This window comes from Parambassis ranga, chromosome 24 (assembly GCF_900634625.1).
Source record: "Parambassis ranga chromosome 24, fParRan2.1, whole genome shotgun sequence".
Lineage (NCBI taxonomy): Eukaryota > Metazoa > Chordata > Actinopteri > Ambassidae > Parambassis > Parambassis ranga.
The window spans coordinates 5,989,113-6,093,345 of NC_041043.1; the positions used below are offsets into that span (position 1 = coordinate 5,989,113).

Consider the following 104,233-nt stretch of genomic DNA (forward strand, 5'->3'; position numbering starts at 1 on the left):
TATCAGCCTAATGACAGTTAAAACATACCAGATGACCTATGAATTCCCCTGTACTTGCATGTGCATGCTGCACTGTGACATTGCGTCTTCGACCGAGTTATGTCCTTCTCATAGCAGACAGTATTAACTTGAATACCAGCATTGTACAGACAATCATAGTCCTACAGCAAGGACAAACTGCATAAAACACATTTTTACAGTAATGTCTTAAACTTAGTATGAAATATTGCTGCTGTGTCACATCAAGCACTAGGTCACCTCTAAAGCGCTGCAAACCAAGTTGGATCAGAGTGAGTGAGTAAGCATTTTGCACCTACCTTGCAGCCTCTGCATCACGTTGGCAATAGTACCAGCAGAGTGTCCGTAGTGCCTGGGTGATGCCATGCTGCTGTCCTCAGGTCATCAAAGTCACGTCCCAGCTCCTGCGCGGCGGCCAGGCAGGATTTTCATGCTCTGACTGTTCTGCAGTAGTTTAGTGTCCTCACACTGACCGCAACATATCGACACTAAATCATCTCCATATTGCACTGTCTCTGTTCTTAAGTCATCCCTGTTACAGTAGCAGTCTGCAATCCTCACACTCAGCAAAGCTCCTCCCTCATTAGTGATGATGTAAGTGCATACTGTATGTGTATGCCAGCATGCATGTGTGTGAACATCTTAGAGGCTCCCCTCCCTCGTCTGAGCCTTTTCAGACAGGATAGCTTCATGGCTGGAATGCACTGCCACCTGCTGTCCAACCGATAGCAATGCTGAACCAGGTACTGCATCCTCTTAGCGTGCTGGTTCCACTGTAAGAAGCAAGAACATATGAAAGAAATTGCATGTCAGCAGAAAGGAAAATGCAGAAACAAGTGTGAACCGAATACACTGCAGAAAAACTATGGAAACCTGTGAGAGTAACACAATGTTTGGATGCACAGTTGTCAAATTGTCAAAGGACACAGGTAATTACTGCCTGATGACAGCCCATTCAATTCCATTTATTTTATGCAGTATGAGGACAATTGAATATTTGGTTTTAATATCATGGCAGAAACTACATATATATGAAATTGTATAAACTTGTTTTACCTGTTTTTATTTTATTGTATTAATCCTGTTTTATGTTATAAATCCTGTTTTTATCTTTATTTTATTGAATATTATTGGATTTTATCTATCTACTCATTGATTGTCTCTTTCGGTTTGCAAATTTCTAATTATATTTATGTGAGTTTTGAAAAGTGCTATAAAAATAAAGTTATTATTATCATAATGTTGAAATCAAAATAATTCACAAAATATATGTGGGTCTGTATGTGTGCACAAGTTCATCTATTTCTAGCTAAGCATGAAGCAAGTGTTTGAAACCTTTAAACCTGACCTTCCAGTTGTGATTTACTACGTACTACAACTCACAGCAGATTTCTCTGTAAAATATTGGCACCTGGAATGTAAAGCTGAGAAAACAATCAATAATCAAAACACACCTCTGCCACAAAAGCACCTCTCTCTAAAAAACCCAGCATGAAAGATATTCCAGTCCAAAAAAGATCAATGTGTCTCTTTGAAATGCAGGAGGGAGGTGTGATGAACCACTAGGCTCTGAGCACTTATCGCGATGTGTAATCCCATTAGACAAGTCCTTTTATCATCATCTCTGGAGAGCTCTTAGAAAAGCTGAAAGAAGAGCTGTAGTGCTCTGGTGCTACGGCACCATTCAATAAAGGAAAAGGCACGGAAAAAAGTAATAAATGCTTATTGATTGCAGATTCTTCAGTTAGCTAAATGACTGGCAGCAGGGATATTATGCTGATTTTGAGTGGATGTTGCAAGGACAGGACAGCCCCCTATAAATTATTTGTGTGTCCTGATCTCTAGATTTATGTTTTTTCTGGCAGCTTTTTGAGGCTTTTCCTTCTGTTGACAGAAGGAAAATACTCTTAGCCAAAAATGGTTAGAAGGAGGGATGGGTAATGACTGGAACTGGGTAACAATGAAACCCTCTTGAAATTAAACAACAGGGTTTGTGGGATACTACTGAAAAAGCTCACCGGCAAGTTAATTCAAGTTAAATCAGCACTTCATCCCAAAAAAGGTATACGGTACATCAGAATCAGCCATTGGACTTGGCAGTGCATTAAACTGTTGTGGGATTTGGTTGGATTGGCCGGCTGCTCGACAGCAGGGATGGACTGCTGATTCTTACATTTTTACGCAGCTTGGTTCGAGGTGACCTCTACCGTTCACAGTCCCTCAGGAACAAACAGATTCAGCAAAAGAGAGAGCAGGCAATACTGCAGCAGAAGGGAGCAGCGAGGGGAGACAAAGCACACAGGTCAATAAGCAACCTTCCAATAGTTGCAAAACCTTACCCTCTTAAGATCTGTTTTCTTATCTAATCATTGCACAGGCAGGAGAGCTGGGACCAGGACCACCAATGTGGTAATCTCCTGCATGCATAGTCAGCAATTTTTGTAGAATCTCATTAGAAATTTGTTTGTCCACCCACATGTCAAAATCAACACAGTGGCAAAGAGGGGAATATGTTCTGCAAATCTATTTTATGCCCTGGAAAAGTCTGCCTAAGCAATTTAATCTGTGGGATTTGTATGCTCTATAATCAGTTGATGAACCCAACAACTCTGCCTCTACATTACTTGTGTGGAAATAATCCAGTCAGTCCACGGGACTAGCAGGACAGGGTGAGAATAGTTGTTGTGTGACTTTCAGTTTTCAAACAGAGGTGAATTATCCTAGATTATTCCTCCATCTACTGGTCAGGAAGGAAACAGAAGGAGCACAGAGACTGTCTGGTTAACATTATTTCTTCCTAACCTATAAATATTGTACTAATCAAAGTGGTAATAATTCATCAAGAGAAAATAAAAAATCTGCATAAATGCTGTGCCCAGACAATTGTGCAGTTGTAAGGTTGTTTTGTATAATCTTAAAAACACCACAATATACAAAGCTGCATAGCTTTCTAAAAATATTTCATACTACGGCATTAACAACTATACACTGTAATTTCCAACCACTCGGACCAATTACATTTCATTTTGGGCCCAGAGCTATAAAGTTCAAAGAACGTCTTCTCCACTGAACTGAATGGCCTATTACTCTCCGATCTCTGTACACCAGAACACAACAGCAACACATACTGTTGCACAGAATGTTAAGGCTGGTTATTTTGAACAGGTTATACAGCAGAGACAACAATTCAAGGAAGTTCAAGCTGTGGTCGGGCTATTCTCCGTCTCTCTCTTTTTCCAGTGGAATGAATGAGTCAGTGACCTGACCAATATTATGATGTTTTTTTTTAATTAATACACTTAATATGGTGACTTATTAATATGAATTAATGCTGAGACTGAAGGTAAAATGAAAGAGAAATGCTGGAAAGTAAAATGGAAAGATGGTGGCACAAATGGGCTAGGTCTACATTAGCTGCATACCAATTTCATTACTCTTACGGACTTTACTGATGACCTTTTTGATTTGCCTCAGACTGTGTTAAAACAATGCCAAGTGTGTCATTTTGTTTTAATGTTTCATAGGCAGAAAAAAAATACCAAAAGAAAAAAACGTGGTGCATTTAATGAGTAGCATTTCTTCTGCTATTGAAGCTTATTAAACTACTATGTTTTTACTGGATCTCTCCAGCTGAGAAAAGACCAGACGTTCAATGCAGCCACCACTGACCTGGCAGACACTGTGGAAAGACTGAGTTTACTATAAAGTCGCTGGAAATCAGGCAAATATCCACACACACGCAGGCTGTTTGAATTGCACTTTTTGCATCACTAGAACTGTATTACAAGCACCTACAAAACTGCCACCATCACTTCCAGCTGTGGATTTTGCTTTCAGCACTCATGTCAGGACCAGAACTGCAAGTGCTTTTGTAGCTATTAGCAAAACTGCCCCTTGTGGTCTCTGTGGTGGAAGGAAAACAATACGAGAGACAGATTGAAATATTCATCATTTCTGAAAAGAAGAAAAATACTGGTGAGTGTGGTGAGAGCTGAAGAACTCTTAACACTGCTGCGGTGATACGTTTTCACATTAATCAACCTGAAGGAAATGATGGGAGAGGAAGTGATTACAGAAACACCCCGTCTCCCCACCTCCAGGATCTCTGTCCCGGATAGATAAGCCACTCCTGTTGCTAATTTCAAGCAGAAAAGCAGGAAATGTGACAGTGTAGTTTTCCGCTTCCATAAACAAGATGACTGCCAGAGTTAGCCGCCAGTCCTCCCTTAGAGAGAGTTAGACATATTGACAGGGAAAGTGAGCAAGAGGAGTTGGGAGAGGGAGAAAGTAAGAGAACAGGAAAGAGACGAGCCAGAAAGACAGGAAAACCCATCAAAAGTAGGAAAGGACAAGCAGGAATTGACAGGAGAACGGAGAAGAAGAGAGGGAAGGACAGACTGAAAAAAGTCTCCCTTCTTCTCCTCCAACAAACCAAGAAGTCATGGCTGAGAACAATACAAATCTCTTTCAGGAAATACTTCAGTCTTTTGATGCCGGTAAGTTTCTTTCTAACTTGCTTACTGTTTTTGTTGTTCTTTTTCATGTGGTTGCTCTGATTGCCACTGCATTATCTCTCAGGAATTCAAGCATTATTCACCTCTGGCAAAGATAAAATATGTGGGTCTAAATTCTTTCTGAATAATGCTTAAAAATTAATTTGAAAAAAAAATAAATAAAACAAAAAGATACTGTTTTCACTGTCAAAACACTCACTCCAACCCTGAGTTACTGACATGTTTTCGTAGCCGTTTTCCCTTAAATGTCATTTCCAGATGACATATGACCAGTGTCTGCTTTCTGCTTTCCAAAAACTTGAGAAAAAATGCAGTGGAAGTATTGTTAGTAACAAAGCAGGTTCAGCCTTTTTAAAACTTAACGGCATTGAAAGGAAACTGATTTGTTTTCCTTGGAATAAATCCAATGGAATTTGTCTTATCCACCGCATTCTCTGTTCTCTCAGCATGCTTATGTTAGCATTATTGCTTCCCAGGCAAAGAGGCAAGAATTCACTGCCTTTTTCATACAAAAAATATATAATCAGTTCATTTTGCTCAAAGACTTGCTCTGGTAATCATGAAAGAGGAAAACCTTTTGTTATTTTCTCGAGGGGGCACCATCAGTGCAAAACACTGTTGGCAAATCTCCATTTGTTAAGCTTTTTTTTTTCCTGATCTTGCTGAATGTGCATTTACATTAAGTGTATTGAATTTGAATCATACTGCAGCATGATAAAACATCCTTTCTATCTCCACAGTTCCTCTGGTTATAGCTTTCTGTGTGTCCATGGCGGTTGGCCTACTCTTGGGAGCCCTGGTTTATGTGATCCTCACATGGATGTCCAGACGCAAAGCTGGTTCTGCCAGCATCACCCGGCGCACCCCTCGCCATTCACACACCTCCTCCCGTAACCGTCCGGGCTTCAACCGAAACAGTAGCTATGACCGCAGGAGCAACAACAGTTTAGTCAGTGCTGCTTTTACTTTTCACCGACAGACTTCCTCCCCGGATCACCTCGACCCCCTGGGCCACAAATCCAGTTTCAGGGCCTCCACTTTCCATCCCCTCCTGCAGTGCAGCCAAATTGCAAGAGAGGCAGAAGAGGGGAGTCAGACCACACTGCCTCGTACACCAACTCTGACCATGTCAACTGGATCAGCTCAAACTGCAGCCCAGCCAGCTGCCACCCCACCAAGACCAGAGTCATTCTGGGGAAACAATGGTATAAGGGGTTTCCAGGCTACACAAACCCCACCTCCAGCTTATGAGAGCATTATAAGGGCTTATCAGGAAACATGCACCTGATAGGACTAAGAACACAAGCCTGAAACTGAGAGAGCCCAAAGTCATACATGGATTTCAAAATGATATTGGACTAAATCTATTTTGTTATATAGTATATGGGTGGGTGGAGCAGACAAGTGGCCCTGCTCAACACAATAACACAAACAATGCAGTTTTTGTATTGGTAGATATATATGAGCATATTTGCTTTCAAAGTTTCACGATTTGTATAAAATCTTTAGGCCAAAAAAAAAAATACCAATAGGTAGATACTAATTGCATATGTATGAGCAAAAAAAGGTGTCTGATTTTTAAACAGTGGTTTAAAAATCTATTCTAAAAGCTTTGAAAACCTTTGTTGACAATTTACAAAGTCGCTGTATATGCAGGAATGTTCCATTTAATATCATTTTGTGAGTGTGTAATTTGTCTGCATGAACTGCACTGTGTAAGAGGGACACACACGAAACTGTGGGCATTACATGTCAGATATTTTGGTATGTTTTGAATGTGATTTACAGAACTCTGCTCTTAAGTTAATGCAATAAAAGCAAGATACTGAATTTTTCAGTACATTTCTGGTTTACTCTGTAGCCTACCAGGCTTGAAGGGCATTTGAAAGCACAAACAAAAAAGAAGATATGGTAATAACAGGAAACTAACACCAATAAAATAATGAGTGACACTATTAAAAAAAACTACCTTAGGGAAGTTTTTAAAGTTTCGTTCTTGTTGTCTGTTTTAAGCATTATGTTGCAACATCACCACAGCTCAGTCAGTCAGTGCCACCGGTAATATCTGTGAATAAAGGTGCTTTATAGGCTGTAGTATAGACTTGTTATTATTCTGCCTACCACCTTTAAGCTGAAAGGTTATTATTGTGTCCATCCTGACTGCTGTTTCCTGATGGGGTAAAAAAGGAAGGTGAAGGACACTTCAGCCTGCAGAGCTCCAGAGCTTTAAGAGGAAGACCCGCCCTCTTATCATCAAAAAACGCCATCATCCTGTTGTGATGTGAACAGTTTGATCAATACAGTAAGTTATAAATCTCCTAACGCGCAGCACGCTCATAGTATGCTTTAGTCCTTTTTTACAGCGTTTTCTTCTTGATTAGTGGGGTGGATGACGTATTATTTGTGAGACACGTTTACGTTGTGTTTATGGACACCGGCTGCAGTCGCGGAGGACATTATCGTAGTTCTTTTAAAACTTGTCACTAGATAAAGAAGGTAATTTCACTGTTCAGTCATAAAAATAATAAACCTACGACCCACATGTGAACAATGCCAGTCAGCAGCTAGGTGTTTTACGGTAAATAAGATTTAGAGTTAAACGCTAACTACATCTAAAGCACCGTCCTGTTAGCTAGCGGTTTATTTAGCATACAGTCTAACAGGCGGATTTCTGTTAACTTTAACGTTGAATGTAAGAGACACGTATTAGTACTGAATGTTATTTAGTGTAAGATAAATGTCAAAGGGTCGGGGGGTAGAGGTGGCAGTCTAACGTACCATATGCATCTCTAGTTACAGGCAGCTAACGTTAGCTACAGGACTTCGAGTGCTTTTCATTACTTAGCTGAGAACTGGCTCCAACTGTTACAGGTCTATTAAAACGTGTCACTGTGACTTGTTTACGTCATTATTATACTCTTGTGTATAGTCTAATGCACAAACTAACGTCATTACCAGGGCAATTCTGCATCGTATAGTTTTGACTGTTAATTGAAAAGTTAGCATTAAGTTAAAAAAAATGGCATTATCTATATGTTATAGGCTACTGACATAACTAAATATGTAGTGTGTCACAGGCCTGGGTTTGAAATCAGTTTGTGTTCGGAGCTCTGATTAACTTACACACTGGGAGGTCATACAGGCGGAGGATGTCTGTGGCGGCTCTACGGTTCATCCGCTGTCGAAGGCTGAGCACAGCTGGGCCTCCTGGTGTGAAGAAAGTGCTGCAGTGGAAAGTTCTGAGTGAGTTATGAGACATAATTGGCCCACGTGTACAAAACGTACTGTCAACAATCTCATTAAGTTAATTAAACAAATAAATGCTTTGTTGTTGTGTTTTTAAGAGACCAGCTTAAAATCATTAACATACATTCCTCTTCCAGGGAAAGTTGCTAAAGTAACTGGTGCAGTTGTCCTGGGGTAGGTTTCAGTATTAAATTACTATTAAGATTTGAACACGTGACTACTAAATGACTAAATTTTATTCCATAATTTGTTGGAAAATAAATATTACTGGTTATCCTTTCCACAGGGGCTGTCTTTTTATAACTTATGAGGTGGTGTCCTTGGATAAGGCTGTGACCATTGACACAAGTGCAATTCTTCAGGAGAAATATAAATCTTACATCTATTTGAGAGCCACTCCCTCTGATGAAAAAGAGGCTCTTACTGCAGGTAATTACTGCCAGTCTTTGTGACTTCATGACTAAAGTAGAAAGTTATTCGTGGGTTATTTTAAAATGTAAAGAATTTTGAAAATGTGTCTTATATATAAGATATATATAGTATATAACTTATAATCTACTTCTTGGCCCAGCTAGATGAAATCTGGCAAACATACTGAATAGTCTTATTTCTTAAATGAATTTGTGTCACAGAATTTGACACTTCCAGCTGGCCAGTGACTCCTGCTGTTGTCTCATCCCATATTTCCCTTGTCTCTGCACTATGTCCTTCCTGCCTGAATCTTTCAGTCACTCTGTTGGCTTCACCCACTTTCACTTGTCAAAAGATTAAGCTTTAAGACCCAGCAGAAATGAATAATAACAGTTTCCATGGTCTTGGTATCTTGGTTATAGAAATGTAATTCAATGTTCCTTTGGTGTTGCTAGGTAGTTATTTTTCCTACTATGCTTTTATTCCAGGGCTTACACAAAAAACAAGGAGGGAACTTCATAAAGCAGCAAGACGGTTTCTGGAAATATCCTCTAAGCTTTTATTGCTGTCTCTAGACGGTGAGAAAAGTCATCTAATATTTGAAAAGATGATATTTTTGCCAATAGAAAGATAAATAATCTTAAAAAAAGAGAGTTCTGGCATTATTATCTGGTATGTGTACACAGAGCCCAAAGGAAACACCTGCCTTTCACATGCACATCCTGTTTTTGAATGTCACATAGTTGGTGCATTAACGTGTATGTAGTGCAGTTGACTGTAACATGCCTGATTTGGATTGTTTTGATTTTGCATTAACTCTATATTAATTTTAATTAAATTATTTCTTTTATAAAAACTTATCACAGTATTCCAGTAAGACTGATTAAAATTAACCTTTGACCTTTTACAAATGAATAGCTGCCAAGTTGATGACGCAAAGTTTTCTACCACAAGGTCTGTAATGTGATTGGCTAGCTGTTATAATAATCCTACTGTAGATATTGGTAGTTTGTGAGGTAGACACAGTGTGAATAAGGTTTTACCTTGTGGTATTAGTGCGACACTTCTTTGTGTTATTTGGTAATGGCCAGTCTGTCACTCTGTTCTGTAATTGTGTGTCTTAGAGCACTTTAGCCATGTAGATGCAGATCCACATGAGGTAGCATTGTGGGTCCTGCTGAAGAGGACACAGTCAGCCAATAAAGCCATCCGACTCCAGGCTGTTCAGGAACTTGTGGACAACCACCACTGGCATGGTAAAACAGACTTAAAAGTTCTATATCATGTTTTATTTCATGAATGAACTTGTATTAAACTGTGTTGTTAATGTAGATTATCAGTACCAGACAGCGGCTCAGGTTATAGACCAGCGGACAGCAGTGGGCCTGGCCCGGTCTCCTCAGGTTGACCTGCGATTCTTCCGGCAACCTCCTACCCTGCCTGACTTGGAGGATGTATGTACCACTGTGGAACAGTCTACTCTTTAAGAAATTTGGATAGTTATCTCATGCACTCACACTGTGTATTGGGCTAACTGTGTTAACATCTCCTCAGGGTTTGTCAACAGAAGATGAACTAAGGAAGCTGTTGGCATCTCTGCCTCAGTCTGAGGTGGACCAGTGTGTTCAGTATTTCACCTCAGTGGCCCTCAGAGAGAGTACTCAGTCCTTGGCAGCACAAAGGGTAATAATGACTGATGTACAGTCATGTTCAAAATTTTGTACCCTCTCGTTGTATCCTACATTTCTTTTGAGTAAACAATATCATAAAAATCATCTGATCTTGGTGGGTCATAGTATGTGCACGTATGTTGTTCCAGGGTGGTCTGTGGTGTTTTGGTGGCAATGGGCTGCCATATGCCCAGAGCCTCACATCTGTTCCTTCAGAGAAGGTGGAGTCCTTCTGTCTCCAAGCACTGGTACAGCACTCAAAGGTAATGATTGGCATAGAGCACCTGAAGGTGATTTGGTCTGGAGAAAATATGCTAATTACCTTTTTTCAGTTATGATTATTATTTATTATTTATGTTAGTAATAGTTGAGCATTTAACCCCATCTTGTTTATTTTTGGCAGGTACAGAGCCACTGTGACCCCATAGTTGCTAATGGGGGTTTGCAGCTTCTCCAGAGAGTTTTTCAGCTCAGAGGAGACTCCCTTAAGATTCAGAGGAACATTGTTCGTATCATAGGAAATTTGGCACTGAGTGAAGGTGTCCACCAGGCCATAGCACAGTCTGGTAAGTCTAATCACAGACCATCACTATGTGTAACTTCACTGGGTGTACTGAGGATATTATATTAGATATTCACAGCATTTTGCCACATTTGTCACTGTACATAACAATATAATGGGTCCATGTCTTTCCTTTTCCTTTCTGCTTTACCTGTGTAACTCTTCAGGCTGGGTGTCTGTCCTGGCTGAGATGATGCAGTCTCCGCATGTCATGCAGGCATCTCATGCAGCTCGTGCTTTGGCCAACTTAGACAGGGAGACAGTGAAGGAGAAATATCAAGATGGTGTATATATCCTCCACCCACAAACACGTGGCAAGTAGGAAAACAATTTAACATTTATTTTGCTACACCTCTTTTTTATATTAGTTTGAATTAGTCTTAATTTAATTAATTGTAAATGTAACCTGACGTTGCTTTATTTTCCAGTCAGCCAGTCAAAGCAGACGTGCTGTTCATCCATGGGATTCTGGGGGCAGCTTTTAAGACATGGAGGCAGAAGGACCTCAGTACATTAGAGGAAGAGACAGAGGCTGAAAGCAAAGATAGCTATACAGAGTGCTGGCCAAAGGTAACAACTGCACTACATTCCTCTGTTTACTGTGGAATAAGATTCACTAATTTGTGCTTTGCTCTTTGAAATGTGAGATGTTACTCAGATTTAGCTGAAGAAAATGAATCATCTCAGTGTTCTCCTATCCCTGCTTACTAACAGTCATGGCTGGCTGCTGACTGTCCAAATCTAAGAGTGCTGTCAGTGGAATATGACAGTCATCTCAGTGACTGGATGGCCAAGTGTCCTGCTGAGAATCAGAGGTGAAACAGATGATTTTTCTATATATATATATATATATTCTGTTTTACTACTATATATAATAGTTATCTTAATATTTCATATCCATGTCCATTTTGTGTCTTTATCTCTTCAGGAAGTCTTTGGCCTACAGAAGTCGAGAGCTGCTAAAGAAGTTAAAGTTGGCAGGAGTTGGAGAAAGGCCTGTGGTCTGGGTAGCCCACAGTATGGGAGGTATTCTGTCAGAACTTTCCTTCCACAAGCATGTTATTTTTTTTTTTAATGCTAAAAGTTGAAAGCAACTTGAGCTTATACCAACTAGTCACTACACTCACTGTGTGTCTGTATCTTGTTTTCATGTTTCTCTGTTAGGACTGCTTGTAAAGAAAATGCTGCTGGATGCCGCAGAGGACCCAGACATGCAAGGGTTGTTAAAAAACACCAAGGGCATTGTGTTCTATAGCGTTCCTCACCATGGCACCTTTATGGCTGAGTACTCAGTCAATGTCAGATATCTTCTCTTTCCCTCCATAGAAGTCAGAGAACTATGTAAAGGTAAGTGAGCTAGTTCTAAGGTCCATAGCTGTTTGTATTTAATTGAAGTGGCTCAATATTTACTGTGAATCAATGTCTGTGTGTTGTAAGACTCACCAGCTCTGCGAAACCTGAATGAGAACTTCCTGAAGATGGCCAAAGACAAGGATTTCAAGGTGCTGAGCTTTGCAGAGACAGTGCCTACAAACATTGGTCCCATGATTAACATACTGGTGGTTCCTGCACAGTCAGCAAGTATGTAATACAAATACACAACAGTCCTTTTTACATATTGTGCAAGGTATGTCTGCTTCCCTTTACCTTGACCTGCTTTCCTTTCAGATCTCGGTATTGGGGAGCTCATTGAGGTGGACGTAGATCACCTCAACATCTGCAAACCAGACAAGAAGGACTCGTTTCTGTACAAGCGAAGCCTCCAGTTCATTCAGGAAGCACTCCAAAGCTACATCAGCCACTAACTGAAATATATGTCACAGAAACACTGACCTGCCCTACTGTATACTTGAAATGTGGGAGAACACCCTCAACCTCAATCCTCCCTAAAACCTAAAGGAAACATAACAGCCTTTCCTTGTTGCACATTTGCATAACCAACCACTAATGTGAACTTGGTAGAATTAGGACAATTAATTTTACACATATATATGAAGAGTTTTGTTGAAGCAAAAATCATCTTTTAGATTGTTTTTAATATGGAAATTCATTTTTTAAACAATTGTTAATAATGATTTTATTTCTGTCACATTCATTTCATTTTAGACTTGTCAGCTTAATGTTGGAAACAAATGATGAGCACTGACATGTCACTGTCATTTGTGCTCGTCAGTACTTTTGACAAGGGCAGTATTTTCAATTTTTATTTTTGTATTCATGTATTTAATTGTAACTATAGAGTGGTCGCCATATTGCGTGCCAAAGTGTTTTACTTTTAAAACTTGTCTGAATTAATTTCAGATCACTTTATTTTGGACTAATCAAGCAAATTAACTTTTATGTCTGTGTGTTTGCTGGCCCAACAGCCACTAACCATGCTGAATGCAGGCACGGAATTGAATAAATGTATGAAATTTGAACTTGTCTATGCGCTTCATATCTGATCTCCTAAGATAAATACTAAAAAAATATCAGTATAAATACAGATATGTACTTTTACAGCATATTTAGTGGACTAAATATACAATAAATATAAGACGGATGGATTTTATAAATAATTATCAACTCCAACAAAATGTCACAATCAATAATGAATACAGTGTAAGAATGGTGTATGCTAATAATGTATATTAAAATCCAGTCAAGGAATGAAAGAGTTGAGAATAGTGATATGTGCTGAGTTATTTTGAATTGCGGAAGATTGTCCCTCGGCGCACACCGTAGCTTTGAGAAAAAGTTAGCATAGGAAACAGCTTCTGCTCGGTGAATGACGGTCTTTTATCCTATTTAACGTCTAAGCTTACCTATAATCGGGTATGTACGTTGTAATGGCATCTTATTACGTTAAACGCTTGCAAATGAATACATTTAATTTGGCAAAATACCGCGAGTAGTAACATGTCGACCCAGCGTTAGCAGTTAATGCTAACCGGGGGTTCCACTAAGAGCCAGCAGCTAGTGTTTACAGAGGCGTTTTACTTGTCCTAACTATACTAACTTTTTGTTTCAGCTTGTTGTCGCCTGTTGTGTTGTTTATTTTGCCTCGATTAATGTCAAGATGGTCAACGTACACAAAGGTGTCCTTGTTGAATGGTAAGATTTTGCAAAGTCTCTGTCGCATTGTTTCGTGGAAATAAAATGTAAATCATTACAACGATTTTACAAATGTATTCTCTTTCCGCTTGTATAAATATCTTGCATGTTATCTCTGCTTCCCTTCTGCTCTTGGGACCAGTGATCCTGCCATGAAGCAGTTCCTCCTCCACCTGGATGAAACAATGGCGTTGGGAAAGAAGTTCATCCTTAAGGATCTTGATGACACCCACGTTTTCATCCTAGCAGAGGTGGTTCAAACCCTCCAGGAAAGAGTTGGAGAGTTAATGGATCAGAATTCGTTCCCCATAACACAGAAATAATCCAGTTTTTCTCCTCACATCTATTTCTTCTTGGATATTGAACTGTTCATTTCTACATTTGTCTGTGTGTTCATGGAGGGTTGATAAAAAGCCTTCAAGATGGAAATAAAAACACAAAACCTAAATAGATGTAGGTGTAATCTTCCAGCGAGTTTGAACCCTGTTAATGGCTATCACTTACACGAGAAGTATATTGTAACAAAACATTAAGGATGAACATATAAACACTGTAATACTGTAATGTAATGTCCGTATAATAAGTGTAATACCTCCTTGGGGCTGTAGCAAAAAACTGACTGCAGAACATCAGATTATGTTAGCTTGATGCATAAATCTGTTTTTTTTTTGCTCAATGGCCTACAAATTGATCATTTAAAAGCTTCTATGCATTTTCCTGTTATTTCTGGGCATATCATAAACATGAATGTTTATTATGCTATAGTAAATTAAATCTAAAATTGAACAAAACAAAGCTAATCAAAAATTTAGCTCACAACTATGAAATAATACAAGACAAAATGGTATCTGTGTAACAGATGATCATCATAATAATCCTTAATATCACAAATCTGTAACGTCTTTTCCCCTTAATGAGCTAAAGTCAAACTGATCTAACTCTCCCTGGTGTTACGGAGCCTCAAAGTGGGCGTTAGGGGTGATTTTAAACATCTCTTAAGCACAGTGGGGTAATTTTTTCAGAGGTTTCTATGCATTTTCGCTATATTAAAAATAAATCCCAAAGCGATTAAAGAACGATAAGTAAAGGATATAACGGATGAGTATGACAAGGGATGCACATTAACCAAATTAAAATCTTTCAAACTAAGATCAAACTAGCTGTGATTGTTATTACAGTACAAGTAACACAAAACATTTCAACAGTGAACCAACAACTTCCACGAGGATCATTTAACTTTCCACAGCATTAGGGGGGTGCACCGTTCCTGGAAGTACTGCAATACCAGGTCGATGCGTGGAGTGGACGGAGCAAGCCCCTATTCCATCTCCCTGTTCCAAAAATCAATTTAATATATGGTCCCCGGGTAGGGGACGTATCAGATATTAAACTGATAAGAACAGATACTACACTTGATCTTAGCCAAAAGGCCGAGAAGCGATAAAAGCGATGACTTGAAGCGTACAGAGTCATTCTCCTACACACTACTCTCACTTATGGTTGTAGATTTTAGTTTTAGAGTTTTAAAACTACAAATGTCCCACAACCTAGCATAACATTATTAGTCCTTTATTATTTGTCAACACACAAAAAACTCACACAATAGCGCATACTTTGGCCGTAGATTGTTATTATTGTGGCTCTGGGTGAACGCCATTGCTGGTCACGTGACATACTACAGTCCAATAAGAGATCACGACGAAACCATAGACGAAAGTCGTATTTATTGCTTTAATTCGCTGTACGAGTCCCCTTTGGCATTTCCCAATATGACTGAGGCTATCTAAAACTAATTTAATATTAGAGTGAGATCTTTTGCGCATAATAATGAAAATTCAATCTTTGGACAGAATGCTATAGTAAATTACATTTAATCTAAAATTGAAAAAAAACAAAGCTCATCAAAAATATAGCTCACAACTATGAAATAAGACAAGACAAAATGGTATCTGTGTAACAGATGGTCATCATCATAATCCTGAATATCACAGAAGAACTATAAGTAATATTTACTTTAAACACATGCACACTAATCAAATTAAAATCTTTCACACTACTCATCTAGGTAAGAGTGTTATCAGAACACAAGTAACACAAAACAGCGAGACAACGTTCACGAGGATCATTTTACTTTCCACATCATCAGGGGGGTGCACCGTTCCTGGAAGTACTGCAATACCAGGTCGATGCGTGGAGTGGACGGAGCAAGCCCCTATTCCATCTCCCTGTTCCAAAAATCAATTTAATATATGGTCCCCGGGTAGGGGACGTATCAGATATTAAACTGATAAGAACAGATACTACACTTGATCTTAGCCAAAAGGCCGAGAAGCGATAACTCGAACGCGTTGAAGCGTACAGGTTCATTCTCCTACACGCTACTCTCACTTATGGTTGTAGATTTTAGTTTTAGAGTTTCAAAACTACAAATGTCCCACAACCTAGCATAACGTTATTAGTCCTTTATTATTCGTCAACACACAAAAAACTCACACAATAGCGCATACTTTGGCCGTAGATTGTTATAATTGTGGCTCTGGGTGAACGCCATTGCTGGTCACGTGACATACTACAGTCCAATAAGAGATCACGACGAAACCATAGACGAAAGTCGTATTTATTGCTTTAATTGTTCGCTGTACGTGTTCCCTTTGGCATTTCCCAATATGACTGGCTATCTAAAATTAATTTAATATTAGAGTGGGATCCTTTTCGCATAATAATGAAAATTCAATCTTTGGAAAGAACCTGATCAAACTAACGGCAGAACGGACATTTAGTTTTTCAAAATAAAAGCTAAACTGTACATGTTAGAGCTGCAAACTAAATTTATCGATACATTTTCTCGGTTGTTGGTCAAGCTGTACTGTATATAATAATATATTTAATGGTGAAAAGGACATGCAACAAATATATCATGTTAACTTACTTCAATGTAAATGTGAACTTCGAGAATTAACTTGAACAAATAAAAAGTAGGTGATGTGCTGAGTTTATCGAAGATTGTGGTAGCTAAATGTGTCTAATAACATAATTTCTAAAGATGTATATTTCTATAGATATATGGCGTATACGGCACAATAGCACAAAGTACTGACATTATACGTCCAACACCATCTCTTAACAGCGTACCTGCACACACAGCCAGTATTAGCCTAGCTTCACGGACATGTTAGCAACAGCATTGACTCTTAACTTGTTTAAACGTGTTACGACTTATAGATACCGTACACCTGCTAGACAATTTAAATAGTTAACAGTTAAACAAATAACAGTAAGGAAGTCTGTAGGTCTGTAGGTTACTTACCTGACACAGAGCCAAAATGTAGTAATCATCAGCTGCGTGGGTTAAGTTTCTACTGTCAGCTGTGTATGGAGCTTGTATGGGGTCCTATTTAGTTAGCCGTTAGCAACCTCCAAGACAACTAAAACATTTGTAGCGTATTTGCTAGGTATTTAGTTTAGTTAGGTATAGTAGCTTGCAATGCAGCCCCAAACTGTAAAGTTCATGGGGATCACATTGACTATCAATCATAATCTTAACTGACCAATCAGCGAGCCTTAGCAAACTGCTAGCATGCTATTGGCAAAATCACCATTGTTATAAGAGGAAAAGAGGAAATACATTTGTTTTTTTTTTTAAAGTACTGTTTTAATAGATAATAAGGTAAAATAGGATGTAAGCTGTTTTGTCTGTGGAACAACACAACATGTGTAAATACTGATTAAGAGTAGTTTAACTTTGTTAACTACAAAAAATTAGGCCACACAGTATTGGTACAAAAGAGGAGCCACACTAGCTTATCTATGTTTAAGGAATTACAAATGTAATTTCTCTTATTTGTTCCTAATAAATAACTTTGTATTAGCCTCTGTAATTGTAATTGTTAATGTGTTAAAACAATTATAAAAAAAAAATTCAAATAAAAATGATAAAATAAATCTCAAATTTATTATGTATCTTCCCTTACGTGATCACTGATGTTTTATTTTATTTATTTTGTTTATAATATGCTGTGCTTTAGGGAATCACATACTGTGGGAATGATTGTGGAGAACAGAGTTTAAAAGACACATTATTCTGAAAATCCTCTACCGGAAGTGCTCTTCCTGGGTGACCATTGTTTACTTGAAACCAGCTAAGTTAGCTAACATGGACGACTACAATTTAGAAGAGGAGGTGGGTTACTTATTATACAAATAATAACGTTGTGTGTTTTCTGTCAACTTGAATTAGATACATACACTAATACACTACGCTGTCCTGGAAGATTCTGCTTTTTGACACTAATCCAGAACGTATCGTTTAATGAAAGCGACGTGTCGCCTTGCTAACTTAAACTGCACTGTTTTGTTTCTCACAAACAGACCGCGTTTGTCGTTGAAGATGTGAGCAAAATTGTTAAAGAGGTAAGAAAAACTATCAACAGTCGAAATGCTTTTAGTTTTATACACGTAGTTTAAGCTGTAAATTGCAATACAGTGGCTACTTTCTTAGCGAACCATGGTTGCTAAGGACGCTGTAGCGGTTGCTAGTGACCGTTTGTAAGTGAACCATTTTGACTAACACAATTTTACACAAATATATGTACACACATGTCTCTCCTCGAATTTTACCCACCGTTTGCTAATACATTTTAGCTGTATTTCAGCCTGTTACCTTTGTTTTTGTAAAACTGTGAAGTCTATAGAAGGAGTCATAGGAGGAAATGCCTACCAGCAGAGGAGAGTGAACCAGTGGACCACCAATGTAGTGGAGCAGTGCCTCAGCCAACTCAACAAGCTGGAAAAGCCTTTTAAATATATCGGTATGTGTAGTGATGCCTCAGAAATGATGCACTGCTGCCTTAAAGTGACGTTAAAATCATGTTTATGTTTTCCTCAGTAAACTGTGTAATCATGCAGAAAAATGGAGCAGGACTGCATGTGACCAGTTCATGCTTCTGGGACAACACTACTGACAGTAAAACAAAACTCTTCTGTATCATTCATTATTTTGACAGCGTAATTGGATGCAATCTGATGTTGTGTTCTGTGTCCAACAGGAAGCTGTGCAGTGAACTGGGAGAACCAGTCCATGCACTGTATTGTTTGTGTTTTTGGGCTGGCCATCTGAAAGTACCCCACTACACCCAGTGTTTTAAACGTGTATAAAAGTGCAAACAGTGCATTGCTGTGTATACTTTGTTTTATTTACATGACACGATACCTTTACATGTACAGCCTTTATGTCAAGAAGCAACTAATATTGCAACTACGTAAACAATTTGGACCAAATGAAAAGAAACAACTACATTCACAACAGAAAGAATCAACATGTACATTGTTTTTAAGAGATTTACAAGTCTGTGATTGCAGTTCACTTAGAAAAAAGAGTGATATGAAGGCACCATATTGATTAAAGTACACATATTTAGAGAACAGAAATACATATGTTTTGGCCGTGTGTTTGTCCATCAGCTCCAGGTTTATAAAACAGAAAGAGCAACAAATCCCACACTGTAGGCAAGCAAAGTCATGGAATAAAAAGGGCATTTAGTAAAATAATATATTCAACAAAGGCAAAAGTGTATTACGCCTGTGGTATGTGTTGAGATGTTTAACGTAATCAATCAGTAGTCTATTAACATAAAGTTTCAAGAGAATTCATGCAGCTCATCAGCACTGTCAGATAATACGTATCAAAAATCATTACTTTTTGGCAAAATAAATAAAATTAATTAAAAGTGCAAATATAATTCTACTTTACCTACCCCCAAAGCAGGAATTAATATGAGCAGTACCTTTCCTAGTTACAGTTCTCTCTGTATTAAGTCAGAGGTTAGATTCCTTGTTCATGAATCATGTCAATACTAAACAGCCATATATCACTACTGAAGCTTGGCCAGAAAAATCCAGCACTGGAGAATGCAAAGAAATGCATAAACAACACAGTGCCCAGAGGGACTAAAGTGGTTCCAAGCAAATGAATGAAAAGAAAGTATCTCACACAACCCCCCCCCCTCATAGCACATCATTTAAAGTACCACATTATGAAAAAAGGCTGGTTATAAGGAGAATTGAAGTAAACCTGTAAAAACTACAGTTTTTAAGTTTGGTTCCTTTGTCTTCAATAAGGGGAAAAAAGTGGTTACAAACCTCACCCTTCAAAAGTACAGTACATTCAGTAGGCATGGAATTTATACATATCATTTTTTAAAAATATAACTATGTACACTTACAGTATATCATTTCATATTAACAATGCAAAAGCATTGTGTTTGCACACAATAGTTTGTTGGCAACGGATTCCCATATTTTCCAGGGGACACAGAGGAGAGACGGCAGGTTCTCCGTTCAGTGGTGCATCAGTCACTATCAGTCTCATCCTGGTACTTGGCAGTTGCTTTGATAGCGCGTCCATTTTGTAATGGCATGTCTTCATAATCACTCCTTTACAGACAAAAAAAACACATTAGAGATTTTTGTGTCTAATGTGTAAAGAGTAAGAATTCACAGAAGCAAGTGGTTAAAACACATACCCATAAATCACCTCGTCATCTGAGTCATTAAGCATGGAGAAAGCTGGATTATCCTTTAGCTGGGAGTCTGGGAATTGATTGAATCATTAATTCAATACAGTCATGAAATGGCTTGACTTACTAAACAGGAAGCTGCACTGCGTTACCTACCATAAAGGGCGTTTTTGGAGGGAGAATATACAAATGCTAATGTGTACAAGTAAAAGTTGAGCAGGCCGTAGAAGGACAAAAATTCAGCTGGTATGTCTGGAATTAAGGAATGATCTCTTCATATAGTATACATATCATCATGCCAACAGCTAACCCCACAAAGGTAATACTCAAAGGATATAATTCTGATAATGAGTGGACAATTCAGCCACAAAATTGTCTTGAAGAGCCTTGGCACCAAACCTCAGGTACAGAATGGCCATGCTGGAAGAAAAAGAATAACAGAATCAAAACTAAGTCTAAACAGAAAACAGAGATTTGTGTTGCTCTGAACGCACCTTATAACAAGGACCACAAAGGTCAGTGCTGTCAAAAACTTGAGCCGAAGATCTAGTGAGGAAAAAAAAATCCCATCATTAATATTGTTGTAGAAAAAAGCTTAAATCAAATGAAAATAGAGTGGTATACAGCATTACCTGAGTAGGGCATGTTCTTGAGTTCAGAACAAGCTCTGACAATCAGGAATATCAGGTAGAGGATGTAGAGGGAAACTACAATGAGGAAGAAGACCTTCATACCCTGGAGGAATGGACAAAGTAATTAACAAGCTATTCCTTTGGCTGCAAGTTAATAAAAAAACGTAAAAGTTTCAGGCTCACCTGAAAGTTTGCTATATCCACTTTATACAGATAAGTAGGGTCCTGGAGTTCATTAACCCTGAAGATTCAGACAAGCAGAGTAGATCTTAGTCTTGGTCATAGTTCACAGTTGCAATCAGGCTGGCTATGGTCAGAGGTTGCACTTACGTTTGCCAGATGCCAAGTGTAACAGCTGACAGCCACAGCAGACCTACAATGATCATCTTAGGCAGGTAAAATGTCAGGAATTTTCTCTCACCCTGCAGAAGCAAAATAACATTTGTTTAAAGATTCACCAAGAGCTACAAATGAGAGAAAACCACAAAAGTGGCAGACTGATACTGCACACACCTGAACCCTGATGCCGTGGTAGACGCAGAGCCAGAACAGCAACAGAGCACACAGGAAGAGAGCCTGAAAGAAAGCATCCAAAGCCCCAGGAAACCAGCTGTTCACCAGGAATGACAGTGGGAAGAATGGGTCTGGAAACAAAAACAATCTGTGATATTCATATAGATTCACACACACTGGCAAAAGGCACATTGTGTTTCTGTTAAATGACAGATTGTGATGTTGATGAAGATTCTCAGTCAGGTCTCAACAAATACGATTGGAGCAAGGTGTCTGGGACTTTCTTGAAGAAAACTCTACATGTCCCAGACGCCTTGCTTCAATCGTCTCATCATCAGATTGTGATCACTATAGGAGTTTGAAGAACACAGCAATATTGATTAGCAGCATTTTACACTACAAAAACATCAAAAACTATCAGAAAGTACATACACATACTAGCCACTAATCACTTTCTAAAAAGGAAACAAGTAGTTTACACTGTGAAACCCATCTTATAGATAAACATCTTTTAAAAGGTAAAAAAACAACAACTCACCATTGTAGAGTAGCAGCAAAGGGAGCAGAATAGACATCCACTTCTGTTCTATGCCCCAGTCCCTCATAGAGAATTTCCTCAGTGAATGAGCAAACATACACTGTAACATTCAAAAAATATTAGTCGTCATACTATACTTATTTTTAAATGTCCACCTTTATTCAAAGACTGTTCCCTTACCGTTACTATAAAGGTCAAAACCACAAAGACAAACCGGAACCAGATTTCCACTTGTGAAAAGGTGGGATTATATGTTTTCCACTGAGGAGGAACAAACAAGTAACAAGGCTGTGAAACACTAAGATCAAGCAATTACAACAAACAACAGAAAAACATATGCAATGGTGTCTTTACTTACCACAAACTTAACCTTGATTTCATATGTGACGTTTTCTAGCCCTTTAAAGCTGACCACAACCTGGTACTGGGTGTAGTTTAGGTAGGCCAGATGCAGAACAATGATGTCATCACATTTCTGTAAAGGTGAGACAACACATCATAATCAAATCAAATCTCTAACTTCCTTAATGAAATGACATGTCTGGGATGTCAATCTTACAGCTCCACAGTGCAACATCCGTGATTTCTGGAGCACTTTGTTGATGTGCATCACGCTGGCATCCTGCATCACTCCCTTTAGCTCAATGTTAATCTCAAACGGCTGCTGGAAGTCTCCCACTGAAACACAACGCAGTAATGGTTGTCATTCAGTGAGAAAGTGTATCGTACAAACACCCATAACTTTAAAATCATGGTGGGAAACAGCTCATTCTGTGATCTTACGTTTGCTGTTTTCAACCTGCATCACACAAGTAAGCCATAGCTTTTGGTTGTAGGTGGTGAGGAGAGGAGAGTTGAGATTAAAGGGTCCAGTCTGAAAACATACAAATGGATTGAACATGTACAACAAACTAGAAAAGTTTGATTGCTGCAGCTGAAGCATTGCTTTGTATGCTGATGTGAAGGATTGCTCTGAATTGCTGGAGAATCACAACAATTCAGAGCTTTGTATGCCTCATCAGCCTGTCACCATGGTAACAGCAGAGGAGACCTCAAAAACCACTCCAACTTTAAGAGCCTGGCGTGCGGAAACGATTCCGAATTAGAAAATTCTGAATTCAAGTTTGATAGAGCAGGATCTAATGAGCGTTTTAAGACTAAAATGGCTGTAGCTTAAAATTTGTAGGAGATACATTTGGCAGATGAACTTAAAGTTGACCCGGAATGTCCTCTGTGAGATGAACATTTTCATAGTTGAATGGCTGAAATCAGTCAATGTATGCTGAAGATAAGCTGCACCAAAAAACATGCAGATGAATAAAAAAGAAGAAGAAGAAGAAAGAGAAACTAATAACAAAGCAGATAGCAGCAGTAGTGGATACCACATATACATGTACTCCAATGCAAAACTGTCAATACTGACATACCTTAATGGAAACATTTTTCATGAGTAGCTGCTCTCCATTGTGCTCTTGTTCAGCAATTATTCCAGGGCCTACAAACAAACAAAAAGACTTTGTTCAGTGTACTGATAACAAAAAAATGTTGATGTGATCATGCCTTTGTGTCCCAGTACTGCACACTGTTGGTGATATAAATAATAAATAAATAAAGAAGAAAAAGCTTCACACCAGCAACCAGGGCTTCTGAGATGTTTATGTACCATACCTGCAATCCCAATGAAGACTGTAAGGCCGAAGCAGATCAGGAACACCACAAACACCAAGACAAAATGTCTTTTAGAGAGGGTGTATAGCCGCATGGGGGCCAGTCTGTTAAAAGGAGACAGTCATTAGAGTTTACACACGCTCACTATCGCTAAAAAGAAGGAGCGATAAACTCGGTTGACCATTGGTTTAGTGGATAAAGTTTTAAGCACACAGACTGTGGTTCAGGTGCGGATATGTCAACACTGCTAACCGCCGTGCTAGCATGCTAACAGTGACAGATGGCAGAAGAAGAGTGCCTTTTAACTCATGTCCTCACAGATTTAAGCATCAGTGGCACATCTTGGAAACAAATCTCACACTTACAACTCCATTGCTTTTGGTTCGCAGTCTTAAAGACGAGAGAAAGCTTTAAAATTTCGCAGTGAATCCACATCCGTGTATCAACATCAGTCTGCGACAACTGGAAAGCAACGTCATCAAATGGGAGGGGCCGGGATCACGTGACACCAGTAGAGCGGAAAGGGGACGTGAAAGTGAGCTTGGTAGAGAGAATATGAGGAAAGGAAAGGAGGCATCCATCCTATGCCGTGTCTCCTTTGCCAGCTTCTGTTTACTCTAAGTAGACTTCCGTTTTTGACATTAGATGTTTACATTTTACTTATAGTCAGCACCTAATGTTGTTTGTTTTAGCCAAAAGGCATATGGAGATAGTAGATATTTTTCAGCAGCACGTAGCCTGAGTGAAAAGTAGATGTGCGCATGCGTACACCTACTGTTAAATTTCTAACAAGCCATTTAAACGATATTAATTTCTCATCATTTAAGGGACGTGGTAAATATCTTTAAAGTAGGAATGCGGCTTTTATCCACATTCAAAAGACACCTTTAAGAAATCAATGCTTGTACATGACAACACTTGTTGCATTTAATACAAGAGGCCTGATGTTAGTAAGAGGAAAATGTCAGTTATCATTGGCTAATGTTTCCCTGTGTGTGGCTTAATGTAAAGTATAAAGCAAAGACGATCGAGAAACACTTGCTTTGCATGCGCATCGTAACACAAGGGGCCGCAGGTTGTTAATTATAATTCACAGATACCGCATAGGAAAGCAGATTCACCACTGATGTATACGAAGGTGTCTACCTATAAAAGCGATCATCTCGGTACGGAGTCAGGTCCTCCTTCAGCTCGTTGTAGGCCTCCTGTATCTTCCTGCAGAAGTACTTCAGCTCGCTGTACAGAGGGTTTTCCAAGCCGGAGGAGTATTCGGTGTCCATTATCACACCGAGCCGACAGGCGGCTGAAAATGGCGATGAGGAAAACAATCCGCGGCCTTCACCGATCAGCACACACCGGCCTGTTTGTATTGTTGGCGTCGTTTAATTAAAAGTGCAGCCGAAGCTGTTTTGTTTGTGTCGACTCAAAGAAAGAGAGAAAAGCTGTTAAAGCAAACGGGGGCGGAAACACACAGCCGACACGCGGGGGGGGGGGGGGGGGGGGGGGGGGCGGTCACGTGATCAGGGTTCAGCACCACGGACAGAGACAGACGGCAGCACGGACATCAGTCTGCACACACAGACAGGACCAATCAGACTGACAGGACCCACTGAAGAGCGTTCTAATCATGTAGTATAGAAAAAAGATCATACAATATTTTCACAGTAATATTTAATCACCCGTTGAAATTAATATACATTTATATCTTATAACAACACAACTGTCTGATATTTCTGATAATGACACCTTGTCAGGTATTATTCCTCACAATATAGGCTATAAAAGATTGAAAATTACAATTATGGGAATCTCATTATCAATACCAGATGCATTAATTGTGTCACTAAACACAAATAACTGTAATAGTGAGGCAGGTTTCAGGTCATTTTAAAGTACTAGGCTCTGGTACATAATGCATTTGTAACACTATCACAGCAGAAATGTAACTGTAAATGCACAGCTTGACTCCCTGCTTTCAACATGACTGCTGTTTGCCCAGAAGCTGGCAAGTTCTAAATGATCTCCACCTACAATAATAAAAACACATTCAAGAGACAGGAGCCGCTAGTTTTTTTTTTTTCTGAAACAATGACATTTTATTCAAAAGATGCGTGACATATACAATTATAAAATAATTTACATGGCATGCCTTACTATCCATTCACTATAAACGTTCAGTCACCAAATCAGACTCAGATTTTTTTTCAAGTGTTTTTTGTCAATAATGTCTACATCTACAAATACAAAGCACATATCTTTTTTTTTTTTTAAAGAAAAGCCAAAACCTACAATATCTACAACAGGTCATCATCGGTTTAAAGTGAATCCTTAACCAAGTCCATAGGCGATGCTGAACATGAACTCAGTGGCTTACACTAGTGAACTTATGTGAACATTGTGTGTGTGTGTGTGAGTGTAGAAGCGATGGCCACGCACACACATTTGGAGATAAACGATTTTAACACTGATGGGCTTGGTAGACTGCACAGCTGAATACAGACACACCTCGACTTGACAGTTACACTCCACATAACTAATTTACCAACTACATTAAACTGGGCACTTACTCATTCACATCTTTTCCATCCAATGCAAACTTCACAAAACACTGAAAATCTGCCTGTTCCCATCCCCCCCTGACCCAACCCCCCCAACATTCCCATCACACAACTTATATCAATACAAAGAAATGTTCATAAAACTGTACAATATACAGTATGTATAGATGCTTTATCTCCCTAAGGAAATATTCTCATAAATAAAATGTACAGAACAGCAACAGAGATGCTGAACTAAAAGAACGGTATCGAACTGTGGTCAAAAGCAATGACAAAGGATAATAATCATAACAAAATATTGCACTACAAACACAAAAAAGATGGGTATTTTTATGACATGCTCATGTTCTTTTTATTTTTAGGATCTGAAAATATTATATTTTTTCGGTCCTCCCACCAATACAACCCCTTACTAACAGACATGCATCTTGTAACATGGAAAGATCACACAAAAGAACGCAACAATCTCATCAATTCAGAGACCAAAACTGAGCTGGTCCAAAGTGACAGCTTTCTTTCCAGTAAAGATGAAGTTACACTTCCCTCTAGGCCTGTTTGTTCCAACTGTTTTTTTTTAAGTAAATGCATTTTGGCACAAATATTTGAGGTGTACCTTAAAACACCTTCACGATTTTATTTAGCCTCATTTTGCTCTTTTCCAACATATGCAGATAAAAGTTCTAGATATTTGCCTCATATTTTATGGCATGCTGGCCTTGCTCTGCATCCTTAGCTCAATACAAACTTCACTGTCTGAAAACATTAACCTGCTTTTCAGATTCCAGAGTCAGCTTACTGAAATGGACAGACGTCAATAGCTTCATTCTTCATTGGAGTTCTGACTTCAAATCATTCAGTAACAATGACTTCAGCTTAACTGTTATTTTGTGGTTGTAGCTGTTAAGCTAAACAGTACTACAGCTTTGCTCCACACCTGAAATGACACTTAAAGCACAGTGCAGACAGGTGTAAACAGAAGTCTGTCAAAGTCTCTTTACAACATTTACATATGACTGATATGCATTTTACATGACTTCTGAAAAGTGTATGAAATGGCATAGATGAAATATACAAAAATATTTCCTGTACCTTGCTTACATGTTTAATGTGGTCTTTAAGAGCAGGGACAGCCCCCCAACTAAATACTCACTTCACAGAAGTGACAGCGGGTGACAAATCACTTCATGCCAGAGGTTTAATTTGTCAGTCTAGGCCTTGCCGGCTTCTTTGGCGCCCATGTCACCATATGTAGAATCACGTAAGAACAGGATATGTCAGCCAAAGCCATTCTGTACGCCACTCCCATCTGAATTCTCAAAACTACACAGCAATATTCAAATTCAGTCTCCCAAATAAAGCAGGAAAGAAAACTGATGACAATGTATGAGGATTGTAAATCACAAACAATGACAATCATCGATCTATATCTGAATAGATAAACAATATGTACATATAAATTAATTCATGTAACAGAGAGACATTTCTTTTTCCTTCAAAAAGCCTCATCTGGAAAAGACTACAGTTCACCTCAGCTGTATTTACCTTCCCAAATGTTTGACAGTGTCACACCTTTCACAACAGTGAAAAGTCTGAACTCTAGTAGTGCTCCTAAATAATGATGCATATATCTAAACCTCAATTCCAGCCCAGAAAGACTGAGATAGTAACAAAAAGAATGGCAGAGAGCAAAAACAAAAGGACGCTCCTACCCTCCAATATGTTTAGTCATTTAATAAAATCCTAAAAGCAAAAGCAGTATAATAAAGTGGTAACTGTTTCACTAAAGGTTTGTACAGCAATGGATTTCAGTGCCCAGTAGTACCTGTGCGCTCTGGGAAAACCAACTTTGATCTCCAGAGTGTGGTTTTCAAGTATTACTGCTGCTTCTTTTGAAAACTGCACCTTGACAATCTCTCTTTCTCTCTCAGTTCAACAACTGGTTATCATGTCTAAAAGCTTCTTCTAGCTAAAGCAGCATTTATTTGCATGATGATTACCAAAGCTCAGCTCTTTGGCCCTACATGCATTGCAGGGTGCCACTGGCTGCCAAATGGAGCAGATCTGACAGCATTCTTAACAAATGCTTATTGCACCGACTCTAGTGGCAGCATTGTGTAGTGCAGCGTGATTGTGTTTCTCTTGACAGCCAAGGCTCATTTTAGTCCTCTCTCTCTAAAAGTTGATTCATCTCAAATGAAACAGCTGTATCCCTTCAACAACTTGCATTTATTCCCAGATATAACTCAGGGTAAGGATGGAGGGAACATCTCATTTGAGGCGTTGAGTGACATTGGCCAAAGCCACTGCAAAGGCCTGGACAGCAGAGAAGGGATACTGGAAGTCAAGGATATAGGCATTGCCATCGATCCTTCCAAACTGCATCACCTAAGCAGAAAAAAAAAAATTAATCAACACGTAGCCAAAGTGTACTATCACTAACACTTCACTAGAGTTGTATTATTTAAACTGGAGCTGCCTTACCTGTCTGCCCTCCAGTTCAATTTGAAAGTTCTTAGCGGACTCCTGAGTGACACGCCCACCAAAGTCCAGCTGGTAGACCTGAGTGGCTTCATTCCACAGTGGCTGCTTGTTGGCCATCACATACACAAACCCCTGACTGCCCAGCCCTCTATCCTCCTTCTCATTGGCTTTTCGACACTTGATCTCATCAAGGTCACTGGCAGCCCTCAGATTCCTCTTACTCTTCCAGCCCTTCTTACTGCTCTGGCACTGATTAAGAAGCTCATCCCCACTGATGAATAACTCTGGCTCACTTTCTGAACTGTCTTGAAACTCACTATTAGCATTGGCCTTACTCAGCTTCTTAGCCTTCAACTGCTGCTCTTTCTGACCCTTTAGTTTCTTTTTGTCCCTTCCTCCCAGCCGTGGACTAGAGATGAGTGAGTTGAAATCACCGAGAGCTCTGCCCTCTTTTTTTGACTTGCTCCCTTCAGCCAGAGGTGGTACATTGGCCTCTTCAGCCCGACCATCCACTCGCTTGCGGTTCTTCTTGCTGAATTTCTCAGATCGCTGTGGCACAGGACTTTCAGTCAGGGAAAGCACCTCCTGAAAACTTTCCCCTGATTCTGCCATGGCCTCTTGTAATCCACCATGGCTCTGCAGTTCCGCTGGGGGTGGTGGAGGGGGTGGGGGTGGAGGAGGAGGTGGCGAGAGAACATTTTTATCTACTGTCATGTGGGAGGCTTTTGGTGGTAGTGGCACTGCAGGACTGGGCACAGGTGGGCAGGAGTTGTAGGTACCCCAAGGTGTATGGAGGGCAATGGGAGGAATGGGAAGCCCAGCACAAGCACTTCCTCCTGGATACATAGGTGGGAGGGGGCAGCAGGCTAAATTGGCTAGATTGGCAGGGTAACCTGGTGGTAACACAATGGTTGCATCCTGCTGTGAGAAGGGCACTGGTGCCACTACCTCCTTTGGGGAGGTGCAGGGGCGTGGTGACCCTGGGATGGGTTGGAGCTGGGCTCCAGAGTAGGCAGTTACAGGGGGGTATTGGAGAGAGATTTGGTAGCCTGTAGCTGCTGCGGCAGCTTGGAATGATGCAGCGCTGGGGCTGGTGGGGGACTTTGGAGAAAGGACAAAAGGCAGCCTGGTTACATCCAAGTGCTGAGCTGGGCTGAGAATAAGAGGGGGTGGTTTGTGTGGTCCAGGAGGGCCAGCGGAATTCAAAGTTGCTGTCCTTTCTTGAGGAACCCACACCTCCTCTGTGGCAGCTGGATCCCACTGATAGGGAGGTGGGCGTTTGACAACAAGTCCTGATGCATCATTTCCTCCTAATGCCAGATGCCTCAGTGACTGGTTCAGCGTTTCATCCTCTGTGAATGCTGAATTAACATAATCAGCCCTGTCTCTGTTACTTCCTCCTGCTGCAGTCCCAGCTCCTTCAAGTGAGCTCATCAGACTATAAGAGGACTGGGAGGCCAGAGGAGTAGTACTGTTAGAGTGAACGATAACGGTGCTATGTGGTGCTCCATTCCCTGGAGGGAAATCTTGTCTGATAATAGTTCCTCCTGCAATTCCATTAGCACTCCCTGGAGCTGTTCCTCCAACACTAGATCCACTGCTACACTGACTACAGGTGTATAAGGCTGTTGGTACCCTCTGCTGGAATGAGGCTGCAAGTGCAGTACTGTTTTTAGCCTTAGGAGGCAGTGGTCTAGGTGGCTCCAGCATTTGGGAAACTTTGAGAGCAGCCTCTCGGCTGTTCCTCCTGAGTGTGGCGTGGATCAGACTGCTGTCAAGCCTCTGTCCAGGGTTCCTGGTCACAGCACTGCTCTGGTTGGCTGGGTCGGGGTATGGAGGCGGGTCTCCACTGGGTATGGAATAGCGGGGTGCAGTTAGCCTGTTGAGTGTAGCAGAGGTATATGGCAGCTGGATCTTCTTATCAGCCGTTGAAGAGGATGAAGAGGATGTGACCCTGAGAGTAGCAGAGCTGCCAGGCCCCTGGAGTGTGTAGACATTTTGATTGCAGACAAGGCGTGTACGGGGACGACATACTTCTTCTACGTTCCCACTGCTGTCAAATGTTGTTATCCTTTCATAGCCCAGTGGTGTGGGGTACTGTGCTTGTTGCTGACCTGAAGGATAAAGCTGGAACTCTCCCTTTTTCAGACATAGGTCACCAGGGGGAGGAGTTCCACCAGAGCCACCTCCTGTTCCAGATGCAGCACTGGAGACTGTAGTAGAGGCTGATGCCGAGGCAGCGGCAGCTGCTGCTGCAGCCACAGCAGCAGCAACTGTACCAGGATATGGGGGTGGGGGGTTCATCTTGCTGAGCTCTAAAGGAGCATTGAACACCACTGTGTCCCCCTCAGCCAGCTGTGGAGTTGACCGAGTAGTTTTTATTTTCAGTAAGTGTTCATGTTCACTACCCACTGTTCTCTCAACCACTAAATCAGCAGGTGAATGAGGGATTTGGATCTGCAGAGCCCCTGGCTGTAGCTGGTGCAGAGCTGCACCCGATGGCTGTCCTGATGACATAGAGGAAACAGGGATTTGAATATGAAGCTGTTGCTGAAGCTGATGGTGATGCTGCTGTTGTTGAATCTGATGCTGCTGTTGCTGCTGCTGTGACTGCAGCTGATGATGCAGTTGTTGTTGCTGCTGCAGCTGCTGCTGCATTTGTTGGTGCTGTTGTTGCAGTTGTTGCTGTTGTTGTATGTGTATGTGCTGCTGGAGTTGCTGTTGCTGCTGCTGCTGCTGTATGTGTTGGAGCTGCTGCTGAAGGTGCTGTTGCTGTTGTAAATGTTGGTGCTGAAGCATCTGCTGATGTTGGAGTTGCTGCTGCTGCTGCTGAAGCTGTTGTTGGTGATGCTGAATTTGTTGGTGGTGTTGTAGTAACTGCTGCTGCTGCTGCTGCTGTTGTTGCTGTTGACCTGGCTGTTGTTGCTGTTGTGAGGGATGATGAGTAGGTGGAGGTCCAACCATTAAGCGACCAACTTCCAATCCACCAAAAATGACCTGACCCGGACTGGAGTACCTGGCTGGCACTGTGTACTGAGCTGTCAGGATGGTGTCCTGACTTTGGTCTGACCCACTTGCAGCTGCTCCAGCAGGGGTTGCTGTGGGATTGGTTAGAACGTCTAGTTGAACGTTCTGATTGGCTAGGAGTGACTGGACAAGGCCGATGTTTTGGGCAGGAGACATGGCCTGGGCAGGACTGTGGATGGGGGCAATGGGTATGTTCACAGTACAGGGTGGGTTGTCATCAGCACCCCCAGCAGGGCCTGTGGCAGGCAGGTCATCTTCATCCTCGCTGAAAACATTGGGGCTGAAAACAGGCAGATTGATATAGTCCATAGCAATCTTGCGCACCTCAGGCAGGTAGATGGTCATCTGCCTGGGCTGCAGATGGAGGAGGCTTGTCTTGTAGATAACTAAGGAGTAAGAAACAAAGAAAAGAAAACACAAGATATAGATAAGTTGGATTGATTTACTTTTTTGTTACTTCTGGTAGTTTAATTTGCCAAGACAAAACTGTTGAATGGTTACCTGCACCAAGATTTGTTGGCAAGAATGTGGCTAGTCCCACTATCTTGAACTTTGTACCCCAAATATTGGATGTGACCTGAGCAAGGTAATTTTGCTGCAACACAAAAACAAAGAATGTTGATATTATCTATGAATATTTGGATATAATTATGTGATGTAAACACAAGCAGCATGCCTAATCTGTGGACCGTCCATGCTGCCTTGCTGGGTTCACAAGGTGAATATAATTTGATGATTACCTGAGTGATGTCATCTAGAGGAAATTCCCTCCGGGTTAAACTGGGTGACCCAATCGAGGGTTTCCGTATTGGTAAACGTGGGGACCTGGAGATCTCCTGTGTGGCGCGTGACAGTTTGGGCGATTTTCTTGGATCAATGTTGATCCTGTTGGTAAAGGGACAAACTAAGTCTCTACAGAGAAGGTAGTAAATAAAAAAAAGGTTTAGGCATGCAGTGAAGCAAAAAGCAAAAACAGAACATTCCACAAAAAATCAATGTAATGGGTTAATATAAGAAGGTTAATTTCAAACACAGGGAAATGGTTATTACTGTTTAGAGGCCACCATTCCATCCCTCCAATATAATGCACAATAGACTGATCATCAGGAACACTGATTAGTTAGACACAGCATGCTAAGGTGAGCACAAGTTTAGGTGTTTAGTTACCTGGGTAGTTTGGGGGATTTGCTACCCCTGGATATCTTTGGGGATTTCTTGCCAACCCAGTCATCACTCAGCTCAATGTCGCTGGAGTCTGAGCAGTTACAGCTGTCAATCATGGCTGATATCAGACTGTTACCGTATATTTCATCTGAAGAGACAAAATACCACAATGACACAAAATGAGACACTTTTGAGTTAACTTACCATCACTTGATTTAATACAACTATGAGATCTCATTTGTACTCTCGGCTTCAGCCATTAACCAACTACCACAGCTGTAACGTTCACTGCTAAAATAGGTATTTCGAGGGCTCAGACAAATGCTGAAAATGTAAATATGAAATGCTCAAATATGATATTGCAGAAAACATTTTGAAACCTTCAAGCATATTCTACAAGTCCAGTTGCCTTGCTTCAACCGTCTTGACTGAAAATGACCTAACGTCTTAGAATCTTCATAAAAATATATAATATGGTGTTACAACAAGTTTCAATGTTTTACCATTTCTACAAATAAACATTAAACCCATTCATTGTCTCAGTAGATTTACTTCTCCTCTTCCACAGTCATGTAGTTTGTAAACCACTGCTGCTCCAGTTTAGGTCAAGCTAATTTATTTGATGGACATTAAAGTATGAATGGGCTGGAACCATTTCATGGCTGGCTTCATTTATCACTGCGTGGGGAGGGAACTGGTTGATTTATGAGGAACCCAGGGGCCATCAGAGCCCCCATTAGGCAGCTTTTAATTAACATGGGCCCTGTCTGCTCTATGTGACTAAAAGATACTCTGAGTGCCAAGTCAAAAAAACCCAGAAAACTACTGGAGGATGTCAGAAACGTGTCTCGAAGGAATAAACAGAGTGCTTTTAATGAGAATTTTCATTTGTACGCAGACAATCTTATATAAAAGAAATATTTTAGGGTCAAATCAGAGCACAAAGACTACCTATCAAAAAAAAAACAATAAAATACATTTTCCCAACCAACCAACCATTATGTTGGGAAGGGGATAGTAACAGCTCATTTAAAACAAACAGGGATGTCTAATGAGTTTTTTAAGTTATTGTTTTATTTCTGACCTGCATCTTATTAGCACAAATATTAATATTTTTGTATAGTTTAACAGCTTTTTCTAGGTTACAATTATGATGCAAAACTCAATCCTACCCGTTTTTCCATCCGTCTTGGGGTCCATAATGACAAACTCAGGGCGCAGTTTACTTATTCGTCTGCCCTTGAGGATAGGCACCAGACCTCCTAAGTACTCCAAGTACAGAGTGTAGCAGGGCCCCCCGACCTCAGGGTTATCCTCTGTTCGCTTCATGGTGCAGTGCAGACGCTCATTCCCAGCTGTTGGGTAGCTCACAAAATCACGCATGTTGTTGGGATCTGGGATGGGAGGCTGAAAATGGGAAGTTGTAGTTTAAACACTTTTCATGCAACACAATTACATAAAAGCTGACGCTAACTTTAATTGTTGGTTTGTCTAGGCTTTTTGGTATGCACAATATTTTAATGGAGCTAAACCCTGCCTTTCCCATGTTACCTTGATGGTGGGGACAAAAGCGGTAGTGACGTAAGAACAGAGGCGGGAAGGCATGGTGAGCTTGGCAACATCTTTTTCCTCCTTTACTGCGGTGGCAATCCCCTGCTGGCAAAGTAGCTGAAGAGTGGCGACACGGTGCTCCACTCGTACAACATAGAGCGCTGGGCCAGATGCCAAGAACAGACGAGAGTCCCGGTGTCCCCAGCAGAGTGTAGTGATGGGGCGCTGCAGTATGAAAGAGACGATACAATTAGAGAAAGCACCCCATTCAACACAAGGTAAAAGTCCAGTATGAAAGACAGGTAAGTGTCAATTTAAAATGCAAATTTGATTAAACTTGTTGACACATATGTAAGTAATCTGACTACTTTTTTCCTGTTGCAGCTGCAGCAGATCACCTGTGCTGGTGTATCCAGTGTATAGATGTGTTCGCCCCGAACATTATAGAACTTGACAATGGCATTCCTGGTGGGTGGAGGACAGGAGTTCTCAGGGGAGAGGAGCGTCCGCTCCATCCCTGCAACTGCAAGTAGATCTCCCTGTGAGCACCACTGGACCACAACATCTATGACAGAAGAAAAACACATGAGCAGCAGTCCAATAGAAGAACATACTGAGCGAGAGAATGAAGCAATAAAACAAAGAAAGAGCAAATGTGGCTATTAATTGGATAAGCGATAAAGACACCCACACACCTTTTAGACCGGTGCGGATGAGGGTGGGGGAAAGGTCGTCGTAGTTGTTCATCAGGCTGATGTCTCCGGAGGTGAAGTTGACTGTCAGCAGTGGTTTCTGGCTGTGCACTGAGAGGTGAAACAAAAAACAGGCAGCATGGAAGTGAGGGTCGTCAAAAGGGTGTACTACTGACTTTCTTGCATCAGGGTTGGACTTCTGTTGTCCAGCTTACTTTGATTGTTTTCATTGCTCATAAGATCAAAAACCTTTTAAAATATTGTAATATTTTAAAGAGAATACATTTAGTACCCCTTAATATTTTAGTGACATTACACAGGAATGCATTTTTGTCTTTGTTATATACTATATGAAACCATCCATCCATACATTTCTATTAAAATATCCTGTCCTTGTCCGTCCTTTTACTGCAGTGACCCAAATACCAACACAAATAGAATACATACCTCTGCTTTTGACTTTCAGCTCAATAACAGCTACTACATCCCTATAGCAAGCAGTTTACAATAGGCATTGCATTAAATCAGATATATGATGGTGCTATAAATGTGGTATGTTGTGCTGTGCAGTGACAATGGGTCATCATCATACATCATGATGAAGACAGCTGGCAGGCAAAAAAGGGGTGGCCTAGTGTCTTGGTCAGGTTGTCGACAGAAGAGGTAATTTCAATTGTGGGGACCAATCAATTCCTTTTGACTGGTTTGATCCATGAGTTAGAGCATAATGAGTGTTTTAGCTAAGGCAAGCAGTTTTTAGCTTTACCACTTGGCTTGTGGCAAAGGGAGGGGAAAGGACAGCATAGCGGGAGGAGGACAGTGCCTCACCAATAAAGCCTTAGCAACTGGGAGTAATTACACTGAGGAGAAAAGGAGGCAACAAAAACAAAACAGGAACCAATAATATGAGCTTGTTATTGTGCCTGGTGCAAACAGTGAAAGCAGCTATACGCTTGTGAGACTAGTCACACCTCAGTGTACCAGATACTTTCTATATATCCTCAGATAGAGAAGAAGATAATAGTTTTCTCTCCACCTCTGAAGCGTCATTAAAATGCCTAATCCGCCTAACATTAAAGCGCATCACAGACTGTCAACACGAGGCACCAATGGTGATTGCAACACAAACACCGGTGAGAACATGTCCTCACATGATGTTCCTTGACTTAGAAAATGATGCGACACAAGTAAATAACAGCACTTTCGCATAATTATATAAACCCAGAACACATTGTCCATATCTGCATTTCCTTTAATAGATGTATATCCACTTACCAACTACACCAAACAGGTCTAGCACTTCAACACAGACCAATTGCATCTTTAAATTCAGTCAATGCATCACTTTGTCAATAGTATATGTGATACATATGATTAGGAAGTAAAACACCCCATATGAACCAGAAACATTGCTTTTGTGTGTCCCAATCTTTAGGCCACCAGAAAGCCTGAAGAGAGACTGAAAAAAGAGGGTCTTAAACAGGTCAAGGTTCAAATCGAACCCTAAACAAGATACCTTGTGGTGGGGAGTAGTCATCAGAGTCTGTGTCGCTCTCACTGCTGTCCTCCACCAGGAAGCTGGGGTAGTTCCAGGACATGCTGACAATACCATCCGATTCATGCAGCAGTATGTGAGCCAACATGCGCCCATGGCAGTCCATCACTATGACTTGTCCATCTGCAGTACCAAACAACACCTGGGAAAGAAACCATAAAGGGGTATTAGAAAAAGAGAAAAATGACACCCAAGAACAAAGACCAAAAGGGACACGGAGATGACGGGAAGCAAAGAAATTTAAGTAAAATGCATATCACTTGGGGAAAAACTTGTAGAAACAGACATAAATGGGTTGAAGGCAATGAACAGGGACAGGTTCCCAGATAAACACTGAAAACCTGATGACAGCCAAACTGATCTGACAATTTAACAGAACGGAAGAAAAAACATAGCCTAACAAAACCAACAACACATTCACTTCACCTAACACTTCCTGTCACTCAGATAATCTCTTTGAACAACAAGTTTACATACTGTGTGCCACATAAAAAAACTGAAATGTGTGATAAGCAATTATTGTATCCTTCGATAGAGTGTATACTTGTATGTTACCTGTTGGTCATCAGGAGTCCAGATGCCACAGGTAATTTGGCTTTCCAGGTTGATCTCAGAGGACCAGTGTCTCTGTCCACTGACAGAGCCCACCAGGACAAAGCCATCACGATAGGAGATAAGAGCCTGGGTGCCATCATGGGACCAAGTGAAGTCGCTTACCTATATGGGACATAGCATGTCAGGTAGGAATGAACTGCTGTTAGTATAATATAGTCAAACTAAATTTACATTTTACATTAAGTAATCAATTCATTATTCTACAGTCTCCCTTCCTAGACAAAATAAGCATGAACATAAAGTGGATTATGAAGGAGGAATACTCCTAATACCAATATTAGATACTGTCCAAATACTGTATGTCTGTATGAATTAAAACACAAAACTTCAACCTCCTGGGCAAAAGAGTATAGATGCCATCTTAAAAAGCACAGGCCATACAAAAGCAAGGCTACTGTTGAGTCTGTCGTCTAGTAGCTAAACTGATAAGATGCTGTCAGGATGTGTCAGAGTCATCTCAGCAGATGACAGTGATTGATTAATTGGGCCCACTCAACCCGTGTTTGCTTAAATCAAGAGCAAGGTCAGAAAAAAAACAGTTTATTTCCCAGCTGGAAAATGAAGAGGAAAATAGTTCAGACACTGAAAAATTATATGAAGGTACAAGATGTTATCTAAAGAGTTAATTTGGACATATTTTGTAAGATATTCTTCCTTACTATTTGTTGCCTGGACTGATTCTTTCCAACCTATTCCTGTTCTATATTCTCATACTAGTTACCATATTTAGATATAGCCCATTATTTTTTCATGACAACTATTTTTATTTCTGTACATGTGCAAAGTACATTACAGGAAGTCTAAGTAAAAACTCACTTAATTATTGATTTCCTTCTTGGCAATTTCTGTCTCTTACCTGAGCTCCACGGTCATTGACCAGCTCCACAGACCAGCGGCCCTCATACTGGATCCAAACAAAAATCCCTCCATCGGTGTCACACGTAGCCAGTTTCTGGAAGGGTTCATTCCACCGCACCAATACCACCTTAAAAGCACAAATAGAAAAGAAAGAGAAAAATGAACTTATTCCAAACAGTGTGTCAATCAAATTTTAGCATTGGCCTTTCTGATACACACCCATCTCTTATTACCTACACATATTGTGAGATGATCAACAACAAAGTGCGCTTTCAAAGTGCCCTTGATCAAATAACTACACTCTTGTCTGCACACTTTCTAAAACTAAAAGGAGCATCATTTGAATGCCTAAAATTCAGAAAGCAAAATCCAAGTTCGTACATTTCAATCAGCTAAAAATAGCGTCAAGCATGACGGAAATAAATCACAAAGTGGGTTAACCTCATTTTGAAACAGTCACAAAGGAACTGCTAATATCCTAAATATTACAGACAATGAGAGGCATTTATACCAGGCCACAAATTCAGAACATTCCACCTTGATTCCACCTTAACATATTTTTATACATATATATACATCCCTTTTTATGACTTGTAATATAAAAGACAGTTGCAAATAGGTGAAGGGACATTGACTGTAGTAATGCATTGACATCCCTGAAAAAAAAACACTATACAGTAGTCTCGCAGTGTATATGTTCTAGCAGCAGTACCCTGAGGTCCGTAGATATATATATAGAAAATCATTTCAATAAGCTGTAGGTACAATTAACACTGCTAGAACTCGTTTTGCTTTTTTGTCCCTGTCACTCATCTTTGAAGGGCCCCTTATTACAGCCTCTATCCAGTCCCCCTCTCTGTGTCTCTATCTGGTCTGGTCTTCTGTAGCGTGACTCAGCCTATTCCCAGAGGAATAATCCTAAGAAGGGAGCAGCTCTGCTCTTGCTGAGTGAAGCACGTGGGCTGTACACGCTCAAACACACAACACAGGGCAGGTTTTAGTGGGGCTTACGCTCTCCGAGTGCACCTCCAGTAGATCAGTGGCAGAGAGTTGGATAAGCCAGCCTGTCTTGCTCTTTTTTTCCCTCCAAACAACATGATCTCCTCCTTAACTTGTGCAGCACACTCACAGTCCAATATATCACTCAAATAAGTCCCACTGTGTCTATAGGAGAACCTTATATTCCTCTGAGAAAAGGCAATTTAAGAAACATAAATGTAGGAGCACCATATTGCATTGTAAATGTTTTCATAAACAGCTATGGCAAAATATCTTCTGTTTAAATAAAAAATCATATAGTCTTTATCTGTGTTTTAGATATATTTAAATATACTATGTAAAGCCCTATGAAAGTGAACATTCATTACTCTCCTGGCTGTGCTCCCTAAGCATTAAGGTGTCCTGTGAGCAAGAGTTACAGTTTTCAGTCCCAAACTCCTAGAAGTATATATCCTAATGTGGCTCTTTATGCACATATCAGCAGAAAACCTAAGGGGAGAGGACATACCGAGAACTGGCCTGTTGCAGGTCAGCAAGCTAAGGTCTCTATGTCTTTCCGAGTTGACCATGTTCATGGTCCATTAAAAACAGCCTGCCATCCATCATTCAGGCACAGCAATCACTCATGCAAGTTGTGCTCGTTGGGTGCAAAGCTAACAGGCCTCTGCAGCCCTGTTGTCAAAGATAACAAATTTCCATGCACAAGAATCTCATTGGAGGAACACAAATCTGTGTTGTTACTCCATCCGTGCACTGTCTGCAACCTCTGGTGATCAAAATGGATTTCCCGGATGGTATTATACAACATAATACAGTTCCTGCCAGCAGAAACTTGAGGCTTTAGATTAGGTATGAGCTCTGGCTTGCATAATTATAACATTATTCATACAATGTATGTACACTAACAAAGAAGTCTAAAAAGGATACATTAGCCTGGGATTTACACATGCTGTGTCTCACGTGTGTGTACACACTTAACTGCACCCCCATAGAGGTGAGAATAAACTGTTTGTAAATTTAGCTCAGAGTGGAGATTAGTGCGAGCTGGTCAGGCATCCCGCAAGGGGGACAGCTGAGCACCTTTTCATGACGCAGCAATCTGTGAGATCAGACGTCACATGGAGACCGACAGGATAAGGTGAAAAGCCACTGGACGATATGGAGCCAGAGGGATCACAGGCAGGAAAGGCAGATAAACATATCTAGACATGTGAAAACGTATTCATTATCAAACACTGATTTGTCGAACAGACTGTGACTTGAATATTTTACGTCAAAGATCTTGACAAAAATTAAATACATTTAAAACACAAATATAAAGAGAAAGGGGATTTAAGGAAAACTTGACAAGTACTATTCTATCCTAAACATGTTATAAGAGAAGATGTTTTAAATTCTCCAAATTTTGCAAATGGTCATTAGTAACTATGGCTTGAAGAGCTGGCATGGCCTTCAATCCCTGGTGCTTTGCCTTGTCATTGTAGCTCTGGCCTCCTGCTGGGACTTGGTAAGTGCCGACAAGGGAGCAGCATGAGTCAATGTCATCACACCTGCAGTAACTCTAGTGCTCTGTGTTTGTACAGGTTCAATATTGGTCATTAGGTCATGTTAAGGAATCAATTTACTGTAGATACAGGCATAAAATGTGTGCAAATAGTGACAAATACACTTGTGTTTCACTAAATCTGCCAAGTTACACTGCTTGTGTAGACAGTTGGATAGATTGCACCTGAATGCCTCCACTGTTGACACAGATGGCAAATCTAAGCTGCTGCTCCACGGTACACCTTCTACATGAATGCAGTTTAAAGGACTGGGAGATGAGCTAACCATAGCAATTCAACTGAGGAGACAAAATCAAATCAAGGGACAGCTTTGGGTTGCACTGGAGTCAGCAGAACCAAAAGGACACAGTGACAGTGCAGTGTCACCATGGTGCAATCATGAGCACAGGAGTTCATGTCAACACCAGCACCAACAGCACTGAGAATTTTGTTTTCAAGGCATATGTTTACATGTAAAATAAGCTGAATGCACAAAGGTTAATTAATTATCTTTTGTCCTGCAACGCTAAGATTACAGGTGACTATGACAAACACATCAGTTAAAAAATATCTGTGGAAAAAATTGTTCATTCATTTCCTGTTCCTCTTCCCTTTCTCTCTATAACTGCCTCTGCATGCTCTGATTCTGGGTCTGACATCATATTAAATCAGTCACAAAACGCAATTAAAGAAAAGCGCTGCACTCTGCTGACACAAAAGCAAGGAAGTCAGAGTGAGCAAAGTGGGACAGGGGTGATTTGCAACGTGACAGAAAAGCAATGGGATGGGACCTTTGGTAGAGGCCGAATCTGAGATGTTTATGAGTAGGTCAAGTACGTGATAAAAGCTTAAATCAATAGTATTTTGTCATAAGGGCATTTGCACTGGTTATTACTGTGGCATAAAGCTTGGCAAGTACATCGGTGCACAAATGATGCATTGTGAAGCGGTTGCAGCTAAAGGCTTATAAAACAGTGAGGGAATAAGAACAAAGAAAGCCATGCAATTTGTGATTTTTTTATGCAGGCTGACTTAAGTACAAGAAGAATAATTGCAATATTATATTATTATTAATTTATTAAGATTCTGCAATACACTAAAACACTCATGACATTCATTAGCACCTGTCAACACAGTGAATACATTAAAACCACCTCTGAAATATAAAAAATAATATAAAATATCATTCAAGTCTTTATATTTCCTGTCATTTGCTCTGCATGACTGAACAAGGAGCATATGTCTGTATGTAGATGTGTCTGTCTGATTTTTGATTTCACACCACCCACAGCGAAAATTATCTGAAATGATATCCCTCTTGGAAAATTCCTAGTGACAGGACATGTACACCTGAATCTGAAGAAGCAGCCAACCTCAAGTGTTATGCAACATGTCCTCTTCAGGGATGGATTAGCACACCAAAGCCATTTCAACTAAGCACATTTGGTGAGGCAATTTTAATGCAGAGAAGGGGTCAAGTACTTTTTAAACCTAATCAAGGCTTCCAATGTCAAGAAGTCAGATAAGGAGAGAGCAGAAAACAAGTTGTCAAGAAGGAGACAAGTTGGATAGTGACCTGCAAGGAGATTATGTCAGGAGGAAGATAGAATGCGGTGGTGCTTTGCAGTCTTTACTAGACCTCAATAAGTCTGAGAAGAGCTGTAGCGCATCACACAAGTCACGCAGGATCCTATGCCTCCTTCCTACCTACTGAAAGTCCTAAGCAGGTCCTTGATCAATGTTAATTCTTGCACAGTCCCCCGCTCTACAAGAGGATTTATTTATAAGGCCAGGAAGCAGATTTTAATGCATGAAAATGTCCCTCAACACAATCGAAAAGTGAGCAACAGAGAGGGAATCTTATCAGATTTATTTCTACTGATATATCAGTAAATTGGTACTCTGGGTTTATTTGTCACATAAACTGGCAAAAGTATTTTCACTGCACTAGTGTAAGGACTGATCAGACAACTGATCAGACACAATTCAGTGAGTGTAGGCCATAGAAGTCCAAAGTGGCTGCACTGAGAATTCAACCTAAACGGTGAAGTGGTAAACACATGCTTTGTGCCCTGGTGTCACCTGTCTCTGTTGGATTAGGACCTTTGGTACTCGTTGCTTTCTTCCTTAGAGAAAATCCCTGATCCTGTTTCAAGGGAATAATCACAAGTGGGACTTCTGCCTTTGGAAGAGAATCCACCCACAATCGTCTTGGGAATGGCAGGGAAATTAAGATACGTTTTTAACTGCAGTGTCTAAACAACAGTTTCAGCAGTTAAACTAAAACTCAATAATGTCTAAAACGGGTTTCAGTCACTCAGAGGCAATGACAATGTATAGAAGATACCCATTTTTACTGTTTTGTTTTTTTTCCAGTAAGTGCACATGTTTTTATATTGTAATATAGAGATACTCCATATGGAATACAGATGTAACCATCTGACAGCACTAAATCTACAATTTCCCTGCCCCTATATATCTTTACCATGAGACAAATATCACAGCTAGCAGATGACAGAATACTGGCAAACTACTTAACTAAATCTCCTGTTGTGACCAACATTTCCTTGTCAATATGCTGACAGTCATTGTCAGGCCTGTCCTGAATGTTCAGCTCTCATGGAGAAAGAATGGACTCCTAGTGACTAGCTGCTTGTTCTGTTCAGCATCTGAAAGCATCGTGATGGAAAAAAACACAGGGTTGTCAAAAGAAGTCTTGATCTATTCCGACACGTGTCTCAGAGGGATTATTTTTGCAGCATCAGAAAAATCATATAAAAAGATATTAAACTTGGTCCTTTCATCTATGTTATAATTTTATTTCAGTGTAGCCTAAGTGACAGTCCCGCTGCTGAAGGTTAGCAGTTCTGTTTAAAATCGTACAAAAATAGTACCAGGACGTGTAGGGCCAAACTGTCTTGAACAAATGTTCTTTTTTTATTTGCATGGTTGGTTTATTTTGGGTCTACAAAGAATCATTAAACTATTGTAAGCATTTTTTAACCCCTACAATCTGGCATGCTTGTTAAGAAAAAGGTACCATAAAAGTCTCTAATATGTCATTCTGCTTTGTTTAGTCTCATGTTCGGAATATATATAATAAAAATATCTATTAGGACATGTGAAACATACTTATGATTTACTTTTAGTCTTTCTTGCTTGCTTGAATTAACTATTGAAACTAGGCTCCAAGGACACTAGATCACAGCAGCAGCATGTTGTGATGGCTGGTGACACAAAGACAAAATATGACCACAGACCACATTGTTTGAAAATCCTTTGTAGTCCTTTTGGTCCTCAAACGCCTCACAAACCAAAATGTTTTCGAACAAATTCATTTTGTTACACAATAACAACAGTTTGCTGAGCAAAGTGCTAGGTTGTAACATCCACTGTGAAAACAGTGAGACAAGTTTTGTGAGACAGAACAAAAGGATCTTAGCAACACACATATACACCTTGCTCCTTTTTGAAGCTGGTACCTTGTAATTATCTCTCACCCTGGTTGGATGGGCATTAGACATAGAAAGGAGAACAGGGGTTCATTACAATGCATTACTGGACCTAGAAAACCTTCTCATTATCTGAAGATCATGAAAGACTTCAGAGGATGTGCTACAGCAAGACAACAATGAGCTTCACCACAACATAAAAGTGCTTGTGCTGGATGCTTTTATCTCAATGCCAACCTCCATCAAGCGTGAACTTAAGTATAAATCAAACCTATCCAAAACGTTGGCAGCATCACACACTACAGGAACAGTCCTCCATCCGTCTGCCCTGTCATTACCAGATGTCTGACAGCTTAAGATCTGGCATTAACTTTACTACATTGCCCAAGTTGGGCCCAGTCCAAAGGAAACATCCATTCAGACACTTGCTTACATTTGAATGATCACAGGACACTCAGATCTATACATCAACAGGAATAATGGCCAAACTTAAGGACGCTGGCACGAGTATTGATCTTGGCAGGATCAGACTCCCACAGGATTAGTTCATATTGCACCTCCCTTGTGTGCATTTATAACATGACTTGAGCTGACTTGCATGAAAGGACACTCTTCACCAGCAACAAGATCTTGGTGACAATGCTGATGTATAAAGGATGATTCTGTCAGAGCACGTGACAGGATGTGACAGCAACATTTTGAAATGTTAAATATTGTTGTTAAAGGTTTTTGCTTGATTTAAATTAAGGGTAAATTTAAATTAAGGGTCGTTTCCATTGTGTTCTGAAACATATTCTGCGTTCTGTCCGCTCCTCATCAGAGTTGGAGTGAGAAATGATGTAAGAGAGTGTACAGATCAGTCATAACTTGACAGGATTCATTAGGCAGTGTGATTTTCACCACTGTCAGAAAACTCAAATTATGCATAGGGTGGGTGAGTGATTGATCCCACATTTCCCAAAGCATTTATTTATTGCTTTAGATTGAATGAGGCGTGGAAGTGGAGAGGACATTTACCGCTGTGACTGCTAGAGCAAAGGCAGAGGAGAAGGAATTGTATGATTTTTTTTCCCTTCAAGTTTAAATGTCCACATACAGTGTGAAAACGATCCTGTTCAAACAAACATTCAGAGCAATCAAATGACAATAGTTAATAAAGCGTGGTACACTGGCGATACACTCAACTCAACTACAAAGTAAAGATATAAAATATTACACACTGACAGTTGAACGTAAAAACTGATACTGCCCACTGTAACACACAAAATTAGATGTATCCTAAGGAATTTAAATTTCCTTAAAAGATTGATAAAGCTACATTAATTACATTTATGTCAATTTAACCTCATCCACAGTGAATACACCAGAACAACAAAAGCAACATTTCAGTACTTGCACCATGCTGATGTAGACAAAGGCAATGGACATTTCTGCTTCGCCTCAGTCACTCTGTGCGGGATTCGTCCTGGCTTATGGAATGCTGACACAGCACCTTACTCTATCTGACCCACAGCTTCACCCACTAAAAGAGAAAATGCAACCTGCAATCTACACTTTACCAGCATTATTATATACTGACAGAAATACACACACGTCAGTTATTAGACTAGGACATTTGTCCAATCTTTCAGATCACAATCTAAACAATCTCACTGAACAAGTGGTGGGGAACACTGGATGGCATTCCCATCACTATAGATAAGAGCAGTACCAGAGAGTGGAGCACCACAGTGTTTGACCAGGACCAGCAGGGAGATGGTCACACCATGTATACCTTACAAAACTGATAACTCCAGATGTTCTGGTTAAATAAAAAATACACTTGTGCAAGCATCATCATGCAAGACCAACAAGTGCAACATTGACAAGGGGACCTCTGGGATCAATAATCTAAGGATTAAAGTTGTAATTCCAACATCATTATCTGACATGCTTCCAAAACTGGAGAGTACACTAGTCTCAAAGCTTAACAGAAGAGTCAATTTCAGTACTAACAATCTTTAAAGATAGGCACTTTTCCTACCTTTTTCTATTTTTAAGTTGCACTTTTGTATTATATGCAATAATGATATACCAGTTAAGCATGTATTAAACCTTTTGATTTATCTGTAAGACAGCAAAAGGGAGCACTACATTATTATCGCTTAGTTAAATAACAAAAGGAAAACTATTCTCACTAATTAATCTCAAACAGCCCAGCAGACTAGTCCACTCACCTCGCTGTTGTGCCCTCGGAGGTTGAAGTTCACTCTCTGTGGGGTGGGCCGGTCCCGTCTGCAATGGCTGGACGTAAACGTGACCCCAACAACTCCTCGGCCGTTACCGGTAGCGAGCCAGCCCTCCTCGTAGTAGCGCTTCCTGCACACCGGCTTCTCCTTCTCGCTCTTAGGCACCCGGCCCTTCCAGGACAGACACAGGATGTTGGAGTCGCTACAGAGCACCGGGCCATGCTCCACGGCGGCGAACATCCCTGCAGCTCTCTACACCCCCCGTGAAGAAAACCAAAAGTACCCAGAGGGAGGATTTGCAGAGGGGAGTGACTGTGTTAGGAGCGCCTCTCCTCCGCCGAGGTTACAGGTTCGGTGTCGGGTGCGAGACAGCGACAACCGTGCATAGTACTTGATCTTTCCCTCGGCTATCTCAGTGATCTGCTGTACTGATTAAAGGTGACCAATTAAAACTCACCCTAAAGCACGAATCACGTCACAAAACGGTGGACTTTAGCATTGCTGGACTGATAATGTCAAGTAGCCAAATGGGCTGGACACACAGCAAAAGGCACTCAAGTCATATTGTGTTTGATCAGTAAGCTGCCTTGCTGATGCGCTTTCAACGACAAGGCAACAAATAACAGTGTCGTAAAGATAATCAGAAATCCACCGTGAAAATCCAGACTAATGTCAGCTGAGGGGAAACAGTCCTCCGCAAAAAAGCTTTGTCATGTAAACTCAAAACCATGTATTCCATCCGACACGTCCTGGTGCTTCCAGTTGATGTAACGTTTTTCTGCAAATCCGTGTCCTCCTCATCTGATCCCGGCTGTGTGTGTGTGAGAGAGAGGAGGAGCAGGGACTCCTCTCCATCAGCTGTCAGCCCTCAGGAGACCCGCTTCTCCCGGTAACGTCATCACGTCAGCCAGTCTGCTTTTTCAACCAGCCCGGGGATTCCATAGAGGACTGCTGGGTAATAATAATAAAAAAAGAGATTATCATACAGAAACCCAAATAAACAGGAGTGTGTGTGTGTGCAAAAAGACGATAAAGACCGCACAATGTCACGATACCAGCGGCGTTAAAGCGCTGAAAGCAGTCACCTGCAGCCCACAGATGTTTATTTAAATATTAATGCGCTAGCCTAATTTTACCCCTCACTTTGTTACTCTATCAGCCACCGCGTCACTTCGCGGACTAGCCTGTTCAGCGGAAGGGTATTTAATAACTAATTGCTGAATTATTTAGACGAACCATAAATCATTTTAATAATAACAATAACGAAGAAACAAAGCGGCCTCTCGTGGCCAAACGCTTAAATTAAAAAATAAGACGAGAGGTAAATACGAAAAAGAGGAGAGAAGATTGATAGTGACAGTTATAAAATTAATCCGACGATGGCCGACAGACATAGCAGGGCAGTAAACACCAACAGATGTTACAAACCGCGATAAAGATGCCCCGATATACAACAGTTGTTTAATCGATATTTAAATAACGACAGTTGTTGTTGTGAGACGCAACAGCCTCACCAATTCTAATAACACTGGATAAACTGGACAGAAATGTTTGTGTATACGCATCTAATCCCGGTAGAAAAATAAACAACACATGTCAGCCTATTGTTAGGCTAACGTAATGGAACAGAGACGCACTACAATTACTGACAACCTAACAGTTACTGCTGAAACATCATCACAGTGAGCTGCCTGCTAGCAGCAGCTAGCTAGACCCTGGATGTTGGATGAAGGCGGAGAGCTCTGTGGGTTTAACGAATCAAATCATGACAACCGCGGGTTTAATCTTTCCGGTATTAATTTGTCTGCTTTGTGCTAATCTAGCCGACATGCTCGGTAGTTTTTTTTGGCTGACTCTGGCACCTAATGTTGTCTTCTCTATAAACAACGGTGAAAGCTAACTGGCTAATCAACCAGCTAGCAGAACCTGAACCATCATCAGCGGAGGCTGGCTCTGTCCACCCGCCGCTAGCACGTTAGCCTCACAATTATTCTGAGGTTTATTTAATATTAGCATGTAGCTGTTGAAAATGACTACAAACCAGTGGCGTGGTGGACAAAATGCCAAAATAATGGCAACCACATCACCAACAAAGCCGAAGAAACATCCAGGTCCAGTGGAGCGCTTACCTCGTCTCTGTCCCGCTGCTGCCGCTTCCTCTGCCTGCAGCCTTCTACTGTACACAGGCAGGGCCCGACAGCTGCGTCACATGACCGGCACGTGATTCAGACCAATTAAATTATTCATAGCCTGTAGTGCTATAACTTTAAAAACACTGAATGGTGTTCATTAACAAACAACAGATAATTTAAGCATTTAACACTGGTCTATCATATCTAGATACACAATCTTTCTTCTTTCTTTATTTTAAAATCGTAAGCTAGGTAGTCAGTGGTGTGTTTAATGTAAAATATTTCTTATTTCTTTCCAACAATAATTTTTCAGAAAATAAATAAAAATCTGGTGCTGAAGTAGGTTATTTACCTTAAAAGTGTAAAGTAGTTTTTGTAATTGCAGTGTTTTGCTCAGAGGATTCATTCTAGGACACAGTAAATACAACAGTTCTTCTTCCAGTCCACACGGGGGCAGTCCATGGAAAATATTCTTGTTTTTTGACCTCCTCCTTGTCCACCAACATGGCGGCTCCCATGGCTCTCAGGCGAGAATTTGCGTCTTTGGCAAGGATATTGAGTGGAATCTCACATTTGGTGAATTCAGTTAATATTTCTTTTAATTTTTACAACTTTTGCGAACATTTAATTGGCATAGCTGTTCTAAGGTTAGATGAAGAAGCATTCATCGTGGCTGCTGTAGAACCGTGGGCGGCACAGATCAAATTCATCTTTAAATGTTTACTAATTTAGCTTTTTCATATTTTATTTTTATTTAAGGGCCCGAGGGAGTTGAGTGCATGCTCAAGTCGCAGAAAATGTAGTGTAACACGGTAAGTAAGCTTGCTTTATACTTTCGCCCTAATAGCCTACTAAAAGAATATTTATAAACATCGGGCATTATAACCGCAGTCTGCATTCAGGTCGATCCTCATGTCTATATTATAACAAAGGTGCTGCAAATATTTCTCTTATCATAGTTGTTGTATCTGCAATTCATCACTCTCTCCCCAGGTTCCAGCTCCCACTGACACCGCGCTCTTCCTTCCACACAGCAACATTGTTATCATCAACATCTCCAGTGGTAGGTTAAAGAAACAGCCGGCATGTAGATTTTGTTGTAGTTTAACTCTTTCATTCAGGTAGGATGTGTTCTGTTTTTAGATAACTGTGACAGAGGAACCAGATGCACTCTTCCAGAAGGTGGTTGTTTCTGTCAAAGGTCATGACAGAGCTGTCTTGGACAGCTATGAATTCTTTGCCACCACAGCAGCTAAGGAGCTGGGCATCAACATCAGCAAAGTGTGAGTCCCACTGTCGCAGCCACACTTTAGCAATGCTACCTTTTTTTTACCCATAATTTTATTTCCTTTTGACAGACTTTCATGATTTTTTTTCCTGTCGCAGTTTTGAACCTCCCAAAGACATAGAGAGGTTGACGCTCCTAAAATCAGTGCACATCTACAAAAAGCACAGGGCCCAGTATGAGATGAGAACACATTACCGGTGCATTGAGGTGAGGAACCTTGGGGGAGGGGGGGGGGGGGGGGGGGGGGGGGAGAAGGCATATTTAACTGTTACATCATTTGTGTTAAATGTTATAATTTATTCAAGCTTCACACTAGCCCATGATTATGTCATCAGTCTGATTAAGATTTTTTTTTAGCTAACTCATATAACAGGCTGCACAGCACAGGTATACCTCGAATACATCCAGAGGAACCTTCCTGAGGGCGTAGCCATGCAGGTGACAAAGGTAAGGCACTTCAAAGTCAATTCTGCATGACAGCTTTTCTAGATTATAGCCCCTAAAAAGTGTATTAAAAAAATCCCATCTGCCTTCTTTGCTTATGTTGTCAGACTGCCATGGAGAAGGTTCCAGATCACATTCTTGAGCCCATGTGGGGAGACCAGCCCAGTGACGAAAAGTCCAGCCAGTGAAAGACAAACTATATACTTCTTCTCTGTTAATTTGTGAATGTAAATTGGATGACAAGAGAAATACGACTGTATGCCATCTACATGCTCACATATAGAAACATTAAAGTCAAACAAATAGTCAGCTGATACAACTGAAGGTTTACTGTGTCAAAATTTATTTTTTGTCACACACCAGGGTGCACTCAGCTGTATGCTGAATGAGTGATAAAAAAATAATCTTACCATTGATACTCTATAGTAACATGTACTGCCAAACACAAGACCAACACACAAGACGTTTACTCAGTGCATTTATTGGATGATTTCTGTACAATAATTACAAAGTATTAGCTTTAACATTCATTATATGCGTAGCAATGAAGTCTGTCATTGTGAGGAGGTTTCCTGGTGCTTGTGTTATTATAAACACTGTCCATTGCATTATATGAACTTTTGAGGATTCACGTTTTTCAGTATTTAAATGACTTGTCATAATCTATTAGACTCATATATATGTGTATTATTTGTAGCAATAAATTCAGAACGATGTACAGGATTGGACCATAAATATACAGCCAAAATGCTTTTTCATCAGACAAAGCTGCTATGAAGCACTCCTACACCTACTCATCGGTACTCATTCAGTACTGTGAAAAAAACGTCCCACACTTCTAAAGTTAATATTCCACCTAACTGCTCAAAAACATCGAAGTATGTCAGCTTGATCACCTTTAAGAAGATATCCTGCCACTATCTGTGACTTCATTAAGAATACTGTAACTTTAATTAACCCTATGATGATAGCTTGAAAACAACAGTACATTTGTCTTTAGATTTTGTTCAAGTTCAAACATGGAGTATATGAGAGCAAATATGGAGAATTTAAAGACCTAAAGATCATGTGAAGTGTTCATTCAAGCCATCTTTTTCCTACATGCTCTTTAAATTAGTCCCCAGTTGTGCTAGTCCTGCTAAGATTCTGTGGCAGTTCCACCTTTATCCTACAACAGAGAATCTCCTACTTTTCAGTGAGGGAAGGGGTTTAGCAAATAATTCACAAGATGAAGCTCACCTTATCAAGTGAAGTGCCGACCTCAGGTGTCACATCTCTGCTGGTGAAGGAGGGGAGAGCTGACAACGACAGTCAGTCTGTTATAATCAACCAAAGGGAGAAATAAGAGGGGACTGCAGAGCCTGAAGAGGCAGCAAAATGTACTGAAAGTGCTGAAGAGAGGAGGGGAAAGACAGAGGAGAGAGTGCAACAGCTGTCTGTATATTTACTGATGACCTCCACTGTCTATATGATTTAATGCGAAAAAAACATGCATGTCCCTGCAGAACACACAACATTAACAAATGATTCTTCATTTGATTGCACTTGCAATCACAACTAATGAGCACAGCCACATGCACCACATAAAGTAAGTATTTTATCTCCTGAAAGATGTGTCATTATATCATGAATAAGAGATTAATCGTTAGAGCAAACGATTAACTCAACAAATAATATCAACCAATTGTTAAAAATACACAATAGAGAGATTTTCTGGTCCCTTTCCAAGTCAAATTAAAATGACTGGCTTTTTTAAACACCAGGAGAATGTGACAGTTCTAGATCATATCAGAGTGTTTATCCTTTTGACATGATGTCCTCCTTTTAGACATGCTACCACTTTTTCTTTTTCTTTTTTTTGAACTGCAACATGAAATTCAGTCCCTTCAGTGCCTTGGAGCAGTTCTCCAGTCAAATTTACACAGTAAACTACATGGCAATACACTTTTTAAAACATTTTTCAAATTGTTAGCTACAGAAAAAAGTATCCCATATTTAATACTGCTCCCAGCCTGGTAATTAATCTCAGCCCTCAGCAAGCCCAAAGAAAGTCAGATCTTATCTAAATAATATGCTCCTTTAAGGGCTCTCTCAGTCCTTCAGACAGCCAAAAAATAAAAGATTCAATTAAAGAATTCATTACATCTTTACTTGGATGAAATGTGCACTTTCAAATATATAAATATTTCATCTCACAATGCAATTCATGGCTGTGAATAAACAAAAAAGGAGAAGCTGAGTTTATTTTTAGTTTTATTTTTGTTTTGTTTTTAATGACTACCTCATAGGTCTTGATGGTTCTCAGAAAACACATTCACAGTTTCACAGAATTTATGTTAATTACAGTGAATAAAGTAGTAACACTTCAAAAAAACTGAACACAGTAATTTTTATATCTGTAACTGAAGCAAATATGAATTTGCTTATATCAATAAGCTACTGTACATATGTATATATATATAGATATATATGTATAGAAAGAGAGATTCCATTATACTATTCATTTATAAGCCTTTTTGTCATTACACAATAGATTGCTGGAGACAAACATGAATGTTTCAAACAGCAATACTCTTAACTTAAAATAGCTGCACAGTAAAGATATAAAATTAAATACTCGACAAGTTGGATACTGTCTAACCACTTTAAAATGTGTCAAATGTTATTTGCTGCACTGTTTGATAAGGTTATAACACAGAACTACTTCCATGTAACAAAAGAAACCGATAGGGAGGTCCAAGGTGTACTAAACTATACTAATCTATGGATCGGTGCTTGAGGGCTGCTTTTCTCCTTTTCCCCCCACCTCTAAACATATATTGCCACCCACTTTATAATCTTTAGTAGGAGTCAGAAAAAATTCTTAAGGCTCACAGGGTGACTGTAACAAGAACCACAGCACATAAACGTTAACATGAGTTTTTCTCTCTTCATCCAACTGTTTTTTCTTTAACAATATTTTATAGTCTCTACAGTACCAACAAAACTGATAGATAACAGAACATGAGAATGCCTTTACAGTATTAAGTTGTAAGTCATTTTATGTGTCCTCGGTTGTCATTTTCATATTATTTCTTTGCCAGTAGACAAAAATCATAAACCAAACATTTGGCAAACAATTTGAGTATTTCAGATACTCAAAAAATATTCTAGAGACATAATTCAGGGGCATTTTTTATTTACTGCACCACTTTAGGCCCCTTCTACATTTAACAAGTGCTTGGATATATTTTTTTTAGGGCAGGCTGTGTTAAAAACGTCGGCCGCCAGGGGGACCTGGCCACCTCTGGCCTCTGACAGGTGGGGGGTGAGGCGGAGGAGAGACCGGTCCATTGTGGTAGCTGTGTAAAAGGATAAAATCACACATGGGATTCTTGGCTTTGGCCAATAGGGGGCATACTCTGATAAGAGTAGCCATGTGAACTACTCCAGTGGGGGAGGTGATCCCCTCTCAATCAACTGTGTGTACTTTTAAAAGGCAAAAATTAAGTAATGTCTTTTATAATTTCTGTCTTCAAGATACTGAGTGGTAAGAATATTTTATGAACTGACTCAACAATTCTCTAACATCAGATTTGTAGAAAGACAAACTATTAACGCAAAACAAGCTTAAGTAAAGAAAATGAAGCATAAAGGAAAGGGACAGAGAGGACTGTGCATTACTGTCGCAATCCTCAGTCCTTTGCTCACAGTTTCTGCAAGCAGAGTGCTGAGAATTGTGACATTAAAAGCTTAAGCATGATATTAGTATTGAAACAGCTCTTACCCTCTAGGGCCACGGGGGTGGAAGTGTCGTGGAGGTCCTGGGGGTGGCATGCCACGGCCTCGAGGGTACAGTGGACGCCCTCTAAAGCCAGGATGACCTGGAGGAGGGGGCGGAGGGGGTCCATGCCTGCAGACAATAACAAGCAAAATAGTGAAGGTAAATTTACACAAGTAAGACTATTTGGGTAACAACATGTCTACTCTTAGAAAAATAGTGATTATAATAAGTGATAAGAGATGTGAGAAGTGTGCCCAGACAAAAAACTCAACTTGAATGTTGTTAAACTCTCTGACAAACCTCGCTTTATCAGGTCCATTTATCCACCATTTGGGTGCCTGTATGTATTTTGTATCTATATTTGTGTGAGGACAGGTTACCTGGGCATTGGTGGAAAGGGGCCTCTGAGGTGCATGGGTGGAGGGGGGGGAGGAGGAGGGGGGCCCATGCCCATTGGTCCACCCCTACCTCGATGACCTCTAAGGTCTGGGTAAGGTCGCATCCTCCCCATTCCTCTGCAAGCAAATGGTGTGCAAGCGGTAGTTAAGCATCTCAATTGCAGCTACCTACAGTACACACAAGAGAGATTCACACCAATCAAATTTCAAACATTAAAAAGCACCTAATGGGCCCAAATCCATTCATGGCTCCATCTTTCCCTCGACCCCTCCCATGCCCTGGTGGACCAAACCCTTTCATTGTGCCCCGTCCACCACGCATGCTTCCCCGACCCATACGTCCCCCTCTTCCGCGGCTTTTGGCCCCACGACCTCTGAGGAAAGAAAAGAACAAGAGAAACAAGTCCAAGCTCAATCACATAAAGCTACAACAGGATACACAGTGCTAACAAAAAAATAGATTCTGTGTTTACCACTCTGACCCCAACCGGATCAGAGAAAGAGGCACCACAACAAAAGACCTACAACATTATGCTGCTCACCATTTAATACTATATCAGACTATAAGAGGGAAGAGGACCAACCTTGGTTTGACTTCAGATACAGATTCATCCTTGGAAGCTTTTTCTGTGACCTTCTCTTCTGTGTCTGCATCCATCTGAAATGATTCCATCTTTTGTTACTCCTGAGGTTCTTACATACTATATAAACTTACTAGAACGTGTTCTTTCTGAAAGTGCCACGATTCCCAATGACTTACAGAGTGGACCAAATATTTGAGTTTTCCTGCTTTTAAATTAATGTTAACATTCATTTTTTTTCTTTAATCGCAGTTTCATGTCTGTGTGCGCTTATGTTCACTGACTGGGTACATGTCCTGCAGTTACTTAAGTTGGAATACTCACTGCTGAGTTTAGGTATCAACACTGTGATACTGTAGCTTGTCAAAATGCCAGTCAGCAGTACACTGGAAACTTGAAACTCCAGTGGAGCATTGTTGAGTAAATGGGTGTGTGGGTATGCTCAAACTGACGCATGTGACTACTTTGCGAGCTTTAGAACTGCAAGTTGAAGCCAGTAGTGAAAAAATAATAGATCACAACTTCAAAATGTTGCCAAAGCAGCAGAGTGAAGCATGGGAGAGAAGACTTTTGATATACTGGGAACTATATGAAAAGAAGTGGGGAATTAGGTATGAAACATAGTTCTTTCTCTCTCTCTCTTTTTAAATTTGGCTCTGCCCTATAAAATTGAATTCCCAAAAGGCTGAAAGGGTCCACACATGGACCTCTTTAAGGAGAACCATAATCAGTTAAAGAACAAAATAAAAAACCTAGCACTTGTTAAGAAATATTACACTAAAAACACTACTGTACATTATACTAAATGCCATAGTGAAGAGGTCACCATGATCACACATCAAACATGTTATTTAGACCTGAATGTTGTCTGCCCTATGCTTTATCTGAACTGTATGTTTTGAGTGCAGTGTAATAAAACAGCCCTGTAATAAATATGAACATTGGTCAGTTTTTAATATGGCCATGAATGAAGCTGCAGTTTGTGATCAATGGCATTTTACTGGGTGGTATTTTAATCGAACGTAAGCTATTTTTGGAAGAAGGCTCTCTCTCCATCTATGCATGTATATAAGTCAATATCAGGAGGCTGCCAATATTGGAACTTTAAATACTGTGACTATAGCTTTGAAAAGTCGCATGTACAAATATAAACACAGCGAGATTTTCAAGTAAATAGTAGCTGGAGAGCAAAAAGCAAGTCGAGCGTCATGGAAACATTTTTTTATCCCGATCCTGACAGGAGGCTGGAGCTCCTAAATATTAAAACTAGCAGCAGCAGAAGACGGATATGTTACAAACTGACAGCTCAGGTCTCAAATAATACTTTTTAATACTGTTAAACACAAAAACTAATAGGGAGGACAGCTGGCTCAATTAGAATGTTAAGCACCGAGAGGGTCATGTCTAATTCCTGGAAGTGCCATCGCGCCGTAGATCTGTACTGTCGCTTCCTAATTTAAACAACAGAATAAAACATTTAACGTCTGGATTGTCAATTTCCTACATTAAACGCAAATGTGCATGTTTATTACAACTGTGTTTCCAAGATAAACGTTAGTCGGGCAAGAAAGGGGCGTTCCTGTGTTTTTAAAGCGCTTAATGCTCCGATGACATGAAAAGCCGGAATGACTTACCTCAAGTGGTTGTGCAGGCGAGGTAGACAAGTAATATAAGTTTCCTACTTGCTAAGAAAAATAAAATGAATTAGAAAAATAACAAAAACATACAAAATTTCCTTTATAGCTCCTTGAGCTCCTTTGCGCTTTGAAATGGCGGCTTAGCCAGACATCCCAGGTTGGGATTTCTTTGTGAGAAACATTCTATTTGGTCACGCCCAAATCAAAGAATCCTGGGTTCTGATTGGTTAATACTTTCGCTCTCCAGCCTGCCCTCTGGTTTCTTGAAATCTGATTGGGTGAAATGGGTGACGTACTGACAATTGTCGCCTTTAGCCGGAAGACTATATAAACATTTTAATGGTGCCATAACACAAGTTTAGCAGCACACAACACACATTTATTGAAGTTATTTGAAACACGTTTGAATAAATAAACAGGCCCTGACTGTGAATTTATTAAACAATGTAGTAAATATTAAACAAGCCTGAAAACTAAGCCTGAAAATATTAAGCTACACCTTCACAAACATTGATTTTATTAGCTGTCACGGGCACAAGATAATCAATCAATCAAGATAATTAATTCCAATATATCACAAAGTTGTTTTTTTTAATTAAAATATACAAAACGAAATACAAGCGATTAAAATGGCTTGAAAAGTAGCTGGATAGTGTGCCTCTAAATTCAGTTTACATAAAAATATTAGAGATCCATAAACACAAAATCCGTATTTCATAACCATTGGAATACCAGCTACAAACTCTATTTCCCAATACTGAATTCATCATTTCAAAGACTGCCTCATATACAGATATAATTGCCAAGTGCCCGCAAAACAATATTTACATCATGATTATGGCAACAGGAAAATATAACATGAAAGCGGATGTTTACGTTATTAAGTTGTTTAGTTGTTCATCGGAGATGTAACTTTAAATGTTCCGTTAAGCGTAAACCTGATGCGCTAAGAGTAAACCTGGTGCGTAAAAGTGGTCATTTGTGCGTTACGCGCGGCTCAGGATGTCTGAAAGCTGGTTGATGTATTCAATGGTGTATTTAAGCGTCTGTATCTTGGTCAGGGGCTGGCCTCTCTTGCTGTAGTCCGGCGGCAGGTAGTCACGGAGCTGATGTAGAGCTTCTGCAAGACTCCTCATGCGCATCTTCTCCCTCTCGCTGGCTTTCATGCGCCTTTTGGTGGACATCTTTGACTTGCTTTGTCGCTGGGCCGTCGGAGTCACTTTGCGCTCCGAGAAACCAAAAGAGAAATCCTTGACATCTGGATGCTCGCTGGAGGAGTAGCACGTCTCCGGCGAAGAACACGCGGAGTCCATTGGAGATTCCGGCGGGGTGGACTGAAGCGGCTGTTCGTGTTCTCTGAAGGCGCCTTCATGGGTCTTCCACTCGGACAGTATTTTAGCTGTTAGAACCTCCAGGTTCATGTTGGAAAATCCAGAGGAGGGTTCAGCGCGATGACGACCTTCAGTGTGACTGACAGATGGTGCGAAAGTGATTCTGCCAAAGCGTTTTTATATAGAAACAGATCTCCGGAGTTTTATTGGTTCACAGCTCAGGCGCAAAAAAAGTTCAAAGAAAACCCCAAGTGCCAAAACGCGACCTTCCCGAAAGACGTCATTCGTTATCACTGCGGTGTGAATAAGGCTAAATAGACGGATAATGTGATAGAAAGAAAAATAATTAGATTCCTTTTGTGGGGAATTGGTCTTTAAAGTCCGCACGGCGACAATTGTCAGATTCATGTGATCTGTGTAATGAAAGAATGGGAGGATGCTGTTACACCTGAGATCTTCGCACCTCCCTGGCAAATCAGGCCTGCGTGTGTCTTAAGACTGGAAGTTAAATAGCCAAAATACACACCGTGGAAGTTATTTTAACCTCAATAAAACAAGCCTGCAGAGCACTATTGTCTGAGGGAAATGAAGCTTTATAGAGCAACTGAACTTCAGATGCAACCTTAATATTCTGCCTGGAAAATGTTAACACTGCCCCTGTAAAGCTGCTTTACTTTACACTGCCTGAAGTGACGCAGACAAGCTGCAATATCCTGGCAATTTTATGTATATTAGCTTTTATTCTAAGAAAAATAAAATTAAAGGACCAGTGTTGTAGCAAGTAGCTGAGTTGTTATTTGGGCAGAGGATGCAGCTGTCACCAAGCTCCTGTCAGACCTTTCATGTCTGAAAAGGTGTGAGGCCCTCACTCCTGATCAAGGGGACCCACACTGGAGGGTTGTAAAACCAGTGGCTCGCTGGCCATCAGCTGCAGCACCTTCTCTCTTTAGTTCTGCAAACTGACATTTAGCTTGTCAAAGAGCAATGGGAGAAAACAAGCACATGTGGTACTATCAGTGGTATTTAATGCTTAAAATTGTGCTAATCTACGGCATCCTCATTATCTCATAGATTTCTTTTTTACAGAAACAGATGATGGTGGGACAGAATAAATTTTTTTTATTAATATGTTAAAAATATCCACATAAATCCACCTTTATTCTCCAAAGCCTTAGCTGTTGACATCTCATCAATAACCCTAAAATATAACATTTATTAGGTTTACAAAAAGAAAATAAGAAATCTACATATTCAAGTATTTGGAATCTTCATATTTCTGCCATGTTTGTTTGAAATATAACTTGATTATTAGACCACAATCAAATAGTTTCCACTCTTCTGCAAAAAAGAAAGAACAAAGAACAAAACAACAAGAACAAGAACAAAATTGATAAGAATGTAAATTTTCAGGGGTTTACATGTTCACATCCTGTAACCACGCTGCTCACTTCATGAATTTAAGTCTCAGTCTCTCAGCCAGTGGCAGGGGACTCTCGCTGCAAATCACTGACTCATCACTATATAACTCAATAACAGGTGACGCTGGAGTCTGAAGGAACACGTCACCATCCACGTTAGCTGGAGGGACATCCTGACCCTTGTTTGTAGTTGATACAGGCATAGTGATTTCATCCTCTGCCCCGTGGCTCTGAACTCTTGCTCCTCTTAACTTAGCAGGTTTTGCAGCTGGTTTCAGGGAGAGGTCAGAAACGAGGCCGCTCTTCATCTTATTCACAGGCTGAAGTTTTGTTATTCTGTGAGGTCTGGACTGATGGTTTTCCACATCACTGTCCTCACTAGAGGAACACACGCTCATGCACACACTCTTCTTGGTGGTCTGTGGCGCGCTCATGTCCTTGTCACGTTGAGCTGGGTCAGAGTGGCACCTCTGTGGTGGGACAGGCAATGATGAAACAGCTGATCTGACAAATGTATACTTCTGAGGAGGCTTTTTGGAGCTGTTGGATTTCTTCATCTTACTTTGGCCTTGTACCGCAGAAATAGTCTGCTTATTTGAATTCTGAGTGTCTAAGTTACCAGTTACACTCTGATCTTTGGCTGTAAGGGGTTCTTTTTTGTCAACAATAGATTTCTCCCCTGACAGGTTACTGTCATCGCTGCCTTTACAAGGCATCTGTCCACTGGGTGTTGAGTTGTGTTCTAAGGAGAGTGAGTCATAGTTCAGCTGTTTTGAGATCACATTGTAAATCCCTTGATTCACAGTTCTGCCTGTATTCTTCATCAGCACCCTGTCTCTAAGAGAACACTCTGTGTGACACAGCTGTGGAGCAGATCTGAGGTTGGCCTGTTTGGCTTCACTTGAGGTTGTCTGCTCTGAGTTTTTGTTTGCTGTTTCCATGACATCACTGTCTGGTGTTTCATTTAACTTGGGCTCAGTGCTGTGATTTGGAGAGGATGTAAAGGATAAACCATCCCAGTCAATGTCACTCAGGTGTAAAGCGTCAATAACAGCAGAGACAGAAAGTGAAGCAGTAGCCTCTGATTCAGCATGGGACAGAGAAGTGGTGGGACAGTCAGTCATGTCATTTTGATGCTTTTGCTGCTTTTGGCTCAACGGCGTGTCCAAAATCACCACATCTGGTGTGCTGGAACTGGTAGGCTGCAGCGATTGTGGTTCAGCACTTGAGGAAGAGGAACTCTGAAGGGTCATCTGAGCCAGGAGATCAGAAATACCATCTGATGCATCAGACTCCTGCTTCTTCTTAGATTTCGGTTTCTTTTCTGTAAAGAAAGATTTTCAAACATTAGTTTAGTTTTAGAGCTAAGATATTCTATATTCACTCTGGAATCAATTTCAAGGACCAGTTTTCTGCATAAAAGGAAGTAACTCTAGCCCCAACCTGCATAAAGTGACAGCACAGCCTGGGAGACAGACACCTCCCGGCTGTATCAAAGGCTTTGGTGTGAAACGGCTGAGCTGCCAAACGCTACATTTTCAGGTGTCAGAGCTGCTGTAACATTATAGACAGGCTTGAGAAACAAGTCAAAGCTGCAAGTACCTTTGATCAGCTGGCCAGTGGCGCAGGGGGGGCTTTTATTGTGAAAAATGTCTCATTTTACTAATATCTTCACAAAAAATATTATAGTGTTGCTTGTATAAAAAGTGAGCATTAGAAATGATTCTCTTACTCTTGGTCTTGTTCTCCTCAGTCATGGCTTTGTCTCTCAGGTAGCTCTCTACCACTTGTGGATAGGCTGCACGAAACAGGGACTCTTCCTCCACTGTCCTCACCTCATGTTGGTCCTCTGCAGGCCAGTCCTCCGCAAACACATAATGTTCTGTGGGAAAAAAACAAGGTCAAGCCTCAATACATTTATTTTACATACTGCAAAACTCTAAAATGTTCTACTGTAATTTCAAATAAGGACACTCTCATGTATGTAAAGTAATTTTGAACAGATTATTTTACTTATCATTGCAGCTCTGCTTTCATTGTTGTGTAATGTGCAGATATACCCAGGTGTGAATTTAAATACAGTGCTTAAAACAGACAGGAGACATTTCTAGCATATCAACAGTAACACTTCCAAATGTGTAAATGTAAAGACAAATGAGGAACCAGTATGACTTCGTTGATTGAGGTTTTCTCGGGTCAGTCACGTCAGACGGGCTTGTTAGTGAAGTGGACTTTTATTTGACAGATTTCCCAGCTCACAGAGGAAGCCAGTTTAGCACCTCGTGGCTGTTGTGACTGATCTGTCACCTCTGAACCTCACAGCCAGTCACTAACAGACAACCCGGTGACGAGCACCCTGCACCCCGACCTCCACTTAACACAGCAGTGATCACAACACTGACTCAAACATTAGAAAAACACAGGATTAAGACTCACCTGGTGTTCCCCAGATTACTTCAAAGCAAGCAACAGCATTCCTCACCCTTGGTTTCAATATTCTTTTGTAGAGAAAAACAAATGTATGTAATATAGCACCTTTCCAACAACATCATCACCACAATGAGTCATTTGTTTTGCAGTACCGGATGGGCTTGATTTGGGAGGACATGTCTCTTCTGTGTTTTCTGTTCATCAGCTCAGTGTAGGTGATCAAGACTAAAACCTTTTCACTGGTGTAATGCTTTGGCCACTCCATCTTGTCATAGGCATATTTCTGTAATGATAAAACACAAATATTAACACGCACCTCACCACACACCTCAATGGACAAACAATTTACAACCAAAGTGAAAGTAGAGCTGCAATGATAAGTAAAATAACCTGCATCAGAAGCATGTTTGGCTGTCTCCTCTTGAAATGTGATACAGGTTTATCCTTGGAAACTAGAAACTCACGAATAATCTGCAAGATGCAGAACAACTGCTTAAAAAATTATTTTTATACCAGCTGAATACTTTGAAATAGAAAAACAGATAACTGTACCTCCGTGAAAGGGAACTGAGCACTTGCCAATGTTTTCCTGAAAAAGAAATTTAACCATATATAAATATATATATAAACTCATAGAACTGGCTTTGGCCCCAGAAACCCAGTATCAGAGAGAGGTGTGTACCTCCTGAGGTTTGCCTCAAAAGACAAAGCCTGGCGGGTCCGTTCGTAGCGGTGCCAGTCGCAGGGACACTGGTAATCAAAGTCCTGTGGTTGGCAGAATCTCTGACTGTCACAAAGCACACAGCCAGAACGCTCATGTGTCTTTACGGAGCCTGAAAACACATGAAAACAAACTTTACATTTACAGTTTTAATCACTCCCCTACACACATTGCTTTTCACCCCTCATCAGGATCAGAAGCAGGTCAGAGGTCAAAGCAGGGCACGACTCACCTGGATGTCGACATACATTGCAGTGAGTGACCTTCTTTACAACTCCACCGGACGCATCTGCATTCTCCTCTTTCCACTGAATGAATCTGGATTACAGAAACGTTTTAAAGAGCAACACTAAATGCAGTGTAGAAAAAATGCTGTTTATTTCCCACCAAAACCGAAAGGATGTGTGTGTGTTTGTGGGTTTTTTCTACCTCTGCAGAAGTGTTTGTCCTTTGAGTGTGTGGATAAGCCTCAGAGCCTGCTCTCTGCCAACACCTGGTATTCCCTGATGGCGCAGTGGAAGTATAGATTAAATAAGACAGTTATTGATTACCTTTAATTTTCTGTGGTGGTGCCCTCACTACCTTTGGAATATAATCACAGCCAAGCAGGATGGCCAGACCAACAAGATTCTCTCTGGATAGATGTAACTCTGTTTGTACTCGAGAGGTCTGGTAACAGTCCACCTGAGGGTCCTGGAGGATGAAGACAGAACCACAACTATGTGGGTGGGCTGGATGCAAGTATCAGGTGTTCAATGTCTCCACAAACATACTTTACTATTCATATTGAAGTTCCTGTACACAGTCTGGGCCCCGTACAAGAATGCGTCTCCATCATTGGTGATGCATCCGTCCACCAGGCCCTGAGAGTCCAGGTAGGCACACATGGCCTCAGCCTCTCCAGCAGCTGTCACCCACGGCATGCCCAGATAGTCCAACATCTCTGCACACTATAGAGAGGAGGGACAGTTAGACAGCATCACTGGTTGTGATCAGCAGCAGGGAGCTTACCACCAACTAACCTCTCGTAGCACAGCTTTAAAGCGCCCTCTGTTGGTGTTTACGACTGATTTAGAGGCAGGTGCCTTTTTGAATCCTCCGTATCTAGTTTCCGTCCTCTTGCTCATGGTTTCTGCTTTAAGTTTTGGAGCTTCTCCTTCCATGACAAAAACAAGCTTTACTCCCATCAGTGTGAGAGACGACACCCTGAAAAATAAATTCCTAAAAACAAACATTAATTGGAGAGACTCGTTCAGGTACAGGAATACAGCTTTGAACATATAGCATCAGCAGGTTAACACTACCTCAGGTGGGGCTTCGTAACTTTCCCCATCATAGCTTGGACGTGCTGGGCTTCGCACACCCATAAGCTCAGGTCAACAGCCAGCGTCTTTCCGCTCAAGCTGTACAGCGGCACCGACTCACGAACGGGCTCCACGATGGACCACAAATCGTGGACACCCATAATAACTGCAGATTAATAGATTTCAAGTGTTTGGACACAAAATAACTTTACAGGAAAATGCAAACAATGAACAACAGAAAGCAGGACGACGACACCGAGTCGGGTTTTCAAACAGTGGCGCCTTTAGGCCGCGTTCCAATTCGTTGGTCGACTGAGGTTCCTTGTTGGGGCATTGAGTGCCACTGCGTTTAAACATAAAGAGTATAACAGCATAAAGTCCGTTACATGTGTTAAGTGGACTGTGTTTATTGTATAAAAGTGACTTATTTTCAGATAACTTCATTTTATTTAAATTGGGGGCTAGAAAAGGAACACCAAACACCAAAATGGATCGAAGCCCGACGTTTTCTGAACCTGGCGTCATCAATAAGCGCCGTGAAATTCTTGTTACTATGGTTACGAGGCTCTGTGTATAGAGTGGTGAGTTTTCTCTTCCGCCATGGACTCAAAAATACAGCTAGAAGTAGTCGGTTTGATTAAGGACTGTAATTTTCATGTTGCCAGAGGCATTGCAGAGGTAAAGCGTATGTTATTATGTGCAACACTTGTTTGTTTATATTCAAGTCTAATACATAGATTTATATGTGTTGACTTTGCACTTCAGGGACTCAAGCAGAAGTATCCAGAGGCATTCCTGGATCCAAAAATACAGCCTCTTCTTGAGTTTGACTGGAATTCATATCTGTGCAACAAGAAAATGGTAGGTCAATTGTTTATATAATAAACAATAATATAACAATAAAAATATGCATACATTTGGTAAAGCCGGATTCAATAATTTTTCTTCTTGTTGTTGAATAGAATATTTCTTATAAATATGTTTTTTTAACACTCCATTAGTCAGAAGATACATCAGCTGTGTCATTATTGTGAATTATTGTGACCATGCATCACAGTGTAAACATAATTGTAAAAGTAGTGTCCGAACAGGTCAATATAAAGTTTTAAATTATTGCACAATTAAATGTAAACAATAAAAACTGAGTATGCCATTGATCCACATGATGCCATACAAATAATGAAGGTGACTGAATCTGAATCATGATCTCATTGTTTATCGTTTCAAACCTGGATTCAAGGAGCTGCATGGTGAGGTGTGGCAGTATCCCAGCAGCCTGATGTGCTTTCTGAACAGCGCTCTCCTCGGTAATGAAGAGGATCTTGCTAGCTGGGCTGAGAATCAGTGGAGTTTCACTTTGACTCAGCCACATGCTTTTTGTACGGCTCTCACTGAGGATTATTACAAAAAACACCTCCAGGAAACAGGGGTATGTCAACACTGCAGCCACAAAAATAACAAATATAAAGAAAATATGCACATATGAACATATGTAGATATTATATTTATTTAACATTACAATCATAAATCCTTTCATTAGCACCAGTTTGTCTTCATGGACATCCAGGTTGCAGGAGAAGGTGTGGGGAGGATATTGTTTGAGGTGAGGCCATTCATGCACCAGCTGTGTTGTCTGAAGCACATTCCTTATAATTAGATATGGCTGAACATTACATATTGTTCAGTTTGCAGATAAAATGAGAATATATCATATGACACACTGTGATTGAAGCAACCTGTCTTACCTCTTTGCAGCTTTTCTCAGATGTGTGTCCAAAGACATCCAAGAACTTTGAGGCTTTGTGCATAGGAGAGAAAGGACTCTGCTACAAGGGCTCTCTGTTTCATCGGATTGTGCCAAGCGGCTGGGTGCAAGGCGGAGGTACTGTTCTGTTTAGGCTAAATAAACAGTGATCTCCTCAGACTACGTTGCCATGATAGGGTCAGTGTACTGTTAATTTTTGCAGATATTTCTCCAGAGAGTAAAGGTGACGGAGGCGAGTCAATCTATGGACCGACTTTTGAAGGTACAGATAGTGACACTGTGTGTGCCCTAGCAAGTACATTAGTGCATTTACTCACCTCAGAATGTGGCTGCCACCCTTTCAGATGAGAGTTTTGCCATTCCCCACTCTAAGCGAGGCACTTTAGGAATGGCCAATAAGGGTCCCCACACCAACGGATCCCAGTTCTACATCACGCTGCAGCCGACCCCATGGATGGACAGGACTTATGTTGCCTTTGGGTGTGAATCTGTTATATTATTTCATTTCTATACAATCTTAAGTGTGCAATTGTAATGTAATGCCTTTTTTCTCTTTTTTTCACATTGGTAGTAGAGTTGTTGAAGGTGTCGATGTGCTAAGGAGATTAGAAGAGGCCCCGACATGCAACGAAAGACCTAAATATGACTGTAAAGTTACAGCATGTGGAGTGTTAAAACTATAACTCCTAAGTATTCATCAGAAATGTCTTTTAATATGTGTTTTTCATGTAGTAAAATATAATTCGTGAAATGAAACACTGTCTACCTACATACATACATACCTACAAAAACATTATCAAGGACTGTTTCCACCCTGGCTCTGATCTGTTTGCCCTGCTACCCTCTGGGAGGGGCTACAGGTGCAGAAAGAAAAATAAGAAAAATAAGAAAAATAATTCACAATATATAACATTATTTTTCTTTCTTCCATACTTGAAATTCTGCATATACACCATATTTATATTCTTAGGACTGTGCACTAACTTCTCTTTATATTGTAAATATTTTCCTAATATCTTTTTATATCTCTTTTTTAATATCTTTTATATTGCTTGTTTTTTGCACTGAAACTAGATGACGCTTTAATTTCATTGTACTTGTGTATAGTGACAATAAAAGGCATTCTATTCTATTCTATTTACACAAAAAACACCTACATACACAACTGTAAATGCACTTTGGACATGAAGCAACAACCAAAACAAAGTCAAATGTTCTTGCTACTTGTTCAAACAGTCAAGACCCTTGAAGTTGGATGCATGCACGCACGCGTAGGTACGCACACACACACACACACACACACACACCAAAATGTCCCGAGTGTCTCCTGACGGTTGTCTGCAGCATTCCATCATGATTGTCATCATGATGACTTTATTATATGAACAACCAGTCAGACTGGTTCAGTGTATTTTATGCAAGCACTAAAACCGTGAAAAACATCAAGTAAAAGCGAAAACACACACAGATAATCGTCCCAATGATTACCAAGTTTCCAGGTTCTGACATCAGTCAGTCTGAGGTCTTTATTTACCACCAGGACTAAACGACAGACTTTGTTTGCCGTGAACCTTTTTATCAGCTGGAAGTGTGAATTCAGCCCACTGACACACACACACTCAAAGGTGATCAGAGCAGCACTTCACACTAAAATATACTAAAACGCACACAAAAAAACAAGCCACAACCAACAGAAACAAAAATATCCACTCAGGAAACTCATCCAACTGACAGTTTAACAGACGGACCGATTGTTTAAGCGCAGCACCTAATGAGAAACAAATACAAGAAAATGCTACAAAATAACACAACTTTATGGCACTAGTTAGAATAGAATAGAATATACTTTATTAATCCCTTTGGGAAGGTCCCTCAGGGAAATTCAGGTACCAGCAGCAATACAATACAACGGATCCCAGTTCTACATCACCGTGCAGCTGACCCCATGGATGGACAGGACTTATGTTGCCTTTGGGTGTGTATCTGTTATATTATTTCATTTCTATACAATCTTAAGTGTGCAGTTGTAATGAAATTTATTTTTTTCCTCTTTTCTTTCATAGTGGTAGTCAAGTTGTTGAAGGTGTCGACGTGCTAAGGAGATTAGAAGAGGCCCCAACTCCTAAGTATATCATTTGTGAAATGATGTATGTGTTTCATTAAACTGATACAAACACACAGACAGTGACACATTTTGTTCTACACTATCTTTAAATATTATCACTGCTGTGTTCAGCTCATTGTCTCTTTACTGACCTTATAGTTCTTTGTTCACACTGTCTACGTACATACATTTACACAAAAAACACCACAGCTGTAAATGCACTTAGGACCTGAAGCAGCATATGTACGTGGCACAGAGTCACATTGGTGTGTCTGATTCAGTCTTTCTTACAGACCATTGTCTGTAATGTAATTGTCTTCCCAGATGTAAATCCTGCAGGGTCCTATACTTTGATACACATCACTCAGCCAGGAGGCTGTCACCCTGGGTGCGAGGCTCAGTATGTTTTAGAGACTCCAGCGCCATCTTTGTTTCTCTTCTGCAATGGTAAACAGAGATATTTTTCTAACTTGTGCTGGTATGGCGGGTCAATATCATGTAGACGTTTCAATAGATGTTCTTCCTGCAAGGACAAAAAGGTTCACTGAGACAGGGCTGCCAAATGTCAAGATCAAAAGAGGATGCACATTTAAGCAGTGGGGAGGGATGGGAAAGAAGGAACTTACAGTGAGGAAATTGTAAGCCTTTGGAGTAAATTTGTACACAAGGTCAAATGAAATTTCACTGGCGGGGGCGAGCACATGGAGGTGGAGGTGACCTACTGAAATGTAAGGAGGCTGATGGAACCCCAGCCTGTGAAAAAAACCACGACACTAATAATATAATATAATAAATATCATAAAATATATAATTTCCAGAGTATTGTTCTTAACACACAAACACAACCTGTCTCCACCGACCTTACGTCCTTCATATTAGTGATCCCTTGTTCATGCAGTACAGCTTTCCCCAATTGAGCCATTTGTTTAACTGTTGAATGCAATAACGTATTATAATATGTATATTTTCACCTGAATATTTCTGTTGCATATTATATTTAGTCACAGATCAGATTTGTGTCCTGACTGACCGACGTTGATGTGTCCCCTGTGCAGCGAGTGGCAGCTGTGTATGTGCTCTCTGGGTACCACCAGGAAGTGATGAGGAGCAGCAGGGTAAATGTCTCTGAAACACACCAGATCTTTATTCTGTGGGAGGAGGAGGAGGAAATATCTGTGAACATCCCATCTTTGACACCACTTTGTTCCACAGTAAGTCCTCTTTCCTGTGGGTTTTTTGGTTCAGAATGTTGCAAGTTGACCTAGTTCTCATTTTCTCCCACCTGTTGCTTATTAGATCACAAAGAGAAGAAGATGTTCACACGTTTTTATCCAAGCACTTTTTATATTACAGTGGAAACATCACCAAAAAGGCAAAATAGAAATTCTGTTATTGTTTTTCTAATATAACGTTTTCCATGGACATTTCCTTTTAAGTAAACATTTTTTTTTTAAATTTCCCTTTAAATGATCCTTTTTGAACTTTTATCAAATGTATTATAAATGAATAAAAAGACTCAGAATCACCTGATGTAATGCTGCTGAAATCTACATCAACAAACAGCACAGTAACTTCCTGGGTTGGTCTCGAGTAACTTTGTTTAATCCCTGAACACAGTTTGACTTTCCAGATGTTAAAACCTTCTTACCTTCTTAATGATTTTAGTTTCTTTGTCTCGGCCGTTCGCTATTAGGCAGAAAATACAAAACTCTTCATCTGAGTCGGCTGCGTCCGTCGTCATGTTTATGGCCGTCTGTCTGAACCCTTACTGTCAATGGTCTGAACGCTCTGAACATGCCGAAGATTGTCTATACATGGGAGGAAGTATTACTCCTCCCATTATCCTTACGAAGACGTAAAAGCTATTGATGAGAAAACCTGCGAGTACCCAGCGTGACCCGTCATTATTAGATTAAGGGTTAAATCAGTACAACTTGAAGAATACATTATTACAGAGACATTTATATATTTAATTTTAGGCGTAAATGGCAGGAAATGCTGACGTATGTCCTGTTTGTGGGCTCGTTATGTTTGTGGTGAAAACAATTATTATATTTACATCAAAGTTCTAATGTGGAGTCTGAAAACAGACACTGAGTCCATTCTTTATTTCTCTCACGTTATTTTATCCAACCTGAAAGTGAGTTTAAATCTATGCAGAGTGACTCATCCTCTCAATTAAAGATCTATGAACGGTAATGACTTCCCTGTTACATCAGGATGACTTCCCATAAACTGACAGTAAGGAACATGAGATCCATCTATTGGGAAGCAGATTACAGCCTCTCAGTTCAGTCTTTTATCTTTATTTTTTAATTCGAGATACAACATGACCCATTGTTATATATATATTTATGTATATATTTAACATTTATTTAACTTTTAATTTTGCAATAGGACAATAAATAGATCCTTAGTGATTATCACAGAACACAGCAGTTTTGGATTCACGAGAAATAATACTTAGGGAACATTCACAGTTACAACACTGAACATGAAGCGGTAACTGGCATTAGTGAACAATATGGCAGCTATCATTAATAATAGTGGTGTCAGACATTCGCTGTACTGCATAGTCATGCACTACAAGCTTGTGTCAGATATAAAGGATGTAAATGCACATTTCCCCTTCTGTGTTAGTAGATGTGAATTGTTAGTAAGTGGCATATCACTGATGATCCCTTTTCCACCTGTTATTAAGCAGAGCAGAGGCTGAGTCAGCTCCCCTCACGTACTAATGATTTAACAACAATCAGTAACAATTTCACATTGAAGAAGTGCTTCATTACAACGGGCCACAACACAGCATGGACTGCCGATTAAACCTTGTAGTGCAAAAAGCGACGTTGCATTGAACTTCTACTGGCTGAATGTCACAGAACAATGATGTACAAATCAATGGTAAAGATGGGATAAGTCAATACTGTCAACTGAAACATTTAACACAACATTCTACATATATATAAAAAGAAAATGATAAAAAAAGAACATTCTTTGTAAAAACAGAAATATAAAACATCTAAAGATATTTTTAAAAATATGAAGAGCATAAAACAATTATGAAATTAAAAAGAGAATATTTGGTCATCAAAAAAGTATTCTGGCTCTACCAGCTGTTTTCAATGGTACGGGGAGTTAAAACTTCATTGTGTTTATGAGAAAATGTAGACATGACAGCCTTTAAGGGAAGTGAACATTTCCCCTGTAAACTTAATCTGATGATTTAAGATCAGCTCCATTTTCCATTTTCCATTCAAGTTTCAAGTTCATAGCAACAGAATAAAACAAAAGTTTACCACTCAAAATTTCTTCTGTACATTCCCAGACAAATTATATCAGGCATTAGTTCTGCAGCACCGTCTTTATTTTTTCATACAGTTCTTTTTGGGAAATCCAAGGTAACATAAGCAGAATGGCTTCTTCAGCAGCTCTCAGCCATGGCGTCTCCTGCCCTCTCTCCTCATAAGCTTATGGTGGCGAGGCAGTCTGCATGCTGGGGAAGCTGAAGCTGCAGTCTGATGTCTACAGCAGCCATTGAACTGAGAGCAAACACATTTTCCCCTCTAAACAGATGGTGGACCAGACCCCTCAAACCAGGCTACCGACGGCTGGCGTCTGGGCTCCGTCATCAGTCAACAAAAACTCCATGGGCTGCTTCGTTGCGCAGAGTATTTAGTGTCATTTGTGGGTAGCTGGGTCTGCCTCCAGGTGGTGCGTACTAGACTTGGGGGTGTTTGGTTTTGGTTTTAGGTTTTGGGGTAGTGGATCACAGAGTGAACAGTGAAGCAGCATGAGCAGATGAGCGGCTACTCGAAGGTCCAGACCTCCAAACTGTGAATGTTGAAGTCCTGCTGGGTGGAGAGTGGCTGGTTGTTAAAGGTGGCACATTTGTTGGTGGTGCCTCGGTACAGCTCAGCATCCAGCCACAGACCCAGCTGACCCCTGTAGAGTGGGCGGACAGAGAGGATTTCATGGTCAGAAAATAATGCACAAATGGGAAAACTCTCCACGACATGAGACACAAAGCTGGTAGATGTACATACCCTCCTCCTCCCAGCTGCAGAGAATCAGTGTTCCCTTTCACAAAGTAAGAATTCTCCCCGGTCCAGCGGTAAACCTGAAAATATTCAACTAATTATGTATCATAATGAGGCTTGAAACCAAACAGTAAGAGATTCAAAATGTACCGTATTACAAACCTTGATTTCAGGACAGAAGCTATAGAGGAAAGTCTCTCCGGTGCCATAGAAGTGTTCACTCACTCTAAAAGGATGAGTTGAAAATGCCCCAAATATCTGTAATAGAGAGTCAGAAAATATCACATTAACACTACCTCTATCATGACATAACAGCTATGTTTATTATCATAGGTGTAGTTTTTAGTTTCTACCACTAGATGTCACCAAAGGCCTTTGTATGACTGGCTGGTGGGTGGGACAGCCAATGAGTGCAGGAGTGGACACATCCGACCAAGCACGATAAATATGTACAATGTCATTAAAATTTAAATGTAGAGTAAACATGAAGTCTTGTTATTATGTCTTCTACATGGGTTGAAGCTTTTCCCCATCATCTCACCAAAAACTGTGTCTAAAGATCAACAATTGGAGTAATGCCCTTTCCTTGCTGAATTGTGTTTCTTTAGTGTGAAAGGGGCTATAGTGTGAATATACCTGGTTGTCCATGTCTTTGATGACCAGCAGAACAGGACTATCCACGTCTGCCAGGTTCCTGTACAAAGTCTTCAGACTGGTCCCATGTTTCACAGTGCTGTAGGCCAGTCTCCACGGGTAGCCCTGCGCACGGGCTGGCAGGCGACAAGCAAGCTGCAGAACAAACGGGTCAAACACTATGAAACACTGGACTGTATGTTCAGTAAGTAGGTGTTGTACAGTATATTTGATCATTACCTTCTCGACATGCGTGTCCTGCAGCAGATCACTGGTGTCGCTGAGTATGGGCAGTGCTTCCATAGACAAGTCTCCATCACAGCTGCCAAAACTCTGCCGACGTTTGGCCTCATCAATGGTGATGATCTAGAGCACATAAAATATAAAGACTTTACTGCCTGTTCAACACATGAAAAAACTGCTGTTGATGATTGTATTTAATATGTCAATGTGTGGCAGAACTCACCTCCCAGCTGCATGATGCGGGGTCACTGAAGAAGTTATCGATCATGTCCAGCTCGTCTTTCTCCACCACAACAAAGCCCTGCTCTCGAGCCTCCTTGCCGTACACATCGGGGGACAACTGAACGAAAAACATGTACAAATCGTTCACCCTAGAACACAAAGAGCAGGTTAGTATGTTGCAGACAAAAACAGCTGGATTTACTTTCATATATGAATAAATAAAAAATATATTCATTTATGAATAAGCTTTATCATTTCACCTTTCCTGTGGCACAGCAAACCAGTACTCCGGCTGTTTTCCATGGCCTACAAAAGAATGGGCAGGACTTGAGGTCATGCAAGTGGCAAAGGACTTCCTCATTGGCTTTCCAACTCTGAAGCAGAGAAACATTGGAGGGTTTTTGCTCCTCTCCTCTGATGATAAAAGCATGTCTGCAAGAAAAATATAAAATCATTTAACACATAAAAATACAAGTACTGTGACATAAAGGATTTTGTCATGGGTTTGATGTTTAGTTTGAAATTTGCACCTTCTATCGGAGCCTGGATCCTCTCCCGCAGCCAGGACTTCATCTCTGCATCATAGTTTTTCTTGCGTTTCTCCTCCTCGCTGAGTTCACTCCCCTCTACTGGTCCATCCAGACTTTGTCCCTTTACATCCTTCAGGCTCGACTTCCTGTTTTGGTCCACTGGTGCATTGATTATTTCATCATCCACACCATTTAGCAGCTCTTCGGTTCGGTTAGATTGTAGATCTTTGGTGTCAGTTACGTCTTGGGCTGCAGGTTTATCACATTGTTTTTCAGTCTCTACGGATGATTGTATTGACTCCCCCTCCTCGATGGAGCTGTTCTGAGCCACACCTTCATCCTCTTCATCATCCAGCTTCCCTTTAGTTTGTCCAAACATCGACTTGTCCTGGAATTCTTCTCCGCCGGGACAGCTTGGTCGCAACAGTTCATGTTGGTCCCTGCTGACAATGCTGTGGGATGTGGAGGATGTGCCCTCTGCCTCCTCGGTGCTGTCATTGACTGTCGGCTCGAGCTCAGTGAATCCTTCGTCAGAAGGAGATTTTTCTGTCTGCTCGCCCTCTGTATTATTAAAACACAGTTTTTACTGCAGCCAAAAATACCACGAGCAGTGCCTAATTTACAGTCAACTGTCAGCAAAACAGCGATAACACTTATGAGTAATAGGTTTGTGACATCAAGGAAAAAGGAGTCAGTATGAGGAAAACCAGCAAATCTATTTTCCAGCCCAATTCAATTTCAACACCAAATGCAGAATATGTTACCTGACAGGGTTGATTCAATGTCATCAAGAACTATTGGTCTTTTTTTATCTGCAGCTTCGTAGCGACTGAAGGGGTTAAGCTCCTGTTCTGACGGCAGCTGCTCCCACTCGCCAGGCCTGTACACAGGACACAGATCCTGGGGTAGGTCTCTGTGAGGTCACCGCGCACAACACATGCCGCAAACAAAGATTTGGGGAGAAAAAAAAGAGGAGGAAAAACAAACAGAAAATGTCCAACATAAATTAAAATGATGCACAACTTAAAAAAGAAAACAAATGCACAAGACAACAACTGAAATCATAAATAAGACAAATAATGAAGGAGTCAAAAAGCTCTAAAAATAAAGTCAGAACACGTATTTGAAAGATTCATTCATGAAAAGACAAACAGAAATGTGGCCCATATCAAATGAAATCAGAGTTTTTGATATTTAGATGAGCAGAACAGACACTGGGAAGAACATGAAAGAGCTGAGGCCTGAAAAGATGTTTAGAAATCAAGCAAAGGCTTTGTTTTAGGAGCTCTTACGATGGCAGAGCGTCTTTGAGCTTCATACGTGACACGTCATCATACAGCGCTACAGAGACCACCTCCTCCATGGGGCAGATGAGGCCGTACTCCTCGCAGCCGTGCTCGATCACCAGCGGGTCGGACTTGTGGGGGTCAAACATGATGTTGTTGGGTGTCACAATTAACACGCCTCCAACGACTCCCTGTGGAGAGCAAAAGGAATTGATTTTGCCTGTCCAATAAAACATAAATAATAATAACTTGAGTGTTAATGTGAACTTACCATGCCGTCAGTGAAGTATTTGCAGCTCATCTTAATGAATTTTACTGTTGAGGGGCTCTCATCCTCTGAGTTTGGTGAGAGCTCACGCCGAATAGATGCTGACCTGCAGCTTGGGACACCATCCTGAAAGACACCAGGTCTGAATGTTATTGTTGTTTTCAGCATTTGTGTGAACAGAATATTTACTTTGAGGTATAACCCTTCTAAACAACAAAGTTGTTCCAAAGGGGAATTTAGTTTTCATAAACTAGAAAAGCATTCCCTGAAGAAAATGCAAGTTTGATTGCTGCAGCTGAAAAGTAACAGACAGACAATATGACAGTTGTGATGTTAACAGTCTGATCAATAAGCAGAGTATGGGTCCTTTGTGAATGTTTTCCTGTATCCATGGTAATGGTAATGGTTTATCAGACAAAAAATATGGACACCGTCAGAATCGCAAGATGTTGCTCTACAAAGTGGTGCAATTTTTATGTCTATGATGTCAAAGATGTGGAATTGTCAGCGAGTTAGAAAATATGGTTGCTCTGCTTCTCTTTTTGGTTTTACATTATGCCTTAATGGAAGAATGACCGGTACTCTCCCCAAACAGCTGGCTGTACGGGCAAAACGGTTTGGTGTTCAGTTTTAGGAGTCACACCGTCAGAAAGCTAACGAGTGTTCCTTCGAACCGATATAAAAATTATCCCAGTTAGATGGAAGGTGCAGGCCTGAGCGCAGGTTAGAGAGATTTTGTTTAGGCATCCCCTCAGCCTCTCTCCACTCTGCTGAAGATTCCGCCCACTCTGGCCCTCAACATTCCACCCAATACACACTAATGTTAAACTCAGAAGAGACCTCAAAAACCACTTCATCTTTAATCACCTGCCATTTGAAGACAGAGCTGAATTTCCAAATTCTGTATACAAGTTTTGAAGACCAAGATGTTTGAAGTATTTCAAGCTGTGAATGGTCTCTCTTGAAATTTGTAGGAGTAGCATTCTGCAGAAGACATGTTTTGAAGGGCTCTCTCATTGACTCCCATGTTAATTTGAGGGTGGAAAATGTTTAATAATTTTAATATTATAATATATTTAATTATTATTGGAGGTTTCTGGGAATGTCCTGAATGAGCTGAATCTTTTGATGTTTGAACGGTTTGAATTGGTCAATGCATGCTGAAGATATACTGAGCCAAAAAACGTACAGAAGAATAACAATAATAAAGACGTAGAATCTCAAGGGTTTGATTGCTTTGCAGCAATCAAACTAATTAACCCCCCAAAACAGAACCTTTAGGATCTAAGGGTAAAATTGATTCAAATCCACTTCAGTCACTTCAGACAGCTAAGCAGTAAAACTCCTGCTGCTACATGGCCACAGGGACGAGTCATTCTTCTGGTGCTTACTTACATGTGCTGACTTCTCAGTTGAGCCATTAGTAATGGAGGAACTTGTAGACTTGAGGTCAGTTTCTGACTGGCCTTCATCGGGGACAAACAGCTTCTGTAATAATATGTAATGGACAGTAATAATTGTCAGGTAAGGAGAGCGCAGCAGCATTAAGTGGTAGTGTCATCATTCTCACCTGACCAGGATATACACTGCGGGAAAACAGCTTGTTCAGCTGGACCAGTTTATTTGGGGTGATGTTAAACTTGAGTGCGATGCTGTTGAGGGAATCATCAGGTCCCACCTGTGACAACAGATCAGATTCCACTGTGACAGGTAACAAACACTACACAACATCTGTCAGTCAGCCTGTAGTGTGTGTTAGTCAAAGGTGATGTTACTCACAATGACCTCCACTGTGCCTGGTGGCCTTTTCCTCTCCATTTTTGCCTGAGCAATACTTTTACAGCCATTACCTAAGGGAGCAACAGAAAAAGGAGGCTCTTTTAAAATAATGGTGGTGCATAAAAAACACAAGACTTTCTAATTATCCTTTTTTCTTCTTCTTTCTTCTTGTGATTGAGCACCAGTAGTCTGTCCCCTATCATTATCCAAACTTAAAACACTGCACACACTGAAGCATTTATTGCAAATACACACAGTCGATCTGATCCTTGCAATAGACAAGTCAGCATTTTTTTCCCTTGCCAGGAACTGGGGAGCTATTAGTGCACCACTCCCTGACTGGCTCATTACACAGCTGCCCATTCCATGGAAACAGAGGGCATGACTAAGCATTCAACTCTTCACTGTTACCAAGCATCTAAGACCAAGTCTTTATCAATGCATGTTTTTGCTCATAGCATGTATATATCCAGAGATTTCTGTTACCAAGCATCTAAGACCAAGTCTTTATCAATGCATGTTTTTGCTCATAGCATATATCCAGAGATTTGTTGCCATTGCACAACATCAAATTGACATCAATACTGCCTGCAGCTTGTTTCTGCAGCTTTTACATAGCTGACTGAGCCTCTGCACGAAAAACAGGAGTGTATTATCGTCATAAACATACAGTGCTAGCTGATGATAACCACTACAAACAGACCGAGCAACAGATTTGTTATTCAGTGCATATGAAGTGATATTGGTCCATTGCTTTAGTCATTCATATATATATATATATATATATATATATATATATATGTATATGAATGAATATATATATATAACTTCTATTAAACTATAGAAATGTAGTTGATTACACATTAAGCACTATCAGCATTAACACAATGACATAAAACAAGCAAATGTGTGATCCTGTGTCTTCATTGTCCCCATCAACTATAAAGCCGTACAGCTTATTGTGCAACTTCCTGTTTTTAAAAGTGCTGCTTCATCACAAATGATTCCCAACAGAATACATTAAACAGTGATTCTTCTAAGAACAAGAAGTCACAGATGCAACAGAAACTCTATGTCACATGTGACAATATAACAGCTATAGAAGGGGATTTTGATTCATCAGATTAGGCAGTAAAGCTATAATAATAAGTCACACGGCACATCAAAGATTAGTGCATTCAGCCATTCAGATAATAAACGGAGTGAGAAGGGAAAGATTACTTGATCTTTTGTGCCATCAGTTTAACAGCGACTTATCAAACCTGTCAAACAAGCAGGGCATAAGTCACAGGAAAATGCACTGATACCTGTGTGTCTCTACTGTACATGTGATCCTGAAGGAAACCTGGAAGATCACAGTGCACCAAAATCTTACCTGAGCCTGCAGGTGGCTTTGCTGTTACCCTCTGCAGATCTGTCTTCTTGTTGGGATCGCTGCCATTTGAGATGTCCGGACAGGAAATGATGGCCGGGTTCTGCTCACTCACACTCTTTTCTGACTGGCCCGGCTTGAGCTGCCTCCGCCTTTTCAGCCTAAAGGAGATACCACAGGAATAATAATAATAATATCAATCAATCAATATTTTTTTTAAATCCACTTGACAACAACCCATAACAACTCTTTCAGGATCAATAAACAGACAGTCACTGTTAAATCAGAAAAGTTCTTGTTCTGTCAGTGTTGAATTCTGAAAGGTATGCGGCACATTTCTAGCATGTGTCACTGTCTTACAATGTTTTGCATTTCAAGCATTTCCCCCCATTTTTACATATTGTGCCAAACTCTGTCCTCATGACACGGCACATACCTTTGGTCTAAAGTGTGTAAAAAGTGTAACAATGCCTAACTTTTTACTCTCTCCTTGCTTTGCTGTGTCAGCTGTACTGTAATCTCAGGCTGCCCTGTCTCTGTTAAATCATTGATGGGCAGTGGAGTGATGTAATGCCATCTCCAGATCCTGTTGGGGTTCATTAAAAGGGGGACACTGCAGTGCAGAGGAACCACAAGGTAGTGGTGCATTAAAAGAACAAACTGATCTATGGAACACTCTGATGGACAGTGTGGTAATGCCGACCTGCACAGCTCTGAGGAAAAAGAAGAAAAAACAGAGAGGGAGCTCCTTAAGTGCCCTAATGGAAAGAAAAGATGGGGTCGATACGCCTGCAGACAGACACAGCTCAGGCCTCTCAGGTCACTCTCCCACTTTAACCGATGCAGCAAGCATCTGGTAGTGAACTCAAGAATCTACATTCCCCGACAGCACCATCTGTTTTACTCAGGGGCATTTCACTGCCTGCGTCTTCATCATCCTCTAATATTTAACCCTGCTTCTCTCCCACATAGCCTGCAATTTGAAAATAATGTTTTCATCCTTAATATAGTAAAAAAAATGTAAGACAGACTTCAGTAAAAAAAAACCCGACCTAGTCAAATGTTCACATGTAATTGTTTCATAATCGCATAAAATGAAGAAACAATGTGCTACCACACACACTGATTACATAAATACCCCTGGAGACAACAGACACATATGGCAGTAAAAGTATCTCCTCTCCTCAGTCTCCATAAAGACAGTCAAGTCACACCACTAATTAAGCACTACGAATTTTTTAATATTACAACTGCAGATTTTAAGCCACTCCTAATTAAATGTAAGTCTCTGCTATGATCATCCGTCTGTCTATACTAGATCTGTATTAGGACTTAATACAGTCAAATAAACAGCACCATTTAATTTAAGTAAATACATGGATTTATTTTGTTATTCTATTTGATTTTGATTAGTTTGTTAAGACTTCCACTTTGACACAGGCTTGTTTTCCCTTCTAGTTTTTAACATCAACCGTTTAAATGTTGTGATTCAACAAAACGTGAAAACGTTAATAGTTGTTACAGGCACTGTGTATGTGTGCCTCATACTGACCTTTGCTCCATTTGACAGGAAGCGAGGCTGCTTATGGGGAGGTACATGTCACAGAGCAGTCGCTGTGTTTTAAGATAAGACCTATTTTTGTTCCTGACATGTCCAAACTGTCCAAACATATAGGACTTTTTTTCCTGCACATTTTGCACAGTACCTCCACATGAACACAGGCTGTGACTCTCTATCTCTACATTGTTTGTTAGTTATACTCTTATATTTTAAAGTAACCTCTGGCAAAAGAACTTCCTCTGGGAATAATACAGTTTTATCTTATCCCATTAAGGACAGATGCACTCCCTACCTAATAATGACTGTGATGGCGCATTTCTCTCCATTATGTAATAGTTGCAGCGTAAACCAATCAGAGCAACAAAACACAGGCATGACAAATGGCTGGTTTGCATCAGGCTGTCAGCCGTAACCTGAGACACAACAAGAAAGAGTCAAGCCCATTAGGCTTCACTGCATCACCTCACAATACATCACAAATCCATAGTTTACCCTGATATCAAAACTACATGCACCGGGCAACTAAGGTGCATCTAAAACGCCACACTTCTTATATTGTATTTTTACTTAGTGTACACAACAACAACAAAAAAATACATTACTCTGTATCAGTGCTTCCTGCAGCTCTCTGGTAGACAGCACCTGTACAAACGTCAGACACAGACAGCTGACGTTTGGTCACATCCTGCAAATTTCTCATTTGTCCCTACACCGCAACTGTGATAAGCCTCTTGCCACATAATTCCTGATATCATGTTTCTCAGTGCTGCCAAATATCCAATTCAGCTTCATCCCAGTGGGGCCAAAGCCTGCAAGGTCTCATCGTGACGCATGACTGGGCTACAAAGCTGTGTAAGGTGCTACAGGTCACAGAATCGTGACTCAGGAAGCTATGGGGGATAATCAATCAGTAGAGGACCATGACAAGGAACAAATAACAGTGCAATGGAAAAAAACTACACATGGTCACATTTAACAATAAAACCTGTCTATATAAAAGTTTTGGACTTTATACACCTTTAAGTGAGCCACTGATTGCCTGACATGGAACAGAATAAACAGCATTTACAGGAGGCTCTTCCAGCAGATATATTCTACATAGATACAGAATTCACCCATTAAACTGGCCAGCCATTGTGCACCAGTAAGAATAATTATGGAGGAGAAACCTGACACTGTAATTGCTCTGTAGTCTCAAAAACTGGATGTATCAAGTAAAAGGACAAAATCAACATTGATCCAGCTCTCTGATCCATAGTTTGCAACAATGTTTGCATTTTATTCCCCCTTTGCACATTTTGCTCTTCACGCATTTCTTTGATAATGAAATATATTAGTTAGAAAGATGTCAGTGGTAATAATATGCACAACACAGTTTGGTTACCTGAAAAAAATACCAACATAAAAATGCAAATTTAGCAGCCCCTTACCTGGCAAAATATCCCGGCTTCCTGTCTCTCTTTTCCATTAGGCCAGGCTCCTAAACCTGCATGTAGTTAAATGCATCCATACAACCAACCACACACACACACACACTTAAGTGTGTCCAAGCCGGCGGTCACAGCCTGGAGAAGCTCACCTCTCACACCGTGCTCTCACACCTTTTTCTTGTCCTGCAGGGGAGAAAGAAGCAAGCGGATTAGTAAGCTTATTGTAAGTGCCTCCTCCTCCTCCTCCTCTTCACTTCACTCAACAACACTCACCACACTGCAAAAGCCCAATAACAGATCATCAGCTTAAGTGGAGGTCGATGAAAGCAGTCTATAATATAATAAGCATGTCAGGTCAGTGAGCTGACAATGACTGACCAAAGCGGTGGAAAATGCAGCACTCAGCTACAGGAGTCACATCTGCTCACTGTCCCCACAGTAAACATGAATGTTATTATGTAATGTAGCATACACACAGCGAATGTTTATTCTAGCAGTATCAGTTTGCCAGTCCGGTTGATGTAAACATGGCGACGTCATCATGGCGACGTTACCAGCTACCAGTGGAGTATTAAGTGAAACAAACGCTCGCATTTCACCTTAAAGGACAGACTTTAGGCAACGGCAGTTCATCCACGTGTGTTCAGGAAGTGTTATATAACAGATAAATGGCTCACTAAAGAGGAAACCCTAATCTGAAACAACAGTATCCTACCTAGCTGGATTCTCAGTGTGAATGCCTCTCCACGCAGCGCTGCACTGGTCAACTTCCAGCTTTTTTACAGTAGAGCAACGACAAACAAAAACACATCCAGCGGCGCTAACGTTAAAACAGCCTGAGCTCCGGCCAGGTTTAGGCAAACACAGGCACGGTGAGCAAGGTCCAGTCTCCCAACTGACTGGACAGCCAATGCTAACGGCGTTAGCTAGCTTTGTTTACAAGACAATAGCAACCTGGTGGAGATAGTAAGAATAATTAATCGGTTCATCCACCAAGCCGTTTTCTTACAATAGGTCATTCCTGTTTAACCTTAAACTAACACTGACGCCAAAAAGCGATATGCACCGACGCCTACCAACGCTAAATTTGGCTGGAAAACAGGTAGCTAGAATTGACCACTTACCTTGCGTGCATCCTCCTCAAACAGCTAATGAAAATGACGCCTCCTCCCTTTACAACGCCCCCTGGTGAAAAAACACAGACGCAACTCTACACTTTTCATGATTTTACTTGCTAACGTAATTCTAACGTTTGTCCGTGTAGTCTGATTTTATTGCTCGTTAATTGTATCTAATCACACCTGGTATAGATATATATGTATAACATAAACAAAAATACAATTGTGCCACACCAGATGGTGTAATAATACAATTAAGTATGTAATCCTCTTACAAATAGTGCGTGCTTCCCTGGTGGTCTAGTGGTTAGGATTCGGCGCTCTCACCGCCGCGGCCCGGGTTCGATTCCCGGTCAGGGAACTAGTTTTTGAAATATATTTCGGTTTTATTTCAACTGTTTTTCCTTTTGCACACACATTTATCATCCCAATATTTTTTACTCTACGAACAAGTTACTGCCTATTTGTAAATTGTCGTTAATAGTTGGGAGACTCTCCCACCTACCTCTAAGGTAGTTTACCATCTATGCCGCTAGGTGGCAACATTTCACCACAAAGCTGCAAAATTAAGTTATCCACACAAAAAAAAACCTTATAGCATGCTGAAGCACAGCTTGAATGCTGTAATTCATATGAGCTTGTTAGACCGTGAAGTCAAAGAAACCCCCTTCAAAAGAAATATCCACATCTCTACAACATTTTTTGGCAACATTTCTTGCACACAACTTCCATCTGATTCTTATTAGATGTTTATAACCCTAACCCTAACCTTCTAAGGTGGGGAAAGGCAGAGACCCCAGCAGCAGGTCTTCTGACTGGACACCCAACAATTTAACCAGTTCCTGCCTGGCTGTGTATCTTGGCAGTTATTTTGACAGGCGCTATCATTGTGAGAGAAGAGATAAGTTGTCTTAGGGATCGCCGTGGCGCCGGTGTGTCCCTCCTCTGGCCTGTTTAGACTCTCAACCCCACCACCCCCTCCTTTTACCCTTCTAGGAGCAAAGGATTGAGAGGGGGCTTGGTTGGGAGCAGGATTTGTATTGGCAGGGAACAGGGTCCCTGGGTTTCACCATCTATTTTCAATACCATCCAAACACTTTTTGTGACTCAGAAATAGGAGGGCTTAATGTGTCCGCCACCACCTCGCTTTCTGGAAATAAGGTTTTGTTCATCTCTAACTTTGTTGTTTTCTTATTCGTCCATATTCATCCAGTTTTTCTCTTCCTGGAAACACAGGGATGACTGGGAATCCACGGTAGCACATTGCACAGATTTTAAGTACTAAAAAATGCAAAGGATGAGTTCAAGTAAACTTTTGACTCTGTACATTTAATGTTTTCAAGATGTGCTTCTCAGACAGAGCTATAATATAAGTTTCTTACTGTCTCAGGTCTCCCTGTCATATACGATCATATACAGTAGACAGGTATTTTTATTTCACCCTCCAATATTAGATTTTTTATGGTGCCCACAAACAGATTGGCAGCATTACAGTGTCTGTTTTTTTGTGTTAATGTTACTTCAAAGACACACACACACAATTTCAATTGTGTCATAGTGCCTTGTTTTGTTTTGTGTGTGTTTGTGTGCATGTCATGCCAAATAAGTGCAGATATCTGCTTATATCTTTTACAGTCACAAAGGTCTGATCCACCCAAGGCCTTGGAGAGATTTAAAAATCATTTTGCTCGGACGTCACACTTCGAGCTTAGACTACAACCACCGATAATTTCAAGTACACCGTGGCAGCGAAAAGATGCAAAACCTAAACAGTGAAAAGAATATGTCACACAAATGATAACTAATAGAGAATATAGGGCTCATAATTCATTATAACGAGTTTTGTGTATTTTAGAAAAAATGTGTTTTTATCTGTGTGTTTATGGAAAGATGTACAAAATGCTGACACAATGTCAGGCAATAAACCAATTAGAGGAAGACATCTTTAAAGCAGCGGTGAAGATAAACAACTGTTTATATAAAATCCCATCAGATTTGAGGGTCCCACTTACAACCAGCTGACAGCTCTGACAGCACTGAAGAAGTTCACACTAAAAAAAAAATGAGGGAGGTGTGTTGACTTTCCTTTCAAACATTGCTGGAAGAAAATCCCCACAAACATGTGGTTTATATTTATTAATTTGTGATGTTGTGATTTATATCACAGATTATTTAGTTCATTTTCTGATATTTCTATTGATCTAATTCTGACTTTTTTTGCTTAAACTGATATTGGTGAATGATGGTGAGATTATAAAATAATGGGGACCTGAGAGCCACGTTAACATCAGTAAGGATCAGGATTAGATTTTCGAATGAGAGGCCTATTGTATAGTAAACTAGGACGAACCACATAAACTGTGCATTATGTGAAGATTAGGCTAATTATGACTAGCACAACCTGCACTGTGTTTTCACCAAGAATCTGCCAAGTGCAAGTGTTGCTAAAATAACTCGAACTGACACCAGATTAAGGTTTCTTAAGAGACAACGAAGCAGCAAACACGTTAGCAACAACATAACAATTTACACAATACTGAATCGATCAAATTAAAAGACTAGTTTTAAGAATAGAATGTACTAATGAGCAGTTAGCTTAGCATAAAGACAGGATAGGATAATAAATCCCAAAAGACAACATGTTGTTACAATTGGTTGTTTTACATTTTTATAATGAAGAAAACAAACAAAACATAATATATATAGTATATATAGTAATAATATATAGTGAGCTTTCATCTGGGGTCCTACCATCATCTTGTTAATGATGTGGTCAGAGTGATCTGTGGATGGAATTTCATAATATTTTTTTTGACTCTTATGACACATCACAGGCTGATGGAGACATTCACCTTTGGTGGTCTTGAACAGGCCAGACTGACTTGAAGACCACCACCCAGGCTACTATAAGGTTTATTGACCTCTCTGTACACACACACAGCCTCGAGCACAGGCTAGTTAACAAAGAGCATTAATGCAAAGGATGGAGACATGGCTTACTGTATACCATCTAGTGCCACTACACCTACTGTCATTCTGCCAAGTCAGCTGAGGCAGTGCAGCCGTGACCTTTGACCCCAGAACTGAACAGAAGGGGGAAAGGTTATCAGTGTTGGGGTTTTTGGTTCTTAAAGTTACCTCTGCAGACAGTGCGAGGGGCCACACCTCAAGGAAGACTGCCTGAAGGGAAGATGTGCATGAAGCAACAGCGTCTGACCCTATCAAACACACACCCTCATCATCAGAGGGTTTTGTGTCATGTGACCGTGGTGGAGGAGCAAACAGTGCATGGTTGTTTACTCTGCTTATCAGCGGCATTGTAACAAGTAGAGGAACACACAAGCTAACCTCAGCAAATGACAAGAACCCTCCTGGTGGGTAAAAGGCAGAAAATGGAATAGATGTAACTAATTTTGACATAATGCAGGTCCTCCGAGCAGAAGTCTGCACTCTAACACTTATAGAAAGCACAATAATGAGGACAGATTATGAGATATTATATAAGATTACAAAGAAATCTCCCTTAACTCTCCTCTCTGATCTCATGTGCCATAAAAAGAGGCTTCTGCTCTATGGTAATGATCCCTTTTTGGAAGAAAACCCCCTGTCTTAGGTAAAACTATGACCTCCCTGCAAACACTGGCCAATAAATAACAGCTATAAATATCCATATGAATTATGACTGTGTCTGCCCATTTGTGACTGAGAGATAAGTCAACTTTTCATGTACTGTAAAGGTCCTTTAGGAGGTAAAAGATATAAGGTAACATGAGTGTGTGTGCTCACTGCATCTATGTATGTGTGTACGTGCTGTTTGATGTCTGTGTGTACGTCGTGTACGCACTCCCACTCTCACACTCAGACTCTGGTTAGTCCAAGCCAGCACCACATCAGTCCATCATCACAGATATGGCTTGTGGTTAGATAGCAGGTCTGGCGGCGCACAAGACATTTTGTCCACTCTGTCATGTTTACTTATAATGATAAGCTTTGATGGATTCCCCACAAACTATAGACGCCATAATGCACACACACACACAGACACACACCATCAAATTCACACACACACACACACACACACGCACCATCAAATTCACACACACACACACGCACCATCAAATTCACACACACACACACACACACACACACACACATGCCTGGGAACACACACACATCTAAGGTACACTCATCCATATAAATTCCAAATATTAGCTAGAAAAGCACATTTAGAAACACAGTCATTTATCTTCAGTGCACACAAACACGTGTATGAAGAGACACTTGAGTCTAAAGGTTAGAAAGTTGCTGTTTTTTTTTTGCTCAGACTTTGAAGAAAATCATCTTTTGAACAGCTGATGAATAAACGTTTTAAATGATTTAGGCAGACAGTTAATGTTTCATGGGCATAAGGCCAGAAAAGTGTCAAACGGAGGGAGTAGATGTGTTTAGAAATGGGTCCTGTGTGTGCTTTGAAAACGTAACAGTTTATACAAAGAGCAGGTTGGGAAAAAAAGAAAAACAGGAGCATTTTAAAAACCTGAGAAAATTCCCCATCTGGTCCAGGGCTGTCTCTGTCCCTGTGAGTGTGTTGGTCAGCCTGCACAGTGTTTCCACCGGGTCGGTTTACTTTAGCCTGGCATGTGGCCAGACCACTGACCGGCCCTCTGCAACTGTGCTGGACCAATTAAACAGGCTAATGAGGCCTGTGCTTATGATGTCAGCCAGAGGGCAGCGAAAGGAGGCATGGAGTCACCCAGCATGGCGGAGAGCTGAGAGGCCTTTTTAATGCATAGTTTCATACATTAAACATTAAGCTAACTGGACTAAACAGACATTTTGAGAGCTTCACATTTTTCTGATGTATCAGTGAATCAGTGGTCTGTCAGTCGGTAAAATCATTTCTGAATCTTTATGTGAATGAACAATCCAACAACAATAGTTGTAAAGCAAATACATGTATATTCTACATAAATAAAATAAATTTACATAAAATATAACAGCTATTATTAAGACAGTAACACACACAAACATTGTGGTATTCATGTGCATTAAGTATTTTAAGTTTTAAATGTCCATCAGATGCACAGAAATGGATTATTTCAGGTTTCAAGACATCCTTTTTAATCATTATATTTTAGTTTATTTTTTATTTAATTTTAACAACAATACACTCATATATACATTTGAGCAAATGATTTATATTTAAAATAATTTAAAATTATAATTAACCAATTAAAATGCAGTTTATATCCATGTTTTTGTTATTTACACAGCGACCTTTACATTTTTGGGTGTCAAATAATCTTACTCCATTTACACAAGGACAGAGGAAACTCAGAATTGTAAAGACTCATGAAGATGACTCATTGTGACAGAGAGGAGAAGTTCTTTGATGTTGTAGTGACACTTATTAACTATTTGTTGATCAATAACTCACTGAGGATATTCAACTGAAGAAGTAGAAAAGGCTATTTAAAGATATTAAAGTGTTTCAGGGCAGCTTACAGGTGACACATCATTCTGATGTGCTGCACTGATGTTGTCACCTTGATCATAGAGATTGAATATTTAAAAACAGAAGTTAAACACCTTTAAATGTCTTATTTCCTCCTTCTGTTTAGCCACTCACCTCCTTACATGTTTTTTAGTGCCTCTTTATACTGTCTTACACCAAAGTACACAAGCAGCCAAGCACTGATGAACTCTGGGGAGTGTGTGTCTGACAAAGAGTGTGAAAATAAAATGACAGCCAAAGGTGGGGGAGAAGAAATAAGTGATGCAAAAACAACGGTTTCCTTCTTTCGCTGATCCTTATTTTACATCTCACCCCTCCTCTCACTGTCAAGGACGCTCTTTTCCTCCTCCTACTTGCCCGGTCCAAGAAGAGGTCAGAGTCAGAGAGACAAACACACACACATATACACAAAGTGTTACAAATCTTCTCTGCCTTATCGAGGACAACACACTGATAAGTGTGTCTCCACTCCCCATCCGACAGATCCATCTCTGAAAACATCTGTGACACACATAGGAAAATGTGAAAATATATGTGTAGTAAAAGGCAGATTGATGATTCACTGTAAATGACTCAAACTCAGGGTTTAACAGAGGAACGCTGCTGTCTGAGGTACTTTCTGTTAGCTGTGTGTATTAATGTTGAGGAGTGAAAATGAACAAGGTTTAGATGACATGATGTGATGTGTGTGTGTGTTTGTATGCTTTGGGAGTGCTGCACCTGCATCTATTGATGTGAAACTTGCAAACTTCATCTGCAGCAGAAATCCATGCTGCACACACTCCCCACGCATCAAAACTTGCACCTACTGACCCGTAACGACACACAACATCATCATGACAAGCTGCTCCCCCGTTTGGGGCTAAATGCCCACTTAACCTATAATCTAAAGGAAATCATACTTTTTTTCATGTCTCATGGATTAATGCAAACCCTGACATGAAACTCTCAGTGTATTTAATGGAGACCCCCCCCTTCAGCTTTACCATCCATCAAAATGACAGATTAGTGTATTTTTCTGCCAAATAGGTGATGTGCAGGCCGACAGGAAGCCCGGGGAGTGGCTTTAATAGGCAGGAGGTTCAAAATATGTGTTGTGATTGCATAAATAAAGAGACTCTAATGGTTAATTTCTACTTAAAATAAGAAAAGTTTTTGTATGAGGTTGTTAACACATGAAGAAAAGGTCATGCCACGATAAGTTCACTCTAACAACACATGTTAGATTTCACATTTCATGGTTAGCAAACAAACTGCAGCTCCCTGTGCTGTGGGGAAATCTGAGGGGTGATGCAGCTGAGGAGGTTGAAGCTTCTGTTGATCAGCGTTTTCTGATTTGTGGAGGAGTGAGGTGTCCCCCACAAACAAACTGTCTCTTTTTAAGTCAAATTTGTTGCCAGCTGTGGTGTAACATGACATTAATATTAATATGATCTATTTTAAACTGTCATGCCTGTTGTCAATAACACTTGAAAGTTAATAACTTTAACATGGCTACCTTGAAAATCCTGCTTCCTAAATTTAAGAGATGTGGCTCATTGGATGCAATGATTATGGAATCCTTTTGTTTATTTTACAGAAGCACAAAATGGAAATTGTTGTAGGAAATATTGAAGTCATGTATCTGTCTGGTCTTAAATATACATCGTTTTATTGTGTCACTAAAAACCTCCATAATTAACAAATGTATGTCCTCACCTCTATGTGTTTCTGTGGTGGACGTGCGGGGCCACTGGGTGGAGGTGGGCTGGGTCCGTGGTTCCCACAGCCTGTGTGGAGGCAGCTTCTGCCGCGCTATCAGCCTCCGTCTCCGGCCCCCCAGCACCACCGGGCCCCCTGACGTCAGCCCTGGACTGATAACGGGGTCCACAGCTAAAACAGCAGAGGGTTGGAGATGGGGGGGGGGGGGGGGGGTTGGGGGGACTGGAGATGGAGGGATGAGGTGGAAGGAGAGAGGCCAGCAGTGAGGGAGGGAGGGAGGGAGGGAAAGGGGTTACACTAACAGAGCCAGCGGCGGATAAGACCCGCAGACAGATAAGACGGAGCAGAGTGTGGAGCCTCTTTTGTTTTCCAGTGCTCCTCCTGTCTGGTGGCATCTCCCTTCTCCTCCTTTCTTTCTCCATCTCACCATCTAATAAACCTTTTCCTCCATCATGCCTCCTCTCCTTGCAGATATATTCCCTCTGTTATCAGTCATGTGTGCTGCATGGAGGCACCCTTTCTCCTCTTGCTTCCTCATTGTGTTTTTGTTTTCTCTTACACAGGAGGTGTCCCCCTTTGACTGACAGGAGGAGACAGGTTTTGACACTGATGAAAGGGCCGCACATTTCTCATCCTCTCTTGATCACACACAGCATCTTTTATGTGATTTCTGCCTCGTCTAAAGTCTGAACTCTGAGTGAACCCTCCATCAGCACCAGAACCCATTATTTTGATGATGTCACCTCACCTTTACCTAACCTGAATCTTACCCCTCAAACAAACAGCTTTACCTTCACCTGCCACATCACACTGCAACTAAGCTCCATGTATGAGCATATTAAACACTGGCTGTGTGTGTGTGTGTGTGTGTTTGCTCTTTAGGCCTTTGCTAGCCAGCGGACTTTGGTCACTGCTTATCACAGGGAGAGGTCCTGGGATCCCTTGGTCTTCACTGCTAAAAATACACTCACTTAAGCTTGCATACACACTCTCAGTGTCACGGGGCACCCCACCACCAGGCTTCAAACTGACTAATATCCTCCCATCATCATCGGTCAGTAACTAATTGTGCAGATGAAGTCAAACACTCACCAAACTCCATCAAAATCTTAACAACGCCCAGGAGTGGAATTTCAAATATTAGTACATGAGTATAAAATAAATATCAGTAGCTTTACATACAGCAGAGACCGTCGGGACAAAAGACGGGCTCTGATAATTGAATTCTTATCATCTGTAACAGAGTGTTGTGTGATGTGTTTGCACTGCTCTTCAAACCGTGTGAATCAAGAGTCCAATCCAACACTCGAGCTCGCCACATATGAGAACCGGCAACTGAGGGGTTAATAATTTATTCAAAAACACACTCCTGGTTAATGGTGAGGGTGTGTGTGTGTGTGTGTGTGTTAATCTGAGAGAGGGATGATTTGTGCCATCTTGCTGTGAAAGCTTGTGTCTCTCTGCTGTGACTCTCTGACCTTACCTGGGCAAACACTCTTAATCCACAAGCACAACATGCAGATACCTTAGAACAACACACACACACACACAAGGTAGCCACACACACACTTTTAAGTCTTTGCCCCAGCCAAGACAGGGACAGTTTTTCTGGTGCCTGCTTCACACACACACACACACACACAATAATTATGATTCCTAAAACTGAGAAACCCAGAAGTGTGATTTGGATAAGACATAAAATGACAAATGTGTTGTGAACTTATATAAATATAATGTATAGCTATCAATACAAAGATGCCACTTGTTGACTTGTTGATCACAGCTGTGAGCAGCTGTGTAAAACTGTTTTCTACAGCATAACGTCCAAACACCAACCTGCCTGAGGTATCTCGCCACATTGAGGGGGATGTCATAAGCACCACACAAAGGAGCTGGAGATTGCAACAGGGCAGTGCTAGGCTAACAACAAATGGTTGCTAACTAAGAGCTGCATTTATTTCAGCAGCTCTGCTTCTTATGAAGTTGAATTGATGGCAGACAGGACTCTACACTGACTCACTGTCACATCTTGTGGTATTACAGCTTGCTTACAGAATGTCAGAGAAGATATTACTTCACACTCTGCTTAAACATTTGAAGCAAACACCAAATACTAAACCTTTAAAACTACAACACTTTAAAACAAGGCTGGCAACTCCACATACAGAGCAGTTCTGGCTCAAATACTCGTTTATCACATGTTTTAGGTTATATAAAAAAAATAATAAAAACATTTTTTTCTCATCTTTTGGATCATTTTTTTAATATGGTGTGTATCTTTAAACAGTAGAGGCATAATTGAGATATTTATGAGCCCACTGGAGCAAAGATTGATTTGCACTGTTTCATTGTTATCATTATCACATGAGTGGACATCAGCCTGATCAGATAAAAGCAGACAAACAGGTGACGTCACCACGAGCAGATGCTGAAAGATGAAAGGCCCTTCACAAAAAGAACGAAGACTTTCTGCTTACTTTGCAGAACTAAATGCTAATGACCAATACTACAAAACTGAGAGACGTCTGTGGGTCTGCATGTGTGTGTGTGTGTGTGCCACTGGTCCCATATCAACCCTCCTTCTGTGTTTTCCTGCTTTTCCATTTGAAGTGCTCTTCCTGGAGCCAGGAGTCTCCTTGCCTCGATGTGTGTGTGTGTGTGTGTGTGTGTGTGTGTGTGTGTGTGTGTGTGTGTGTGAGGAAGAAGGGCCAAAGTAAGTCACTGACCCTAAATGATTGAGTCTTTGCCCCAGCCAAGACGGGGACAGTTTTCCTGGTGCCTGCTTCAGACACACACACACACACTTCTGTCCAACACATACCACCATCTCTATCTTTTCTCTCACACAACACCTCCTCATTCATACACACTGACAGCAAACACACACACACACGGGTGCACACAATCATCGTTACAAACACACACACACAGTTTACATGGGCTCTGGCCTCTGTCACTGTCAGTGCTGCAGAGTGGCATGTGCACCCACACAATGACTACACTGTACAATAACAACAGAGAGGATGAGCTGTGCTGCATGTTTTTTTTTTGGTATTTTAGTAAACTTTTCACCCTTCATGTTGTCAGATTAGACTTCAGGGTGTAGCAGCCTGTAGAAATACTTCACATTTACATCCATAGATTTTTTTTTATTATCTCACCGTTTCCACATAAGAACAGAGCATTCGGAGTCCATACATTAACCAGAGCCATAAAAGCATGAATCATCTGTGGTGCTATACTCTCAGGTTAACAGACCCACGCCTTGATATTATTAGCCGGCAATTGGTGGCTGCGTTATCAGCCTGCAGTTACACATTGATGACAGTTCCCCATTTCCACTGAGGCAATATTGCACTGTTTGCCTTGACTTGTACAAGAGGGGGTGGGGAAGAGAAGCAATATGACAAATACTGAAAGATTATTAATGTTTCAGAAGATGCACAGATAGATAGATAGATAGATAGATAGATAGATAGATAGATAGATAGATAGATAGATAGATAGATAGATAGATAGATAGATAGATAGATAGATAGTCACAGTGGACTTAATTTTTGGCAGTTGTTTAGAACAATGAGCTATAGAACACATAATCAAACACTTTAAACCTCTTCATTGGTGTAACTGCCCCCCCCCCCTTTATTGTCCTGTGTAGAATTCATAACTCAATGAGCGCCTGTCAGTGGGAAGTGGCTGCACAATGAAATGGCCTCGTGTGTTTACGACCGCCGGTGTTGATGACAGGTATAAATCTGTCCTCATCAGGACAACAGCCGCCGGAAATTTCCGACTATATAGCTGCGCAATTATTTAGGTTTGTTATGACAATAAAACAAATCTGTATGGATATGGATCACGTGACAACAAATCTGAACAAACCAGCAGCACACCGTCCAGGTCAAACATGCTATAATTAAAGCAATGATCCTTATATAACACGATAGCTCCCCCTTTCATGCTGCTTCAATCACTTCTATTAACGACCACTAATTTTTTTAAAGAGAAATGTATTAATTATTTAAAGAAACATAACACCTGCAACATCAACGTGCACAAAATCGTTTAATCAATTATGTTTTAATGTGATGAATAATTAAAACACTTGAACTAGAATTCCCGTTTTAAAGTTTAAAACGTATAATTGAAAGAACAAATCGAACATTTCATGTAAAAATAAAATAAAATGAAAGTTGGAGTTAATGTACGGAGCAGAAAAAAAACTTTTTTTTTAATATTGCAAAGGTCTATAACTTGCAGATATTACATTCCTAGAAATAAAAACGGCTCCTCTTGTTTTTCAAAAGGTCATAAATTCTTCTAAAATAATTCTAATAAAAATTACAAAAAAACTTGAATCGGCTTTGTGATAAAATAGAAAAGCTAACTAAACTAAAATAGACCTACATTAATTAGAAATAAAATCGTCTCGACTATTATCGAATTAGCTTCATTAAAATATTTCTATATTTTTTTCACATAAATACAGGGAGGGTGAGTGAGTGAGCGAGTGAGAGACACAGAGAGAGAGAGAGGGAGCGACGATAACAGCTGGATCTTGATCACAAGTCTAACTCTCTCTCACTCCTCCTCCTCTCTTCGCTCCTGAGTCCTCTCTCCAGCGTTTGTTTGTAATTTTCTGCAGGTTTCTGCCGCTTTGCTTCACTTTACAGCAGATCAGATTTTAACACGCATCCAGAGGGCTCTTTAAATCACGCTTTCTCAGTAACATGCGGTAACATGCGCGCGTAACTCTGCCTACACTGTCATTTATCCATTCTATCAACACGGATGTCCAGCTTCCAGGAGAGGACATGTACCAGGGAATAATGACAACCAACCACGGACCCCCTTCCTATGAAGCCGGATTTCTCCACAATCACTCGGCCGGCACCTCTCCTGTTTACGTGCCCACCACCCGGGTCGTCACCCCCATGATTCCGGCTTTGCCTTACCTCCAGACGCCCGGTGCGTCGCAGCAGAGCAGCCCCGTGTCTAGCCACTCTGCGTGGGCACAGCCGGGCGCAGACTCGGTGCCCTCATACAATCACTCCCCGGTGTCTCCGCGCTTCACCTTCTCCACCAGCCCGCCTCTGTCCTCCGGTGTGGCCACGGCCCGGGAGACGACGGTTTCCTACAACAGCCCGCTGAACATCTCTGCAAACGGAAGGGAGCACTACGGAGCCCGGGGCCTCAGCGGGTCCTATCACAGCGCCTATCCGGCATACATGAGCCCAAATATGGGTGGAACGTGGCCGGCGCCCCCCTTTGATAGTCCGGTTCTTCACGGCCTCCAGACCGGCGCTGCTCCGGGCACAACACGACACCCAAACATAGGTGAGCACCGGGAACAACAATATGTAAAAACTCAGAAAGAAGATTTTTCTGTTTTTCAGTTCAGTTTAAAAACTGAAAAAGATTTTATCGAGCAGATCTGACACATTAACAATCATTTGATTTATTAATAATCAGCCTTCAGGCATCACATCAAGCATCCAAAGGCCGTAAAAAGGACAATCTGCATGTGCTCGAAAGAATTTCCCAAAAAATATAAAGGACCTGAATATAATCAAAAATATGTAATAAATCAAGGTTTGTTGTGTTAAATTATTGATTTACGTTAAAATGGCCCCGAACACAATATTGGGTATAAACACAAATGCACCAGGGGCCTTTTAAAAATCTAACACCAGACTTTCGTCATTTCATTTATTTTATAGGCTATATACTACATTTTATATTTAAAGGTTTTGTTTTGTTTTTTAAAATTCAAAATTTTAGCTTCACTTGTGATTAAATTATATTGCAGCACACAAGCTGCATTTCTTTTATCGTTTAATTTCAATTAACTGCAATTAATGATTATATTAATGACGTAAGAACTTTATTTTTGTTGCTCTTTTGAAAAACAGGTTAATGGCTATATGTCTCTGGATCAAAGTTGTTTTTATTATTATCCAAATTAGAAAAAAAAAGTAAAAAAATAAAGTTCTCCAGCCTGTTGGATCATTAAAGTGCCCAGATGGCTGCTTCAGCTGTTTATCATATATGTAATTAATATACTATAACAAACATGTGTCTGTGACTGCAAGATAGCTGTGATAGAAATTAATATTTAACAGAAGGTGAATTGATAAAGGGAGTTTATGGGGATTGTGGTTTATGAGTCGTGTTTGGCCTTACAGATCAGGTCAGATTTGTTTGATTTGAAGGAGAATCTCAAGAGCCTTTTCTCTTCAGGGAGGACACAGAGAATGTCTTATAAGAGCTTTAATGTGACTTTAACCTGAGACGCCTCCACCTGAAGCTCTGACCGCTGTGTGCCCCTGTGCTGGATGTGAATTTGCCCTGCAGCGTACTCTGGACCATATGGATGACAGGGATTTCACAACGTGTTCATTTTGCTTAGGCTGTCAGTTTTTCAGTGGCTGCATCTTGCACCCTCTGTAGTCTGCGTTATTAATCAGTGGTGTTTGTTTGACCTGCTGCAGGCTGACAGAGCGTGCTCATTCATCATCTTTTCCTGTAGTATATATTCAATTCAGTATCATATAACTTAATCAGTGACCTAACAGCTGATTGCTTCCTAAATTTGAATCATTACCTTCTCCTACTGTCTGCATGTTAGTAAGCTGTGATCCTGGCAGTGATTGAGCTTCTCCCCACTCATTGATGAAGAGACGATAACAGTGTGAAAGATAAATCATTAATCCACTCTGACCACTCATCACAGTCAACTTAAATATAAAGTTTAAAGAATCTCACTCAAAAGTTCTATTTAGCATCATGCCATATAATTCAGAAGACACTTATATAAAAATATTTATAAATTAGAAACAATAATTAAATGCCAAAATAACAGTTGATTGATTATTGATTATTTATCGGAATAAAAATATGTTGGAGAAAAAGTTAATCAGCACTTCTGGTATAATTATGAGTTTTCATCTCCATAATATCATTTGAGTGTAATATGTAATTTATAAAACAATTAAGAAAAAAAATCTGTCTGACCTGTTTAATGAGTTTAATGGATACATTTAAAAATTGATAACATAATATGTTACAAATAGATATTATGTAATTTCTCTTCAGTTACAATATGGAATAAAAAGCCAAATAATAACTGCTAGAAAAACATTCAGCCTGGCATTTGTATAAATATTAAAACAATAAATTAAAGGATCACTTTGCTATTTTCAGCAATACAGCCTTAGTATTAATTATCAACAAATGGAAAATTATTTGCAGAAATAATAATAAATAATACCACATGTTAATAATTAATCATTTAAATTTTTTTATAGCCTCTATTACTGTAAAATATAAAAAGCAAATTATTTTCTCTGTTTAAATTCAAATGGAAATACTTTAAATTTTATTTCTAAATTTATTTATTTATTATTTTACTACTTTACTAACTATATGCCCAAAAATGGCATAGAGCTGCATTTGATTACTGTAGTATTGGTGCTGTGTGTAGTGTAAATGTACATTTTGAGATTGGGACATTGGTACATTTTGGTCAATTCCTACATTAAGTGATGTAATGTGAAATATAGTGTTCCAGAAAAAGTACGTGTCTGTATAAAGGTAAAGTACGGAGTATTAGTGCAGTTATCTTGTTATCAGTAACTGTTCCCCTGTGACATTTTAAACACACTCTGTGCACACGAACAGTCTTCTTATGTCACATCCGAATGAAGCTTTTACTTCCATTTTCACCTCTGGCCTCCTGAAGTGTTTGTGTGGCTGTAGCCTGATGAAGACGAACACAGACATTTATACAGTGGAAAAAATAAACCTCCGTTTAGACAGAGGCGCTCGCTGCAGTATTTCTTTTGTGTATTGTCTCATGCTGTGTTGTGTTGGCTACAATTGCTGCTGTGCTCAAGGTTAGCTCGCCCTGGCTCTCAGCCTTGAGGAGGCCTGTGTGAGGGAGGAACAGATGTAGGCCAGGTTCATGCTATCTGAAGAAGAGTAATTATGCACTCTGGAGTGATTAAAAACTCATTATGAGGTGATTTAAATGTGACGTTTACAGTTATTTATCAGCCACATGTTTCACTGGTTTGTGTGGAAAAAAGAGAAGTCAAGCTGTCACCTCCAGATTGATGTCTGCTATCCTGAATGGCTAAGTGGTTCTTGGGAGATACTCTGTTATGTGTCAGATGAGAAAGTGGAGATTACATTTATCAGATGTCACACTATCATAGTCAAAGAGAAGGAGAGAGATGTGATGGACACAGAGTCGGTATTTGAATATGATGGAGCTCCGTTCCATCTCTATTTCCAGCCGACTTTTATCTCAAGAGGAGCCGTGAGATAAGGGGGGATTCCAGGCTGCTGTTGTGCAGGCCCACAGGTCTGCAGACTGCGCCTCCTGCTGGCCATTGCATGCCACTGCAGTGTTTGACTGTTGTCTTATCATATTTCACTTTTGTCTTATCAGATTTGTTTGATGACTTTGCTGAGGGACGAGAGTGTGTGAACTGTGGGGCCATGTCCACCCCCCTCTGGAGGCGGGATGGTACGGGTCACTACCTGTGTAACGCTTGCGGCCTGTACCACAAGATGAATGGCATCAACCGACCTCTTATCAAACCCCAAAGACGGCTGGTGGGTGACAGCACAGCTCTTCATCTTCTGCTTCATCAGCTCAGACTTAAGAGAAACAAAAACCCTTAATTCTCTTCATTCACTGATGTGCTTTATCTCCTGCAGTCTGCATCAAGGAGAGTGGGCCTGTCCTGCACCAACTGTCACACCACCACCACCACCTTGTGGCGGCGAAACGCAGAGGGAGAGCCAGTCTGTAACGCCTGTGGGCTCTACATGAAACTCCACGGGGTAAGATGAAGAAGACAACAAAACCATTTGATACATGCACAGTTTCAAGGCCTCATGCAATCAGATCTGATGTCTCTTATATAAAAAACATACTGCACTAAATGTCACTACACATCAGAGTCTGGCCCAACAATGACAAAAGAGTTATCCCTGGACCATAAAGTCTAGATAATTCATCAGGGCTGTAGGTGTTAAAGACAGATGTTAAACTAAATTCTGTCTTGTTGCCATGTTTAATTAAGGGTTTGTTCTTTGTCTTGGTGTCTTTACAGGTCCCACGACCTCTGGCTATGAAGAAAGAAGGGATCCAGACCCGAAAACGTAAACCAAAGAACCTCAACAAGTCCCAAACAGGTGAGCTCTAAAAACACCAGACTGCATGCACAGGAAGTACATGTAAAAAACTATAGTTACACTGTTAGCGTAATTTAAAATCATCTTGTTTTGGATTACCTGCAGGGACTCCAGGCAGTGAGGGGACTCCAGTTACGCCCAGCAGCACTCCTCGAGCCTCCACCACCACCCCCACCACCACCACCAGAGAGGAGGCTCGTCAGATAAAGACAGAACCAGACAATCAGAGCTTGTACACACACCACAGCGCACACACACAGGTAAGACACTGTGACTGTCTCAGAGGGAGGAAATAGTCAAAAGATTCCTGCACATATCTTTCTTTCTGCTTATCTCCAGATCGCAGCCCTACCAGCCTACATGGCAGCTCAGGGAGGCGCCCTTCCTCTCAAGATGTCACCTGGGGGACACAGTGGGTCCTCTGGCTCTAAAGCTGAGCCCTGGAACAGCTTAATTCTGGCTTAAGAAGACCCACACACCAACATCTCAAAAACCTCAAAAAAATCTCTGCTCCTCCACACGGAGCAGAGATCTGACCCAGAAGCTACAGATGAGCTCTTTATACTGCACAGATGCTGTGTGAAGAGTCAGAGCAGTCAAGGGCTGAATGAAGCTTGTGTCAGAAAGCACAGCAGTGATTAGCACACATCAAAAGCAGCAATATAATTTAATCACAACAGTAATGGTCAGACTTTTTCTATTGTATTTTCTTCATTGTAATGATTCACATATGATAAAAGAAAGAATAGACATAAACAAATATGACAGCAAATTTATTTAAATAATCAGTTCACACAAATACAAAAAATACACTATGATTTCACACTTACCCTTGCAGTATACACCATCATCCTATAATAGTTTATGTACTTTTGTTTCTGGTGCCAAAGGCTTTTTTAAATAGTGTTCCAAAAGTTGTAAACACACACTGTTTATGAACTGATCCTTTAAATACGTACAAAAATGTGATAAATCCTGAAGAAGCACAGTTGAAACTTTAAAAAAAAAATATTATTATGAATGATGACCTGTCCAGGGTGTAGCTACCCCTCTCACCCACACATAGCTGGGTCAGGCTATGTGTGATGATGGATGGATTATTTATGATGGCTCTATTTCCATCTAATGTCTCAGTTAACCATCACTCCTTTATGTGAACTTCTGCACACAAAAACAGGATCACAGATCCAACCTCTCTAAATGGAACGTAGCCCTTCTTAGTGTTATCGATCACACCTGTGCTTTTCACTGTAAATAAAAAAAAGGTCTGCTGGTATCAAATACAGGCATTTAAGTGAAATTAAAATTTAGACCAATCAAAAGCATTCCGTACTGTAATGAAACATCCATCACTCCTCAAGATGATGTTCAGTAAACATGATTAATAGCTTCCTGTTGTTTCTGGATCACTTTAACTATGTGGGTCTTTGTCCTTGTGAATTTTAAAAACATACATGTCAGCAATGACATCGCTTACTTAGTACAATAAACTACCTATGCAACAAGAATGTTGCACACGATGAATGTGATGTGGATGGCTCCCCCTGCTGACAGGAGCACAGGTATTATTAATATTATTATTATAAAAAGATTATTTTTTAATACATCCTATTTGCCACACTTTCCGCTAGTATTTATTATTATAGGCTTGGTCTGAACCCATTTTATCATCCAGTTATCAGTATCATATGAAGGTTGTACAGCTATACTTAACACTTGTGACAAGCAAAATGTGGGAAACTGCCAAATGTAATTAAAAAAACAAACATATGAGCTTATTTGTAAAAAAAACTCCACTCCAGTATAATTATATACTACATCCTTTGTGACATATTGTAGTAAAGACACAGACTAATAAAGACATTTTGACATAATATAAATGTATAATGTGAAGGTGGTGTTATTCATTCTGTTGTATACATCACAATCCAATCTTTTTTGTTTCTGCTGGTAGACCAGACTCAGTGTGTTATCACACTGAGTGTGATGAGTGTTGATCAGACTGTATTTAAGACTACATTAGTGACCTCTTGTGGTCATGTGAGTACCTGCTGGCAGGTCTGACATGGGATTTGTCACCATGGTAACCCAGGAGATGATAAGTATAGCCCTAAAAAGCCATGAGGGTTTGTAAAATATGGAGTTCAGGTTTATAGAACAGGTGTGGTCCTGATTAGGATGATGTGGAATTTTTTACATACATCCAAAACTAACTACTTTTTTGTAAATATAAGATCAGTGCAGGGTATTGATTTCTATACTAAGTACTTGTGAGGATGTACACGGTTTTGAACATTAGCTATGTCTGTGTGAACAATAACAAATGATACTAAGTCTATTGTACTCCTTCATCATCTTTAAATGGAGCTTTTGAATCTAAAAACTCTAACTTTCCGATCTGCAGATACTCTTCTGTGGCCTTCAGAATATCTGTGATAAAAAGCTGGACGGTGCACTGATTGAAGTCCTCAGTCAGCTTCTCCCTGATGACCTCTGCATACTTGTCCTGCACCATCTCCCTCCAGCACCGCTGAAACGTCTGTCTCATTTCATCCTGATCCGCACTGCAGATCTCTGAGCTGAAACTATAATTGAGTGCAAACGTCTGACCTCTTTCTAAATGTTCCTCAAACCCCTCGCCTCTCACTGAAAGCAGAACATCTGAGGCTTCAATCACAGCTTTCACATTCTGTGTCAGGAGTTTTTTCTCTTCTTCTGGTTTGCATTCAAAAATAGTGTGCATGCTTTTGAAGTAACTCTTCCAGTCCTGCCTCTGCAGGCTGAAAGGGGTGTTTACACGTTCGGATCTCAGGAGGTGTTTAACAAGAGAAAACACAGCTTCACACACAGGGCTCTCCTCAGCTGCTTTAACATAGCTCTCATAGTCCTTACTTTGATTCACACATTCCACCTGTCTGTAAGTAACATCCCTGAACAGGGTTTCTTTGGTTCCTTTAAAGCCCCAACATTTCACAAAGCCAATATGAGTCTTCACTCCATACATACTCCACCACTGCTGAGCCTTGTGGAGCAGGTTCAGCATGCAGGGCTCAGTGTTTCTGGCCAAACATGGGCTGTTCATGGTGAAAATATTCACTCTCCAATCTTCAGAGACGTCATCACACTCCAGAAATTCCTGTGTTTGTTTAATGACGGCGTCCTCACTGTGTTGTCCGCTGTTGTAGTTGGGATAATATGGCCCGTACATGATGACCTCCTCTAGTTTCTCAATAACTGCCCATGAATGTTGCTTATCCTCTGCACCCCATTCCTCAGTAATGTCACGGTGGAACTGCAGAAACATATCCTTCACTGAAGTGCTGAGGAAAAAGTCACCAGTGACACGTTTGAGTGTGAGATGCTGCAACACTTTGTCCACAGAGCGCTGTGTGTCGGCCCAGGATGACGTCAGCTCAGAGAGGCCTGAGCTGGGGGTCAGCTGATTGGTCCTGTTGGCTTCATGAGTGCAGGGGTGACCACAGCTGGTGATGCAAAATATCTCATTTGATTTAACAAAACAGTTATTAATAAAGATAAGAAGCCCATTCACTGACATGTTACATCAACACTTTGAAGAATGAAGGCAGTCAACTGTGGTTAAATGGGAGGTTACGTGCTGGAGCAGAGCCAGGTTACATACTGTCAGATATACTGTCCAGTCAAATAGATTTGTAGCTTTATTATACATGTATTGAGGTTTTGGCTGACACTACAGACCTTTAAAGGTATTATAAGGAAAGAAAATACAAAAAGAAAATTAAGTTACTAAAACAGTTTTTCTGACTCTTCTCCTGTGTCATCCTATTTTAGAATACATGTGTATATAAGTGGTATTTTACTTTCATCAGTACTTGCTTTGGTCTGGTGTATTGTGTAGCTCTATCTGTCCCATCAGAGCGGTCCAACAGAGTTCTTGAAGTGGCCACAAACCTTTTCTTACAGAGTGGAGGCTGCTCTTCATATCTGTCAAACAGATGCCGCCTACAGCCGGACCTGGAAGAAAAGACACACAGAGCCATTCGATTAATAATAACAGTTATGGGTGTTTAATTCTGAAATCCAGACAGTTACAATATGGTTTAATAGTATTTTAGAGCCTGTGCATAAAAAGTGACAGAGCTACATAAGTTTACTCACATTGGTGCAGCCATCCACCCTCGGAAACTGTCACTACTGTCTTGTGTTGTTGTCACAGCTCAGAGTCACAAACTCAGAGTCACATGCAACAGTTGCATGTCAAGTTTACTCAGATACCTAAGCATGCCCGAACCCTTCCCTGAAATAATGCTCACAGCCATATAGATGAGTCCTTATCAGCACATTGTTTATGTATGTTGGCTCAATGAAGCACGCTTCAGTCTGGGCGTTCCTGTGATGGGAATTTCAGCTCTTTTAAGAAAGCCCGTTCTTATGGCTCGGCTCACTAAAAGGAGCCGGCTCTCAACTGACACATCACTAGTGCATTCTCAGCCATTAAAATAACATAAGACAGTGATTTATGGGTGCAATTTACAACTGAAAGCCCTTAAGCAAGACACATAAAAACTTAATTTTAAGAAGTCCTTGCCAGCTGCCATATGATGTGTGTCTTCACTACTACTTTGTATTATTAACATATTCACCAGTCTGCTTGTAACTAATGTCAGATCAAGGTGTTTATCTCCTTTGTCTTTTCTTGTGCTTTCTGTTAACTAATATCAGCTAAAGTGTCGTGTAGTAGCTGTACATTTATATAGCACTTTTTTAAACACTTAAAATGCCTTGCTCAAGGCATGCAGCCAGGGCAGGGGATTGAACCACCAACATTATATGATTAGATAACCAATCTACCATCTGAGTACAGTGCAGCGGGAACACATATTTGTCAGATCCTACACAATTAGACCAGCAGAGTAACATGTTAGTCTGGATCTTTTTAAGTCACACAGCTTATCTGTGCAGTCAGTGCAGTGAAAGTGAAGAACTACACAAGTCAAAGCAGATCCACCCAAGTCTGACTGTGACAGAGGTCACATCGGTCAGGTCATAAAATTTATTTATGCCTGTTACATACAAAGGAATGCCTTTGTTTTTAGGTTATGTTCTCATAGTGGTAATGCACATATATTCTTGTGAAACAATTTGATTTTTTTGGATGTGTTTCATTCCACCTTGCTTGCAGATGCCCACATGTAAGATATGTAAAAATAGTTGGATTCCATATTAGCTGCTTCTGGGAGCTTCTGCTGATTCACTTCACATACAGATGAGATGCAGATATGTTTTTATTTTTTTGAGCTTTTCAAATCTGTTACACATATTCACTTCATATTCACACTCAAAAATGAATTCATTCCTGCACAAGACGTCTTTATATTAGTATGGAAAGCCATGGATGTAAACTGCAGCTTGACTGGAGAACTAACCATGAGGCAGTAATTCTGTTTTCTATACAGTGTCAAGTGTCTTTCATCTTGATGTGTGTCTAAACAAGCTGTTAAAATAATGTCCTAATATCTGTACCTGACATGCCTGTGCTTACGCTAATGAGACTGCAGAGAATTAGGTGAAAGTGTAGCTCCTGTACGTGTGCTCGTCTTGCTCAGGCTGTACCTGGATGTCCTCTCTGGACTTGTTGATGGGGCCACTTGGCACTGAAGGAGATAAGCCTAGCTTAGACTCTGAAACCTTTATTCTGGCTGTGTGATTAAAATGTAGCCAGCATCATAAAACATATTTTGTTTGGCCATATACATCATTGAATACTTTTTTCACAATGAACAACAATAAAAAAATCTTTTTTTTTTGTTAATTTTGTTAGTATTTATTGTGGATGTAAAGTAGCAAATTATAGGATTTAAAGAAGTTAACACTATGATTTAAATACAAAAAAAATGTTACAAAATAAAAACTTCAGTGTTGTTTATGTAATGAC

The 104,233-nt window shown here is 40.5% G+C and overlaps 14 protein-coding genes and 3 non-coding genes across 31 annotated transcripts; 8 read left to right on the forward strand and 9 right to left on the reverse strand.

The window, feature by feature from the left end:
- The first annotated feature begins 4,161 nt into the window (after positions 1-4,161).
- On the forward strand, positions 4,162-6,264 carry myct1a (myc target 1a). The gene is made up of 2 exons (XM_028397427.1): positions 4,162-4,514; positions 5,273-6,264. Exons 1-2 carry the CDS (start codon positions 4,460-4,462, stop codon positions 5,818-5,820), a joined length of 603 nt encoding a protein of 200 aa, XP_028253228.1. The 5' UTR covers positions 4,162-4,459; the 3' UTR covers positions 5,821-6,264.
- A 500-nt stretch (positions 6,265-6,764) lies between these two features.
- On the forward strand, positions 6,765-12,892 carry serac1 (serine active site containing 1). Of its 5 annotated transcripts, none has more exons than XM_028398129.1 (17): positions 6,765-6,834; positions 7,675-7,775; positions 7,916-7,952; positions 8,065-8,207; positions 8,678-8,767; positions 9,314-9,445; positions 9,522-9,643; positions 9,744-9,872; positions 10,009-10,122; positions 10,263-10,425; positions 10,589-10,739; positions 10,850-10,991; positions 11,136-11,236; positions 11,350-11,447; positions 11,586-11,768; positions 11,859-12,002; positions 12,090-12,892. In XM_028398129.1, the coding sequence occupies exons 2-17, from the start codon at positions 7,682-7,684 to the stop codon at positions 12,224-12,226; spliced, it is 1,980 nt and encodes a 659-aa protein (XP_028253930.1). In that variant the 5' UTR covers positions 6,765-6,834; positions 7,675-7,681; the 3' UTR covers positions 12,227-12,892. The 5 variants fall into 5 exon arrangements, with proteins under 5 accessions (XP_028253930.1, XP_028253932.1, XP_028253933.1 ...); XM_028398131.1 differs by having other exon boundaries at positions 6,816-6,834; positions 7,600-7,775; XM_028398132.1 differs by lacking the exon at positions 6,765-6,834 and adding an exon at positions 6,841-7,110.
- Positions 12,893-13,119: 227 nt separating this feature from the next.
- gtf2h5 (general transcription factor IIH, polypeptide 5) lies at positions 13,120-14,219 on the forward strand. Its single transcript, XM_028397492.1, has 3 exons — positions 13,120-13,235; positions 13,432-13,514; positions 13,657-14,219. Exons 2-3 carry the CDS (start codon positions 13,480-13,482, stop codon positions 13,835-13,837), a joined length of 216 nt encoding a protein of 71 aa, XP_028253293.1. The 5' UTR covers positions 13,120-13,235; positions 13,432-13,479; the 3' UTR covers positions 13,838-14,219.
- A 546-nt stretch (positions 14,220-14,765) lies between these two features.
- On the reverse strand, positions 14,766-14,956 carry LOC114429282 (U2 spliceosomal RNA). The gene has a single exon (XR_003669656.1). It is a non-coding gene; the product is annotated as a U2 spliceosomal RNA (small nuclear RNA).
- Positions 14,957-15,659: 703 nt separating this feature from the next.
- Positions 15,660-15,850, reverse strand: LOC114429283 (U2 spliceosomal RNA). The gene has a single exon (XR_003669657.1). It is a non-coding gene; the product is annotated as a U2 spliceosomal RNA (small nuclear RNA).
- Positions 15,851-17,609: 1,759 nt separating this feature from the next.
- On the forward strand, positions 17,610-18,682 carry dynlt1b (dynein light chain Tctex-type 1b). Its single transcript, XM_028397823.1, has 5 exons — positions 17,610-17,694; positions 17,883-17,924; positions 18,199-18,322; positions 18,400-18,477; positions 18,560-18,682. The coding sequence occupies exons 1-5, from the start codon at positions 17,668-17,670 to the stop codon at positions 18,628-18,630; spliced, it is 342 nt and encodes a 113-aa protein (XP_028253624.1). The 5' UTR covers positions 17,610-17,667; the 3' UTR covers positions 18,631-18,682.
- A 318-nt stretch (positions 18,683-19,000) lies between these two features.
- tmem181 (transmembrane protein 181) lies at positions 19,001-24,819 on the reverse strand. Of its 2 annotated transcripts, none has more exons than XM_028397821.1 (17): positions 24,527-24,819; positions 23,381-23,484; positions 23,140-23,207; positions 22,496-22,586; positions 22,272-22,390; positions 22,071-22,187; positions 21,893-21,973; positions 21,713-21,812; positions 21,175-21,305; positions 20,992-21,083; positions 20,845-20,902; positions 20,662-20,764; positions 20,524-20,575; positions 20,367-20,449; positions 20,186-20,275; positions 20,036-20,102; positions 19,001-19,946 (listed from the first exon to the last, which is right to left on the reverse strand). In XM_028397821.1, the coding sequence occupies exons 1-17, from the start codon at positions 24,658-24,660 to the stop codon at positions 19,862-19,864; spliced, it is 1,575 nt and encodes a 524-aa protein (XP_028253622.1). In that variant the 5' UTR covers positions 24,661-24,819; the 3' UTR covers positions 19,001-19,861. The 2 variants fall into 2 exon arrangements, with proteins under 2 accessions (XP_028253622.1, XP_028253623.1); XM_028397822.1 differs by lacking the exon at positions 24,527-24,819 and adding an exon at positions 23,746-23,865.
- Positions 24,820-26,165: 1,346 nt separating this feature from the next.
- Positions 26,166-48,291, reverse strand: tulp4a (TUB like protein 4a). 4 transcript variants are annotated; one of them, XM_028397152.1, is made up of 14 exons: positions 48,234-48,291; positions 46,093-47,055; positions 37,880-38,008; positions 36,964-37,125; positions 36,370-36,550; positions 34,857-34,964; positions 34,560-34,726; positions 34,162-34,386; positions 33,783-34,017; positions 32,614-32,758; positions 32,187-32,331; positions 31,948-32,041; positions 28,420-31,832; positions 28,207-28,323 (listed from the first exon to the last, which is right to left on the reverse strand). In XM_028397152.1, the coding sequence occupies exons 2-14, from the start codon at positions 46,342-46,344 to the stop codon at positions 28,207-28,209; spliced, it is 5,373 nt and encodes a 1,790-aa protein (XP_028252953.1). In that variant the 5' UTR covers positions 46,345-47,055; positions 48,234-48,291. The 4 variants fall into 4 exon arrangements, with proteins under 4 accessions (XP_028252952.1, XP_028252953.1, XP_028252954.1 ...); XM_028397153.1 differs by having other exon boundaries at positions 46,093-47,052; positions 48,234-48,275; XM_028397154.1 differs by having other exon boundaries at positions 48,146-48,245.
- Positions 48,292-48,701: 410 nt separating this feature from the next.
- On the forward strand, positions 48,702-50,292 carry mrps10 (mitochondrial ribosomal protein S10). The gene is made up of 7 exons (XM_028398137.1): positions 48,702-48,812; positions 48,996-49,048; positions 49,230-49,299; positions 49,380-49,519; positions 49,623-49,731; positions 49,882-49,971; positions 50,076-50,292. The coding sequence occupies exons 1-7, from the start codon at positions 48,741-48,743 to the stop codon at positions 50,154-50,156; spliced, it is 615 nt and encodes a 204-aa protein (XP_028253938.1). The 5' UTR covers positions 48,702-48,740; the 3' UTR covers positions 50,157-50,292.
- Positions 50,293-50,512: 220 nt separating this feature from the next.
- Positions 50,513-56,496, reverse strand: LOC114429222 (cleavage and polyadenylation specificity factor subunit 6). Of its 3 annotated transcripts, none has more exons than XM_028398140.1 (6): positions 56,345-56,496; positions 54,714-54,787; positions 54,354-54,503; positions 54,112-54,246; positions 53,735-53,860; positions 50,513-51,266 (listed from the first exon to the last, which is right to left on the reverse strand). In XM_028398140.1, exons 2-6 carry the CDS (start codon positions 54,785-54,787, stop codon positions 51,230-51,232), a joined length of 522 nt encoding a protein of 173 aa, XP_028253941.1. In that variant the 5' UTR covers positions 56,345-56,496; the 3' UTR covers positions 50,513-51,229. The 3 variants fall into 3 exon arrangements, with proteins under 3 accessions (XP_028253941.1, XP_028253940.1, XP_028253939.1); XM_028398139.1 differs by having other exon boundaries at positions 50,513-51,284; XM_028398138.1 differs by lacking the exon at positions 50,513-51,266 and adding an exon at positions 52,205-53,309.
- Positions 56,497-57,333: 837 nt separating this feature from the next.
- msgn1 (mesogenin 1) lies at positions 57,334-57,768 on the reverse strand. The gene has a single exon (XM_028397856.1). It carries the CDS (start codon positions 57,766-57,768, stop codon positions 57,334-57,336), a length of 435 nt encoding a protein of 144 aa, XP_028253657.1.
- Positions 57,769-59,093: 1,325 nt separating this feature from the next.
- On the reverse strand, positions 59,094-63,712 carry gen1 (GEN1 Holliday junction 5' flap endonuclease). Its single transcript, XM_028397593.1, has 13 exons — positions 63,552-63,712; positions 63,270-63,468; positions 63,021-63,197; positions 62,830-62,940; positions 62,677-62,750; positions 62,480-62,565; positions 62,209-62,359; positions 62,079-62,115; positions 61,917-61,997; positions 61,679-61,809; positions 61,533-61,594; positions 60,829-60,978; positions 59,094-60,420 (listed from the first exon to the last, which is right to left on the reverse strand). Exons 1-13 carry the CDS (start codon positions 63,710-63,712, stop codon positions 59,123-59,125), a joined length of 2,718 nt encoding a protein of 905 aa, XP_028253394.1. The 3' UTR covers positions 59,094-59,122.
- A 439-nt stretch (positions 63,713-64,151) lies between these two features.
- ppil6 (peptidylprolyl isomerase (cyclophilin)-like 6) lies at positions 64,152-65,999 on the forward strand. The gene is made up of 8 exons (XM_028397715.1): positions 64,152-64,229; positions 64,317-64,412; positions 64,792-64,980; positions 65,092-65,154; positions 65,307-65,433; positions 65,519-65,578; positions 65,661-65,796; positions 65,888-65,999. Exons 1-8 carry the CDS (start codon positions 64,152-64,154, stop codon positions 65,997-65,999), a joined length of 861 nt encoding a protein of 286 aa, XP_028253516.1.
- Positions 66,000-67,141: 1,142 nt separating this feature from the next.
- LOC114428742 (histidine triad nucleotide-binding protein 3-like) lies at positions 67,142-69,221 on the reverse strand. Its single transcript, XM_028397414.1, has 5 exons — positions 69,069-69,221; positions 68,451-68,568; positions 68,281-68,350; positions 68,047-68,173; positions 67,142-67,943 (listed from the first exon to the last, which is right to left on the reverse strand). The coding sequence occupies exons 1-5, from the start codon at positions 69,159-69,161 to the stop codon at positions 67,818-67,820; spliced, it is 534 nt and encodes a 177-aa protein (XP_028253215.1). The 5' UTR covers positions 69,162-69,221; the 3' UTR covers positions 67,142-67,817.
- A 550-nt stretch (positions 69,222-69,771) lies between these two features.
- ncoa7b (nuclear receptor coactivator 7b) lies at positions 69,772-81,945 on the reverse strand. Of its 5 annotated transcripts, none has more exons than XM_028396569.1 (17): positions 81,906-81,945; positions 80,782-80,964; positions 77,794-77,951; positions 76,419-76,489; positions 76,210-76,317; positions 76,035-76,127; positions 74,643-74,765; positions 74,378-74,562; positions 73,850-73,965; positions 73,086-73,646; positions 72,816-72,987; positions 72,557-72,704; positions 72,331-72,456; positions 72,094-72,246; positions 71,620-71,715; positions 71,464-71,537; positions 69,772-71,362 (listed from the first exon to the last, which is right to left on the reverse strand). In XM_028396569.1, the coding sequence occupies exons 2-17, from the start codon at positions 80,817-80,819 to the stop codon at positions 71,227-71,229; spliced, it is 2,358 nt and encodes a 785-aa protein (XP_028252370.1). In that variant the 5' UTR covers positions 80,820-80,964; positions 81,906-81,945; the 3' UTR covers positions 69,772-71,226. The 5 variants fall into 5 exon arrangements, with proteins under 5 accessions (XP_028252370.1, XP_028252367.1, XP_028252368.1 ...); XM_028396566.1 differs by having other exon boundaries at positions 73,850-73,998; XM_028396567.1 differs by lacking the exon at positions 81,906-81,945 and adding an exon at positions 81,497-81,812 and having other exon boundaries at positions 73,850-73,998.
- Positions 81,946-82,188: 243 nt separating this feature from the next.
- trnae-cuc (transfer RNA glutamic acid (anticodon CUC)) lies at positions 82,189-82,260 on the forward strand. The gene has a single exon. It is a non-coding gene; the product is annotated as a tRNA-Glu (tRNA).
- An 11,411-nt stretch (positions 82,261-93,671) lies between these two features.
- On the forward strand, positions 93,672-100,165 carry gata4 (GATA binding protein 4). The gene is made up of 6 exons (XM_028396573.1): positions 93,672-94,452; positions 97,568-97,734; positions 97,840-97,965; positions 98,238-98,319; positions 98,425-98,579; positions 98,659-100,165. Exons 1-6 carry the CDS (start codon positions 93,930-93,932, stop codon positions 98,782-98,784), a joined length of 1,179 nt encoding a protein of 392 aa, XP_028252374.1. The 5' UTR covers positions 93,672-93,929; the 3' UTR covers positions 98,785-100,165.
- Positions 100,166-104,233: the final 4,068 nt, after the last annotated feature.

Excerpts from the sequence above, each read along its gene's own strand:
- myct1a (XM_028397427.1), top strand. The coding sequence starts at position 4,460 with ATGGCTGAGAACAATACAAATCTCTTTCAGGAAATACTTCAGTCTTTT. Across the intron at positions 4,515-5,272 it reads ACTTCAGTCTTTTGATGCCG|TTCCTCTGGTTATAGCTTTC; the intron begins GTAAGTTTCTTT and ends CTATCTCCACAG.
- serac1 (XM_028398129.1), top strand. The coding sequence starts at position 7,682 with ATGTCTGTGGCGGCTCTACGGTTCATCCGCTGTCGAAGGCTGAGCACA. Across the intron at positions 7,953-8,064 it reads ACTGGTGCAGTTGTCCTGGG|GGGCTGTCTTTTTATAACTT; the intron begins GTAGGTTTCAGT and ends TCCTTTCCACAG. Across the intron at positions 11,448-11,585 it reads GGTAGCCCACAGTATGGGAG|GACTGCTTGTAAAGAAAATG; the intron begins GTATTCTGTCAG and ends TTTCTCTGTTAG.
- gtf2h5 (XM_028397492.1), top strand. The coding sequence starts at position 13,480 with ATGGTCAACGTACACAAAGGTGTCCTTGTTGAATG. Across the intron at positions 13,515-13,656 it reads AAAGGTGTCCTTGTTGAATG|TGATCCTGCCATGAAGCAGT; the intron begins GTAAGATTTTGC and ends TCTTGGGACCAG.
- dynlt1b (XM_028397823.1), top strand. The coding sequence starts at position 17,668 with ATGGACGACTACAATTTAGAAGAGGAG. Across the intron at positions 17,925-18,198 it reads TGAGCAAAATTGTTAAAGAG|TCTATAGAAGGAGTCATAGG; the intron begins GTAAGAAAAACT and ends AAAACTGTGAAG. Across the intron at positions 18,323-18,399 it reads AAAGCCTTTTAAATATATCG|TAAACTGTGTAATCATGCAG; the intron begins GTATGTGTAGTG and ends TGTTTTCCTCAG.
- tmem181 (XM_028397821.1), bottom strand. The coding sequence starts at position 24,660 with ATGGACACCGAATACTCCTCCGGCTTGGAAAACCCTCTGTACAGCGAG. Across the intron at positions 21,306-21,712 it reads TTTGCTGCTACTCTACAATG|ACCCATTCTTCCCACTGTCA; the intron begins GTGAGTTGTTGT and ends TTTTGTTTCCAG. Across the intron at positions 20,450-20,523 it reads TTTGTGGTCCTTGTTATAAG|CATGGCCATTCTGTACCTGA; the intron begins GTGCGTTCAGAG and ends TTTTTCTTCCAG.
- tulp4a (XM_028397151.1), bottom strand. The coding sequence starts at position 46,344 with ATGTTCGCCGCCGTGGAGCATGGCCCGGTGCTCTGTAGCGACTCCAAC. Across the intron at positions 32,332-32,613 it reads AAATCCCCCAAACTACCCAG|GATCAACATTGATCCAAGAA; the intron begins GTAACTAAACAC and ends CTTTACCAACAG. Across the intron at positions 28,324-28,419 it reads TTGAACTGGAGGGCAGACAG|GTGATGCAGTTTGGAAGGAT; the intron begins GTAAGGCAGCTC and ends TTTTCTGCTTAG.
- mrps10 (XM_028398137.1), top strand. The coding sequence starts at position 48,741 with ATGGCGGCTCCCATGGCTCTCAGGCGAGAATTTGCGTCTTTGGCAAGG. Across the intron at positions 49,049-49,229 it reads AGAAAATGTAGTGTAACACG|GTTCCAGCTCCCACTGACAC; the intron begins GTAAGTAAGCTT and ends CTCTCTCCCCAG. Across the intron at positions 49,520-49,622 it reads GGCATCAACATCAGCAAAGT|TTTTGAACCTCCCAAAGACA; the intron begins GTGAGTCCCACT and ends TTCCTGTCGCAG.
- LOC114429222 (XM_028398138.1), bottom strand. The coding sequence starts at position 54,787 with ATGGATGCAGACACAGAAGAGAAGGTCACAGAAAAAGCTTCCAAGGAT. Across the intron at positions 53,861-54,111 it reads CCCTTTCCACCAATGCCCAG|GCATGGACCCCCTCCGCCCC; the intron begins GTAACCTGTCCT and ends TATTGTCTGCAG. Across the intron at positions 53,310-53,734 it reads CACCCCCGTGGCCCTAGAGG|CTACCACAATGGACCGGTCT; the intron begins GTAAGAGCTGTT and ends CCTTTTACACAG.
- msgn1 (XM_028397856.1), bottom strand. The coding sequence starts at position 57,768 with ATGAACCTGGAGGTTCTAACAGCTAAAATACTGTCCGAGTGGAAGACC.
- gen1 (XM_028397593.1), bottom strand. The coding sequence starts at position 63,712 with ATGGGTGTCCACGATTTGTGGTCCATCGTGGAGCCCGTTCGTGAGTCG. Across the intron at positions 61,810-61,916 it reads CAAACATGCTTCTGATGCAG|AAATATGCCTATGACAAGAT; the intron begins GTTATTTTACTT and ends TTATCATTACAG. Across the intron at positions 61,595-61,678 it reads TCCCAAATCAAGCCCATCCG|AATATTGAAACCAAGGGTGA; the intron begins GTACTGCAAAAC and ends TCTCTACAAAAG.
- ppil6 (XM_028397715.1), top strand. The coding sequence starts at position 64,152 with ATGGACTCAAAAATACAGCTAGAAGTAGTCGGTTTGATTAAGGACTGT. Across the intron at positions 64,413-64,791 it reads ATCTGTGCAACAAGAAAATG|GAGCTGCATGGTGAGGTGTG; the intron begins GTAGGTCAATTG and ends CCTGGATTCAAG. Across the intron at positions 64,981-65,091 it reads AACACCTCCAGGAAACAGGG|CACCAGTTTGTCTTCATGGA; the intron begins GTATGTCAACAC and ends TCCTTTCATTAG.
- LOC114428742 (XM_028397414.1), bottom strand. The coding sequence starts at position 69,161 with ATGACGACGGACGCAGCCGACTCAGATGAAGAGTTTTGTATTTTCTGC. Across the intron at positions 68,569-69,068 it reads AAACTAAAATCATTAAGAAG|AATAAAGATCTGGTGTGTTT; the intron begins GTAAGAAGGTTT and ends CTCCTCCCACAG. Across the intron at positions 68,351-68,450 it reads CAGGGGACACATCAACGTCG|TTAAACAAATGGCTCAATTG; the intron begins GTCAGTCAGGAC and ends TGCATTCAACAG.
- ncoa7b (XM_028396566.1), bottom strand. The coding sequence starts at position 80,819 with ATGGAAAAGAGAGACAGGAAGCCGGGATATTTTGCCAG. Across the intron at positions 76,490-77,793 it reads AAAGCCACCTGCAGGCTCAG|GTAATGGCTGTAAAAGTATT; the intron begins GTAAGATTTTGG and ends TTGCTCCCTTAG. Across the intron at positions 72,705-72,815 it reads TTTGCTGTGCCACAGGAAAG|GGTGAACGATTTGTACATGT; the intron begins GTGAAATGATAA and ends TTTGTGTTCTAG.
- gata4 (XM_028396573.1), top strand. The coding sequence starts at position 93,930 with ATGTACCAGGGAATAATGACAACCAACCACGGACCCCCTTCCTATGAA. Across the intron at positions 97,966-98,237 it reads TCTACATGAAACTCCACGGG|GTCCCACGACCTCTGGCTAT; the intron begins GTAAGATGAAGA and ends GTGTCTTTACAG. Across the intron at positions 98,320-98,424 it reads CCTCAACAAGTCCCAAACAG|GGACTCCAGGCAGTGAGGGG; the intron begins GTGAGCTCTAAA and ends GATTACCTGCAG.